The sequence below is a fragment of the Arvicanthis niloticus genome, chromosome 22, assembly GCF_011762505.2.
Source record: "Arvicanthis niloticus isolate mArvNil1 chromosome 22, mArvNil1.pat.X, whole genome shotgun sequence".
NCBI lineage: Eukaryota > Metazoa > Chordata > Mammalia > Rodentia > Muridae > Arvicanthis > Arvicanthis niloticus.
Genome location: NC_133429.1, coordinates 912,914 through 1,015,830, shown reverse-complemented (window position 1 = coordinate 1,015,830; position 102,917 = coordinate 912,914). Strand labels below are relative to the sequence as shown.

Here is a 102,917-nt window from a genome sequence, read left to right as displayed (position 1 = left end):
AAGGCGTTTAACAAGATCTTGTTGCCTGCACCAGGGGTGCCTCATAATGTTTGTCAACACACAGCAAACACAGCAGGCGTTTAACCAGTGTGCAAGGACACCTGTAGCTCCCTGGCAGCACCAACTCAGCCTCCGCACACACAGTTGCTCTGTGCTCTGATCGCAGCGTCAGCCCCTTCCCTTCACTGAGTCCCAGTCCTACCTGTGCTACCCCAGTGCTTGCTCTGACCCTGTGACCCTGAAGAGACTTGGTGTCAGAAGAGCACAAACTCTGCCCAGGGCCCCTCTCACTGACTTCCCAAGCCTCTACCTTATACTGAGCCTTGATCCTAGGATGAACCCTGAGCCTGCCTAACGTGGCCACAGACACACCATGGTGCGGGCTTACACCCAGGATGAAACCTGGTTCCAAGCTGAAGGCTAACTCCAGCCAAGCCCATGACTGGGCCTCATGTCGTGAGTTCAAGTGAGCACTGCGGTGCAGTGTGCAGGAGGACTGAGCCCAGCACCCGGAATGAGTGCAGCCCCCTGCGATGAAAGCTACTGTGTGAGGAAGCAGGCACCATGCAGAGGTGAAGCTTTCGAACCCTTGACCCCCACAGCAGGCACCTAGTCAGTCTTCAAGAACAGCTCTGCCCTTCTAGTATGTAGCCGAGCTGGGCAAGCACCATCTCCCTGCCCCAAATGCACCCTGAAGACAGCACTGGGGCCCATGTACCAGGCGATTCTCTGGGGTGCTGCAGGTAGATACAACAACGTTGGCAGACACAAAACAACAGTAGAGTCCGGCTCAGAACTCCTAAGACTCTGGCTCCACCCCCAGCACCCAGACCGAGCCGTGCTGTGTCCCAGAGTGGAGCACTATGCAGCAGTGCAAAGGGACATGCCCCAGGGCTGGACAGAGCTCAATCAGTGCCGCTGACCCTGGATTCCAGGACCCCTGAGAACAGCCAGATCTCTAACCCCAGTGCTCAGAAGACATGGGCGGGTTGTGGGGTGACGGGGTGACAGGGACAGGAGAGCAGATGGCTCAGTTCTGTACCCTAGTCTCTTGTGGCGTCCTCAGAGGTCCGGTGTCTTCTTCAGTCGCTCCCTGGGTATCCCATGGAACCTCAGACTTGCTGATGAACGGGGCAGCTGCCAACCCCTGCATTTTACCCTCTGAGCCATCCCGCCCCCCACTCCAGTGTTTGCCCAGATTTGACTTTGTCTCTGTGAGTCAGCACCCTGGCCGTGTCCCCTGCCTGGCTCACAGTGAGAACACTGAGCTGTAATTTAGGACAGGAAACTTGCAATCCTCCTGCCTCAGCACCCGAGAGCTGAGATGTTCCTCTCTTTTTCAGTTCCCTGATTGTTTGTTTGTAAATTACATTTATTTATCTGTGTGGGTAGGTGTGTCACCACCATGCACGCCTGAGGAGACTCATGGGACTCGGTTCCCTCTGTCCACCGAGCCGGTCCTGAACTCAAGTTGTCAGGCTTGGTGGTAAGGCGCCTTCACCAGCCATCTCACTGACCTGGGTTTCCCCTTTGGTAAGATGGAGTGAGCCCCACGGAGGTCGTGGGAGAACCAAGTACACAGTGATACAGAGCAACGCTGGAGTGTCGTGGACAAAGGACACCTCACAGCCTCAAAAATCAATCTTTAGCTGGAGTCAACCTCCGTCCAAGTAAAACTTCCTCCCTTACTCACTTCACTCACCCAGTGTGAGGCCCACTGGAGGACGGGGACAGGGCCCCTGGGAAGTCACAAGGCCCGGACAGGGACAGTTCTCTCCAGTTTTGTTTGTTTGTTGTTTTGTTGGCACAGGGTCCTGGAACTCACAGAGATCCTGCTGCTTTTGCCTCCGGAGCGCTGGGGTTAAAGGCCCGGCTGACGTCCGTTTTCTAACAACTAGGAGGGTGAGGGAATAAATTACAGAGGGGCTGGGCTTGGAGGCCCGTGGGGAACAGGGGAACTCGCCTATGGGCCGGCTCGCCCAGTTGGCGGCTCCTCGACCCGCAGTTCCGCTCGTGGCCACCAGGGGGCGCCGCGTCCTCGCCACGACCGCGTCCCGCAGGGATGTCCTGCTTGGGGTTCCCCGCGTCACAGCAGGTTGATCTCGTCCAGGTACCGGGCCAGCACCGAGTCCCGCACGTCCTTGAACACGCTGCGGACGCTGTGCGTGTCCGTGGCACAGGTGAAGTGTGCGAAGAGGCGGCGCGCGCGGGAGCCCTTCCTGCCGCCGTCGTGGGGCTCTGCGCAGCTCGCGTACACGCGCGCGTACATGTCCAAGATGAAGCGCTTGGCGGCCTCTGCGTCCCGCCGGGGTCCTGCAGAGAGGGCGTGGGGTCGGATGGGCTTCTTTTTGTAGCCTAGGCTGGCCTCAAACTCCCTACGTAGCCCTGGGTTCACTAAATAGCCCAGGCTGGCCCTGGTCAGTCTGTAGCCCTGGCTGACTGTGAACTCCTTGGCCACCTTGCCTTCACCTTCCCAGAGATGGGTGATGGGTGAGCGGCCGCAAGCCGGGTTTGTGTGGTGCTGGGGATTCAACTCAGGGCTTTGTGACAACTCTGGGGATCCTTCACTAGGGTGGGGAGGGGCGCAGAGCCATCCTGACGGAGGACGGGCGCCAAGTTTGTCGGTCCAGCCAATGGGGATGAGAAGGTGTAACTTGTCAGAGCTGCTCATGTGACTTGAAGACTGGAGTGTTAAGATGGGGCGGGGCCGCCCGCAGTGGGAACTCTGTGAGCGTCCAGGGACCGGGTGTTCAGCACATGTGCTCCTCACTACACGCTGTCCATCTTTGGGAAATATGGAGGTCATACAGTGCCGACTGGGAGTAAACTCCGGGTGCAAATAGTGTGGGTTCGAATCCTGCTTCCAGGGCCTGAAAGCCTAAGTTCGAATCCCCAGCACCTAGGAAAAGCAGGAGTGTGCCTATAACCTCAGTTCTGTGAGTAGGGGTGTGGAAGCAGGGACTCCCGAAGGAGGCAAAGATGGCTAGAGCAGGACTCAGGCAGCCTCCACCTGTCCTCCACCCCTATCCCCAACCTGCTTTAATTCCTGCCCATCTCTGAGCCTCAGTTTCTCCATCTCTGCAATGGACATGTCCTACTCTATGGGCTTGCTTTATTTTTCTTTTAATCTGACCAAAGTACCATGAGTTTTTCTTTGTATTACTCTGTGTGTGCATGGGTGTGTGTGTCCCCTCAGGTGCAGGGACACCGGGACACCTTGGCTGTAGTTCTTTTCTGAGTCAGAGTCTCACTGAACTTGGAGCTCACTGATTTACTATGTGGTCTACCTGGTGATGCCCAGAGGAATCCTCCTGGATCTGCCCAACACCATGCCAATTGAGCTATTTATGCTCTGGGGATTCGAACTCAGGTCCCCATGCTTGCATGTGCCACACTCTACTAACTGAGCCAAGGGAAATGTCTCTTCAGATTCAAGGTTTCAATCTTTTGTTTCCCCATGACAGGGTTTCTCTGTGTAGTCCTGGCTGTTCTGGAACTCACTCTGTAGACCAATCTGGCTTGTAACTCACAGAGATCCTCCTGCCTCTGTCTACTGAGTGCTGGGATTAAAGGTGTGTGCCACCACCGCTGGAGTTTAATTTTTTTTCCTGGCAATATTGGAAATAAAAACCAGGGCCTCTCACTTGCTAGGCAAGCACGCTGCCCCTGAGCCACATCTTTAGGCATTTTTAGTCTTTTAAAGAAAATAACTATGAAAAAATTGTTGGCTTTGGTTCTTGTGACACTTAGTGCGCCAAGAAGGTCGGGATCCCTGGAGATATGGGCCCGCTATGACGCCTCCCTCTGGAAAATGGTGAAGAAGATTGAAATCAGCCAGCATGCCAAGTACACTCGCTCCTTCTGTGGCAAGACCAAGATGAAGAGGCGAGCCGTGGGCATCTGGCACTGTGGTTCCTGAATGAAACCGTGACCACAGGGCCTGGTTACAACATCACCTCTGCAGGCACAGTGAAGTCTGCCACCAGAAGACTGAAGGAAGTGAAACACCGGTAGAAGCCCTACCTTCTGAGACTCGCCTGCCCTGCAATAAATGACTTAATTTACGTAACAAAAAGAAAAGACTGTCACAGAATGCAAAGCCCAGGAGAAAATGTCAGCGGCAAATAAGGTTTCTGAACCTACACGGTGTCTGAGTGAAAGCCGCGCCCACAGGCTGGTGTGCTGGAATGCCTGGTCCCCAGTTGGTGGACCTGTCTGGGGAGGGTGAGGGGGTGTGGCCTGTCTGGAGAGGCGAGGGGTGTGGCCTGGTTAGAAGGGTGTGGCTATATTTTAAGGGGTGTGGTCTTGTAGGGGGTGTGTCCCTGTTGGAGGAGCTACGGCCTTGTTTGAAGAGGTGTGTCGCTGGGGATTCAAAAGCCATCCACTGCCAGGCTTAGTCTCTCTCTCTCTTTTTTTTTTCGAGACAGGGTTTCTCTGTGTAGCCCGGGCTGTCCTGGAACTCACTCTGTAGACCAGGCTGGCCTTGAACTCAGAAATCTGCCTGCCTCTGCCTCCCAAGTGCTGGGATTAAAGGCGTGCGCCACCACCGCCTGGCACCAGGCTTAGTCTCATTCTTTCTCTGCTCCTCACTGAGGACTATAAAGCTCTCCGAGACTGCTCGGCACCATGCTTGTCTTCTTCCCGCCATGATGATTACAGACTAACTCTGAGTCTCAGAGGTAACGAACCAGTGATAAAACACGTCCTTTACAAGAGTTGCTGTGGTCATGGGCTAGAACAGTGACTAAGGCACTGGGCCGGCCTGCTGTGGTAAACAGTCCTATAAACCACCCGTTCCCCTCCCAGCCTCTCTAGGCCACAGCCTGTTCTTAAGATGTCTTAGCTAAGACAGGGCTAGGAGCAACCAGCACTTCACATCTGTACCACAGGCAGCCAGCCTTGGGGGATATGGCAGCATGACAGGGGTTTTAGGGGCTCTTAGCTACAATTAAGCCAGTGGTCAAATTCCCATACCAGAGGTCACCAGAGTTGAATTTGAGTGACCTTTGAACTGGTGTCAAGCATGGACCGTAGCGTGGACCACAGCTGAGGGGAAGCTCCTCCAGAATCTTCTCTGCCCAGCACTGCAGATCACTGCCTGATTCTCACTGATTCGCAGTGGGTGTTTCATGCTCGGCAGTTTGGATCACAGGTCTCCTAAGTTGGCAGGGAGCTCACTTCTGTTGGTTTAGGGCCCTGGGCACAGTCTCCTCTGTCCCAGCAGACACAAGGAGTGAGAGAGCTTGGCTCTAAGTTGACGGCCCTGCCTCGCGCCCTTCACCATTAAGTGCAGTCAGCTTTCCCTCTTGTTGAACCTGCCTTGCTTGGCCAACCGACTGTGATAGATGTGACACAAACGTCCCTGAGACTTGATCACTAGGGGCAGTCAAAGTCAGCCACTGTGACGGTGATGGGTTGGGCCTGGTGGTGTACACCTGTGAGTTCTAGGCCAGCCTGGTCTACAGAGTTGAAGACCAGTCAGAGTTTGCAGTGAGACCCTGCCTCAAAAAGGAGAGGGAGAGAGAGAGAGAGAGAGAGAGAGAGAGAGAGAGAGAGAGAGAACCAAATTCCTGACCATGAGACCTTGAGTCAGGCAAACCAGCTGGTTCAAGCCAGGATGGTGTCCTCAGCCACTGAGAGAGGATCCTTCTAGCACTGTGAGTTCCCAGGGCTCCAGGATGGATCTGAAGGAGGCAGACAGCGGTCCCCACCTGGCTGCGCCATCCTGCCTTGCTCTGTGGAAGCTCAGTTTCCAACACTCTTTGTCTCCTACAACTCTGCATCAACACACAGCTGAGGGTGGGTGGTGGTGGCGCACCCCATTAATCCCAGGAATTGGGACACAGGCAAGTGGATCTCTGAATTTGAGGCCAGCCTGGTCTACACAGTGAGGTCCAGGACAGCCAGGGCTACAGAGAAACCCTGACTCAAAAAACAAAAAAGAAAACGAAAGGTTACACAAACGAGATAAACTAGAGACATTACTGAAAAGGGGTTGATGGCGCTATGACAACTACAGTATAGGACAGGTAGGGACTGGCTCCTGTACAGAGGAGTCCCACTTAGAGGGGCTGGGGCGTGGTCATGGTGGAGCCCCGCCTAGAATCCCTCAGGGAGGGGCTGCGGTGTGGTCAGGGTGGAACCTGACCACATGCAGTTCCATCCATTTCATAAAAACAGAAACAAATTTTTTTTGTTTTGTTTTTCGAGACAGGGTTTCTCTGTGTAGCCCGGGCTGTCCTGGAACTCACTCTGTAGACCAGGCTGGCCTCGAACTCAGAAATCCGCCTGCCTCTGCCTCCCAAGTGCTGGGATTAAAGGCGTGCGCCACCACCGCCTGGCTTAGAAACAGATTTTTATAGACTCTTCTCATTCAATGGCATCTGCTAAGAGAATCATCTTAATTTTCTTTCCACAGGGGGGGAAACGTAAACTCATGAGGTATTTCAGAGCAGCGGAAGAGTCCTATTCTCTGTGAAGCTTCTGCTGACTCCAGAAGGTTCTCCACGGGGAGCTACTTTTGGGAGGTGAAAGAAATAGAATGTTTTGGAACAACTCACCCTGGAAGCTGGGGAAATACGTGGCCAGGTGGGAGGAGTGGATCTTATCCTCCAAGATGTCCGTCTTGTTGAGGAAGAGGATGACTGAGGTGCTCTTGAACCAGGGCAGTTCGAGGATCGTGCTGAACAGAGCGAGGCTCTCCTTCATGCGGTTCTGGGTGGGAGACAGGTGGGTGGTGACCCACGGGGTGATGAAGACCCCTCTCTGGGTGTGAAGGGGGAGACCTAAGAGCCTGTGTGAACAACATCCTGTGTTGAGCCACAGCCTTCTGAAATCAGTGTCTGGTTGGATGCTACAGTGTGAAGACACCTGACTAGAGCTCAGATGTGACTGGCCGACGAAGACACACGTCATCAGAGAGCTGTCTAATCCTGTGGCTGTGGAGAAGGGGCGCACAGGCTGAGAGTTCCTACAGCCAAGGACACCAGACACAGAAAAACTGGGGACTTGGGTGGTGCCCTTCCACACCCTGACCTCATGATCCCAGCTCCCAGAACTAAATAAGAACTGGGGGTGTCTGTGTTTTAGACCAAGCTGCTTGGCCACAGAACCTCGCTATATCCTGTATAGCTACTGAGATCCATTCGTCCCAGCAACGGGGACACCAAACCGCTCTCCCAAGCGATGGTCTCCATGTTGAACCACACCATGGCTATCCAGCACCAGGACCGAAGATGCAGTGATGCCCCCAGGTTGTGACATATTGTGTGATGAGGGGTAATTTGGCCACAAGTTTGCATTGGTGTGACCGGAGCTGTTCCTGGTGAGGCCAGGATGGGAGCCCCATGTGTGTGAAGGTGAATGTGGGGACCACCTTCCACAAAGACCCCACACAAAAGTGGAGAGTTAAGATAAAAGCGGCCATGGGATCTCACTGGACACTTCTCAACCCCTTAAAGGTGCGGCGCCTGCGGTGACAGCTCCCTCACCTCCTGATCATTCTCCTCCAGGCACTGGTCATACTCGCTCAGTGAGGCCAGGTAGATGAGAGCGATCACATTCTCAAAACAGTGGATCCATTTTTTACGTTCTGACTTCTGGCCACCAACATCCACGATGCTGAAAAGAAATGCGGAGACCCACCATTGAGAGGTCACATGACCCAGTTGGCCCCTGCTCACCGTCATATACAGCCGCACTGGAGTCATGAGGTCTGTTGTGATCAGATCAAAGAACAGACTGTACAGCTGTGCCACCTGCTATATGCTGGTCACATTATGGAAGCTGAGGCAGGAGGATTGCTGTAAGTGTGAGGGTGGCCTACAGAGCAAGCATAAGGCCAGCCTAAGCTACAGAATGAGATTCCTTCTCTCTGCCTTTCTCCGTCCCCCTCTCTCTCATTTAGATACAGACAGATATAGATATGTGTATAGATATGCATGATAATCAGGATGGAGCTGGCTCTGTGGCTAAGCTGCTCGCTGCTTGTGAGGCCAGCAGTGAGCAGTGATGTCGGATTCCTAGCATGAAACTGTAACCACAGCAATGGGGAAGGAGGCTGAGACTGGGGGATGCTGGGGAAGGACTGTAGAGGCTGAGCTGTAGGCTCAGTGAGAGACCCTGTCCCATGACACTAATGAGTCGGCATTCACACACACACACACACACACACACACACACACACACACACGTACAAAAATCACAGGAAGGTTCTTCATTCTCTCAGGCCTTAAGATGTAAAGATCACCGATCACCGTCAGGATTGGAGAGAGGGCTGAGCTGTTAAAGCACTAGCTGCTCCTGCAGAGACCGGGGTTCAAGTCCCAGCACCCACATGGGGGTCACAACCATCTATATCTTCAGTTCCGTGGGATCTGATGCCAACGTCTGGCCTCTTCAGTCACTTGCCGTCACATGCACAATCCCAGCCCATGCACACATAATTAAAATTTTAATTAATTAATCAGTATCAGGCATATGTAAGGTATAAGGATGAACAGAAGGCTGTGGTTCTGTTCACACTTCCCCAGGCTCAGTTTTCCCATCAGTAGAATGGGCCACTATGTCCCCCACTGGTTCCCCTCTGTGGCCAAAGAAGAACAAGAAGAGCACGCCATCACTTCCTCCACAACAAAAGTATGAACGTCACTCTTCCTGTGGCTTCTCAGAACTAGGTCACTGATATGGATATCAGTGTCACCTTCCCGAGTGTAGCTGTAACTGAGTGTAGATGACATGAACAGAGTCGTCAGACAGAGAAGGGAAGCAGAGGCAAGGTCAGAAGCTGGACTTGAGAGAATCCCTCCATCGACACACGTAATGTGTTACTGTCACATATCTCAAAGACTCACAGATCTTCTTTGCAAAGCAAGCAATGTCAGGCAAAGCGGGACCAAGCCGGGCATGGTGGGGCAAACCTTTAACCTCAGCACTCATGAGACAGAAGCAGGAATATCTCTCTCAATTCAAGGCCAACCTGGGCTACACAAAGAGAATCTGTTTCAAAAAAAAAAAAAAAAAAGTGGGACACCCAAACAGACAGGCCTGGGGACAGACTTTTGATCTCAGTGTCCCAGACTGCACCTAAGTCACAGAGAGTCATTTGTGAGTTTCTGTGCCGGACCACAGAGAGCTCGAGCACCTCCCAAAGACAGATGCGTCAGCTCTGCTTCCCGTGTGCTTCCGGCTTGGAAGCACATTCCTCAACACATCAAACCATGTGCAATACATTGTCCCCCATCTATCCACCCATCCGCCCATCTATCCACCCATCTATCCACCCATCCACCCATCCACCCACCCATCCACCCACCCATCCACCCACCCACCCACCCATCCACCCACCCATCCACCCATCCACCCACCCACCCATCCACCCACCCATCCACCCACCCACCCACCCATCCACCCATCCACCCATCTATCCACCCATCCACCCACCCACCCATCCACCCACCCATCCACCCACCCACCCATCCACCCATCCACCCATCTATCCACCCATCCACCCACCCACCCATCCACCCACCCATCCACCCACCCACCCATCCACCCATCCACCCATCCACCCACCCACCCACCCATCCACCCACCCACCCACCCACCCACCCATCCACCCATCCACCCACCCATCCACCCACCCATCCACCCATCCACCCATCCACCCATCCACCCACCACTTCTGTTCCTCTGTCCTCCTCCACCATCCATGTCTCTCCCTAGGTCTCTATGCCCTTGGCTCATGGCTAAGACCCTGTTTCCCAGCAATATTTTGCCTCTGGGTCTCTGTGGCTCTCAGCACATCAGTGACGAAACCTGGAATCACCTGGTTTGGATGGTGTGAGACCTATTCCAAAGTATTTGGAGGATCCAGACTAAGCTCCCCCAGGAATGTGCTGTGACCATTGTAACCCAGGCATCCGTAGCCACTCTATTACAGGCGGCCCTAGCAGCAACCTCATGGTCCTCTTGCCCTCTACCCTTCTTCACCCCTGCCACTGGCCCAGGCTCTTGGGTGACCCTGACTACCTACTTCTACCATTTTTTTTTTTTTTTTTTTGGTTTTTCGAGACAGGGTTTCTCTGTGTAGCCCTGGCTGTCCTGGAACTCACTCTGTAAACCAGGCTGGCCTCGAACTCAGAAATCCGCCTGCCTCTTCCTCCCAAGTGCTGGGATTAAAGGCCTGCGCCACCACCGCCGGTGGCCTCTTTGCCTGCCCTCCCCCCCCCCCCCCCGGTGTTAAGCCCTCCAGAATTCACTCTATATTCTCTCAGCCCAGAGCCATCCCTCCATCCCTGTGATGACCATACGGTCTGTCTTCCCTTCTCCCGCCGCACCCTAATAACAATGTCCATTCTCCAGGAATATCTGTTATCCAGTTCCTCACTCTGTCCATCAAGATCTCAGGCTAGCCCACATAGTGCATACAGGGGTAATGTCGGACTTTTCCTTCCTTGAAGGACAGGACCAGAAACTTCAGCTCCTACACAGGCTTCCCCAGGCCGGGCGTCTGCTGAGTGCTCACCGCAGTTTGGTTTTCTGCACGGAGAAGCAGTATTCATTGATGCCTGTGGTGGGCATGCGACTCCGCAGCACGTCTTGCGCAGTGGGGATGTAGCCGTCCTCGGAGATGCGCTCCAGGTGTGACAGGTAGCTGTGGAGGGAGACTGTGTGAAACTGTGAGGAGGAGGAAGCTGGGTCAAGCCTGTCCTGTGGTCCCTCCCTGGACCCCTCCCTTCCGCAGCCACACCCCACAGCCAGGCCCCTGAGACCTTGCTCACATGACCATTGGCCATGCATCCCTGTGCTCCGACTCCGACTCCACGACCCCTCCGCCCACAAACCCTACACTCACTACACCGCGGAGTCCAGCAGGTGGAATTCACGCCTGCGCTCGTAGCACGCACGGATGCCTGCGTCCCGCCACAGGTACTGCATGGCCGCTGCGTACGGTTTCTCAAACGCGCTCACTTTATAGGGATCCTGAGTCATCACCAGGCTGGCATGCTGCTGTAAGGGACAGGTGAGAGGTTCGGGCAGCCTGTGGGTATTGCAGGCCCCACCTCCATCCTTAAAACACACTCCTTCCTTTTTTCCATCCTTGTGCCATGTTGACAGATCCTACAGAGCTAACTGGCCCAGCATCCCTTCCTCAATCTGGTCACAAGTTTAACTCTAGCCCTGGGGATCTAGCGCCCTCTTCTGGCCGCTATGGGAACTGCACTCACATGCACAGACAATTTAAAACAAATAGTAAGATAGATCAGACAGACAGACAGACAGACAGACAGACAGAAAGGGAGGGAGGGAGGGAGGGAGGGAGGGAGGGAGGGAGGAAGGAAGGAAGGAAGGAAGGAAGGAAGGAAGGAAGGAAGGAAGGAAATAAACTGCCCTAGAAAACTCATTTCTGGCATAAGAAAACTGTCGATTCTTAGGATGTTCCTGGGAGCCCATGCTGGGAAATGCTTTTTGTCCATCTCTGGAAATGTCAAACAGCACAGGGGACTCGGTTCTCACCTTGCTGTCAGGCCTGCTGAAGGGTATCTGCAGCCGGTCCATTGCTTCGATCATGGCCTGCATGGAGACGAAGATGTTCTGGTAGACGAGCAGCCGAAAGGCTCTGCGGTCCTCCTCAGAGTAGCCCACACCATGAATGATGCGCATTTGCTTGATAAACGTGCTTTTCCCACTCTCACCGGGTCCTGGGGGCAAACAGCTTGCTTAGAAGGGCTGGTGGTAGACACAGGGTGCTCACGGTGAATACAGCACTCACAGCGCCCACAGCAGCCATAACGCCCATGCTGCCCATTGTGACCCCTGTCCCTGAGCAACCACAGTGCACCCAGCGCCCACAGCACACACGGTGCACGTGGCGACCACGGTGCCCACGGAACCTTGAGCTGCTCAGTGTGGAACAGCGATTTAGTTACTCCTCTCCTTGCTATGACAAAATGCCCAACACGCTGCTTCAGAGAGGAAGGTTGAGCGGCCCACGGCCCCAGGGCACAGCCTCCATGGCGCAGGAGCAGAGGCGACTGCCCATCTCTCATCCAGTCCTGCCCCCCAGTCTGTGGAGTCTTCACCCTCAGCTACTAACGTTTACACAACCCCTGTCAGGCACGGCCAGAGGCTGACCTGATCTAGATTTTTTTCCTTACAGTGTGGGTGGGGCTTAGGAGATTCTAGATCAGTCCAGCTGACCGTCACTATGAAGCAACATGAGTCCCTTTCCTAGTCAGAGTTTCTACTGCTGTGATGAAACACTGTGACCAAAAGCAGGTTGTGGAGGAAAGGGTTTGTCTGGCTCATACTTCCACATCGCAGTTCATCACAGTCAGGCGGGAACCCACGCAGGGCAGGATCCTGGAGGCAGGAGCTGATTTCAGCAGAGGCCATGGAGGGCGCTGCTTACTGGCTTGCTCCCATGGTCTGCTCAGCCGGGTTCTTAGAGAACCCAGGACCGCCCACAGTGAGCTGGCTCTTCCTCACTGAGCTCTAATTAGGAAAATGTCAGCTGGTTGGTGGTAGCACGTGCCTTTATTCCCAGAAGGCCACTGCCTTTACCAGTTTAAGTCCAGCCTTGTCTACATAGTGAGGTTGGGGCCAGCCTGGGATACATAGAAAGACTGTGTCTGAAAAGAAGAAGAAGGAGAAGGAGAAGGAGAAGGAGAAGAAGAAAGAGGAGGAGGAGGACGAGGAGGCAGAGGTGGAGGAGGAAGAAGAAGGAAGGAAGGAAGGAAGGAAAGATGGAAACATAAAGAAGATGTAGCTGCCATCAGCCTCTGACCTCAACATGAACGAACACACCCCACCACCCAAGTATACAGAACACACGCCACCACACAAGTACACAGAAACGCAAGAAAAATATGGAAAGAAATCAAAATGACAAGGGGGGTCACATGGGAGTCACATCACACCTCCCTGTCCATTGCGTTGCGTGACTGAGTTGAGCTCTGCACAGAGAACACAGCGACTCACAGAGGTGAGGCAGATACAGTTGAGCTGTGCTCCTGGCTGCCAATAACGTTCTGTCAGAACCTGTCCGTGCGTTTGCTTTTGTGCTATAAAGGCAGCAATAAGAACTGGATCTGTAAATGAAACGTCCACTTACCACAGCCAGGTCCACTCAAGTGTTTTTATAATATTCTGCTTTGTCGGGCGGTGGTGGTGCACGCCTTTGATCCCAGCACTTAGGAGGCAGAGGCAGGCGGATTTCTGAGTTCGAGGCCAGCCTGGGCTACAGAGTGAGTTCTGCCTTGCCACAGCCATTTCAGGAGGAGGACACTTCAGGACAATTCTCTCTTAGGTTTATTTATTTTACATGTATGTGTGTTGCCTGCATGTGTGCCTTTGTCAGATGTATGCAATGCTTGTGCTGTTCCAGGAGGGCTTTGGAGATGTCTGTGCCTGTTGGGACTTTAACCCAGGTCCTTTGCAAGAGCTGCCAGTGCTTGTAACTGCCGAGCCTTCTCTCCAGCTGCTACACTGGGGTGGAAGTGCTCTCTGTAGCCCAGGCCTGGAGCTCATAATCCACCTGCCTCAGCTCCCAAGCTGGGATGACAGGCATACACCATCATGTCCAAAAGGAAGAGAAGCTTTAGTGAGGGAACAGAATCGAAGTCTCATCTCCAGGGCAGTCATAAGTGAAGCCGTGGCTCTAGGGTCCGTAATGATTGTATTAAAATCTCCCTTTAGGGTCCAGGCCTGGAGCATGGCCCACACCTCCCTGCTGCTGATTCTGTGACGTTGAGAACATCCCCACCCTGAGGTAGTGTCCACTTTTCTCATCGACAAAGTGGACCAAAGCAATAAACCTGCTATAGTGGAAACCAAGAGGCTAGCCTGGCACCAAGAGGCTAGCCCCGGCACCAAGAGTCTAGCCCCAGCTTATTACCTGTCCCTCCCCTGGGCACACAGCCTTTCCGAGGAAGGGAAGTGGAGACCAACTTCGTGAGGCTCCCCAGGATGAAGGTCAGGGGCTCACGCAGAAGGAAGTAAGAAAAGTTACAAGAGCTGAAAGAGGAACAAGGCCCAGGACTCACCTGCCGTGCATGTGGCTGTTTCGCTTCCAATACCACATAAACCTGGCACAGAGGCCCATGCCTATGTTCTAGCCTCAGGGATGGGGACAGGAGGATTAGAGTTCAGAGCCATCCTCGGCTACACAGTAAATTTAAAACCAGCCTGGGATACATGAGATACTGGCTAAGAGAAAGGAAAAAAAAAAAAAAAAGGCGGGAGAGGAATGGACTACGGCCATGTGGACCTTCTGAAGACGAGAGCCTCAGTGGACTGGGAGGCAGCCAGCGCGACTGTCTGCAAATCTGAGGGTCATGTGGACAGGGCAGGTCTCTGAGACTCAGTTCCTCAAGTGATATTTTCAGGAAGATTGGGCGCTGCCGTGAGGGATACGGAAGCTGTCCGTGAGCTGCGTGGAGCAGAGCCTGCGGATACTGGAGGGGGCGTTCCCTCAGTAGGGTTTGAACCCGGATCCTCCAGCACACTAAGCTGGGCTCCACCCTGACCACGCCCCCAGCCCCTCATTGGGGATTCTAGGTTGGGGCTCCACCCCTGATCCATGCCCTGAGCTGGCTGCTTACTCTTCAGACATGGTCTCGCTAAGTTCCCAGAATGGACTGGAACTCGACAAACCTCCTAGCTCAGCACTCCAAGAAGCCTGGGTCACAAACATGAGTCACACAGCTAGCTGACTCGTACATTACGATGTGCCCATGTCTTGAACTCAGCTTGAGTGTGATGATAATAACATGTGTTCCCTTGGTTATGGTCTCCTGAGATCCTGGCTGAGAGACTGCACGTCTTTACCCAGTTGTCACACGTGACCAGCATTTATGCAATTGCTAAGAAGACACAAGGACTCAGAAAGGTCATGATACCAGCCTCGGAGGAAGACCAGCGCGTGAACTAGGCGTGGGCATCGGCCTCCACAGTCAGCCTCCACCACTCTTGCCTGTGGAGTTTCCAGGGATGCTGCCGGAAGGAACGACAGCTCAGGACCTGTGACCTCCTTGTCTTTCCTAAATACATCCCACTTCTGACTGAAGGGCAGAGAACAGTTACAAGCTCCACCCACACACTTTATTGCAGTCCAATGACCTGACCTTTTAAATTTTGCTATTAATTTGTTTTTCATTTTATTTTCTGTGTATGGCATTTTGCCTGTCTGCACGTGCATGCACAGGTCAGAAGTCCCTGCAGAGGCCAGAAGGGGGCGCCAGGTTCCCTGGAACTGGAGTCAAAACAGGTGGTTGTGAGCCCATGTGGTTGTGGGAACCTAGCGGGGGTCCTCTGTAAGAGGAGCCGGTGCTGGAACCACTAAGCCATGTCTCCAGCCCAGTGATATTACTTTCCCTCCCATAGTGGCATATGGTGGTCGACACTGCAGACACTGGCACAGGAGGATTGGTACTTTGAAGTCACCTTGAGCAACATGGCATAAAAAATAAAATAAAATAAAATAAAATAAAATAAAATAAAATAAAATAAAATATAGAGCTTGGGGACTGGAGACGAGCCTCAGTGCTCCCAGCACTGGCTGCTCCCGCAGAGGGTCCAGGTTTGGTCTCAGCACCCACATAGCAGTTCACAATCATTTGTTACTCCAGCCCCAGCGGATCCTACCCTGTCTTCAGGCCCTTCCGGTACTGCATGCACATGTTGCATAGATATACAGACAGACACCCAGACATATAAAATAGAAGAATAATAACCCTTTTAAAAAGTTAGTTAAGCTGGGCATGGTGGCGCACGCCTTTAGTCCCAGGACTCTGGAGGCAGAAGCAGGTAGATCTCTGTGAGTCTGAGGACAGCCCAGTCTACAGAGAGAGTCCCAGGACAGCCAGGTCTACACAAAGAAACAAAAACAAAAGAAGTCAGTTAAAATAACCCGGTCAGGGATAGCCACGGTAGGACATGCTTTTAATCCCAGCAGTCTGAGAGTTAGAGGCAGGGGAGTCCTGGGCCTGAGGGAATCCGTGAAGCTCCAGGTTCAGGGAGAGAGGCAGTCACAAAGCAGGTGCCCTGTGTGGACTGTGGCCTCTGTGTACAAGGCAGAGACACCAGAAACAGCCTGTGACACATCACTGTTGACGCTCTGAAGCACACAGAAGCGAACGCACCTCTGCGCAAATTGTGGTACTTATCTCTTTCCAGAAACTTCCACAGGGGTTTGGCTGCGGCAGCAGCTCTCTCCACCTGGCCAGGCTGCCCAACCCAGACAGGAAGTGTCTGCTTCCTTCTGGAGAAGGCAGGAGGAAGTGCAACCAGGCTGGGGACAGCAATGTGGGGGTAGTCGTGCTCAGCTCCAGTGGCACGATGGACCCAGCATTTCACTGACACCCCAGGAAATGAGGCATGTGAGGAGCCCAGCTACCACATCTGGTATGGTTCAGATTAGTTGCAGACCCCAGACAAACACTGACACCTCCCCGTGCCTAAGTTTCCATGTTGTTATTGGATCATGGACAGAAGCACAAGACTGTGGAACTAAACCATGAGCTGTGTGGCTTCAGGCAAGTTGCTTCACCTCTCTGGGCTTGTTCAGCAAAGGCAAGTCTTGTGCCTTCACTCTGACTTTTTGCTCTTGGTAACATGCTGGCTGCTTCGTTCTTAGCACAGACATGTCCCTGTCAACCCCACCCCAGGCTCACCCCAGCCAGCTTCCTCAAAATTCCTGCCCACTCCAGGAAAGAAAGTGTATACTTTTGGATTCGATTCTTGTTTCCAAATGGACTGAAAATCATCCAAAGAAAGGACCGTGAAGGCTGCTGTGGAAACCCCGGACCTCGCCGCGGCCGAGGACGCACAGACGCGGCCCGGCCGACGCGGAAGAACGTGTGCAGAGAGGAAATGTCTACAGTGAAACCTGAAGAGAAAGTCAGAGAAAGGCTGGAAGAGATGAGGGAGAATCTGTCCAGAAAGTAGACTATTCATCCTCCACACCTGCATCAACCTGCTTATCCGCACCATGGATGCATTTACCCGTGTATCGACACATAGATTGAAATATCCACCTACCTGCCCATCTTTCTGTCTATTCACCCATCGACTCACCCATCCATCCTTCCATCCATGTATCCATCCATCCGTCTGTCTATCTATCTATCTATCTATCTATCTATCTATCTATCTATCTATCATCCATCCTTCACTGTGTGTTTACTGAGTGTGTGTCCCTCTGCATGAAGAAGACAGACTCATCCCCTGCCCTTTTGTTGTTTGCTGTGTAATTTGTGTGACCGTTAAGCAAGCAGAGGACTTTGGATACAGATCTAAACAATACTGAAGGACACTATCTGGGAATTGGTGACTTGGACAGCCAGACAACACTGTTGTCTTGAGAGCTAAGCCCTGTGTTCAGATCGCCATGGAACAAAGAGCCAGGACCTGCAGTGTCCAGGGTACAGAGGCTGGGAACTCAGACGAAGTAAGTGCAAAGGTCCTGTGGTGGAGCCAGCGATGCTGAGACATCCCAGAAATTCTGTTGAAGTGACAAGACATAAGTTTGATGGGTCAAAGCAGAGGAAGAAGGAGGAATGGCTTATGAAGCAGACTCAGTCACTGCAGACCCTGACTCAGGAGGAGGGGCTCGGGCAGTGTGGTATTCTCCATTTCTCCTTCTGTTACTGGGGGCATGGATGCCAGGCCTCACTGGCACCATGTAAGTGCTCCCCAAAGATACCCCAAGGTGCCCCACCCGTGTGCAGTACTTCCAGGGCATGGAATGCACCACCATCCCCACCATCCCCATCATCCCCATCTGTGGGGCAGTCGTGTCACGGCCTGTGGAAGCCAGAGGTCTGTTTTGGCGACTCGCTTTTCTCTTTTCATCTTTGTCAGCTCAGACTTTGAACCCAGGTATTAGGTCTGTTCAGCAACCCCCTCCTCCCCTTCCCCTCCTCCCCTCCCTCCCTCCTACCCTCCCCCCCTCCTACCCTCCCTCCCTCCTACCCTCCCCCCTCCTCCCCTCCCTCCCTCCTACCCTCCCTCCTCCTACCCTCCCCCTCCTCCCTTCCTCCTCCTCCCCCTCCCCTCCCCCCTCCTCCCCTCCCTCCCTCCTACCCTCCCCCCTCCTACCCTCCCTCCCTCCTACCCTCCCTCCCTCCTACCCTCCCCCTCCTCCCTTCCTCCCTCCTCCCCCTCCCCTCCCCCTCCTCCCCTCTCCCCCTCCTACCCTCCCTCCTCCTACCCTCCCCCTCCTCCCTTCCTCCCTCCTCCCCCTCCCCCTCCCCCCCTCCTCCCCCTCCCTCCCTCCTACCCTCCCCCCTCCTACCCTCCCTCCCTCCTACCCTCCCTCCCTCCTACCCTCCCCCTCCTCCCTTCCTCCCTCCTCCCCCTCCCCCTCCCCCTCCTCCCCTCTCCCCCCTCCTACCCTCCCTCCTCCTACCCTCCCCCTCCTCCCTTCCTCCCTCCTCCCCCTCCCCTCCCCCCTCCTCCCCTCTCCCCTCCTCCCCTCTCCCCCTCCTCTCCGAGACACCCCATCTCCCTCAAAAATTCAAATCCTTTATTCCAACCTTCTTGGGCTCCAGTGGATTCTTTAGCAAAGTGACCAAACTCGGAAAGTCAAGAGAATTAGGCAATTCTCTGTGTGAAGCCAGGAAACCAAATGTGTGCATGGGGGATTTTGAGGGAGAGCCATGGGGATTCCCGAGTGAGGAGTGAAGCTGGGGTAGAATATGGTTTATACCACACCAAAATTATTTAAAAAGGGAGAAAAATTCCCCTTTCAGAATAGGAATTAAAAAGCACTTATTGAGCTGTTATTTCATCTGCTTATGGGCCTTGTTTCATTCCTCAAGGAAGATGTCATTTTTTATGACATCACCATCCCCATCATCACCACCAACACCACCACCATCATCATCACCATCCCCATCATCACCATCCCCATCATCATCCCCATCATCATCACCACCACCACCATCATCATCCCCATCATCCCCATCATCCCCATCATCATCACCATCATCATCACCATCATCATCACCATCATCATCACCACCACCATCATCATCATCACCATCATCCCCATCATCACCACCATCCCCGTTATCCCCATCATCACCATCATCATCACCATCATCATCACCATCATCATCACCATCACCATCATCATCACCATCACCATCACCACCACCATCATCATCACCATCATCCCCATCATCACCACCATCTCCGTTATCCCCATCATCCCCATCATCATCACCATCATCATCACCATCATCATCACCACCACCATCATCACCATCATCCCCATCATCACCACCATCCCCATTATCCCCATCATCACCACCATCCCCATCATCATCATCACCATCACCATCACCATCACCACCATCATCACCATCATCATCACCATCATCTAGACTGGATCTCAGTATGTAGTTCAGCTCAAGTGGCTTTGAACTCATGGCAAGTCTGATGTGTCAGTTACCCAAGTGTGTAACACTATGCCTAGCTTTTAGTTTTAAAACAGGGAGTTATGTAGCTCAGGCTAGCTTCAGCTCCTTCTGTAGGTCAGGGTGACCCTGAACTCCTGATTTTCCTGCCTCCATCCCCTGAAAGCTTGGTGACACATTTGTATCTCCCACGTCTGAGTCCTGTGGCCTTGGGATGGGAAGCAGGGTCTCCCTAATGCGCAGGGGTCTCTCTGCTCGCCGAGTTCGCTCCCTCCCACCTTTATCCGCTGCTGGCCCAGCTGCCCCTCCTCCGGGCCAAACAGGAAGCGCCCAGTGGGCACAGCTATTGCTCAGGGCTGGTTTCAGATACAATGTCTCACATGGTCCAAGCTGGCCTCCAATTCACTCTCTGGCCTCAGTGTCCCCGGCGCTCGCTCTATAGGCAGCAAGCATTTGGTCAGTTCAAGAGTTTAGGATTGAGTGAATGAGTGAATGAGTGAATGAGTGAATGAATGAATGAATGAATGAATACACTCGTGCTCACAAGCCCAGGACAAAGCCCTTGGTGTCCGTGCCCCGATGACCAGCAGCTTGGAGCCCTGGCTCAGGCAGGCCGAGGAAGAGGCTTGGCCCCTCCCTGGGCCAGCCTGAATGGACGCTCACCTTCATTCCCTTCCCGTGACACATACGGGTGTGTTCATGCGGCAGCGCCCGCCAGGGCCACCTCCCCGCAGCCGGGTGCACGGCTAGGCCGTGAATGAGAGACTCAGCTTCCTGATGCCTCGCTCTCCCCGTCTAGAAAATGGGTCTGCAAGCGAGCCCCTGCTCCCTCCAGAGCCGTTGGCCCCGCTCTCGGCCCCTGCGCTGCGCCCTCACTCACCTAACAGCAGGAGTTTCAATTCCCCGCGCTCTTGTTTTTTCTGTTCCAACAAAATCTTGTTGATCTCCTGGTCAATTCTGGCGGCAGTCTTCTCCTCCTCCGTCAGGCACCAGGGACAGCAGCCCCACGTCAGGGACCGGGCCATGGTGGGCGCTTCACAGACCACCAGCTGACATCGCTCCTGCGCCCTGCACAGCCCCGACTGTGGGACACTTTCTTCTCCGCGTGGGTGGGGGTGGAGGTTACTCCAGGGCCCCCCGTGTCCCTGCCCAGGGCCTGTGGGAGCCCAGGCAAGGGCTTCAAGAGGCCTGGGTGCTGGAAACAGGGCGGGGACTTGGGAGCTGCCTCCCGCCCCCTCCGACTTGCCCAGACCTGGCCCTGCCCGCCAGACAGGTCGGTGGTGGAAGCGCAGCGGATGGGGAGGGAGGGGTGGCCGCCTCCTGGGGAGCACGATCCTCGTGGCGTCCAACTTGAGCCTCCCTCCTCCTTCCCTGGGAGGGTGGCCTCTCCCTGGGCTTCTGACTCTGCTGGTCCAGCTGCCCCTCCTCTGGGACAAATAGGAAGCGACCAGTGGGCACAGCTATTGCTCAGGGCTGGTTTCAGAACTGCTGAGGCGGGAGGGAAGTCTGTGCTTCCGCGTCTGTCTGTCCCTCAGCTCATACACCAATGTGACAGCTGAGGAAACTGAGGCCTGGAGTAAAGGCAGGGGCTCCCCCAAGACCCAGGGAGGAGGAGGCAGAGGGTCATGTTTGGCCCCTTGGGCCACAGAGAGATTAGCAAGAAGCAGAAGAATCAGTGAGAGAGGGGCTGACGCATTTATGGAGCACCTACTGTATACCAGGAAGGCTTCTATTTGGCTCCACAGAGGACAAAACAGAACCCATTACAGATGGGGGGACGTGACACTGAGCTGTTTCAGTGGGTGAGGGGGCTTGTTCTTGGGGCTCATGTGGTGGTGGGGAGAACCAATTCTGTAGGTTACCCTCTGCCTTCCACCTAAACCCCACACCGAACAGAACCATAAAACTCTCAGGATACCAGACGGGAACGAGCTCTAAGGGAACAGCAGCGCGTAGAAGAGCGGGGCCGTGGCTTTCATAAGGAGTCCGGAGAGTAAAGGCGGCAGACGTGGACTGAGCCCCTCAGACCCCAGACTACCCAAACTAAAATTCTGGATCCTTCTGGCTCCCGCATCTCTAGCCCGCGGAGATTAGCACAGCCGGGGAGCCTCTTGACATGCATTTAAGGTTCGGAGAGGGTGTTCGACCCCGGGACACACAACTTCCTAGCCTGCGTCCTCCCCTGCTCCAGGTCGGTGCGGGACGTCACAGGTTGGCTGGCCCTCGCCGGCCCCGCCTGACTTCAGTTGACTGTTGGTTCGCATTGCAGCACATGGGAAGTGCGATAGGGCGGGGCGGGGTCACGGAGGCCAGGGGGAGCTCCCCCACCCACTGAAACTTGTGTTGCGGCTGTTGGGGAGCAAGGTGGGGGTTGGGGGGAGCGTCAGAACCGGCCTGGCCTTGCAGAAGCTGGAGAGATAGCACCCTGGCTGGTCCTTTTGGGACCAGACACAAGGCCCTCAGGACACCACAGTGCGGACCACAGCCTCCGCGGCTCCGTCATTGCCCTCTGCGGGGGTCTGCGGGGGTTCCAGCAGGTGGATCCTGTGAGTCCTGGGCCAACCTGTGCCACACAGTGAGACCCTGTTTTACAGGATCGTGTACTGGGCAGTCAGTTCCCTGTACCTCTTCGAAAACATTGTTTATCAACTGCTATCAGGAACATGGGGGGGGGGGGGTGTTTTGTTTGTTTTGTTTTTTTTAAGATTATTTTATTTATATGAGTACACTGTAGTTGTCAGACACACCAGAAGAAGGCATCAGATTTTATTACAGATGGTTGTGAGCCACCATGTGGGTGCTGGGAATTGAACTCAGGACCTCTGGAAGAGCAGTCAGTGCTCTTAACCACTGAGCCATCTTTCCAGCCCAGAAAACTGCTTTTGTTTTTTTTCTAATGTAATAGGCTTTTTTTCTTTTCATTTCCTCATCCCCTTTCCCGTCCCCTTCCCCCTCCTCCTCCTCTTCCTCCTCCTCCTTCTCCCCCTCCCCCTCCTCCTCCTCCTTCTCTTCCTCCTCATCCTCTTCTTCCTCTTCCTCTTCCTCCTCCTTCTTCTTCAAGACAGGGTTTCTCTGTATAGCCATGGCTATTCTGTAACTCACTCTATAGACCAGCCTAGCTTTGAACTCACAGAGTTCCCCCTGCCTCTGCCTTTCCAGTACGGGGATTTGAGGTGTGCACCACCATCATCAGCTCTGGCTTTTGTTTTGTTTTGTTTTGTTTGAGACAGGGTTTCTCTGTGTAGCCCTGGCTGTCCTGGCACTCACTCTGTAGACCAGGCTGGCCTTAAACTCAGAAATCCGCCTGCCTCTGCCTCCCAAGTGCTGGGATTAAAGGCGTGCGCCACCACTGCCCGGCTCTGGCTTTTTTCTTAAATTGTCTATTACATTTATTTATTTGTTGTGTGTGGCTGCACACGCCAGGAACATGTGCTCGTCCCAGGACATGTCCTTTGAGTTGATTACCACCCTCCCAGCACATTGATTCCAAGGACCAGACTCAGGTGGTCAGGCTTGTCCACAAGCTCGTACCCCCACTGAGCCTTCTCCTGTGTCTGACATTGTTTCTTTCTACCAAGCAAGAGAGCAACCGGGCGGTGACGGCCCACATATTCAGCCCTAGCACTTGGGAGGCAGAGGCAGGCAGATTTCTGAGTTAGAGGCCAGCCTGGTCTACAGAGCAAGTTCCAGGACAGCCAGGCTACACAGAGAAACCCTGTGCTCTAAAGCATAAACACACACACACACACACACACACATTTCTTTGGTGTGCGTGGATGTTTTGCCAACATATGCATGTATGCACATGTAAACGGAGTACTCATAGAGACCAGAAGAGAGCGTTGGGTCTCCTGGAGCAGGAATCACAGGTGTGGGTGCTGGAATCGAACCCTGATCCTCTGGAAGTGAAACCAGGTGACAACATGGCTGGTGTTGAGCAGCGCGGCCGCAGGCACACGTCTGAACTTGCTCATTACTTTTGGGTTATGCCACAGCTGACCCTGGATGGCATCTGGCCACACAGCTGCACTGGAACTCAGGACCTTCCTTCCCCAGCAGCGGTGACTGACAGGTGCCTGGTTGCAGCTGTGTCGGTCTTCTGGCGACACCTGCTGGACATTGGTGGAATGACATGCAGCTGCACCGAGGAGACCAATGGCCATGCATTCTTCCTTTCCTTCTGCCAGTACCTTGTCCGATCTCAGCCACTTCCGTTTGGTTCCCAACTGGCTCTGACTGTCACACCGAGTCCTCCCTGTAGTCCTCAGGCCTGCCTGCCAGATCCTTCCTCTACTCCAGCCACACAGGCCTCCCTCCCAGCTCCACTTCAATCCCCAGAGCCCAGACGGTAGGAGAGAGAACGGAGTCTCCCAAGTTCTCCTCTTATGTTCACCTGTGTCTTGAGGCACCACACTGCTGGTTTCACGTCTAAGTGCATAAGGTAGCGTCATCTTAGTTAGTGATCAATGGGGGAGGGCCCCGCCCACTGTGTGTAGTGCCATCCCTGGGCTGGTGGTCCTGGGTTCTCTAAGAGGCAGGCTAAGCAAGCCATGGGGAGCAAGCCAGTAAGCAGCACCTCTGCTGAAATCAGTGCCTGCCTCCAGGTGAGTTCCTTGTGAGTTCCTGTCCTGACTTCCTTCAGTGATGGACTGTGATCTGAAGGTATGAGCTGGATCAATCCCTTCCCTCCCCCGCGTGCTGTTGGTCATGGGGTTTATCACAGCAATGAACACTTTTCTAAATGACTGATGTAAGGGGACCCACCTCACACTGGAGCCCATCTTTTTTTTTTTTTTTTCTTCAGTAAAGGCTGTTTTATGGGGACTGCACTGCTAGGCACACAGTGGTCCCTGAACCCCATGTCACTGATGACCCTGAGGTCATCTGAGTGGGTGGGGGGAGTTTGGAGCTGTCTCCCATAGCTGGTGGAAGAGTGTGATGATACAGCACCAGTGCTGTGGGAGAATTCCTGTGTCATCTCCCCAGTCTGCTTAGGGGATGGATTCCAGGGCACCGACAACCAAAGGCTGAGTACACACTCACACATTCAAGTTTCTGTTGACTGGAAGTCATCCTTCTGCTGCAGACATGAAGATGCACACACCACGACCCACCCAATGGAAGAAGGAACATTACTCAACCATGAAAAGGGAGGGGGGTATTCTGACTCCAGCTCCAGGGCAGATGATCCTGGACATGGGCTCAGAGATGCCACAGGGTCACACCCAGGAGACCACCGAGTCCTTTGACCCACAGGGACAGGAGGTGGGAGTGTGGGTGCTGACTGAGGACAGAGCTTTACTGCAGAGATGGAATGTTCTGGAAGTTGGTGCTGGGGACAGCTGCACAGTTGTAAGTCTGAGCTTCATCCTTTGAACACTTTCTTCATTGTGTGTGTGTGTGTGTGTGTGTGTGTGTGTACCTGTGCAGACTACCAGTATTTTCAATTGCCCCATCTTGATTTTTGAGAGACTCTGAACTTGCAGCTCATGGACTGGCCAAATTGGCTACCAGCAGGCTCCAGGGTCTGCTTGTCCATCCGTCCTCAGTGCTGAAGCCTCAGGCCTACTCCAAAGGACAGGATTGAACTCAGGTCTTCCTGTTTGGGTGACAAGCACCCTACCTACTCACGTCATTTCCCCAGGTAGTTCACCCCCTCCCCCCAGAGATGGAGGTACCTGGGGATAGAGAATTGCTGGTCCAACATCCTGTAGCAGGAGCTGGGGACCAGCCTTCCTCGACAGTAAGGAGCTGGCAAGGGCTCCCTTCCTCCAGGTGAGCAATACAGGGGACCTAATGTCTCATGGCAGAGGCACATTGGTTGACCAGGTGATGCTTGCACGATGCCAGAGTTGCTTTGGGGATAAGCTTGCTCTGATTCCATCCCCCCCCCCCCATAATAATCCCAAAGGAGCCAGAGTTTAGGAACAAAATTTATTCCGATTTAAAACAGAATTCAAGAGAAAGATATGAAAAGGTGGCTTCAGCAAGACCCTCTGGGTTAAGGGGTCAGGGCCCCGGCCTGCTGCTTGCAGCCTGGCGTCCATGGCTGAGGGCCTGTAAGAGCCTGGCACTGAGCCGGGTGCCTGAGCCTCCCCCTCACACAGGAACATGCTTCACAAAGGACGAGGGTTAAAAACAGTGTTTTTAGTGTTCTCTTAAATAGGCTGACATTTGAAATCAGGACTGTGTAATATACAAGGGTCACAGCAGCCACTACAGGCCAGGCCTGGGCTCCCTGGACCGGGTGCTGGATGGTGGTTGGCACTCCCAGTGCACCAAGGTGGACACAAAGAAACCAGTGTGTCCCCTGTAATCAAGCTATCTCTTGGTGAGGACCAGGTCAGAAGTATGGAGGCTAGGGTCCCCATCTTGACCTGTGTGGCACAGCCCCAAGGGTCCCTGACACAGTTCCCCTAAGCAGAACCCGCCCCTAACACTTGGGTGAGCTGGATACTGCCCAGAGCTCTGGCTGTGGCTACTATGGCCCAGCACACTTGGCACACACTGCCTAAGAGAGGCTTACACTTTGCCGGTTTGGGGTGGTCCAGCCTCAGACACGTGTACAGTCCCAACCGCTTCCCACTGTGCAGCACAGATGCCTGCTGTGGGAACCTGGGTCTTTCACCGGGAGTCTGTGGGCGGCCAGGATGACCCTACCATCCATACAAGTCTGTAGTGGGTAGGATGGCACAGATCAGAGGGACCCTCAACTGGAGACAGGAGAGGAGCCTGGTGTGGGAATCCAGGGGCTGGAGGCCAGGAATGTGGGTGATCATTATAGCCACCCATCAGACCCTAGGGCTCTGTCATGTCCACTGGTCCCTTGTTCCCTTCTGCCTGGGATGATTGGCATGTGTCGGAGTGGACACTCTGGGGCCTGGAGTCCAGCTTGGCAGGCAGGACAAAGGCATGGCTGGATATCCAAGCCCAGAACACACGTGCAAAAGTAAAGATATCTGACTGACAGACAGATAGACAGACAGACAGACAGACAGACAGACAAACAGACACTGTAGTGTATATGAGCAGCAGGGGGGCTGCCTATGTCCTCTCTGGCCACAGCTATCACCTCCTACATGCTGGCCCTCTGGTTAGGAAGCACCAGGCATGGTGCAGTGACTATGGCCAGGGACCAGTGCGTGGGGCGAGGCCACTGCCCATGTCTGGGTATGGACCTGAGAATTGTCGGAAGAGGCCCCTATGCACCCGCTCGTGACTGGGCTGTGTGTGAGCGGCACAGACTCGGACAGTCCCTCCAGCTGCCCAACTCCATGCAGCCCCTCAGGAACCCCAGGGCCTTCCCTAGCCAAGCCAGAGGGTCTTGGGAACTTAATCTTCCCACCCCTACTTCACCAAAGGCCAGGCCCTGCCTGTAGCAGGGGAACACAGGGGTTATGGTCACTAGACCCTGTAATGTGTCACCTGCCTGCCAAGTCAGAATGGAGAACATTTCTCTTTTCTTCAAAAACAAAAACAAAACAAAAAAGATTAGGCACTTCCCAGGGTGGGTACAGGGGCTGCCCACCCCCACTTCTTGGAGTCTAGGGAGCAGATGGTGCAGGCCCTGAGGGCATATGGGATATCAATAACTTAGAAAAGGGATAGTCCACGGTCACCAAGCCTCCAGCCTTCCTGGGGGAGGAGCAGAACTCAGGACCATGGGCTCGAGCTGCAGTGACCCTGACCTTAATAGCCATGTGGCTCTGGGGGTGGCTCTGGGGAGGGCACACTGCTGTTCATGTGGTTTTCATTTTCTTTTTTTTTTTGTTTGTTTTTTGTTTTCTAGGAAAAAACCAAACCAAAACAAAACAAAAAACAACTCAAGCCACATGGCGTCAAGGCCTAAAAGAGGCCACTCTGCCCTTGAAGAACAGAGGAACAGGGACAGGGACAGGAAGTGATTGGGAAGAGAGACGTGCCCCAGCCCCCGTATGCCCAGGTCCCTCGGTTTGGGTGACCAGATGCGGAGGAAGCTGGTCTGGTGGCAGCCATGCCACGGTCACACCAGGTTGTACTCCTTCAGGTTTAGCTGCAAGATGGTGTCCTTCACAGCTGCGAACACAAAGCGGATGTTCTCAGTGTCGGTGGCGCAGGTGAAGTGGGAGTAGATGATCTTGTCGCTGTCGGGGTTCAGGTCCACAAACATCTTCAGAATAAACTCGCGTGCGGCCTGTGCATCCCTCTGTGGCCCTGCAGGCAACAGGAGTAGCGGCTTGGTCAGAGGCCTCCAGGGTGCCCAGCGTGGGCAGCCAGGCCTGGGGTGACTGGGGAAGCGGGCAGTGCTCACCATCGAACTCGGGGAAGTAATCGACCAGGTGTGAGTGCAGGATCTTGTCTTCGAGAAGGTCCTTCTTGTTGAGGAAGAGGATGACAGATGAGTTCTGGAACCAGGGGTAGGTGATGATGGTGCGGAACAAAGCCTTGCTCTCCTCCATGCGGTTCTACAGCAGACACACTGGGTGAGCAGGCTACCCCCGCCCCGCCCCGCCCCTGCCAGCCCCCACGTGTCCCCAGCGTCACCTCATTGTCCGACTCCACAAGGACCTGGTCATACTCGCTTAGTGCCACCAAGAACATGATGGAAGTCACATTCTCGAAGCAATGGATCCACTTCCTGCGCTCTGACCTCTGCCCGCCCACATCCACCATCCTAGGGGAAGATCACGGGCCACTCAGCTCTAGACTCCGTCCATAACCGGGTCCCCACCCCAAGCGCCCAGGTGGCTGCAGGCTTAGGATGACCAGGCTGGTGTTCCTGTAAGTGCTCAGGTCCCTTGTACAGATGGCAGTGTCTGCCTGGGTGGCCTTGCAGACTGGAGTCACCTCTCTATGGCTCAGAACCACACAGCAGACACACAGGTCAGGCAGGGGCAGAGAACACGTCCCCACCATGTGTGCGCCTGGCATCCAGTCAAGTACACAGGCAGTGACAGCCTCTGCCTGTGGACTTTGCTACTGGCCTGAGGACCACAAGGCTGCCCACCTGGCCACATATTGCCAAGACTTAAGGTCACAGGCCATGTGGTCCCCATGGGCCTCTGCCCTCACTTGAGTAGCTGCGGCAGCCAAGGAGAGAGACCTGTCTAGGGGCTGAGGGCATGGACACTCTTGGGGAGATGTGGTATCAGTGCTGAGGAGCACGTCTGAGAGGCCGCCCAGGGAGTGAGGACAGGGGAGCTGTGGGCACGGTGTGCGCATGTGCATGGGCCACATGGGTTCAGCATCATGGTGCCACCGGGAGCCTCACCAAAAAGATTAAGGAAGGAGAGAGCAGGAATGGCACAACACACCCACAGGCCAAGAAACTGAGGACAGCTGCCACCACTGGGAGGGGCCTGGGGCAACTGTCACCTAATCTGCCCTGGCCTCTTCATATAAGTCCCTGCTCTGACCCTGGCCCTCTGGAGTCTGTGGGTGAGGGTTCTGAGTGGGAACACCCGTCCCAATGGTATCCCACGCATCTCCAGGTTCACAGGGGTCCCAGGGAAGCGCCCTGACAGGTTCCCCATCCAGAGGCCACAAAGCCCCACTGCAAGCCCCAGTGTCCCCACTGCCACCCTGGGGTCACAGCCTGCACCGTCTTCCCACCGGCTCCTCACGTCTCACAGCTCTGACCATCACCTGAAGATAATGTTCTCCAGGTCAAACGGGTACTCGATGATGCCGGTCGTGGGCACCCGGACCCGCAGCACGTCCTGCTGGGTGGGCAGGTAGCCGACGGTAGCGATGCGGTCCACGTCCGTCAAGTAGCTACAATGCAGAGTTGTCTGCTCAGGAGCCCACGGGGGCCAGAACCCACACCCATGGACAGACAGGGACTTGGCACTAGAGGGCTGGGGTCTGCCTGTGTACTGGCTCCAGTAAGAGCACATTGTTTACATCGGCCTGGAGTCACAAGTGTCCCAGATAGATCACAAGAAGGGGGTCAGTGCTAAGGACAGCTGGAGAGTGGGGCCCACTACAGCCAGAACCACAGCATGGGGGATACCTCAGAAGGCTCAACTCAGGGTCACTACTGACACAGGTGCCTTGCTGAGACCTGAGTGCCCTGTCAGCTGGGACTCTGCAACAACTTCTCCACCACAGACTCTCCTGAGCTGTGACTGTCTCCTAGATGTTCTCAAGTCTCTGCTGCCCTGGTTGACCCTCCAGGCAGGACTGGGACAGATGAGAAACCTGAGTCTCACCCCTGCTCTCTAAGCCTCACCTTGGCTGAGGCCAGCATGTAGGCAGTGAGTGGTCAGGCCAGCCCTGGCCTGTGTGGACCCCAGATCTGGGCAGGAGAGTAGAGTGCTAGCCCTGATTGGCCAGCCAGCCCTGTGGGTGATGAGTCTGTGGACAGGCTCTTGGGCATAGGTCATGGCCTCTCTGACCCCATCCATGTCTCTTGTGTCAGCCATGCATGTCAGCCCCACTCACTACTTTGCTGAGTCCGACAGCTGGAACTCTCGCCTGCGATCGTAACACTCCTGGACACCAGGGTCACTCCACAGTGTCTTGATGGCATTCACATACTGGTGCTCAAAGGTTGTGACCTTCTCCACATCAACCTCCCGGATCAGAAGTGCATTGGCCTGAGGGAGGACAGGACTGTGAGCTCCTAGGGGGACCGTGGCCAAGCAAGGAGCCAGCAGGGCCAGCAGGGCAGGGAGGGGAGGCAAGGCCTGTGGAAAGCAATGAGGCTGCAAGGCCCAGAGCCCACCACCCATGCCCCGACCACTCGGTGGGGGTGGGGGTGAAGGCCAGAGCCCACCACCCATGCTCCCACCATTCGGTGTGGGTGTGGGTGAAGGCCAGAGCCCACCACCCATGCCCCGACCACTCGGTGGGGGTGGGGGTGAAGGCCGGGAGAGGCAAGCACAAACCTGCATTTCCCTTTCTGTACTTTTCTGATTTTGAAACAAGGTCTTGTGTAGCCCAGGCTGACCTAAGGATGCAGCCGAAGATGACCTTGAACTCACCCTGCAACACACACACTGGGATATATCAGTGCTGAGGATGGAACCCAAGACTTCAGGCATGCCAGACTAGGTCTCTACCCACAAGACCCCAGCCGCCCTTGATCCAGCTCCTTGGAAGCCGAGAAACGGGAGCTGCTGCACAGGGCACACATAAGCTGGGCTGTCTCCCTCTCCTGAAAACACCAGGAGGTGACCCTTCCACAGCCCCAGTCAGAGGAACCAGTAAACGACACAACACCACTAACCAGCCCCTGAGAGCCTGACCATGGATCCCTCCTCTGTAGCCTTCCCAAGGTGGGCTCTGCTCTGGGCTGCTAGCAGACACAGCTCCCAGCCTGATAAGGCCTGTGGCTCCACAACAGGCACTGGGCTGCCTGGGCCTCGCTGAGCCCTGCAGGGGCAGTTCCCACCATCATCCACCTGTCCTTAAGTGGGAAGAGCCCCGCCTGTGACAGTGACTGCCCTGGCCCTCATATAGGGAAGGAAGTTGGCAGAACCAGCCCCATCAGGCCTGTCTGTGGAACGGGCAGGAGGCTGCTTCCGGCTGATGTGCTTCCACAGCCCCGCCTGCCTCCCTGCACCAACAAGACGCAGATTCAAACAGGCCAGACTCATCAACAACTGTCAGGAGGCTGCAGAGACACCAGCCCAGGGCAAGCCACAGTGACCCCATGCATCCAAATCCAGGACCACAGGACTCCAACATGACACAGGGACTCTACAGGTCCCCATGATCTGACGCAAGTTTCTTAAGACAATACCTGGTACTTGGGAGAAGGAGGCAGAGGGACGGCAAGACTGGAGCTGGAAGACCCTGAGCAAGAAGCTACTAAGCAAGAAGGCCCTGTTTCTAACACAGAAGGGTTGGGGAATTGGTCAGTGTGAGCTCAGGCCTAAGAGGACCAAGACCCTGAGCCATATCATACATACATACATTCATACATATGTACATTCATACATTCATACATACATACATTCATACATTCATACATACGTACATTCATACATACATTCATACGTACATACGTTCATACATACATACGTTCATACATTCATACATACATACATACATTCATACATACATACACTCATACATTCATATATTGATACATACATACATTCATACATTCATACATACATACATTCATACATACATACACTCATACACACATACAGTCATACATTCATACATACATACATTCATACACTCATACATTCATACATACATACATACACTCATACATATATACATTCATATATACATTCATACATTCATTCATACATACATACATTCATATATTCATACAAACTTACATACATTCATACATACATACATTCATACATACATACACTCATACATATATTCATACACACATACATTCATACATACATACACTCATACACACATACAGTCATACATTCATACATACATTCATACACTCATACATATATTCATACATACATACATACATACATACACTCACACATTCATACATAAATACATTCATACATACATTCATACATACATTTATACATATATACATTCATACATACATACATACATTCATACGTACATACATTCATACATACATACGTTCATACATTCATACATTCTTACATACATACATGCATACATACATTTATACACACATACATTCATACATTCATACACTCATACATACATTCATACATACATACATTCATACATACATTTATACATACATGCATTCATACATACATACATTCATACATACATGCATTCATACATACATACATTCATAAATACATACATTCATACATTCTTACATACATACATGCATACATACATTTATACACACATACATTCATACATTTATACATTCATACATACATACATTCATACATACACTCATACATACATACATTCATAAATACATACATTCATACATTCTTACACACAATACATACATATATTCATACATATATTCATACACACATGTACATACATATATTCATACATACATACATACATACATACATACATTCATACACACACACATTCATTCATACATACATACATACATACAAACATACAAACAGCCTGATGGGGAAGGATCAAGAAAAAATGGGGGAGGGGAAATGATAAGTTCAAAATACATGAAATTCTCAAAGAATAAATAACATTTCAAAACACACCAGCCGCACCCGTGAAGCTCCGCGGGCTCGGTCTCCGCGGAACAGGTAATACTGACAACCACAGCCAGCCCCTCCCCTACCTCTAGTGGTCCTTACCTGTGCTCGCGGGTTTTCTAGGCCACGCCCTCTGGGGCAGGCCCCTCCCACAGACCCCGCCCACAGGCCCCACCCAGCCGGGCCTCACCTTGTTCTGCTCGTACTTGTAGAGGATCTTGAGAGTCTCCATGGCGCGCACCATGGCCTGCATGGCGGTGAAGATGTTCTGGTACACCAGCTTGGTGAAGCCGCGCTTGTCCTCCTCCGAGTAGCCGGCGCCATGGATAATGCGCATCTGCTTGATGAAGGTGCTCTTCCCGCTCTCGCCAGTGCCTGCACACGACCGGGACCAGTCACCACGCGCCCCAAAGTCCTGCCCGCCTACCATGGGGCACTATACAGCCAGTCACCCCAAGTGTTCTGAAAGCTCGCCCACCCAAGGGGTCCTACTCGGCTCCCACCTGAGACCGCGGGCGCTGCTCGGGGCGCTGCCTGCGCCTCAGCTGCGGCACACAGGCCGAGTCTCTGAACCTTCCCATGGCTGAAAGCCCAGTAGCCCCTCAGAGGCCAGCAGCACTGTGTTCTTGCCACCAGTCTCTGTGCCAGACGTGACGGTCCCCTGAGGTCAGTTGCTAATTCCCACTCAACCCCCTGCAGTCAATGGGCAAGACCCACCACAGATGGTCAGCACAGAGGGTGTTTGTTTACTGTGTCACCCTAACCCTGCTCTCAGCATGAACCCTGCCCTCACCTCCTACACCTGAGGGAAATGCCCAGGGCTGCAGCAGAGGTTGGTGGGCCTGAGGCTGTGGGCCTGAGGTCATGCTGTGCATGTGGCGCTCCCGGGATCCCACCACAGTGACTGCAGGATGGGCAGACGCTCCCCTGGCCCGTGGCTCAGAAACTGTTTCTCCACAGGTCACATACACTGGCCTAAATGTTGGGGACATAAGCTTCAGTTGTCTGTCAGTTCTTTGGATGCCTGCAGACATTATCACCACTCAGGTGATTCCTCCACATCTGAAAGGGTCCCAAATCCCAAAACTCTAGGTGTGATGTCAGCAATTGGCAATACTCTCTTGCAGCCTGGTCTACACAGAGGTTCAGGCCAGCCAGGACTATACAGTGAGACCTTGTCTTTTAAGAAAACAAAGAAAAAAAAGAAAAGAGTACTATCAACTCTTGGGCATGTGTGTGCACAGCTGACAGACGAAGGCTGCGTCGGCAGGAGGCCCAGGTCAGGAGCCCAAACCCCACAAGCAACCTGAGAGATGGGGCTGGGGGGACCTGTAGCCTAGGGCTTAGGGTATACGGGGCATCCGCAGCTGAAGGAGAAGGAGCAAGCCTGTGCTCAATGAAGGGTATGGCCGAGGGGACACAGTGCTACCCTCTGGCCTCTACGTAACATGCACACACGCACCTGGAGGGACACAAACACGATAAATGCACACATGCCAAAAATAAAACATAAATACAAAAATAAGACTAGAGCTGTCATTGACAGGTGGAACTCCCATTTAGAATCCCCCAGTGAGGGGGCTGGGGGCGTGGCCAGAGGTGGAGCCCCGCCTAGAATCCCCCAGTAAGGGGCTGGGGGCGTGGCCAGGAATGGAGCCCGGCCTAGAACCCTCCCACCCTTGCTCCTCTTGCAGAGGACCTGAGTTGGGTTCCCATCACCCAAATCAGACAGCTGTAATTCCAACTCCATAATATCTGTCACCCTCTTCAGGCCACCACAGGTACTGCACTCTTGTACACACCCCAACACATATAAAGTTTAAAGAGTAAAATAAAACGTGAAATTTACTAAACCCTCCGTGCACACGTGAGTTGTGCTCTTTCATCCGTGTGCCCCGCCTGCAGTCAGCAGGTCCTCGTGTCCTGCCCTTGGCCCACTGAACTCAGCCAACCACTGCTGGAGGACGTTGCATGCAGGCAAGCAGTTACCAAAAGACAAGAGCCACTGCAGGTGGAGAAGGGCGACTGGAACAACAGGCGCGGACCAAGGAAGGTGGCCACAAGAACCTGAGGCCGAGAGTTCAGGCTGCTGGTCAACAAGCTAAGCCTGGCCACCCCTGGGCTTCAGGCCACCCTGTGGCATTTGGCTACAACCAAACAGTATGTGCCAGGGACAAGGTGCAACTCAGATCAGTACCCAGGCTGGGCCGTGGCACTGCGTGCGTGTCAGTGTCCATGTCTCTGGAAGCCAAGTTTGGCACTGTTATGTCTGGTCAACCAGCACTGGGGGCTGGATACAGGCTCAGGACCCCATGCACCAGACCCGAGTCATGCCTGGGACCCAACATGATGTGCAGTGTCCATGGGCAGAGACAGGATGACGTTAAGGAGCCATGGGGGCTGGTGTCCTTCCTGGCTGAGAGAGAGAGAGAGAGAGAGCTCTCACCACAAATACCCCACTCCTCACCTGCTTAAGGTGGAGCACAGGTCACCTGTGGGCTGGCAGCACAGCCTAAGGAACCTAGGGCACCCACGGATCACAGAGGAAGGGCTGAAGGACACCCGGCTGCCGCCTTCCCTCTAAGGATGCTGGACACAGTGTCCCTAGGGGTCTGACCGCACTAGTCTCTGTTCAGAGCTCCCAGTCCAGACATCAGCAATTCACATGCATGTTCCAAACAGGCCAGCACAGGCACTGCACCACACCCCCACAGTCCTCAGGAGGACCTGTGCTGGGTGCCTTGATGCTGAGTTCTGCAGCATCCTCCTGCAGCTGCCTGTTCCTCTGCTAGTCACCTGGAGGTCAGAGGTAACCTGGAGGACAAGGCTGGAGCTGGCTGATCACACAGTAAGCCCACTGCACCGCTAAGAGGGGCCATGCTGTGCTAGCACCAAGTAGATGGCAAGAAAGGAAGGCCAAAGGCCAGACCTAAAATAGGCTGCTCGGAGTTGCCCACTAGAGCAAGAGAACAGGGGGACTAAGCTTCCACCCCAAAAGGAAGACAGGACAAGGAAGAAGATGCCGTAAAGAAGAGGCAGGCAGACTGGTGGATAAACAGATCGTTGGAAGAAGCGATAAATGAATGTGTGTGAGGGAGAAGAATGGATGGGTGGGTGGGTGGATGGGTGGATGGATGGATGGATAGGTGGATGGATAGGTGGATGGGTGGGTGGGTGGACGGATGAATGAATACATGATTACCAGAACCTGTAATGTGGGAAGGTGGGGCAGGAAAGCCCTCCCGACCTGGATAGCCCAGGCTACAGGGATGCTGGAAGAGGCAGAGCTACTGTGTGTACACTACTTCCTCTCAGGTAGGCTCTCAAAAACTCAGTGCTCCAACTTAGAGTCAGGGGAGGAAGTGTCACCCCTGGGCTAATGTGGCCCAGGCTACAGCAGCACCCACAGCCTCGGGTACAGAACCTGTCACTGTGACAGACATGAGCACACCTGTGTGCTGGGCTGTAAGGCCTGACCTGTCTCATGACAGAGCCCTGGGTACTCAAAGTCACAGCTGCCCAGGGACAGTTCCACCAGCAGTCACAGGCCACGAACACTGGCCTGTGGACTTGCAATCGTGATCTCATCTCTAGGCTGGTAGCAGTCTCCCAGGGAGCCCCAGGACAGACAGCCACAGCAGTGGCTGACCGTTAGGATGTGTGTTACCTACTGTACAGCGGTCACAGTGAGCCATATGTACTCCACTGAGTAGCTCCCACCGGCAGCGAAGCCCCTTGCGCTGGGCTACCACAGGCCTTCATGAAACTCCACAGAGCCAGAGACACCTGGAGTGACCTTGTCTTGCCTCCACATGTCCCCAGGTACCAGGCCCCGCAACTCTAGCTGACGCTTGCTGACAGCAAAGGTTTGCTTGTCCACCTGTTGGAAGGGTTTGTTCAAGATCCTTTTTAGACAGGATGTCACTCTGTAGCCCAGGCTGGCCTGGAACTCACAGATCTGCCTTCCTCTGCTTCTCTAGTGCTGGGATTGAAGGCATGCACCACACCCAGGCAGTCTGAAGGTTTGGCCTCTCTGGAAGGAAGGCACAGAACAAGCCTGCACTGTGGGTTGAAGTGTGAAACCAGCTTGGGCTACATAATTGGCCCCAGGCTCTGGAAGAATCAGGGCTGTGGCTGTAGCTGAGTGGGAGAGCGTACCCGCTGGGCACACGTGAAGTCCCGAGTTCCAGCCCCAGCATACCATAAACCAGACTTGGTGGTGAACACCCGTCATCCTAGCATTTGATCAGGAGGAGGTAGGAAACTCAGAAAGCAAGGCCACCGTCAGCTACACAGTGACTGTGAGGCCAGCCTGGGCTACAAGGCAGCAAACAAAATCCTGTTCCTCCTATAAGCAAGGCATAAACAAAGAAGAATGCAGAGGCTGGCCCTCCCTGCAACACTCAATGATGCCCCCAGGCTCCTGAATCCAAACAGTGCTGTACCAGTCACCCTGTGTCCACCACATGGCCCTTCCTTTGGGACACCCTGTGGGTGCTAGCAAGGTTACTAGGGACTACAGGAAGTGCAGACCCTGGCATGTCAGCCCTGGGGTGGTGCTGCTCATTACAGAGCTGTGCTGACACCTGGGACAAGGGCTGTCTCCACTGCCACAGTGACACTGCCAGGCCTGGGGTCAGCGCTGTCAGCGGTGGGCAGGCCCAACTCTGAAGACAACTGCCCATGGCAGGGGACCACTGCCTACCATGTGGAGCCCCAGAGGATGGCCATGAGGCAACATGACCCTATCCCTAGAGCAATCACATTCTGTCATTCAGCCACCCTCAGACCTTGTGGTGACCCAGAAGCCAGTGTGGTCAGTTCCCAGCAGAGGTGAAGTCTGGGGACATCAGCACCACACCGTGAGCACCACAGATGTGCGGACTGCTGGGTGCACAGCTGGACATGCAAGTGTGGAGTCCCCAAGAACATACAAGAGTGCGGGAGCACACTGGAGTTAGCTAGTGCCACGCTGCCTCACATGCCACCCCACAGCATTTCCCATGGAGCAGGGACACTGTTCCATTTGACAGATGAGGACACTGAGGCCTGGATATAAAGACCTACTAGTCTCAACTCCAGTACGTCCCATCCCCTCTGGCTGTCACAGGCAGCCTGAGCTGAGGGCCTGCTGGGGTTGCCCAGGTTGTCCCCTATCCACTCCAGGCAGCTGATTCCATTAGCCAAAAGGCACTCCTTAAGAACAGTACTGGACAGAACCCTGGTCCTTGATCCCATCCCAGAAGCATACTGAGGACAGGTGTGACCATCACGCTGGGAGAGCTCCTGGCACAGTGGCCTGCATAGCAAAAAACAGCTCCAGCAATGAGTGAATGGATGCAGGTGCCCCAGCTCTCAAGCCACCTACCTCTGGGGAAACTGAGGCACAGACCTGCAAACATTGCTACATGGGACAGTGGGGAAGATGAACAACAACAGTAAAGCACAGCCCTGCTCACACTTGGTCTCCTACGTGCTCACACCCGGTCAGTGTCCAACAAAGGGTGTGGCAGCTGGAGAAGGGGGTCCTCTGTAGAGGAAGAGGCGAACCCATGCAGGTCACAGCTGCCCCTTAGACTCAGGATCAGCCTCACTACAGAGTGGGGACAGCACTGTACTGGTGGAAACTCCAAGTCCTTAGAGACACAACCTGTCTCCTCCTTTGGAGACAGGGTCTGATGTTGCCCAGGCTGGTCTCAAACTCCCTATGTAGCCTGAGATCACCCTGAACTCCTGATCTTCCTGCCTGCACCCTAAACACCTAAACACCTGGTTTGTGTAGCGCTTGGATGGAGTGTGTCTTGCTGGGAATTAGTTCAAGGACGTCATTGGGGAGGGGCAGCACATCTTTGGCCTCCTGGGATGGCCTGAAGCCACCAGGGTCTGGAGACAGAAGCAGCAAGCATGGAGCCAGCTGAGGCCTCCTTCCCAGGGCAGAAGTCAGGCCCAACCCTTGGGCCACCCCCGCCGGATCCCCGGCCTTTGGCCGCCCAGCCCACGGCTCGGGACAGGAAGCTGGGAGCCAACCTCCTGCTTTATTTAGAAAGCCGGGCCCAGCCCTGCCCAGCCTCGGGGACAGGGATTTCCAATCAAGAGTTCTGGGTGGCTGGCTCCCCAGTGACAGTATTGCTCTATCCCAGCCTGGAGCCACACAAGGAGGCAGAGGCCCCTAGGGTCTGCAAAGTCTGAGGCTGAGGACCTCTGAACGCTGCACTGAGTGTGGAGCTCGAGGCCTTGTCGGCCAGAAGGGCCGCTCCTGCCCGTCCCATGCCCATCACCAGTCACCCCCAGAGCCACCTGAGTGTCCGAGGACAGCCTGAAGTATGTCACACTACAGCGGGAAGGTGCACACAGTCCTGTGTAGCTTCAGTTCTGAGAGCCTGTGCTGGCCACCAGTTGGTTTTGCGAGTTATTTTATATCAGGTACCACCATTTTATACCAGGTACTACTCAAGGGGGGTGTCTAAGCCTGGGTACACTGGGTGATATCCAGGGATGCAGCTCACTACCCTGCAATGACCAGGACGCCCACCCTGAGAACAAGCTGGCAGCCAACTCTCTGCCTGGCTGAACAATCTCCCCAGGCCACACAGGGACTGGCAGAACAGGACTGGATACAAACCCACTCCCAGACCACTCGCCACAGGTGCAGACCCAGTATGAGGGTGGTGACTTCAAACATGAAGAAAGAGGTTAGAATCCTGCACACAGAGGGGGCTCTTCCCAAAGAGACCACTCGGGATATGGGGCGGGGACCCTGCCAGCTCCGGAGAGCAGGGCTCCAGCACAGCAGCCCCTGGCGTGCTGCCACCTCAGGCGGCAGGGCACAGGGTCTCCACCCTCCAGACAGCTGGTGTGAGATGAGGGACGGTGCATCAGCAAGGTTGCGTACAGAACCCCCACCCCACAATACCTGGGACAGACTGCTAGGTCATGGTCACCTCCTCCGGGAAGCCTTCACAGCCAGATGCTGGGCAGTGCCCAGTGCTCACTCCTGTCCCCCCTTTACCATTCTGTGGAAAGGGAGTGACTGCAGACACAGGTGCCCTGAGGGCACAGGTGACAGCTAAGACCCAAAGCACCTAGGGTAGAGGCATGGTGCTGTGTGCAGGTCATCGCAAATCTTCAGCTGCTGAGCCAGGCCACAGCACAGAGAGCCAGGAAGCACTCCTGGATCTGAGGGGACTTCAAGGCCAGCTTTGGGGACGGGACAGAGCTGGGATGACACACCATTGGGCTCAGTCACCCAATGTCATCCTTACCTGGCAGCTTCTACTACCGTCCCCAACAGAAGGCTGCTGGCCTCTGCAGAGGTCAGCTAAGGCCACACTGTGCCCCCCCATATGGCTACCCTGGGCCACTGCTGTTTGCTTTGGGCTGCTCTGTTCTCGTCTTGTCCCTCCCTTCCTGGAAAGCTGCAGAGAGCTTTGAGGAAATCCCACCATCCTGGGGAGAAGTAACTAAGGCTCCACTACCCTGAGAACCACATGGGCTGCAGCAACAGAAGACAGTGTGTGCCCCCACCTGACCCCTCCCATGGGATGATTCAAGTATCACTGCCCTCCAGCCCTGTAGTCAAAGGCTTCCCACCGTCCTTTCCTCAGGTTCTCCAAGGCCTGGGTCCTCATTCCTGGACTGCAGCTCACCAGGGAGCTGGGAGGGGCAGGCAGAGCTCCCCAGTCTGTTTTGTAAACCCCCACAGGGCCCAGGCCACCCCGCCCTCATTTTGGGCTCTTATTTGGGGTAACAACAAGAGGACCCAGCTCCCAGCAACAGGTGGGCCTTGAGAAGTCAGAACCCCAGGGAGTGACAATCACATGTTGAGCTTCCCTGGGGTGGTTGGGGTCGGCAGAAGACAAGACTGGACCCCCAGGAGCAGGACAGGGGCAGGGAGGCTACAAGGCTGACTGCTGTCAACTGAGCTCAGGTGCAACAGAAGCCCAAAGGAGAAAAGACACCCACTCTCCTGCACCCAGCTCCAATGTGGAGGAATTCAGAGGATCTGTGGAACATGGAGGGAGACTGGGGAGTACCCATGAAAGGAATAAACCAGGAGCAAAGCCAGACCGTTTGGAGATAGAGAAGAGGGTGCAACCCTTTTGGAACTGTCTTGGGGAATCTGGAAGCCAAAGGGGTATCATGGGGGCAAGACAGCTTACAGGGCTCTCCCGAGGCTATGCCGGGACAATGGAAAGGAGAGAGCCTACTTGGTGCAGCAGGGCCAGGGGCCAGCTCCGTGCAAGAATTCTCAGGAGCGTCTCCCAGAGTCCTGGGGGCCGGCGTGGCCAGCAGATGCAGAAACTAGCCTCGGATACCAGAGGCAGGAGGCTGACCCCGACTGAATCTAAGGCTTGGATAACAGAGAGGCTGGCCACAAAGGGTCGCACAGGCTGAGCCCAGGGGACCACACGGGAGAAGCTGGCCACCACAGGCCCAAGCCACCTGCACGGCTCAGGGTGCAGCGATCCCGGAAGGACTGACCGCTGCAGGGCAGCGCTGACCAGTTGCCCCGAGGACACCCGGGGTGGCCCGACCGACCGTGGGCAGTGGTCTCGAGGGGTCGCGCCCCGCTGTCACCGCGTGTGACTCGCCCGAGACCAAAGACCGCAGCGGGTGCAGCGCCCTGCGCGCGCGGAGACCCCGGCAAGGCCCGGATGCCCAGTGCACCCACCCCGTCCCCGTGACAGAGGTCCCACGGCACGGGGACGCAGCTCACCGAGTAGCAGCAGCTTGAGCTCGCGCCGGGCGTCGCGCTTGTCCCGCCGCAGCTGTTTCTCGATCTCCGCGTTGATGCGCTTCGACTCCTTCACCTCGTCGCTCAGGCAACACGCCATCATGGACTCCAGAGTCATCGTCGCGGTCCCCCGGCCGCCGCCGGCCCGGCCCTGCTTCGTCCCGGTTCCCCGAAGGCCTGGCCCGGCCCCAGAGGCGCGTCCACCGTCCGCGCCGTGCAGCGCCGCCGCCGCCGCCGCCGCCGCCACCCGCAGCCGTCGCCACCGAGCGCCGGCGCCCGACGACCTGAAGCGCTGCCACGGGCCCCGCGACGGGCAGGCGGCGCGGCCAATGGGAGGGGCCGCACGGCTGCGCGCGCGCCGCAGGGACGGGACTCCCGAATCGCCTGGGGGCGGGGCCTCGCCGCTCGGGGGCGGGACCTGGAGGGCGCAGCGCAGGCGCCCGTGGGGTTGCGTCGACGTGGGACGGGGTTGAGCGGCCCGCAACTGGGCGCGGACGCCGGGAATTGTGGGAATGGGGAGGACTCGGCTGCCCGAGCTCGGTTCCTTTCGGGAGGCGAAGCTCCACTCGGCTCGGGGAAGTGCGGCTTGGCTCCACTCGGCTCCACTCGGCTCCACTCGGCTCCACTCGGCTCCTCTCGGCTCCTCTCGGCTCCTCTCGGCTCCTCTCGGCTCCTCTCGGCTCCTCTCGGCTCCTCTCGGCTTCGGGAGGCGTCGCTTGGCAGCGCTCGTTTGCGCTCGGCTGCTCTCGGCTCCCCGAGGCTGTGCTGGGAGCTCGAGGCCAGGAGAGAGGCTGCAGTTCTTACCTGGAGCGAGCGCCCGCAGGGGCCATCAGCGCCTGCGGATGTGAGAAAACGCCCTGCCCTGGCTCGCTCATCCATTCTTAAGCAGGCCCGTTGTGCGCCAGGCAGAAATTCATGCCCTGCTGTACACAGTACGATCATGTAGCACTCCCTAAATACCACACGGGTCACAAGTATGAACAAAATGCTTGCTGCAGAGTATGCACTGATGGGGGCAGCCTGCTGTAACGCAGGCATTAATATCACGTCTACTGTATACCAGGCCTCAAAGGAACACTCATATGTAACTGCCACATTCAATATAAGGGATATAAACTGTTTTTCACATATGCAACGTATGCCAGACATGAATGCTATGCCTGCTGTATACCAGACAACCTACAGTGTACTAAGATCGGATGGAGCACCTCCTATTAATGAACTGCCTGATATATATATATATATATATATATATATGACATTATAAAGCACCTGCTGTCAGCCAGGCTTACTGGCAGGTGAGAATAACAGTCTGCTGTACACCAACTTATGCTGTTGCTGTGCATATGAACGCCCAAGCGTATTGTTTACTGTTTCACAGCGCTGGGGTGGAACCTGGGACCCTGCACGTACCAGGCAGGTAAGTTCCCTGTTGGTGGGCCAATCTGAGTCTCCTAGGTGTGAACTAACTCACAAATCTGAGAAGTGTTTTCCACCTTCCAGGAAGAGGCATGGGTACACAGTCAGTGCCCAATTGGTGCTTTAATAAAAGAAAGAAAGGCCGGGCGGTGGTGTCGCAAGCCTTTAATCCCAGCACTTGGGAGGCAGAGGCAGGTGGATTTCTGAGTTCGAGGCCAGCCTGGTCTACAGAGTGAGCTCCAGGACAGCCAGGGCTACACAGAGAAACCCTGTCTCGAAAAACCAAAAAAAAAAAAAAAAAAAAAAAAAAAAAAAAAAACTTGAAAGCCAGGGCTGTACTGCGTGTGTTCCTGTCCCAGTGCCTGCCTGATCGCCCAGCCTTGAGATAAGATGGAGAGAGAAGGGTCAAAGTCTCCATTTACTAGCTGATTGGGGTTGTGGGGAGATTATTCCCCCGAAACTCTCCTATGGGGCCTCGGTCCCCACCCCACCAGTTCATGGCTCAGACAAGGGGCTCCCGGTCAAAGTTTGTCTTGCAGCTCACAGACACAACCCTGTGAGCCTTGACCATCCCATTAGCGGATGACAAGCAGGCGTCATCATGTCTGCTCACATTTATCTTTGTGTGCACATATACTTCCCTTTTCTTAAAATAATTTAATCTTTTTTAAGATTTATTTTATGTATATGAGTACACTGTAGCTGTCTTCAGACACCAGAAGAGGGCATCAGACCCCATTACAGATGGTTGTGAGCCACCATGTGGTTGCTGGGAATTGAACTCAGGACCTCTGCAAGGGCAGCCAGTGCTCTTAACCACTGAGCCATGTCTCCAGCCCCCAAAATAATTTAATCTTGTTTTATGTGCACTGATGTTTTCCCTGCATTCATGTCTGTGTGGGCATTGCATCTTTGGAGCTGGACTTACAGGTGGCTGTGAACCCCCATGTGGATGCTGGGAAACCAACAAACCTCTGAAGGAGCAGCAGGTACTGTAACCACTGAGCCATCCTGTCCCTCCGGCCCCTGTGATCTGCTCTGTTTGGGTTCATGGGCTAGGGATCATCATTTGGTAAATTGTCACCAAGAAAGGGTTCCGAGTAGCCAGGCGGTGGGGTGGTACACGTGTTTAATTCCAGCATCCTGGAGCCAGAGGCAGTTGGATCTCTTGTGAGTTTCAAGGCAGCCTGGTTTACAGAGCGAGTTTCAGGACAACCAGGGCTACACAGAGAGACCCTGTCAAAAAGGGGAACAGGGCGGAGTCCTGGGGGCTGAAGGGAGTACTCAGCTCCTAAGCAGGCTTTCCAGGGAAGCATGAGGACCTGAGTTCAAACACAATGCCCCAGTGACCCCACCCCATCCCTGTACTGAGGTAGAGACAGGTAAATCCTGGTGCTTCGGCCTAGCAGACTGGAGTCACTGAGATACCCTGGCCCAGGGCAAAGACTCAGAGGGCCAAGTGGAGGATCCCCAATGTCCAGTCTGGCCTCCACATGGGTGAGCACACCCGTAGCCTGTGCATGGACCACCGAGGACTGGCCAGGACCGCAGCTTCCTCTTGCCTCAGCTGATTTTGAGCTGGTGATTCCTGTGCTCTGAACTGAACCAAGGTAACTCTTGTTCTCAACGACGGTAACACCCAGCCCCCCTGCATGGGGACAACCAAAGCCATTAAAGAACAGAAAACCACCCGGCACAGTGGCTCAGGTAATTTTCCCCCCAACATCATTTTTCTTATTATTATTTGGGAATTTCATATCATGTACCCGGCTGGCTCACACTTCCCAGCTCCCAGGTCTACCCCAACCTTGTGTCTCCCCCAAAAAAGAAAAGAAAAATTTAAAAACCTACAAGTCCAGTTTGTGTTGCCCATCTACTCACTGGAGGGTGGTCACACTCCCCGTGGCTAGCCCCTTAGAGAAACTGAGTCCTTCCCCACCGCACCCTGCCTGGACCTGCTGGAAGCCGTCAACGTCAACTGCTGGGCAGCTACATTTCAGCACCCTTAACAATTCTCAGGAGGTCTGTCAGATGGCTGGCTGTCTAGAGTGTTACTTTCAGGGGTAGGGTAGAGAGTAGGGGTTGTCACAGAAGCCTTCCATGTCCGTCCCCTCAACTGTGCGCCGGCACTGCAAAGGTAGCCCTGTACAGTTGAGAGCACAGAGCACAGACCTTCTGCATGGTCTTCAGCGCAGCTAGTGCCACAGACATCTGTGTGACCCTCAGTGGTGACACTTGGTAGCTCAGCTTGGGAAGCCGAGACAGGTAGGTCTCTGAGTTCAAGGATAGCCTCAGCTAGTGAATCCCAGGACAGTCAAGTTTACATACTGAGACCCTGTCTGGAGAAAGAGAGAGAGAGAGAGAGAGAGAGAGAGAGAGAGAGAGAGGGAGAGAGAGAATAAAATAACCCAAAAAGCGGAGTCCTGTGGTGCAGGCCTATCATCCCAGCCACTGGGAGGCCACAAGAGGATGAGAAATGTGAACAGAGCAGGAGAAATTAGGAGTCACCCTGTGGTGAGCCTGAGCCTGAGGGCTGTCACCAACACCAGAGGGGGACTTAGGCCTGAGCAGAGGCAGTGGCCTGAGAGTTTACCCCCACCTGAGGCCTAGAGTCAAAGTCTGGCTGCCACACCCTGCAGCCCGCCTAGCCGCGCCCTTCTCTCTCAGCCTTGGCCTATGAACCCTAGGGATGGAAGGTTTATGGGTCGGTCCATCTTGGGCTGGGGACAAGGCCACTCCCTTTCCCAGAGCCTGGACAAAGGTATGGGTACCACAGAGGCCTTGGGGAGCTCTCAAGAATGCACTGCTTGGGGGAACCCAAGACCTTCACACAGCCAGGAGTAGACCACCCCCCAAGCTGTGCCCAGCCCTGAGGACCTGAGGAGCTGCCCTCGGCTTCAGCTACCTGTGACATGCCCCGGAGGACAGGCTTTCTCTGTCCTGCCCAAATTAAAACATCTTTAGTTCTCTCCTTTTTTTTTTTTTTACTTTTTTTAAATTTTATTTTTACTTTTTATTCTTGGTTTTTTGAGACAGGGTTTCTCTGTGTAGCCCTGGCTGTCCTGGAACTCACTCTGTAGACCAGGCTGGCCTCGAACTCAGAGATCTGCCTACCTCTGCCTCCCAAGTGCTGGGATTAAAGGTGTGCGCCCCCACCGCCTGAGCCTTTTTAAATCTTAAGATCTCACTATGTAGCCCAGGCTGGTCTGGAACTCACAGTGATTCTCCTGCCTCTGCCTCCTGAGCCACATGTCTGGCCTTCAGAACTTTGACTGAGAGTCACCTCTCTGGGCTTTGTGCAGGTGTGCACTGACCCCCAGTAGCATGAAGGGTGATTACAGTGCCAGTCAGCAGTGCCATCAGAAGGAGACTCACACCAGCCTGATGCTACTAACACCAGGAAGGGCCGGAGGCTGCATCAGGAAGGTGGGGGGATGGGGTGGGGTCGGGTAGGTGGATGGATGTTGAAGTTCTGGGGTGCATCCCAGTGTACATAAACCGGGTGTGGGTTACACTGGTCACTGGGAGGCAGGTCAGCAGACCAATGTCATCCTCAGCTGCATGGTAAGTTTGGGGTTAGCCTGAGCTACATAAGCTAGCTTGAGTTAACATGAGCTACAGGAGACCCTGTCTTGGGAACTTTGACAATCAGTAACGGTAGAAACAAAAATCTTCTGTGATCGGTTACAGCTTCGTTCATAAACCCCAAGTGGGAACAGCCAGTGTTTGTGGTGAGGGTGGGTGGGCAGCCCCTCGCCCATGGAGCGAACGGCGCGAAGCTCTGGCACCCGGTGGCGTGGAAACCGACACGATGGAACTGCGTGGAAATGGAATGTTCTAGATCACTAGATCACATAGCTGAACGATACAAAGTACCCCGAGGGCACCGAAGTCACACGCTCTGCAACGTGAATTCCACAACATTTGAATATACTTCAAAAAATGTACCAGTAAATCAGGTGGGAGGCTGAGGCAGGAGAGTGGCAACGAGTTTGAGGAAGTGAGAGCCTTTCTGGTAGATTGTCTACAAGATTGTCCCAGGCAAGAGTTCACAGCCCGGACAAAGGCCCTGGAGCAGGACAAGCCTGTGCTGAACAGCATGAGGAAGAGGGAGGGCGTCAGGGACTGGGTTTTGACCCTGACAGAGGTGGTCTAGGAGGATGCTGGCTCCTGTGGCGCCCTCTGGTGGCCACTGTGGAAAGCACAGCCATGGCCGACTGATTAGCCTGACGGAGCGTATACCCAGTTCCTGGTTCAAATCTCAGCTTTCTCTTTTTTGTTCTCCCAACTCCATGCTTTTGGAATATCAACTAGAATCAGAGGCCAGCCTCTCGGCGCCTCCATTTCCTGCCTCCCAGAGCTTCAAGGCCAAGCGTTCCTCCCCAGGCCCGGCTGCAGCAGGCCTATCTTTCCTGCTTGCAGGTAGTTAGGGAGAATGAGGGGTGGGGATTGTGTTTTGCTTTGCTTTGTTTTTCTAAGGCAGGGTCTCACTATGTATCCCTGACTATTCTGGACTTGCTATTGTAGACCAGGCTGGCCTTGAACCCACGGAGCTCTGCCTGCTTCTGCCTCCTGAGCACTGGTGTAGGAACACTGGTGTAGGCATTACTCACTCCGTTCCCCACGCTCACTGCAATCCTCCGACCACAGCAACAGCGGCAGCCACCTCAACATCCACCCTCCAGGAACTGTTTCTCCTCCCTCCCAGCCTCCTTTGAGACCGCACCCAACCTGGCTTCCTATAGGACAAAGAGAAGAGACCCATACACCGCATGTACCCAGGTTCCAGCCTTGGGCCAGGTAACTGGAGACCGCCAGTCAGTGACCATCTAGCTCCTTCACCGGGCTGCCTCTTTAGACAGGCTGCCCTAATAGCGATCGCGAACTCATACACTTGCTTCAAAAACCTCAGCTCAAATGCTTCTTCCTCTAGGGAGCCGTGTTCAGTGTCATTCTGTGAGATGTTTGATCTACCTCCCCATGAATTCATCTAGGCCCAATTTTTCCTTCCGCTCCAGCCCAGAATCACCAGACCTCCAGTGAGAACCTGACCTGCCCCAAGCCCCTCACACAGCTTGCCTGTAGCTCCCACCTGTACTGCTAGGAATAAATTCAAGGCCTAGGATCCCCAAGTGAGGGGCTGGGGGCGTGGTCAGGGACGGAGCCCCGCCTAGAATCCCCTAGTGAGGGGCTGGGGCGTGGTGGGGAGAGGTTTGGCTCAACCCCCAGTGACGACCCCACTACATAGCTGTCACACTGGGAGAGCTCCTGGCACGAAATAGTTGGAAGCCTGGACTTAGTTGGCTCAGCACCCTGTGGAGCCCAAGACATCCCACTCGGGATGACCTAGCCCAGTGTCTGCATCACCCTGGAGAACCCCCTGGACGAGCGTTTTAGGCCATGCAGGCTCAGTCTGAAGCACCCTAAGGGAGCCTGGGCTCTCCAAGCCTGGAAATGGCATCAGCACCTGCCAAGCCTTCCACCGGTTGGGGGGTTTGGTGGGGAGGGGGTGACAACCAAATCTGGGGAGCTGCCGCCCCCGTGTGGCCCATACTAGAACTGCAGCCTTTATCTTCTGAAACTATCCAGTATTTTATCAATTTTGATGTTAAAAAATTGGGTGTGGCCCTGGCCACGGGGCTCCGGATCCTGGAGCTGGGATATCACCTGTGTCCCAGGGAAGGAGTCACTACCAGACCAGCTTAGTCCCTGTGTGGGTCCTGGGTGCTGAGCATAAGGGTCTCTAGGGATGGCCGTCTGCGGTCCCAGCCTGGCCCAGTTTTAGAAATTAATGTTATGTGGAGAACTGGCTGTTTACGGATTCTTTGCAAGTTAAAAACTCAAGTTTCTGAGTCTTTAACTTAGGCCTAACACCCATTTCACAGAAAAAGAGAGAAAGGGACAAAGAGAGTGGGGCTGTGTTATTTCAAGATTAACTCAAAAAGAGGAGTGATGCAGTATGGGTAGACACACAAGAAGGATTATGGGAAGTGGGTGACATGACCATTGCAGGCAAGCAGTCCCCTCAGAGGCCACTGGCTCCCAAAACACCCGGGCAACAATAACATGGCTCACTTCAGTTCTCAAGACCCCAGAGCTATGAGCTGGGTAAATGTGTGCTGGGTAAACCTGAGGACCATAGTTCGAATCCCTGCCTCCCCAGGATACACGCTTGAGTCTAATGGCACACAGTATGACCATCAGACACTCCAAGCAGGACGTGAGCAGGTCAGTGCCAGCACTTCAAGACACCAGTTCACCTTGTGATTGGTTCTCCAGGCCGGGATCCAGTTTGAATCTTACTTTTCCCAGGAAGCTGTGTGTCTTTAGAAGATTGTGTTGACCTCTCTGAGCCCCTCAGACCTCCTTCTGGCAGCCAAATCTGCTTACTGAGAGAATTCTCAACTTTAAATTATAGAAGTCAGTGTGCTCAGTCTACTGTTGCAAGAAAAAAAAAAAAGTACAATCCGGATTCACTCAGGATGGTGACACTGGGTGTGTAAGGTTGATGTGCGGCTCTGGGGCAGCCCTTTCTCTGTCCTCACCTGGCAGTCAGCTCAAGCTGTTTCTTCCCCGTACTAAATGGCTATGTTTTGAATGCCAAGTATGATGGCACAGGCCTTTAATCCCAGCACTTGGGAGGCAGAGGCAGGCGGATTTCTGAGTTCGAGGCCAGCCTGGTCTACAGAGTGAGTTCCAGGACAGCCAGGGCTACACAGAGAAACCCTGTCTCGAAAAAAACCAAAGCAACAACAACCATAAAAAATGATGCACTGTGGCCTCCTTACTAAGCTGTTTGGTTTTTTTGTTTAAGGTTTTAAACTCTTTTATGTTAAAGATTTATTTATTTTTATTTTATTTGTGAGTTGTTTATCTGCCTACATGTTTGTACATGCTGTGAGTGCAGTACCCACAGTGGCCAGAAGGGGCATCGTGTCTCCTGGAGCCCCATGCGAGTGCTGCAAACTGAGCCTTGTCCTCTGTGGGAGCTTCTGGTGCTGTAACCACTGAGTCGTCCCTCCAGCCCACTTCCTTTTATTCTGGAGTGCAGCAGTGAGGCTGAGCCAGCCAGGACTCCCCAGGGATCCTCCTGTGTTCCCTCCTGCCACCTGAAACAGCGTCTGAGCCCCAAGCCCAGTCACATGTCACTTTGATCCTGGCTCCTCGTGGGCCCACGACAAGGTCTCTGCTCACTCAGCAAACTTTCCAGCCACAAAGTTTTTGCTTTGTTTTTTTTTTGTTTGTTTTTGTTTTTTGTTTTGTTTTGTTTGTTTGGTTTTTTTGACACAGGTCTTGTGTTGTCCAGGCTGGCTCCAAGCTCAATTAAATAACAGAGGATGCCCGAGTTCCTGATTCTCCAGCCTCTGCCTCCTGTTTGCCTCACAAACAGAAGCCTGGAGATAGACCTCACTCTTGGCTTCTGAGTACCTCAGGGGCTAGCGAAGACCATCTGGGAGCCCAGGACTTTCTGCTCCCCAAATAACCTCAGGTGTCTTCAGAGACACACCTCAGAATTATATGGATAGTTCCCCTGAGAGGCTGGGCAAGACCTTAAAAACCCTTAAACACCCCAAGAGACTCCTTGATCTGAGGTGCCAGCTCCCTCGGGTGGGTCAGGTAGCCCTGAGCAGAGACAAATCTCACAAACACAAGACACTGTCCCTGAGGACGGGGGAGGGGGTCAGGCCTCCTGCTGCCCCACATACCCAGGAGGGTACTGGACTCCACCCCCAGAGCCCCAGATGTTCAAGGTCAGACTCAGCCGGGCAGTGGTGGCGCACGCCTTTAATCCCAGCACTCGGGAGGCAGAGGCAGGCAGATTTCTGAGTTCGAGGCCAGCCTGGTCTACAGAGTGAGTTCCAGGACAGCCAAGGCTAACAGAGAAACCCTGTCTTGAAAAACCAAAAAAAAAAAAAAAGGTCAGACTCAGCTACAAAAGGAGTTTGGGGCCAGCCTGGGCTATACAAACCCTGTCTCAAAAAGAAAAAAAGAAAAGAAAACCAAGCATTTTGAGTGTTGGTCCTTGTCAGAGGTTTTAGAGATACAGAAATGAAGGCAAATTAAACACCTACATGTATACAGTGTTTACATTACATCGCATCACAACAGGTGGGGGAGGGCAGAGGTCACAGCCACCACGGGTGGGAGCAGGGTCCAGGCCGAGTGGTGGAGAAACAGGAACCCCAAGGTAAGCCAGCAAAGGTGTAGTCCTGGATGGTGTGTGCTCAGTTAGTTGTTGTTGTTATTGTTTGAAGTGCGGGGATCCCAGGGCCTGTGCTCACTCAGAGACAAGCACCACACCCCCAGCCTGGCTTTACATTCAGTAAATAGTGAGGATGAACTCCACCATGTCTAGCTCAAAAAGGAAGAAAATGTATTTTAAAAGTCCTAAAAATACTGACATCCACACATTCAGTCTTGACTGGGCCTAGATCCCACAAAACCCACCCACAGCCTTTGTGCAAAGGCCCTGGGGCAGGACAGCTGGAGGAGCAGAGGCCCAGATGTCTGGGGCCCTGAGAGAGCAGTGTCAGAGAGGGGAAGGCATGGGTGGGGTGGGGAAACAGGTGGGCCCCTCCTCAGGTTGAAGGCTAAATGCTCTCGTACAGAACCACCTAGCAGTCAGCACGCAGTAAACGCTCGCTCACAGAGGGATCAAATGGGAGAGAGGCCGTTTTGGAAGTGATCCCTTGCTGCAGCCTCTGCCTTGCTAATGGGGAACTCAGCCCATGTCAGGACCCACAGTCGGGTCCCAGTCAGGGTGGCCGGCCTGAAGCTCCCACCTCACCCTGTTCACAGAGGGAGGCCTGTCTGCTCAGCGGTTACCCATATGCTTCTCACTAACACTGGACCCTCTGCCCATCACGGAGGCCTGTGCTCTCCCACGGGCCTGTCGGCCATTTGTATCCCAGCCGGGAAGGACACGAGTGTCCCACAGTTCGATATTTGAGACAGGTCATCCCAGTGAGTGGCTCCGAGGACTCGAAGCTGCAGACTGAGTATGAAGGTGTAATGTTGGTGTCAAGGGAAGCTGGACTCCCACGGTCCAGGCCGCAAACCATCTTGTTTTGAGTGACAGGTCGACAGCCCCCATTCTGGGATTTTTAGGTGAGATTCTTTTGGGAGGGTCCCATGTAGCCCAGGCTGACCTGAGACAAACTGTGTTTTGGGCAATCTCTGGTCTCCTGATCCACTTGCGTCCACGGCCTGGTTCCTGTGCTGCACGCTGGGTGCGCTCTGCCCAGTGAACCCAGCTTTTAGCTGGGAGTGACAGTGATGTCACTGGACTTGTTGTCTGGAGACATGTGTCACTCTCTGCATGGCGTAGGTGGAAGCCAGGCATGGTAGTCAGCACTGACATAGCCCAGGACAGCACAGAAGTCGAAGGACAAGGCTGACACAGAACCCACTCTCTCTCTAGCACCTCACAGGGTGCCCAGTGCCTTCTGGGTAATAGCTCAACTCCTAACCCTAGGATGCAGCCTACTCTAGCCAGTGTCCTAGTCACCTGCCTTCATGCCACCCTGCAAAATGCCCAAAACAATGACACGGAGACTCCATCTGCCCCTCTGCCAACCGACGTGTGATTTTGGCCACATCAACCTCTCTGCTCCTCCAGTTCTTCATTCTCTTAAGGACACCGGTAGCTCCTTCCCATTCAAGTGTTTAAGCCAGAGCCTGGTGCAGACAGAGGGAATTGGAGAGATGGCCCAGTGGTTCCAGCACCATCTGTGACTTCGGCTTCAGAGAACCCAACGCCCCCTCTGGCCATTGTGGAAAGTGCATGCATGTGGTGCACACATGCATGAAATAAAGAAGCAAAACCAAGACTGTCCTGACAGGAGTCAGGTTGCATGGTCCAAGCCTGTTATCCCAGCTTTTGGGGGGGGGGGGGTTGCTGAGGCAGAAGAATCCCAAGTTCAAAGACAGCCTGGGCAACTTTGAGACCCAGCCTGAAAACAGAGAGCACATAGTAAGAGAGCTGGGGCCTGGCTCAGGGGCAGAGTCCATCCCAGGCCTCCCAACCTGTCCTGCATGAGGGAAGCCCTGGGACATCCACAGTCAATCGTTGGTTCATAAGTCAGTTCATGCATTAAACACAACTTGACCATATTTCTCTCCTCCCCCGCATGCTATACAAAATTGCTTGTTGGGGGGTGGGGAAGGGCTGTGATTGGGATATAAAGTGAACGAATGAATGAATGAATGGACAGGGAAAATTGTTTGTTTGTTGTTTATGCATCCATCCACCCAGAGACTGCCAGCAAGCCACAGAAAGGGGGTCTGTATGCCCCAAAGTGGGACAGGTTGATGGTCACAGGGAAGGTTGGTCTGATGCAGAAGGGTCAGGAGTTCAGGGCTATCATCTGCTACAGAGCTCCAGACTAGCCTGGGCTACAGGAGACCCTGTTTCTATGAAATAAAATAAGACAATGTCACAGGTCAACAATGAGACCTTTACCAAAACCCCCCGTGAGCCGGGTACGGGTCAGTACCAGGAGGAGCTGCTTGTACTCGCTCCTCCCTCCGGGTACCAGAATCTGAGTCCGGGTCCTGTTTCTTGAGGCCTGGAGTCTCCATGGCTTCCTCTCCCCCTCCTCTGCCCTCTGTGGCTGGGGGAAGCCCCCCGACCTCCCCACTGGGGTTTGGCATAGCCTGTGGCCTGGCTGAGCTAGGCTGGCCACTGTCTCCTCTCTGACCTTGTCTGACCTTGTGGGTCATTTGAGTATAACACTTGACGATATTTGTCTCTGTCTGTCTCAGGTATGGAACTGTTTGAGACAGGGTCTTGTGATACAGCTCAAGCTAGCCTGAAATTGTAGGAGTCCTCCTGCCTCAGCTTGCTCTGAAATGTTGGGATAAATGGCATCTGCACACAGAACTATTTTTTCTTTTATGTATTTATTTATGTTTTATTTTTTATTATTTTTGAGACACGGCTCATGGAGCCCTGGCTGTCCTGGAACTCACGGGGTGGTCTTGAACTTACAGAGATCCTCCTGTCTCTGCCTCCTGAGTGCTGGGATTAAAGGCGTGCGCCACCCCCCTCGGAGTGGCCCTCTTTAACTTTCTGATGTTTTGAGATAAGGGCTCCTGTAGCCCAGGCTGTGTTCATTGTGCTGACCAGGCTGGCTTCCACCTACCTCAACCTACCCAGCACCGGAAATAGATCTGTACTCCAACACAAACCATGTCTTACTTTTTGTTGTTTTGAGACAGGCTTTCTAGTAGCCCAGGCTGGCCTCTTACTCTTGATCCTCCTGCCTCCGCACCCCAGTCAGAAGATTACAGGCCTGGGCTCCCATCCTAGCTCTGGGGCAGGTGTCACTCTGCTGCCCAGTGTGCCCCCCAGCAGTGCCAACCCTCCCGACTCCAAAGAGGACGCAGCACGCTGTAGGCAGTCCATAAATCCACCCTGAAGCCTGGGCGCCCAGGCTGTGAGTCTGTGGCCTTGGGGCTGGGGGCGGGGGCCACTGAGGCAGGCCTCGGGCCGGGGCTCCGGGCAGTGGCGGGGGCGGGGCGCGCGGGGCCAAGGTCACGGGTGGGGCGTCCGGGCCTGCGCAGTGCCGGGCGCGGCAGGTGGAGCGGGAGCCCGGGCGGCACCGCGTCGCCATTACACAATAGCGCGGGCGGCGCGGGCGGGCGGCGGGCGGCGCAGGAGGCGGGACGCGGGGCCCCGGAGCTGTCGATCGGGGACAAAGCGCGGCCGCCCGGCGCCCCCCGAGCCGCCCGAGCCGGGGCGCAGCCCGCGCCCCCCGCGACTGACATGATGTTTCCGCAAAGCCGGCACTCGGTAAGGGGAACCCCGCGCACTGCACCCCAGAGCTCTCCCTGCACCCCCAGCTCAGCTCACTGCACCTCCGGCGCTCACCCTGCACCCCAGCTCAGCTCACTGCACCCTTTCTAGGTCGGATCCCGTCTGTCTCTCCGCCCAGGGCCTGTCCCAGGGGCTCCCTACGCTCCCCCAGCACCCACAGGCCTGTCCCCTAGTCCTGGGCTCCGTCTCCAGGGTCCTTGCACCCCATAACCCAGGCCCTACGCACCCCACTGCACTTTATCCTTCGGCTCGGATCCCTGAACTCTGATCCCTGCCCTGAGTCCCCTCACCGCCTCCTCCCCCCTTGCCCATCCCGACTCCAAGGTCTTCTCTCCCCCACCTCCCCACCCCCACTCCCGGGATCCGGATCAGCCTCTCTTCAATCTTGGGCCCGCACCCCACGACAACCGCATTCGGCCTGTCTCTCAGCCCTGGGGAACAGGCCCAGAACTGCAGCACCCCAGGCGCGCATGTCCTCCAGCCCCAGACCTTGCACCCCCACCTCTGTGCTCTGCACCCCCCAGCTCTCAGAGCTCCAGACTGGTCTGCCACCAAGTCCAAGGCCCTACACCCACCATCACCTCGGCCCTGCACTTCCTGCCACCTCAGATCTGCCCTGTCCCCAAGTCTGGTGCCCTCTATCCCCCAATCCAGTCCCCGCACCCCCTGTCTCTCCCTCCAGCCCTGTCGGGCCTGGCGTCACCATCCGGGCCCAGCGCCACCCCCAGCCTGGCTCTGCGTCCCTCCTCCAGCTGCAGGCCCCGCACCCCAGCGGCTCTTTTCCTCCCAGCCCTGTCCTGCACCCTCAGCAGTAGGGTTGGGGCGGGTGTCTCTGTGCCCATATAACACCCAGTGCTGGTCCCTTGTCCGGAGCCAGATACCCCCAGTCACCCCCACCCCCAGCACTAGGCCCATCTGTTGTCTCCCACACCAGCTCCCAGTGGCCTTGCTCCCCTCACCCTGCCCCTAGCCTTGCTCCCCAGATCCGAGAATCTTACACCCCAACTCCTGACCCAGTGCCCTCAGATGCGGGCCCTGTACATGCCCCCCCCCCCCCGTTTCCCCACCCCCCCAGCTACCAGCTCTCTCACTCCCTAACTCCCAGGCCATGACTTCCCTGTAGCTTTGGCTGGGGCCTGGGGGGAGCCCCACAAGGCACCCCTGGGGCTGAACAGCTTTGGGGGGGACCCCCTCCTGAAGAGCACATCCCTGAGGAAACAGGTGTGATGGGGTACCCCCAGGACATGTAGGGAGGTAAGCTAGGTGCCTCTTCCATGCTGGCTTTGAAAGGAGGCCTGTGCCACCCTGCTCGACTTAGAGGGGCTTTCTAGGGAGTTCCTCCGCGGGCAGCTGGAGGACAGAGGTGCACCCCACTCCATGGGTGCCCGCCCCTCCCAAATGACCAGTGTGTAAAAGCGTCCCCACTGCCTGGGGGCCTCAACAGCCCCATCCTGGCTGCCAGAGCCTGTAAATCCGCAGCCCAGGAAGTGGGGCATGGGCGGGGCGGGGCGCTGCTCACCCTCCTGCACCCGGCAGGGCTCCTCCCACCTCCCGCAACAGCTCAAGTTCACCACCTCCGACTCCTGCGACCGCATCAAGGATGAGTTCCAGCTGCTACAAGCGCAGTACCACAGGTGAGCCCGGGCCGGGGGTGCCTCTGTCATCTCAGGGCTCAGGAGGTGAGGGTCAGCAGTTCAAGGTCATCCTCAGCTGCTTAGCAAGTTGACCAGCCTGGGCTACATGAGACCTGGTGTCCAGCAGCCCCATGGTGTTGAGGAAGAAACTAAGGCACACAGTGGTCATGGTTTCAGAGGCCCAGTCACCATGCACCCCTCTGTTTAACACAGGATGGAGTGGGTGCCCAGAGAGGGTGAGTAATGGGCCCAGGTTCACACAGCCCCACCTTCTTCTGTCCAGTCTTGGAGTTGGGGATCTTGCTAGTGTCCCACAGACGCTCTGACGCGTTCCTCGTGGGTGAAACTGACCAGAGGTGTCAGCGGCTTCCAGGGTGTACAGCACAGAAGCAGGAAAAGCTGAAAGCGGCCTGAAGCGGGGGAGTTGGGGGTCCCAGCCACAGGTCCCCAATTGACCCCAGGCTGGACCCGTTTTATATAATCCAATGGTGAGGAGGCATGGGAGTGCAGGCCCAACCTTCCAGCTCTTACACAGGCAGGTGAATGTAGTCGTTCTGGGCTAGCCTGAGGTACAGAGCAAACCAGAAAACAAACTAACAGAGATGATATTGATGATAAAGCTTTTAAAAAGACCCTTAGATTTCTCCAAGAAAAAAAAAGTAAATCTCAGTGTTTGTGGAGTTTTCTATTTTAAAATAAATTATTATACTTAAGTTTTTGGTATTTATTTTGGACAGGATCTTATGTGGCCCAGGCTTTCCCCACTTCCCTATGTAGCCTTGAACTACTGACAGTAGATGACCCGCGAGGCCCAGGGTGCTAGGGCAGCCACCTACCTGCTGTACCGCTCCCCCAATATTTGCCATTTTGAAGAGGAATTTAGGGCAGCACTGCTGCGTCCCCATGGCTCTGGGGCCACTCTTAGGCTGACTTCTTCTGGACCTGCAGGGCAGACAGTGGCCACAGGGCTGTGTGTCGTACCCTAGGCAGATGCTGTCTCTGAGCTGCCTTGTGCTGTGCTCTGTGCACTGGACCTGGGTTCAGGACCGTGGGGGGGGGGCTCCCGGGGAAGTCACATGTTCACTTCCTCCCATCGCATGTGCGTGTGCGTGTGCATGTGCATGTGTGTGTGCGTGGGTGACTCGGGGTCCACCACTCAGTCCTGCAACCCTGAGCGAGTGCGGCCCTCCCTGCTTGGAAAGCATATCAGAAGTCCGCTGGGCTGCCAAGCACCGTCCTGAGCTTGCTCAGCGTTTGAACCGCAGGTGCGTGAGCGGCTGAGCCTGTTACAGCCAAGAACAGCGGCTCACTGTGCAGCCAGGCGGTGGCCTCGTGCTCTGGACCCTGTGGGCCGTGCATGGCTGACTTTATATTTGTTTGTTTGTTTTTTCCAGGACAGGGTCTTACTCTGTAGCTCAGGCTGGCCTCAAACTCACAGATGTCCACCTGTCTCACCCTCCCAAGTTCTGAGGGTTTTTTTTGGATTTAAAAAGAAATATTCTGATGGGCACAGGACTTTAATCCCAGCACTCTGGAGGCAGAGGCAGGCGGATCTCTGAGTTCCAGGACAGCCTGGGCTACACAGAGAAACCCTGTCTTGGAAGAATAGAAGGAAGGAAGAAGGAAGGAGGGAAGGATAGATTATTACATTGGGGATAGTGCTTGCTGTTCAGGTGTGGAGGTCAGAACACAGCTAGGACTCCGGAGGCTGCAGGCAGCCACAGGCCTGGTCCAGGAAGGTTTCCACTACAAAGAGAAAGCAAGTGAGGCCCAGAGAGGTAGAGCAGCTGGCCTAGAATCACACAGCAGGGGAAGGCAAAGTGACCCCAGCTGCCAGCCCTGATGTGACAAGAGAGAAAGAGGGGCTGGACATGAAGAAGGTTCCTGAAGCCAGGACACCTTGGGGCACTCTGTTCCTCTCAGCCCTGGGCCATCTCAGTCTTCAGCATCTGTCTCTGTGTACAGAGGGGCCATCTCAGTCTTCAGCATCTGTCTCTGTTCCTCTCAGCCCTGGGCTATCTCAGTCTTCAGCATCTGTCTCTGTTCCTCTCAGCCCTGGGCTATCTCAGTCTCTGTGTACAGAGGGGCCATCTCAGTCTTCAGCATCTGTCTCTGTTCCTCTCAGCCCTGGGCTATCTCAGTCTCTTTGTACAGAGGGGCCATCTCAGTCTTCAGCATCTGTCTCTGTGCACAGAGTTCTCTCTGGGTTTCAGTACTTGGATTATTGCCTGCTGTGTGACCTTGAACCTCTCACTCACCCTCTCTGGGCACCCATTGAGTCACATGTTAAGATGAAATAGACCGATGACCAGTTCTGCAGCCCTCATCAGTCCCACAGGAGGGCACCTGTGACTTTGGTGGTCCTTAGTCCGTTGAGAATGCTTTCCTGATTTCAGTGGGGGAAACTGAGTAACCTCGCCTGCCCAGGATTGCAGAAAACCTAGAGGTGGGTGTCCTTAAATGCAGCCACATGTCGTGTTTGGCCCCTTCTCAGTTTGCAGCTTGGAGCTGTGGCTCAGTTGGCATGTCCCAGCACTTGGTAGGTGGAGGCAGGAGGATCAGGAGGACTTCAGAGTCATCTTGAGCTACATAGTGAATTCAGGGCTAGCCTAGGCTACATGAGACCCTGTCTCAACAAAACAAAACAAACAAAAAAAACCAAACCAAAAAGTTTTTAGTTTGACTGTCCAGAGGTGCTGCCCACCTCAGTTGGCTTCCCTTGTGTGTCCTCAGCCTGAAGCTGGAGTGTGACAAGCTGGCCAGCGAGAAGTCAGAGATGCAGAGGCATTACGTCATGGTAAGCCCCCTCTGGGCGGGGGTGGGGGGGCGCGGTGACCCCAGACCCCCCACACACCGCGGGTGCCTGCTACCGAGTCCCCACGGGCTAAGGGCAGGCTGGCCACTGGCCCAGGTCGTGGCTGAGGTGCCAAACCACCGGCTCACAGCATGGGCCAGCCTGGTCGCCCGTCTTTGGAGGCAGCTGTGGAAGCCGCAGCCACCCGGAAGCGACAGTCCAGTCCCCTCCCTCCAGTCCGTCCGGCCAGGCATCCCTTAACTCTTCCATGACCAGACCCCTCCTAATCCCCACTGGGCCAAAGGGATTGTGCCTCAGTCCTGTAGTTCCCAGCAGGGGATGTTGCTGGGGTCTTGGGGCCCTGTGACTGGGGTCACTGGATGGGGGAGGGGGGTAGCATTGCGGGGATGTAGGGAGAGGTAGGCCACCCACAAGGCCACAGCCCTTTGGTCCCTGACACACCTCTCCACCTCACAGTACTATGAGATGTCTTATGGATTGAACATCGAGATGCACAAACAGGTAGGCCTCGGTACCCCTCCTCCGTCACCCCTGGGCCCTGAGCGGTCGACTCAGTTCCCCCTCTCATGCCCTCCAAGTGCCCCGGGTACTGAGGGCAAATCGTGTGTTCCAGGCTGAGATTGTGAAGAGACTGAATGGAATCTGTGCCCAGGTTCTGCCCTATTTGTCACAGGAGGTAAGTAAGCCACCAGCAGGGGGCAGTGGGGTTCCCTCGGCACCTTGCCGAGCACCCCCGGGGCACACACCTGCCCTCTCTGAATTTAGCAAAGGTGAGAAGTGGAGCTCCTGGAGTCAGACCCCTGTGGCAAGGCAGGAAGGGCTACCGGGTGGGGCGGCGGCGGGTGGGCGGCTCCTGCAGACCAGCTCTGAGGAAATCCCTGTGAAGCTGGATTTCTAGTCTCCCGTGCCACCAGCCCTGACCCCCTAGGACAGGACTTCCCTTGCGTGTTTGTACTGGTTACCCACTGCACAGGAGCCCCCCCCCCCATGCTTATGTACCAGTCCAGATTGACTGGCCCTATGCCTGAGAGAACCCTGTCTCCTCCCTTGCCTATTCCAGCATCAGCAGCAGGTCCTGGGAGCCATCGAGCGAGCCAAGCAGGTCACGGCTCCCGAGCTAAACTCCATCATCCGAGTAAGTCAGAGCCCCTGGTGACTTGAATGAGCAGGGTCAGGTGACAGGCCCTGGGCTGACTCTGTCACCCCACCCCCACCCCACAGCAGCAGCTCCAGGCCCACCAGCTGTCCCAGCTGCAGGCGCTGGCCCTGCCCCTGACACCGCTGCCTGTGGGGCTCCAGCCGCCATCCCTCCCTGCGGTCAGCGCAGGCACAGGCCTGCTGTCACTCTCCGCTCTGGGCTCTCAGACCCACCTCTCCAAGGAGGACAAGAACGGACACGATGGGGACACCCACCAGGAGGATGACGGAGAGAAGTCGGATTAGCACCTGGGGGGGAGGGGGGACATCAGGGGGACAGGCACAGAGAGAGTGCAGTGTACTGAAGGCCACACAGCACACAGCTGGGTCACCCAAGCTCCCACCTCCAGTCCTGGTTCCGACTGTATACCCTGGGCCTAGGGGGCGCCAGAGGAACACCTCAGGCTCCAGGGTTCTCCCCCCCCACCTTCACATTGCCCCGGCCACAGCCACCAGTCTTGGCCCAGAATGTACACAGCGCTAGCCGCCCCCTTTCCACCCTGTGCACCCCGAGTTTGCCCCCTGTCCCTGTCTCTGCTTCCTGCACTGCACCCCTGCTAGGTCCAGACCCCTCCCCCAGCTCACCCAGCTCCGGTTCCCTCAACCACAAAAGAAGGGACAGAGAAAGCATTGGCTCGGGACTGCAGTGGGGGTGGGCACCCCACCGACTTCCTTCTCCCCTTCCCCAAATAAACGTGAGGGTTAAAAGTTGGTTTGTTTATGACTTCTTTTTCCGTCCCTGTATTCTATAGCTATCATCTAAGGAAGAAAGAAGGGGGCCGGGAGTGTGTGCATACAGTTAGCTTTGCTGGGCGCCCTGCCCTGCTGAGAGGGGGGGGCGCCACTGAGGATGGGGTGTAGCTGTGCCTTCAAAATAAAACCATGAAAAGGTTAGCTACTGTGTCCCTGCTTCTGTCTTGGGGTGTCTTGGGGGGTAGGGACCACTATGTCCTGCAAGCAAAGGCCCAGAGAGGGTAAGCTGGGGATCTGGGGCCACACAGTGCAACTCAGTGCTCAAGTTTTAAACTGTTTTGGCAGGGTGCCTTGGTTGCTTTCTGAGGGAAGGCTTGCATGCTCTCTGTGCCCCTTCCAAGCTAGGCTGCCCCCTGGGGATCATTTTGGGCCATTTTCTTTCTTGTTTTTTCTGAGATAGGGTTTCTCTGTATAGTCCCGACTGTCCTGGAACTCATTCCTCAAACTCACAGAAATCCTCCTGCCTCTGCTTTCTGAGGCTTGGGGTTTAGCATTTGTGCCCCCTGACTGTCCGTGAAACACCAGAAGAGGGAATCAGATCCAATTACAGATGGTTGTGAGCCGCCATGTGGTTGCTGGGAATTGAACTCATGACCTTTGGAAGAGCAGCCAGTGCTCTTAACCATTGAGCCATCTCTCCAACCCCTTCTGTTTTGTTTTTTTATGTTTACTGGTTTATCATGTGTGTCCAGTTTGAGGACACCTTGCAGGAATCTGTTCTCTTCCACCATATGTCCTAGGAATCGAACCTGGGACATCAGGCTTGGCTGCAATAGCCTCTACTGGCAAAGCCATATCTCACTTGACTAGTGGTTTGTTTGTTTGTTTGTTTGTTCTTAGGCTGGGCTGGAACTTGATTTGTAACCCAGGCTGGCCTCACCTAGATCCCCAGACTGTTTTGTGTTTTGAGACAGGTTGTTACTACAGCCCAGGACCAAGGGACCAAGAGGCCTGGAGTTCACCTTGAATCTTGGGAAGCTGTACCCACTTGGCTCCTTTAGCCAAAAAGTCAGGGTCTAGGGGAACCAAGGCTTCTCCTACCTCTGCTCCTGGGAAACCAGTTGGAGCTGTCTCAGTGAGGGGGTATAGTCCCCTTTGCCCCTGGGGCTTTTGTGGGGAAGGTCCTGTCAGCAGCTGAGCTGGCCGTGGGGGGACCCCAGGGAGAGCCCTGAGCCAGCCTGACCTTGTGTAATCACTGATGTTCTGATCACCTGATGAAGTGGGGAGGGGGACAAGGAGGGGCTGAGGGTCCCAGCTCCTTATCCCCAAGACTTGAGCCGAAGACAGCAATGGTGACCAGGTGACCCCCACTCCCTGAGGTCCTTCTTTGCTGGCTCTCTGGAGTCCTTCTGGGGGATCTGCTGCTACTCCATCTCTGTGTCCCCATCTGCTTAGTGGCTCTGACATCCTCTGTTCTGGGGTCAGCCTGTGGCCATTCCCTGAGGCACCAGTTCCTAAGGCTCCAATGGAGATTGGGACCCTACCCTGTGCCCAGCAAGGAGAGGACACCTCAGGCGGCAACTGTTCCCCTCCACCTGGCCTCAGAGCCTGCACCCTAAGGGAGTCATCAAATGACCCCCTTACCTGTTGTGCAGACAGGGAAACTGAGGTCCACTGAAGTCAAGGAAACCATACAAGGCTAAAAAAGGGTTGCTCCGTCCCCTCTGCCGTCAGTCTTTCTGTTGGGGGCCCTACAAAGAGAACAAGCAGGGGAGACCAAGACAGCACCCCCAAACCAGCAAGACATTAGAGCACCAAGGCTTACTGGGTAAGCCCTGGCCTCAGCTAACCCTGAGTCCCTGTTGCTTCACATGTAGGGGAGAAGCACAGAGACAGCAAGCAGCTGGATCAGGCCACACAGCCAAGTGTGTGGTGGGAAACCCAACTTTTTTTGTTTGTTTTTTCAAAACAGAATTTTTCTTTGTAGCCTGGCTGTTCTGGAACTCACGCTTTAGCCCAGGCTGGTTTCAAACTCAGAGATTCTTCTGTCACTGCCTCTGAAATGCTGGGATCAAAGGCAAAGGCTTCTGCCATCACCGCTCAGTAAAAAAACCTAACTTTTTCAAAACTCACTTAGTAAGGAGTTCATAATAGTGACGTGGGGAAGGGGAGACGGTGGGGGGGGGGGGCAGATAGCCAGACTGGCAGAGACCAGTGGGAGTGCTGGGCATAGGAGTGACAGACACTTCTCCAGGACCCAGTGGTCCTGCAGATGCTCAAATCTCAGGGGAGAGGGGCACCTGGGTCCTTGTGGGGTGTCAGGGGCTACTGGAGCTATGGTGGGTGTTAGAACAGGAGAGTGGTACTTCAGATGAGAGCAGTGCCAGATCATCTGGGGATGGGGACACAGAGGGACCAGGATGAAGACAGAAACAGGCCAGGCTCCGGGGAGGGAGTCGCCAGGTTGCTGCTGACTCTTGGTCCTCCTGTCTCTCTGTCTCTCATTGCCACCCCCACCCTGTTCCCTCCCTCGGGCTGTGGAGGAAACTCGTTATCCTCCGCTGTGCCTGCTGGGTCCTTACTCCTCTTCCCACGTGTCCCCTCCTCCCCTCCCCTACAAACCTCTCCACAGCTTGTGGCCCAGGGGGCCTGGATGCTGGCTGCCAGCCAAGCCCCAGACAACCTTGACCACCTCCCTGCCTCCCCTCCTCCCCTCCCTTCCTCCTCTCCCTTCCTGCTCTCCTCTCCCTCCTCCCCTCCCCTCCTCCTCTCCCTTCCTGCTCTCCTCTCCCTCCTCCCCTCCCCTCCTCCTCTCCCTTCCTGCTCTCCTCTCCCTCCTCCACCCTCCTCCTCTCCCTTCTTTCCCTTATCTAGCTTCATCTCTCTTCTCCTGCCTCTTGCTTCTTCTCTTCCTCCTCCTCCTAAAGCAAATCCTCCTTCCAGCTCCCTCTCCAGGGCTGCAGGGCCTGCTGGGTGGCACTCTGGCCTCTCTGCTAATGTCTGGGAACAGAGGAAGAGGTGGCAGGTGACCTGTATTTGGCCTTAGATAAAGGTATTGGTGACCTCAACCTTGGGTCATGCTACCTCACTTTGCTGTTGGCCCCAGGCAGGTCCCTAGTCCTATCTGGACCACTCTGATCACCCTACAAACTAGGCAAAACAGAAGGAGAAAGGAGAAAAGACCCAGCAAGTACAATAGGGGTGATTCCTGCCCAGCATGGGCCAGGCCCTAGGTTCATCCCCAGAACCAGAAAAGGAAACCCCTCCCCCAAATTTTACAAACCCTCAGATCCAGGTAAGTGAACTCCTACCATGCAGCCATGTTCTTCTCATGGTTAACTTCAGTCTTTATTAGGCACCTACTATATGCCAGGCTATGACTGTATGCCAAAGACTCCCTCTACCCTCAGGGAACACACAAAATGGGGGCGGGGGGGGGGGGCCGAGGGCAGGAAGGCAAGAAAACATGGGGCAGACTTCACGGACCTGTCACCAAGACCCCAGGTGACCAAGATAAACTTGCCTGGAGCAGCAGGAGCCCTGACAGCTGCAGAGTGGAGGCAGTGGGCACAGACTGTGGGACTCCATCCCTGACCGTGCCCCAGGCCCCTCACCGGCCAAAGTCTGGCTTATCCAGTGCAAGGGCACTGAGGTCTGGGTGTGCAGAATTCCAGCTCAACAGAGTTGAGGGCAATGGGTGGCTGTGGAGATGGGGGAAAGGCTGAGATGGGATTCACACTTCAGTGGGTAATCACAGGTGGTGAAGCCAAGTCCCTGGCTCTCTGTGGGTGTGAGATGGGGCAGCAGTGAGCACCCCTTAGTGTGGCTGCCACAGAACAGTCATAGTGGCTAAACATTTGCAGTTTTTTGTTTTGTTTTGTTTTTGTCGTTGTCGTTGTTGTTGTTGTTGTTTTTTGAGACAGGGTTTCTCCGTGTAGCCTTGGCTGTCCTGGAACTCTGTAGAACAGGTTCAGAGATATGCTTGCCTCTGCCTCGCGTGCACTGGGATTAAAGGCGTGCGCCACTATGCCTTGTGGGTAAGCATTTTCCAATCTCACTGTAAGTCTTTTTTGAAATCTCCAGGTTCCCGAGGAGGCCTGGACTGGGGCCTGCTTGGTGCAGGGTTCCAGGGTTCACAAGCCCCCTTTGTCTAGCTAGCTGCTCACTTCAGCCAACCCTGCTACTTCCCACAGGCCAAGCTGCAGCCCACCCTCCCTCTGCTTCTCCTAGTCATAGTCAGAAGCTGAATCAGGGGCACACAAGCAAGGTCAGAGGTCAGAGCTCCCCATTGTAGTTTGACCAGTGTTTAGTTAGAGGGATTTCTAATGAGCCACCCCCTATGCCCTCTGAAGAACCCCAGTATAAAACACCTACATCTAGGAGGCCTTGGGAATGTTCTAAGCAGCTTTGTGACTCCAGACTCGGCTGTCCCGGGCTTCTCCCCTCCGGAGCCCTCTCATTAGCCAAGCCGAAGCCACAGCAGGGGACATCTCTCTGGGGAAACTAGGCACTAAGTTGCGGGGAGGGGGTGGCTTCTCCGTGCTCTTAAGGAGAAAATGATTGTGTGTGCGCTCCTGTGCGTGATTCTTTTTTCCTGCCAAGCCAGGCAGGGAACTGGGGCTCGGAGGTCACCCGTGAGCCCTGGCCAGCAGGAGGTGACTGGCCTGGCTGGTGGCCCAGTGGCTCAGCTGGGGGCGCGGGGAAGGGGAGGCTGGCGCTGTCGGAAGCCAAAGGCTTTGGCCTCCCTGAGGGAGTCGCTTTCCCGGCCCGGGTCGGATCAATGGGCTGTAATTATACCGCGCCGGGCTGGGAGCCGTGGGGAGGGAGCGGGAGCTGGCAGGAGGGAGGCGGCAGGAGGGGGCGCGGACTCCGCGGACCCACGTTACTTTGATTGACAGCAAGAGCAGATGCGACGCGCGGGAGCTTCTGGGATACGTAGTTTTTTCCCCCCAGTCCAGCATGCTTGTTGGCAATAGCAATGTCCACTCTGGTAAACTGAGGCACGCCCAGCAGGTCCAACCTCCCAACTCCCTGTAAACCCATTCCACCCCCTCCTGTGGTTTAACGGGTCAAACGAAATGAGCTTGGGAAGTTATCTTAGTAGCTTGGGACAAAAATCAAATCTCAGCCATTCCCTAAGCGGCCAAGGGGCATTCTTTGCCTCAGTTTACCTATCTCTGAAACAGGCCCAAGGAAGCTTTGGCTGCCGAGCAAGGTAGCCACCGAGTCGAGGGACTTATTTTTATTTTTTTAATATAAAATGTTTTGAGACAGTAGTCCACGTTAGTCTCGACTGCACAACGGTCCTCCTGCTTCAGTTTCTCAAGTGCTGGGCTACCGGGAATCTGTCACCACGGTCGGCTTCGAGGGACTTTTACTTTTAAAAAGGGATCCATGATCCTCAAAGACCACCACGCGGGGTCCCACTCACCGGGGAATGGAGGGAGGAGCTGCACGCCCCAGCCCCATCGGGAGCCTTTCTATTGGTCTATCTCAGACCACCGCCTCCTGCTATTGGCTGCCGGGTACCCAGCGCTTATTGGACAGAGCTTTGGGTGACGTCAGAGACCCATGTGGGAGCTTCGGGAGCTGATTGGCTGGCATACCCGACCAACCACGGAGGAGCTAGACGGGTCCCTCGGCAGCGGGGCGGCTAGTCTGATTTAAGGTGGTCCGAGCAGTCCCGGCTCCGAGTAGTAGCTTTTTCCTTTTTCAGTTTTTCATTTATACAGCGCAGAACCGCGGAGCCGGTGAGCAGGGGCGCACTTTGAGGCTCTGAGCCCCACTTTGCAAAATGGAAGATCCAGGACCAGGCTGAATGGGAAAAAGTAGCTCAGGAGGCTGGGAAATGCTGAGAGCGCTCCCCACTTCGCCACTTAGGGTGTGGTGTCTGTGCACTCCAGGGATGGGGTTCAGGCTGTCCCAAGGGAAACTCCAGATCATATCCTCTGCTTCCACGGAAGCTCAGAAGCTGTGGCTTCCCAGGCCGCACAACAGAGGGGCAGTGGGCCCCTTGGGTCCCAGAACCAGGCTTTACTCCCTCTGGAGGGTTCCCTTTGGCCTGGGTTCCTTCACATCTGGCCTTCTGTGGGGAGGCTGCAGCGGGTGGCTTCGGGCTGATCTTAGAATACGACAGAGGAGAGGGGGTTCCAGGAAAAGAGAACCCCAGAGAGTCTGAACTCAAATTAGGTCATTCAATCATGATACGGTACCTGGAGCAGGGGAGGGTAGAGGGTGTCAAGCACAAATAATGCTAAGAGGGACTGTGTCCTCTGGGTAATAGGAAACCGGGGGACATTGTATAGGGTTAGAGATTGAGGGTCACTAGCAGGAAGGATGCTGCGTGGGCCATGGGGTCGCCGCTGGTCTGAGCAAAACTTGGCAGTGTAAGCATGGTGACACATATCTGCGACCCTGACTCCCCAGATGAGACCAGCCTGGGTTAGATTAGCAAACAGGCTTGGTTTGGGGAGATGGGGAAGGTTGGCAAAGGCGATGGCGCAGGGAGAGGAGATTCTGGGGCCTCTGGGGATCAGAAGTTCTCAGACACCAAAAGGAACCGCTGGCGCCTGGGGACAGCTTATGGGACACTGTTTTCTCAGACTTTCCGGGAGCCAGGAGTGTGCTAGAATTTCTGGTGTGTTCCTCGGTCTGCAAGGGAAAAAAGAAATCAGTAAACAGTAAAGCAGAAACCAGGGATGAGGAATAAGATGTTATGTTCCCAGTAGCAGGTGCTGGGATGCCTCAAGGCCTTTGCAGGGGAGAACGTGAATGGTCAGAACCGGAAAGAATGTTCCACGTAGAAGGATCTGCATCTGCAAAAGCCTTAAGGCTGGACAATGACTAGGATGCTGAAGGGCATGGTGGTCCAGATACTGAAAGTGCACTCACTGGAGTATTCCAGGGTGGGGAATAGGGTGGGGTGCTCCACCATTGGCCACGCCCCCTTAGCTGGAGGATTCTAGGCTAGGCTCCACCCTTGACCACGCCCCCAGCCCCCTCTCTGGGGGATTCCAGGCCTATGCTCCAAGGAATTACTGAACACTCTCACTCTCAGAGGGTTAAATGTCTAAGTCTTTCTGTCACTTTCTGGGCCCATGGACTTTGTAAGGTTCTGCCTACAACGTCACCCTTACTGAGCATATTCCCACCGTACGGCACCTGGACTCGTGTTTGCTGCTCTAATGCTTGTGTAAATTGTTGCTTTGTTCAATACAGCTCCTGACCAGCCAGCTGTGATCTTGGCTGGTCTGTGGCTCATCTCACAGTCTGATCAGAGAGAGCTCGTCTCAGCTAGTATCCTCCTGCCATAGAGCGTTGGCCACGAGTCTCACAAAGGCCCCGTCCTCTGTAGTTGACTTCGTTGCCCACAGAGATCCAAACGTTAATATGGATGTGAGGTCTTTGCCCGTGATTGTTGCCCACTGTTTCCCAGTGCATAGTAGTTCACGGTAGCACCAGGCACACATTTATTGATTGACTTAATGATGGGCCAGACCTCCCTGAGAAAAGGTTTCTCTGTGTAGAACCTGGCTGTTCTGGAATGTGCTCTGTAGACAACTCAGTTATGGTTTTACTGCTGTGAACAGACACCATGACCAAGGCAACTCTTATAAGAACAACATTTAATTGGGGCTGACTTACAGATTCAGAGGTTCAGTCCATTATCATCGAGACAAGTGCGTGATAGCCTCCAGGCAGGCATGGTGCTGGAGGAGCTGCAAGTTCTGTGTCTTCTTCTGAAGGCCCCTAGAAGACTGACTAAGCACTAGACGGAGCTTCAAAGCCCACCCCCACAGTGACACACTTCCTCCAACAAGACCACTCCTACTCCAACACAGCCACACCTTCCAACAGCGCCCTCCCTGGGGCAACGGGATGTCAGATCACCACAGTAGATCAAGCTGGTCTGAAACTCAGAGATCTGCCTGCCTCTGCGGTTTGAGTGCTGGGATTAAAGGCGTGCACCACACCTTCCTCTTCTGAGGTTTCTTCTGTGTAAAATAGGATAAAGCATGACCTTGCCCTGCCAGAGTTGAAAACAAAGGATGACTCCTGGGCGGGGTTCCCTGGTGACAAGTGGCTTCTCACACACTTAAACTTGATGTGATATAGGAGGTGGGCCTGAGGGCACACTGAGGACTGTTGTCCCAGCTACCACAGGGAAGGAGGACAGGAGAATTCCAAGCTCAGTTTTCCAGGGGCAATTTAGCAAGGCCTTGCCTCCAAAAGTAAAAGGGGGCTGGGGGCTTGGAAGAGTGGAGTCCCCAATTCCTAGTGAGGGACTGGGGGCGTGGTCATGGGTGGTGCCCCTCCTAGAATACCCTAGTGAAGGGTTGGGGCGTGGTCAGAGGTAGAAGCTCTGCCTAGAAACTCCAAGTGAGGGTCTGGGGTCGTGGTCAGTGGTGGAACCCCTGCAGAAGATGTTCTAGTGTTGAGGTTCTAGATACACAGAACTGAGGCTCTATGCACTAAGTCTGAGGAGTCTAGCCCTTTCGGAGCCCAGTCTAATAGAGGAGGCCACCCAGTTGGCTGGTGGTGGCAGTAGCATGCAAGTCTGTTGTGGGCTCTGAGCCTGGCCAAGCTGTCCTGGGCTCTGTCCTGGATTTCTCCAGAGTGGGGCAGCACTGGCTGACAAGCAGAGCCTGGGTCTGCCCTTCCTGGGACAGGTGTGTATCTCTCTTTCATGCTTGGGGGTGTTTATCTTTCATAGGGCATAGTGTCCTGGCCCAGAGAAGCCACATGCAGCTTCGGAAGCACGCACAGAGATTTGTGTGTGTGTGTGCCTAATTCCACCCCCCCACACACACACCTTTTTTTTGAATGGGGGTAGGGCGGAACCATTAGGATCGAACTCAAACCTCGGTTTCCCCAGCGGGTCTTGGAACAGAGCAGAAACAGAGCAGGCGGGGGCGGCGGTGCCACCTTAAGGCGGGTCCCGCCCGCGGCTCCCAGCCGAGCCCCGCGGAGGGAGGCGGCTCCGCAGCCACTGAGGCCACCAGCGCCGACCCCGGGCGGCGACCACGGACCTGCAGCGCTGACTGCAGCTGCCCCTGGGCTGGACAACCCGGGACGCGCTGGCTGGAGGTGGGGGTGCAGCGCGGGGTCCTGCTCCCCTGCCCCAACAGGCTCTCCCTGGCTGCTCTTTCTTTGCGTAAAAATCCCTCCCCCAGCTCAGGCTTCTCTTCCAGCTTTTCCAACCTCAGTCTCCTTGCACCCTAGCTCTAGCTTAGCACCCCAAATTCTACCGCCTAATCCTCCCCGCACCCGAATTCTCTCCCCAGCTCCACCTCTGCACCCCAGCTTCCCTTTGCCACATCCACAAGCCTCCACGAAGCTGGGGGGTCCCTTCTCTCACCCATCCATCAGCAGGATGTACCCCCAGGGAAGGCACCCGGTGAGTACTGAGACCCCCCCCCCCATTTCTGGCTGCAGGAGGTGGGGGCAAGGGAAGGGACTCCTGCCTGCTGTTGTCCTTCCCTACTCTCCTTCTCAGACCCCGCTGCAGTCTGGCCAGCCTTTCAAGTTCTCAGTCCTGGAGATATGTGACCGGATCAAAGAGGAATTCCAGTTTCTCCAAGCTCAATACCACAGGTGAGGGGGGCCAGTTCTGGGCCCTGAGAGACCCCATGGGGGTGAGCAGGGCCTCTTGGGGGCGTGGCTTCCAGGGCAAGGGGCGGAGCTCATTGGGCCTACTGGAGGGCTTCCTGGTGGAGGTGGTGCTCAAAAGCATGGGAGGTGAGTAGATTCTGGAAAAGCCTTCCCTGAGGAATGTTTTGATCCCAGGAGGGGACCTGGGTTCAACAGGACTGGGGACAGTTTCTAAAGGAGTGGGGACCCATGTGGGGTGTGGCAAGGCAACCCCCCTTTTTTGTCTAATCTTCCTGCTCAGCCTCAAGCTAGAGTGTGAGAAGTTGGCCAGCGAGAAGACAGAAATGCAAAGGCATTATGTGATGGTAAGGGTGCCTGCCCATGCTGCCCACCTCCATGCTCTCCCTAAACAGAGCAAGCTGGGATGTCTTGCACTGTTTCTATGGGTGCTTTCCACTCCCCACCCTCCCAGTTTGGGGGACTGCCTGCTTGTCCCATCTCTCTGAGCCCAACCGTGATCCATCTTGTGAGTTCCCTGTCTGGGTCCCCATGGGGCTCAGGGCTTTTACCCCCCTCCCTTGGCTGCACCCCATCAGTGTCCCCAGGGTGGCACCAGCGGTCCACACTGGCTGTCTCCTTTGCAGTACTACGAGATGTCCTACGGACTCAACATTGAGATGCATAAACAGGTGACCATGTGGGACTGACGTGGGTGTCTCTGGGAAATGGGCTAAGCACACCCACGGGGATCTCAATGGTAGCCCCAGCATTCTGAGTGCTCATGGATCCGAGATTTGAGGTAGCCATGAAGCTTCTGAGGACTCAAGCTTCTGAGATAGCGCTCGGAGTTGGAAGGTCGATCCCATGGACTTCTGAGATGCCATCGTGTGGTCTTAGGGTTCTGAGATGCATGCTACGTGGGGATTGACTCCAGAGGTCTGTAATTAACCCTGAGTGGCCAGTGGCTCTCTCTCGGAAGTCCTGAGGGTTCAGAGATCTGTGATGAGTGGATTTATAGGCTCTGTGCCTGAACACTCAGGAGTCCATGGTGGATCCCTACCCTACTCCCTTCTGTGCCTGAAGACACAGAGTGGCACTCATCTGCCATATGCTTGTCTGGGTTTCTGTGGGTCTTGGTGCCGATATGGGCAGCAGGAAAGCTGGTCCCCCGGTCCATGCAGTAACTGTTCTTACCTGGTGGAGAACACACACACCCTTTCACACAGGTTTTCTAGGGCCTGGGGATGACCACCGTGCTGTCTTGGGCATCTGTTCATCTATGTTTGCATCTCTGAGGGTTCATAGGGCGGTGGGGGACCTCAGCCTCCAAGACTCCTGAGCCAGTCAGCTCCACAAATGCTCAGTCCAGCTGGGGGCTGGATGGTGGAGGTGGCTGTCCTCCTCCAGTCTGATCCAGCTTGTTGCTTTTCTACCAGGCTGAGATTGTGAAGCGCCTGAGTGCGATCTGTGCCCAGATGGTCCCATTCCTTACTCAGGAGGTGAGTGTCCCGGGCCTGGGGAGACACTGGCTGAGGGTGAGGACCCGGGGCTTTATGCTCGTCATATGTCTATGTGTGCACATATAATGAGGCCCGAGGTCAGCCTTGGCGTGCTTCCCGAGGTGCCATCCGCCTTTATTTGCTTTTATTACACTTTTATGTATGTATTTAATTTTTTATGTATGGGTGTTTTGTCTGCATGTCTGTGCACCAAATGTGTGCAGTACCCTCAGAGGTCAGAAGAGGGTGTTGTGTCCTCTGGAATTGGAGTTACAGATGGGTGAAGGGGGCATCTGATTACAGATGGTGATGGGTACATGGTGAACCACCATGTGGGTGCTGGGAATTTAACTCAGGACCTACTGGAAGAGCAGTCAGTGTCTAAACCACTGAGCCATCTCTCCAGCCCCATGTAATTTATTTTTTGGGAGGAGGGTGCATGGGCCACAGCACACATGGAGACCTGAGATCAACTTGCAGGAATGGGTCCTCTCTTCCCACTATGTGGTTGGCAAAGATTGAACTGAGGCTGTTGTTGGGTTGGCTGCAATATCTTCACCTGCTGAGACATCTTGCCATGCCACCCCCTTTAAATAGACAGGGACGCTGGCTGACCTGGAAATTTGCCAAGTTGGTGATGCTGTCTGGTCAGTGAGTCCCAGGATCTTCCAGTCTCCTCACCGGTGCTAGAATTACAGAACTACCATGCCTGCCTTTTTTAGGGTTTCTGGGGGATCGAACTCAGGTCCCTATGCTTGCACGACAAGCACTTTACTGAGTCAGCTTCTCTAAGCTTGGCTCTCTGCCCTGGATGGTGTTAGCTAGGGGTGCACCTGTACCCACGGCTTACTTCCTGCAGCCAGGTTTGCTGGGGTGCACCTGTACCCACGGCTTACTTCCTGCAGCCAGGTTTGCTGGTACAAGTCCTTCACGGCTTTGTGTCCTTAGGCAAGATGCATGCCTCTCTGTGCTTACCTAGGAGGGCATCCTGAGAGTTAGGTGAGCAGTTATGGGATAATCTTACAGGGTGAGTTGGGCCACACACAGGACACTCAGCAGGTTTTCATTCCCAAGGACTCTGAGGTTATCAGATCTAGGGCCGGAAGTGGGATGGTGGGTAAGTGGGGCCTGAAAGAAAACAGGGACAGAGCTTCAGATAAGGGAGTTGGGAAGTTCTAGAGACAGATGGCGGGGAAGCCACACAGACCTGTGAGTGAGCTTCGTGTCGCAGAGCCATGTGCTTGAAATGGCTCAGATTTTGTTAGGCATTTTTAGAACAGGGATTTTGAAAACACAGAATCAGCACAGACAGAGGCGAACTGGTGTGAATAACTCATTAAACAACAGAAAGCTCCGTGGCCTGTGCGAGCAGTTCCTTGCTCCCACTGACCACAGGACTTTGCTGTTGGCCACTGCCACTTCTGTGTGGAGATGTTCCTCCAGAGACTCGGGCAAGTCCCTCCTCAGGGGCACGCTGGGTACCCCACACAGCCAGCACCCTCAGCTTTTCCCTGAGGGTGGGTGACAGATCATCCCACAGTGAGGCCAGTTACCAACCTGAGTGGGGCCACCAGCTGTGTGTGCTCAGATTTATTGAATCCATCCATATTTAATGTTGTCGTGCTGGGGATAAACAAGCTGGGTAGGTCCTCTCCTGACCTGCATGCCCAGCCCAGGCTGCACATTCTGAGGTGGGTGCTTGGTATGTGGGTACTTGGTGTGTGGGTACTTGGCATGTGGGTAGTTGGTATGTGGGTACTTGGTGTGTGGGTGCTTGGAATACAGGTATTTTATTTTGTATGCAGGTGTTTATGACAACACTGTCTATGCAGACAGTGTGGTGTCACACAGAGTTCTAGCAAGTGGTTAGAGGCTGGGACACTACCCAGCAGCCCTCAGGGCCCAGTATGCCCCACAAAGCATGGCCTGGAACTGTGGCCCCAGAGCCTGGGGAAGAGGCCAGGTCTCTGAACTGTCAGTTAAGCAGAGAGGGGCTGGGGAAGGTGGCCCACAAGCATGACCTGGGTTCAAATCCCCAGCAACCAGGAACAGTGAGGTGTGGTGCTCCTTGCCTGTAACTGCAGCAGGGGAGACAGGGACAGGAGATCCTGGGGCTACTGGCCAGATTCCGGCTGGGCTGTGAGACCCACCTCACCTCAAAATAAGGTGGAAGACAGCGGCAGAACCGGCCTCTGCCCTACATGCAGAGATACACATAGACAGATAAAGGGACAGACAGACAAGTTGGACTGCACAGCCTGCGGCTCGGCGCCCACCTCCCCCCTCCCCCCTAGCACCAGCAGCAGGTGCTCCAGGCTGTGGACCGAGCCAAGCAGGTGACCGTGGGGGAACTGAACAGCCTCCTGGGGGTGAGTCGCCCCAGCCCATCTTTGGTGATGCCCTGGTCCCAGCCCAGGCACCCGGTGGGTGCTAACCTCCCTACACTCAGCATTACCCTCTGTGTACCCTGTCCCTGCCGCCCGCCTCCCCCTGGCCACCCTCTTCCCATTCAGCAGCAGAATCAGCTCCAGCCGCTGTCCCACGCACCCCCTGTGCCTCTCACCCCGCGCCCAGCCGGCCTGGTGGGTGCCGGGGCCACTGGGCTGCTGGCCCTATCTGGGGCGCTGGCTGCACAGGCCCAGCTGGTGGCGGCCGTCAAGGAAGATCGCGTGGGTGTGGACACCGAGGGGTCCAGAGGTGAGTGGGCGATCCAGTGCTGGCAAGAGGGTGACAGCTAGTAGGGGCTGCAGCTGTGGGGTTCAATTTTCATGCTGTTTGTCCTTGGGAACACACTAGCTATCCCTGGGATGTGGGAGGTCAGGCTTCTGACCGGGAAGGAGCTGTTCCGCCCCCCAAAGCCTTGCATGGTTACAAACCCCTAATCATCTGTTTCCTTTCGGCTTCCTGCCGTCTGCAGTGGACAGAGCTGCCAGCAGGGTGAGTGCCAGCTGGGAGAACTTGCTTGTGTTCAAGTAGGCTAGGGGATTGGGAGTTGCCGCCTGGCTCCAGCCTCCACCACCTGGGCACTGCGAGGACACCAGCGCCGCCACATCCAGCGTACAGGGTGCTAGGGCCTGGTGAACGAGATGTGAGCACTGTTATTTTATGAGACAGGGCCTCACTCACAGAGATCCTCCTGCCTCTTGCATTCTGACATTAGAACAACCCACCAGCTGTTGCTTATTACATCTGAGGCACAGCCTTGCTTTGTAGCCCAGACATTGAATTTAGGAAATCCTTCTGCCTCAGAGTCTTAAATTCTGCTATAATGGGTGTGCCTCAGCAAATACTGCCTGGGTCCTCTCAAGAGGTTGGCTATGGGTTTTTGGTTACAAGTCTCACTGTAATGCATTTTATGGGACTCAGTTTTCCCATCTGTACAATAGGAGTATTCATTACGTTATTAGCTTACAGAGGCAGAGAATTTAGCAGTGAAGCTGAAGAAGAGCTCTGCCTAGAATCCTAGAATCCCCAGTGAGGGGCTGGGGGTGTGGCAGGGGTGGATCAATCCCCCAGTGAGGGCCACTCAGTGCTGGCTAGACAAGAATGTAGTGTGAGAACCGACCTCACACCCTTTCTTATAGAGTTCCTCCCCCTCGCCCCCTGAGAGTCTGGTTGAAGAGGAACATCCCAGCAGCCGAGGCAGCAACGGAAAACAGCTGAGAGCTGAAGACAAGGACCTGCCAGGGCCTTATGTGAGTTTGGGAACAAGAGGCAGAGGACCGGAGTGGACCCGGACGGGCCCTGTCAGATCCATGGGAATTGTGTCACTCGTGCTCACTTCTGTAGCCTCCCATAGTTAATCAAAAGACACTTCGTCCCACCCGGCTTCACTGCTAAGGGTTTGTAGCCTGTGGGCCATGCAGCCCACAAGCATGCAGGATGTTGTATTTGCACTGTGAGCTGAACTGCTGGTATAGCTCAGAGGTAGAGCGCCTGCATGGAGTCCCTCAGTGAGGGTCTAGGGACACGACTCAGGGACAGAGAGCTTCCGAGAGACCCCAGGCACCCTGCTCAACAGCACAAGGGAAAGCACTCTTTGGAGGGAGTGGGAGGTGGCAATTCTGCAGAATTCAATTCAGGCTGCACCCCTGCCCCTCCCGGTTGGCATAGCCACCTGTGGTCTGGCCTGGTGCTTGGGTCAGGAGTCAGGTCTGCCATCTGGGAATGAAGCCGGACCCTCGTGTTCCTCCAGAGGGCGGTGGGAGCCACAGAAGGCTATAGAGCAGAGGCAGTGGGTCTGGACTGGGGAGGCTGTGTGGGGGTTGGGGTGGGTCAGAGCCCCCCAGACAGACCTGCCTGAGGCATTAGTTGTGTTGAGTTGAGGCAGGGAGAGGCCTGGGCATGGGTGTGGAGACAGGGGCATGACTGAGGTTGTGTGCTCTTTGTCCTCCTTAGGACAGCGAGGAAGACAAGAGTGACTATAACCTGGTAGTGGATGAGGTGAGACGGTGGGTGATGGGCCAGGGAGGGGGAAGAAATTCCTGGCTGTCTCTGGCACACTCAGACTGGAGACATGGGGCAGGCAGTTGAGCACAGTGGGGAAACTGAGGCTCACAGGATGATGGAAGAGGTGGAACCCCACCGCAGAGGCTCCAGTCTCCATGAGGTGGGGGCCACATGGCAGCTGAGGGAGTCTTTCCTCCCTCACTGGTCCCCACCCAATGTCACCTCTTGAATTCAGGACCAGCCATCAGAGCCCCCGAGCCCTGTGACCACCCCGTGTGGGAAGGCATCCGTCTGCATTCCAGCCCGCAGGGACCTCACAGACAGTCCGACCTCCTTGGCCTCCAGTTTGGGCTCACCGCTCCACAGAAGCAAAGACCTCGCCCTGGTAAGGAAGACAGGGCGCCTGTAGCCCAGATGGACTGCAGTGAGCAAGTCGGCCGGCTGGGCCAGGGCAGTCTGCACGTCTGCACTTTCTTACGTGCTTGCTTGCTTTGTTTTGTTTGGTTTTGCTTGTTGGTTTTTGGTTTTGTTTGTTTGAGAAACAATATTTCTTGGCCTCCAACTCTTTAAATAGTCTAGGATGGCACTGAAGGTCCTAACCCTCCTGCCTCTGCGGTAAGCTCCTTACCGCAAAGGACTTTTTTTTTTTTTTTTGATTCTTTGGGCCTCTCATTTTTTTTTTTTTTTCCCACAAAACTCTGCTGAGCCTCAGGAAACATTTTAAAAGCAGCTTATTGACCAAGCTGGGCAAAGAAATAGGACTGAGTCGAGTTCCTCACTTCTGCAGTAAGTGACCCCCCAACCACAGCACTGGGTCCTGGCTGGTCTGAGGCTTGTCCCAGTGTTAGGTGCTCCTGGAATCCAGTAGAGGCGTCCACTAGATGGGCTCGGAAGTCTAACTCCCTCCCCGCATCTTGCCCAAACCTTCTGTCCTCCAAGTTACCCAGGGACAGAGAAGATTCTTTTCTAAGCCTCCCCACCCTTGCAGGTTGCCATGGCAACTTCCAGCAGTTGTGGGCTCCCAGTTTATCTAATCTCCTCCCCACTCAGAGAGACCTTCGGGTGTGGAGCCACTCTAGCCAGCTGGGGAAACCATCAAGGGCGTTCCTCAGCCCACCAGGGTCGCCTGTCACCCTGTGTGGGAGACAGGCACAGGCCAGAAAGCAAGGCAGCTCCCTGTGATAGCATGGATTAGCCCAACACCGAGGAGCTGGAGGTGGAAGGATAGGGCTAGCCTTTGCTACCTGGGCCCTGTCTCACAAAACATGCCCCCCCAAAGAGGTGTGGCTGGCAGCCTTCTTTATCAGGTCTCTCCCCTAGGGAGGCAGAGGCGCTGGTGGTGACTTTCACCTGGGGCTGAGGACCCTCCTTGGGCCAACAGTCCCATTGCTCCTGGAGCTGTCATTTTTGTTCATTGCTTTTTGAGACACTATGTAGACCAGGTTGGCCCAGAACTCAAAGAGATCCACTCACCTCTGCTCTGGAGTGTTAGGATTAAAGGTTGTGCCACCACATATGGCCATGCCTAAGTTAAAACATTTTGTAAAGCCAGGTGGTGGCGGCACATGTCTTTAATCACAGCATAACAGGAGGATCACTGAGTTCGAGGCCAGCCTGGTCTACACAGTGAGTTCCAGGACAGCCAGGGCTACACTGTCTCAAAAAATCAAATACTTTTTAAAAAATTTGTGTGTGTGTGTGTGTGTGTGTGTGTGTGTACACACAAGTGCTGTAGTGTGCATGTGGAGGTCAGAGTCAGCTCTGGGGTGTCTGTTCTCTCCTTCTACCATGTGGGGTTTGGGGATTGAATACAGAATGTAGCTCTACCTGAAATCATCTTTACATGCTGCGCCATCTTGTTAGCCCAGTGGCCTCTAACTTTGCTGCTGTTATCTTTGGGTAGCACAGTTGCTGGCTCCAAGAGCCCCCACGTCTCTGCATGAACCCTCTCCTGTGAACCCGATTAATACCTGCAGTCCTGAGGATGTATTTACACTACTCACCAGCTTTCCCCTGAGCGCCCACCAAGTGTCTGAGAGATTGACTGGCCACTGTGCATGCGCCCTCGATCCCCTCTCATGGCCTTTCTTTCTCTACAGAATGATCTTCCCACAGGCACTACTACCTCCAGGTCATGTGATCCCTCTCCACCCCAGGACTCGTCCACCCCAGGGCCCAGCTCAGCCGGTCACCTCGGCCAGCTGCCAGCTCAGCCGGCACCACCCACAGACAGCATTGGTGAGTCCCCACCTGCCCGGCATACCTCTGTCCCAGGGGATGCCCCCAAACAGAAGGGATGAGAGAGTTGGCCGTGGTGGCACACACCTTTAGTCTCAGGTGAGTTAGGGGCCACCCTGGGCTACACAGTGAGATCATGTCTGAGAAAAAGAAAAGAGTTCAAAGGGCCAGGCTTGGCTTAGAGAGGGCTTCTGAGAGAAGGAATGCCTGGGAACATGGAAAACAGATGACTTGAAGTCAAACCATGGGTCCAGGCTGGTGGCCTGTGTTCTTCTGCTGGAGACAGCTTTCCAGCCTGCCTTTTTCTCTGTTCTGCTCTCTCTCTCTCTCTCTCTCTCTCTCTCTCTCTCTCTCTCTCTCTCTCTGCTTTCTCTGGAGCTGCTCCAAGCAGCTCTCTCTTGCTATTCTAAAAACTCTCTGGACAGCTCATCTCCTGCACGTCATAAGCACAGTCTTTACGTTACATTCGGCCAGTCATTGACCTCCTCATTGTGAACCCTGTGGCCCCGCCCCTCGATTCTCAGGAGACAGCAAACATACCTCTTCTTCCCTTCCTTCTTTCTTTTTTGTTTTTTTGTTTTGTTTTATCTTTCTTTCTTTCTTTCTTTTTTTTTTTTCTTTTTCTTTTTTTTTTTTTTTTTTTTTTTTTTTTTTTTTTTTTTTTTGGTTTTTCGAGACAGGGTTTCTCTGTGTAGTCCTGGCTGTCCTGGAACTCACTCTGTAGACCAGGCTGGCCTCGAACTCAGAAATCTGCCTGCCTCTGCCTCCCAAATGCTGGGATTAAAGGCGTGCACCACCACTGCCCGGCTAGCATACATTTTCTTTTAACATTGCAAAAAGGATTCAGAGATCTGCCTGCCTCTGCTAAACCAGATGCTAAGCTAGCTGCTAAGACATTGGCCACAGCTTCACCTCTGGACGCAGAGCTGTCTTATTCTCATGCAGTCACTACAGTTAACAGGGAGGATATTCCTCAAAGAAGAACGTAATATCTGTCCATTAGTATACAAGCAAGCCTTTTGGCCTTGGCGACCTTTGACACTCCTGGGGTCCACGTCTGCTGGCCTTGTCCCAGGGGCAGGAACCTTGTCATTCTGTACCCATCAAGGCTACGCCAAAGGAAAAAAAAAAAAAAAAAGACAAAGGGTGAGAGAAGCTGACTGACTGACGGCAGACCCCAAATTTACCACCTGAACTTCTTATAACCCCCAGCCAGGTGCTGCCTGGCTCTGGACCTCAGGGTCTTTGTTCTGCTGCTGCTTAGGTGAGGACACTGAGGTCCAGGGTGTCAATGTCACTTTCCCAGTTTAATGACTGTGAGACTAACATGTGCCTTCACTAGCTGTGTGACCTCAGGCTGGTCGCCCAACCTCTGAGCCTTGTTTTTTCTCTCTCACTGGGTCTGGGTTTTTGAAGGATTTTGAAGGATGGATAATTCATCAGCTGAAGGACAAGGAAAGTATGATTTGTGTATCTGAGTGTGTGTCCCGGCCCTTTTCACGTAGCCCTGAGGAGTCCCCTGACCCTGTCCAGCCCTTTCAGCCTGGGCTCCCACGGCACTCTCAACGGGGACCTCTCCATGCCTGGCTCCTATGTCAGCCTCCACCTGTCCCCACAGGTCAGCAGCTCTGTCGTGTATGGACGCTCACCTCTGGTGAGTCTTTGGGGTATGGAGCACCAGGACGGTCAGCAGACTCCAGAGGTCTGGGGAGGGCAGAGGGAGAAAACAACTTATCCAAAGATACCAGAATAAGTCAAGAGAGGGGCTGAGGCTGAGCTCGGTGGGAGAGCGCTGGCCTGGCACGCACCAAGCCCTAGGTGCATACCCAGCACCATATAAATGAGGCATGTGGTGCCAGCCTGTCACCCACGCTCAGGAGGCAAATGCAGGACAACCAAGAGTTCTAGACCAGCCTAAATCACACAGAAGTTAGCACTTGCCCTGGGGCAAAACAAAAGGAATAAGGCTGGGTTAAAAAGCCTGGCCCAGGAGGTTATTTACAGAATCCAGTAGCAACCTTGTAAGCATTTCTGCTTGCTTGGGGAGGGCGGGAGGGACAGAAGGGTGTGGGCTGGGACCTGGGTGACGGGGTGCTGGGCGCCCCTGCCTTGGGACTCTCTGGCCTCTGGCAGATGGCATTTGAGTCGCACCCCCATCTCCGAGGCTCGTCCATCTCCTTGCCTGGCATCCCTGGGGCTAAGCCGTGAGTAGCACGTGGGCTGTGCCATCTCCAGGGTGTGTGGGAGGCCTGAGTCCCTTCTTCCTGGGAACATCTCCGTGTTATACCTTGAGTGCCAGTCATTGGCAGCCTGGGTATCTGTTCTGGAGTGGGGTGGGGTAAGCTACCCACCCACCCATCTCTGCGGCGTCTACAGGGCTTACTCCTTCCACGTGTCTGCGGATGGCCAGATGCAGCCGGTGCCCTTCCCTTCCGATGCGCTGGTAGGCACGGGTATCCCTCGCCACGCGAGGCAGCTGCACACGCTGGCCCATGGTGAGGTGGTATGTGCGGTCACCATCAGCAGCTCCACACAGCACGTGTACACAGGCGGCAAAGGCTGCGTGAAGGTGTGGGACGTGGGCCAGCCCGGCAGTAAGACACCTGTAGCACAGCTGGATTGCCTGGTAAGGGTGGGGCCTATGTGTCTGGGTGGGGGTTTCGCGGTTGGGCAGGGTCTTTAGTGTTACGGCGGGGTTTACAAGGCTGGGTGTAGGGGCTAAGCCAGGTCTTTAGGGTCAGGGTGGGGCCTACAGTAACACTGGGTCTGTGGAGACCTGGGAGAGTACCAACCCCACCTGGCCCTGCTTCTCGCCCTGGCAGAACCGGGACAATTACATCCGCTCCTGCAAGCTGCTGCCCGACGGGCAGAGCCTGATTGTAGGTGGCGAGGCCAGTACCCTGTCCATTTGGGACCTGGCAGCACCCACACCACGCATCAAAGCAGAGCTGACCTCGTCCGCCCCAGCCTGCTATGCGCTGGCAGTCAGCCCGGACGCCAAGGTCTGCTTCTCCTGCTGCAGCGATGGCAACATCGTGGTCTGGGACCTACAGAACCAGGCCATGGTCAGGTGTGTGGGGCGGCCCTGGGGTGGTGAGCGCACAGGCGACTGCAGATGTGGATGCCTGTTCTCTCCCCACAGACAGTTCCAGGGCCACACGGACGGGGCCAGCTGCATAGACATATCAGATTATGGGACCCGGCTGTGGACTGGGGGCCTGGACAACACTGTGCGCTGCTGGGACCTGCGCGAGGGTCGCCAGCTTCAGCAGCACGACTTCAGTTCCCAGGTGCGCCCACAATCCTCGGCCTCCCCTGGGGTGCCCCGCCCCGGCCTGAAACCGGACAGGAGACGGCTTGGTGGGTAGTAAAGTATTTGCCTCGATAGCATGAGTTCAAATTCCTAGAATCCACATTAAAAGCCAGACACAGTTAGACATTAAAACAAAAAACAAAAACAAAAAACCAAAACCAAACCAAAACAAACAAACAAACAAAAAAACAAACAAAAAAACCCTGCCTATAACCCTGGGCTTGCAGAGAGCTGGAGGGCCAGGTTAGTCAAACATGCTCCAGGTTCAGTGAAAGATTCTGCCTCAACCAATCTGAGAAGCTGGATGTGATAACACATCTTAGATTTACGGTGGGGCGGTGGTGGCACACGCCTTTAATCCCAGCACTTGGGAGGCAGAGGCTGGTGGATTTCTGAGTTTGAGGCCAGCCTGGTCTACAGAGTGAGTTCCAGGGCAGCCAGGGCTATACAGAGAAACCCTGTCTGGAAAAACAACCAAAAAAAATTTACTTATTTCATGTGAGTACACTGTCGCTGTCTTCAGACACCAGAAGAGAGCATCAGATCCCATTACAGATGGTTGTGAGCCACCATGTGGTTGCTGGAAATTGAACTCAGGACCTCTGGAAGAGCCATCAGTGTTCTTAACCACTTAGCCATCTCTCCAGCCCAGGACATGTCTTTAATCCCAGCACTGAGAGGCAGAACAGGTAGATCTCTGTGAGTTCCAGGGTGTTCAGAGCTGAATAGTGAGACTGTCTCAACCCCTCCCCCCAATAAATAAAAAGTAATACTACCAAACTAAGAGTGACTCTAGCCTCCACCCCAGATGCTCCTGCCTCCCCATCAGTCAGAAGCAGGACACAGAGCCCTGGACTTTGAGCTCCCTCTGTCCAGAATCCCAAGGTTCTGTTCCTCTGAGTGCTAGGGTGTGCACCTGTCACTGGCCACCTTTTTGTCCCCATATGCGGCACGGCGCCCCTGGGTCTCCCTCCGGCATCTTGAGTGGCCCATGGGTCTCAGCTCTGTTTCTCTTGCCCTAGATTTTCTCGCTGGGCCACTGTCCCAGTCAGGACTGGCTGGCCGTGGGGATGGAGAGCAGCCACGTGGAGGTCCTGCATGTGCGCAAGCCCGAGAAGTACCAGCTCCGCCTACATGAGAGCTGTGTGCTGTCACTCAAGTTCGCTTCCTGTGGTACAGGCCTGGGAGACCCCTCTGGACAGCAGAGGGAGGGAGGATGGATGGGGCACCCAAAGGCTCAAATTAGACAATGAGTTACCCAGGCCTGTCCACCCAGCTGCTTATTGAGGTCAGAGCCAGTTTAGATAAATGCCCAGACACACTGACCTCTTAAAAAAAAAAAAGGATGGACCAGGTGAGGTGACTTGCATGCTTTAATTCCAGCACTTGGGAGGCAGAGGCAGGTGGATCTCTGGGAGTTCAAGGCTAGCCTGGTCTACAGAGTGAGTCTACAGAGTGAGTCTACACACAGAAACCCTGTCTCAAAAGACAGACGACTATGGAGGACATTCTGCGTTGACTGGCAGCGCTCAGGGTTCTGACACTGTGTAGTAGTAGCTTCCGGATGGAGTGAATTTCTAAGCTTATGGACACTGAGGTGCTGAGCTCCTGCCCTGGGGGTCAGTGCCATCCTCCTCTCTGCTCTCCCCCCACCCCAGGACGCTGGTTTGTGAGCACAGGCAAGGACAACCTGCTGAATGCCTGGAGGACGCCCTACGGGGCCAGCATTTTCCAGGTACTCGCCTCCCCCAGTGGAGACTGGCTCTGCATTTCCCTACCTCACGCAGCCCCACACCGAGCACGATGTGGCCGCGCTCCTGCTCATGGCTGAGTGACCTTTAGGAAGTGAATGGACCACACTGTGCTGGGCATGGGGGCCATGTTACTCTTCAGTCGTGGCGTCTCCCACTGCAGTGCACAGCTTCACTTCCCCTGGATTGCTTTCATTTTAGTGTAGATGAAGTGAAATCTGAACAAGGGCCTGGGCATGGAATGGGGCCGTGCCCTTTTCAGCTTAGGTGGCGGCTTCTCTTGACCCCTCTGTGGCTGTGCCATAGTGGGTCTTTCACATTTCCTGTCCTTCCCAACCGCCAAAGACCCCAGAGTCTCCAATCCGGAGCTGCAACATTTTGGTTTTTTTTTTGAGACAGGGTTTCTCTGTGTAGCCCTGGCTGTCCTGGAACTCACTCTGTAGACCAGGCTGGCCTCGAACTTAGAGATCCACCTGCCTCTGCCTCCCAAGTGCTGGGATTAAAGGTGTGCCCCACCACCGCCAGGCAGCGGAGCTGCAACATTATCTTTTGAGTTAGAGCCTTTATATCAACGTTTCACAAGCCGAGGACACCACTGTCCTTCCAGGACATGGTGACACAGATCTGTGATCCTGGCACTTGGAAGGGTGTGGCAGGAGCATGGTTGGTTTGAGTGAGACTCTGGGGGGAGGGGCTTTGTTGTGAAGCCTCTGAAGTCAGGCTGTGATGAGTCACACTGGCTCAGTCCCCAGCTAGAAGGCCCGCATGGCCACATGCCCTCCAAGCCCGCGCTTCAGGTCTGTGAACTTGGTGGTGGGGACCATGTGGCTGCCTCTCACCTCTCCTTTCTTTGTCCCAGTCCAAAGAGTCTTCTTCCGTATTGAGCTGCGACATCTCCAGGAATAATAAATACATCGTGACAGGCTCAGGGGACAAGAAGGCCACTGTATATGAGGTGGTATACTGAGCCATCTGCTGCCTTTTCAGGTCACCTGCCTTGGATGGCTGACCACTCGGGACATGGGTCCCTCTGCTCTTAACCTGGCTTGCCCCCTTCCAGCTGGGTGGGGCTGGGGGCACTGGGGAAATATAATATTGATCAACTTGCTTTCTTTGTGTGTGTGTGTCAAGTGTACAGAGGTGAGGGGCCCAGCTGGGTGTCGCTCATTTCTCTTTACCACCGATTTTCAGAGTCTGGACCTTACTGATGTGCCCTGGCAGATGGCTCAAGAAACCCCTGGGATCCTGTCTATCTCCAGAGCTGGATCAGGGATTCAAACTCACCCCTTATGCCTGCCGGGCAAGCACTTCGCCAACTGAGCCATCCTCTAGCTCTCTTTAAAACAAAAGCAAACTGGGTGGGGGTCGGTTTCCTCAGTGTAGCAGGTGTAGCCCTGGCTGTTCTGAAACTGTGTAGATCAGGCTGGCCTGGAACTCAGAAATCTTGACTGCCTCTGCCTCCTGACTGCTGGGACTAAAAGCAAACACTAAGAAGTTGGTGGGCTGCTGGGTGGTGGCAGCGCACGCCTTTAATCCCAGCACTTGGGAGGCAGAGGCAGGCGGATTTCTGAGTTCGAGGCCAGCCTGGTCTACAGAGTGAGTTCCAGGACAGCCAGGGCTACACAGAGAAACCCCGTCTCAAAAAACAAAAAACAAACAAAAAAAAAGTTGGTGGGCTCAGAGCTACAAAGTCCTTTCAAAACCTGGGTAAAGAACAACCTCTGCCTTTTCAATTGCTTTATTACATGTGACTGGGGGTCTGCACACTCCATGGAACTCTCCCAGAAGCATTGCAGACCCTTCACACCCATTGCCATCCACCACTGTGCAGTTGGGGAGGGGAGTTGAGGCTGTCAATACTTGATGTGGTAAACCGAGGCACAGTCCCCAGATCCTGTGACAAGGAGCCTGCCGTTCTCAGTCATGTCGAGGCATCTGACAGGGGCAGCCTCAGGGACCTGTGACACAGCAGCTGAGCTCAGTTCCTCTCCACCCAGAGCTTCAGAACTGGCCCCTGTGGGGTGCCGCTGAGGGCCCTGCTGACAGCCCCCCAGTAGCCCCTGCACGTTGAGTACCTGAAACAGTTTTGCTCCTGCGGGCATGCTGTGGAGGGTGACAAGGCTGTCCAGACCTACGCTCGCCCACCACTGGCCTGGGAGGAGGGGGAGAAGACAGTGAGGTTACAGCAGATCCAACCCATCCACCCCCATCCAGCAGTACCCAGGAGGCTGAAGCAGGAGGATTGAAAGTTTGAGATGAGGATGAGCCTGGGCTACACAAGACCCTGCCTCAAAGAACAAGGCAGCAAAAAGTTTTACTGATTTGTCTTATGTTTTGCTCTCTAAGTCTTACATAGCTCAGGATAGCCTCAAACTCCAAGTAGCCAGAGATGACTCTGAACTCCTGATTATGTCAATAAAAGATGTTGGGGTGTGGACTGTGTCGAAGCCCTGAGTGGACATTAAGCAGCGGAACCTTCCCAAAGGCCAGTGACAATGCTCATCCTCAATGGATTCTGTGTTTTCCTGGACAGGGTTTCTCTGTGTAGCCCTGGCTGTCCTGGAACTTACTCTGTACACCAGGCTGGCCCCCAAACTCAGATCTGTCTGCCTCTGGCTCCTCAGTGCTGGGATTAAAAGGTCTGAGCCATCATGCCCAGGCTCAGTGGACTCCTTACCATCTGGGGAGAACTTGAGGTCCAGGATGGTCTTGTTCTTGGTGCCTGCAGTGAGCATCTGGCTGCCTTCACTGCTGAACAGGCACTGCTGGCCATCGGCCAGGCCCAGCAGCAGCCAGTCTTCAGTTGGACTGTGAGACAGACTCATGATCTGGGTGAACCAGGCATAGGCAGCAATCAGACCCCAGCTGGGCTGCAAGAGCCGCCCCCACCCAACCCCATGACTCCGATTGGCTGTGACCTGACCGTTTCTTTACACAGTCCCCATGCTTCCCTTCCTTGAGGTGCATGAACTTTACAGGGTTAAATATGGCAGTGACAGGTCTGTTTCCCTTTTTTGGTTTTATTGAGACATGGTCTTGCTCCATAGCCTAGGCTAGGCTGTAGTGACTTGTCACATAACCCAGGCTGGCCTTGAACTCTAGCATAAAATATTTGCAATGAATAGTCTTCATTTTATATAGCCCAGGATATCCTTCAGGCCCCTGTGTAGCTGAGGATGACCTTGAACTTCTGACCCTCCTTCCCTCAGCTCCCTAGTGCTGGGTGGCAAGAGTGGCCATGGAACCCAGAACTCGGGAAAGCGTTCCTAACCCTAGACTTAGATCCTTTTCCACTATGTAGCCCAGGATGGACTCACTTTTTCATTCTCCTGCCTCGGCTTGAGTACTGGGATGACAGCCTTTGCCGCCATTGTCCAAGTATGACAAAACGTATTTTAAAGACCCCTGTGTGGTCGACTCGACCTCTCCTATTTTTGGTTGTGAGCCTAGCCTTTCACGGCTGAGCCATCTCTCCAGCCCCTGTGGTGTTCCCTCTCCCTACACTAGTACACCTTGTCATCCAGCCCGATGGCCATGCCTGTCCAGCTGCAGCCCTGACTATGTACCTGGGACTGGAACGAATACTCCATCGACACCTTGGCCATCCGCAGGTCCCAGCGTCGCAGACAGGCGTCCAGGCCCCCCGTCCAGACACTGCCATCTCTCACCACAAGGTTCTTGGCTGAGCTGTCAGGGCCTTTGAGGTCCCTGGCCAGAAAGACAGCAAAGGGGTGAGCCCAGGCTCCCCCAAAGTCCTGGGACCAACCCAACTTGCAGGTGCTCTTCCACCTTTGGCATGAAGGGGGCAGTGACATCGTCCTAAACTCCCTGCCTCTAAAGGGTAATGTTCCAAACTCGGACCTGTAAACCCAGCACTGAGGAAGCTGAGGCAGGAGGATGCCACCGAGTTCCAGGCCAGGCTGGGCTACATACAGAGAGACCCTTCCTCAAAAATAGGGGTGAGGGAGAAGACCCAAAGCTGTGGTGACTCAAAATTGTCATCCCAGCTACTCAGGGCTAAGAGAGGATGATTTCAGGTTAGAGCCATCCTAGGCTACAGAGCCAGTATCATCCCTGGTCTAACCTAAGATAAAGACTGAGCAGGGCTCAGGAACCCGCTAAGTGGAAGGACAGGCTCCTGCAGGTGGTCCTGAGCCTGTGCTCTCCCTTGTCCCACAAGAATTACAACAAATAAGCTGGGTGCCCACAGCACTTGGGAGGTGAAGGCAAGAAGATAAGGAGAGTTTAAGGTTATCCTCTGTGCTTGAGGACAACCTGGGCTACATGAGACACCCTAAACTAAAGGTAAAAAGCAGACTGGAGGCGTGGTCAGGGATAAGCCTCTTGCCTAGAATCCCCCAATGATGGGCTGGGGATGGAGTCCCACCCAGAATCCTCTAGGGAGGGGGCTTTGGGCAAGAAAAGACCTCAGGACTTGCATCCTCAGCTCTCCATGCTGCTGTCTCTGTGTCTGCACCTGATTATTCCCCGAGTCCGTAGGTCCCATATCCTGACCGTGCCATCTGAGAAGCCTGCAATGGCCGTGTCTTCTTTTGTGCTGGCCAGCGCCTGGCAGGACAGGCCCTTGCAAGGCAGCTGGTACTTCTCATACAGGGACGAGGCTGCCAGGTCCCACACGATCACACCGGGTAAGTTGTACCCACCAGCGAACAAGGTTCTGCTGTTGGAGGACAGCACGCAGGTGCGCAGGTACGCCTTGTTGGCCTGCAGAGGACCGTCCCCATGAGCGAGGATCACCCGAGGCTCTTCCAGCACTTCCCATCCCCAGCACTGTCCCTGTCCCGTCACCTGGTCACTGCATCGCAAGTGGCTTTCGGGGTGTCTGTCCTCAGCCACCTGGTTCATGAGACTCCACACTTTGATGCCACTAGGGCTGCAGGTGAAGATGTGTTGTGTGAAGGAGTTTATGGCTGTCGCCAACAGCAGCTCCTGGTGTCTCAGCACACGCACCTTATGCAGCGCTTGGGGGCCCGTGAACCTCTCCACTTGCATGAGTGATGTGCCAGGTCTCTTCCAGCTGCTCTCTGAGACTTCAGAGTCCCAGGACCTGGGGATATGGGACACAGAGTGAAGTTTTCAAGACAGGATCTTAGTCCAGGTTGGCCTGTGCTCTATGGATTCCTAATCCTCCTGCCACCACCTCTGGAGTGTTAGGAGTCAGGCTCCCACCCCATTCTTCAGTTCTTGCGTAGCCACACATGCTCCCCTACTCTAAAATGATTTGCCCGAGTAGCCCAGGTCCTAGCCCCCTTCCAAGTCACTGCTCTCCAACCACAAGACTCCGAGAATCTAGGCTGAGACTTAAGGGAGACGTTCCCTCTTCAACCCTTTAAAAGCTGTTCTCATATTTACTCATTAACTGGGGGATCGTGGGGGGTTGGAGAGGAAGCAGGATAACCTGTGGGAGTCAGTTCTCACTTCCAACCATGTACGTTCCAGGGATCCAGCTCAGGCCTAGGCTTGGTAGCAAACACCTTTGCCTGTTGAACCCTCTCACCAGCTCCTCCACCCTCCACCACCAGTTAAGGACATGGAAGAGGGACAGGGACGCAGGGGTGGGAGGCAAGGGTGAGGTAACCCTGCTTGCTTCCTGCAGAGGCCAATAGAACAGATACTCACAAGGGCTTCAGAAATGTATCAGCTCTTCTAGAAGATTCCTGCGGTACAAAGAAAGAAGCTGACCCTGCTGGCTTGTGACCTCCCCTCCATGTCTGCATCCATCTAGGTCTCCCACTCACCTGGGTCTCAGATTGGGGCTGACTGATATCTCCTTGGTAATCACCTAGCAGGCCTGAGGGGGACTTGCTCAGGATGGGGTCAGCTGTGTGAAGACAGGATTCAGGGGCAACCCAGGAACTATGACCCCACCCCTCCGAGGGCCCCGCCCCTCCGAGGGCCCCGCCCCTCCTACCAGAGTCACTCAGGCTGTTTCTGTGCCTGGGCCGAGGTTTCGGTTTAGAGTCTTTGCTTTTCTGGGAGACAGAATTGGGTCAGATGAGGGACATGTCACCGAGAGGGGGGACCTAGCAGACTCTTGGGGGTTCCTGTCTGCCACGGGGAATCTCCTGAGAGGTCAGAGTGGAGAGGTGAGGAAGGAGGGTACTGAGAGAACACTATGGGGTAAATCCTTGGGGGTTCCAGTCAAGGGTACTCACCAATTCCAGCAGCTTCTGTTGCCATGACAGCAGGCAGGGGTTGGGGAGAGGAAGGGAGAGGGAGAGAAAGGCTTGTGCCTGGGAGGTCCCTCTCACCTGTGAGAAACCCTCACCCCTGTGCTCCTGTTGGTTCTTTTGGCAGCTGTCCATGAAAATTTTCCAGAGTTCCTGGGTCAGGAAATCTTGCCAGAACTGGGGCTCCTTGTCCCAGACAGGCTGCGGATCCTGGGCCTCATCGACCTCTGAGAGGAACCGACGTCTGGTGGACACTTGAGGCCCTGGGGTGGCTTTGAACTTGGGGGGGGCTGCAGACTCTGGGGCCTCTTTGTCTTCTTTCTTAACTGAGTTCTGGGTGGTCTGGACAGAGCCCGTGGATGAGACACGTGACATGGCCAACTGGTGGTACCTGTTCCCTCCAGTCCCAACCAATACTCACCTTGCTCGTCTCCAGGACGCCTTGCTGGGTCCTGGTGATCATCACCTGGAAGAAGTTTTCCACCTAGAACGAATTAGGATCCAGCCTTGTTGAAGGCACAGACGTGGGGAAGGGGCGCCTGTGCCAAAGCTTGGCCCTTGGCAAGCTCTTCACTCCGTACAAACACACAAACCACACCATACACATCCAAGCATGGTGGTGCACACCCGTTCACCCTTCCCTTCAAAGACTGAGGCAGGAGGATCAGGAGTTCAGGGTCATCCTTGGCTACATACTGAATTTGAGATCCCGTCTCAAAAAAACTTCAGAAAAAAGAAAAACAATAATACCACCATTAAGGGCGTGGATGCAGCCGAGCCCTGCCCCCATCCCCAGAAAGGCCCACAAAGAATTTTTCACAAAGGAAACTGAGGCCCAGGGACTCAAACAGCATCAGCAGCCAGGGTCTGGTTTTTCATTAGCCCCACCCCCCCATCCCTGGGAGCTTTTTGAGAGCACCCAGAATAGAGAGGGGAGCACCTGAGATGGAGGGAAAGCCCCTGGGAAGGGGCTGGAAGGCCCAAGGTTCTGGCTTCAGGGAGGGGATGATGGATCCCAGGGCAGTGCCAGCCTGGGGCTGCACAAAGCCCAGGAGAGCCCTCCAAATTTCCCCCCCCCACACACACATATATTAATGTGTAGTTTACTGGGACTCCAGTGTGCCTGGAGTTCTTGGGTCCCACCCTGGGCCCCTCGAGCGTGCCCACTGCCTCCCTCCTTCAAGTCCCCAGTCTTCACTGGTGGGTGGGGCAGCTGAATGAGCAACTGGGTCCTGGTGGCTTCCTGTCCCTCTGCCGCCCACTCCCCCCTTGCCGCCGCCCCCCCCCCCCCCCCCCCGCTAAGCTGGCTCCCTGCCAGTGACATCTGGCCCCAGGCAGTGCCTCCTTCCTGCCAGTGCCCTTGAGAAAGGGGCCAGGTGGCAGGGGGAAAAGTCGGATGGGGACACACGTGCCTTGGCTTGGGCAGGGGGTGGGGTGCGGGGAGAGCCAGGTGCCCTTCACAGGCCTGTCTTCCAGTCATGCACAGGACTGGTGGCCCTTTCCTGTGTCTCTCTCCTACCCAGGAACCTTCAGGGCACCTGAATGCCAGGCAGGAAGGACACTCCACAGCTAAGATGTGGGGACCTTCAATCAAGGCCCTCCCTGACTTTGTCCCCATTGCTCTGCCGCTCCCACTTCCTTTGAATCAAAGACCACGTCTTGCCAGAGGCTGACATGGTTCCCATTCCCTTCCTGCCTCTGTCCTGCCAGGGGACATGCGTCTAGCTCCAGTCCCCAGTTCACCTGTGTGTGATGATCTAGAGATGACTGTTTCTAATGGACACCTGAAACCGCACAGCAGGGAGAGGTAGGTCTCAACAAGGAGCCACTCTGAGCAAAGGTCTTCTTCAGAGACAAGAGTCCCACGTAGCCTGGGCTGGCCTTGAACTTACTATAGCCAAGGATGACCCTCCCACCTCCACCTCCCCAGTGCCAGGATGACAGGTGTGTGCCACTTTGCTCTGTTTATCTTAACTTTTCAATACTTACTGTATCTATCTATCTATCTATATTAATGAAAAACCAAGTTTAATTTTCTTGCAGCCCTCAGGGCCCTGCCTGCCTCTCCCTAGCTGACAAATAGAGCTTTTTCCTGCTGCCCATCCCCAACCAGCCAGGTTCCCTCCTGCCCCAGGACTTTTGCACAGGCTGTGCCTTTGCCCCAGGGCCTGAACTTGAAGACAGCCTCCAATGCCCCCTACCAGATGCCACCCTTGGCTGCCGCAGGGAGGACTCACCAGGGCGGTGATGTTGGCTAGGTGGACCACCATCTCAGAGAAGATGCTGAGTGAGGGAGAGAAATTGAACATCCTTCTTTTAAAAAGCCCCTGCGTCAACCCTAAGGGCAGGAACCCCAAGACGATGAGCCACCTATCTATCAATGGAGGGGAAGCTGGCACCCAAACTCTTAAGACTGACCCAGGCTTTGCATGTGCTAGGCCTTTCTTGCCCCTGAGCCATCTCCCAGCCAGCAATCATTTGAAGACAGGTTTGGTGACTTAGGACTTGTCATCCTCCTGTCTCAGCCTGCACCACTACAAAAAACACCTGGCTTAAAAACAAACCCAAGGGCTGGAGACGGCTCAGTGGTTAAGAGAACTGACTGCTCTGCCAGAGGTCCTGAGTTCAATTCCCAGTAACCACACGGTGGCTCACAACCATCTGTAATGGAGATCCGATGCCCTCCTTCTGGTGTGTCTGAAGACAGGGACAGTGTACCCACATACGTAAAATAAATAAGTAAAATCTTTAAAACAAACAAACCCAAACACTTCATTGGAAGCCAGGCTGCATGGCTGGCTTTGGGGGCCCTGAGAGAACCCTCACCTGTGGAGCTCCTCTGGCAGCCGTTCCATGATGGACAAATACCGACTGAAGAAGTTGGAAGGCTAGAAAGGTCAAAGGTCAAAGCCATCACGTCTGTATCGCCCCTGCAGCCACGCAGGTGTGGAGGCATGGCCAGCTGCTTTGAGCCCTTTAGGCACGGAGCATGGTAGAACCTTCTAGACCTGGAACAGTGGTTCTCCACCTTCCTAATGCTTCAACCCTTTAGTACCGTTCCTAACGTTGTGGTGACTCCAACCAGAACATTAGTTTTGTTTGTACATTATAATTAGCATTACTAGGGTTGTGAATTGTAAATAGGTGACATTCAGGACAGCTGATATGTAACCGCTGAGGGGTCCCAACCCCACAGGTTGAGAACCACTGTCCTACAGTCAATTTACTACAGACTTTTGACATTACCTTGACTTTTAGAGAAACCAGGGAAGGGAGGAGGGAGGAGGGAGGAGAATCTAACCTCTCCCCCCACCCCCAAGAAAGAGTCTGTGTGTCTGATTGTTCTGGAACTACCTAGAGCTGGCTGGCCTTTGAACTAAGAGATCCACCTGCCTCAGCCTCCCAAGTGCAAAGATTAAAGCTGGGCACCGAACTTTAATCACAATATAGTGTTAACACATGTAACTCAAGATCAGCTTGCTAGGAGGGGCTCCAGTCCTGACCGCACAGCGCACTAGGGCCCAGGTGAACTCCTAATGTTAATCACCACTTGATTGACATTGGGAAAGTCACTTCCCGCTGCTGTGGGCCTGATCTGGTCTATGGTGGTTTTCAGCTGCACTGTCAGGGGTCACAGGTGCAGACACTGAGGGGCTCAGGCTGGGGTGCAGGCCCTTCATCCTAGCTAGGCAGGCAGGATTGCTTCAGACCAGGCAAGGACAGTAAGACTAAGTCTCCAAAACCCCAAACTCAGTAGGAAGAGAGGAAGCTAACTGCACTGCGCGCCCCTCGCCAGGATTTCTCTCACCAAAATTTCACCAAAGGTGCTCTTGTCCTGTCTGGAGGAAGGAAGATTCTTCATCTCGAAGATTCTTGAGGTTACAAATCAGATTCTACAAGTTCTACAAGGAGCAGGTATAGGTTTTTGGAAGGCAGAAAAGTCGACCTCCCACCCAGCCTTGTAGCCTCTCCATCGTCTAGACCGAGCTGGGGAGAAAGCCCCTTCCCCATCCCCACGTCCTCTGAGTTCCTTAAGCCCCGAGTCTACGACAGGGCTACGGTTTCAGACTCCGCGCTCCCAAGCTAAGCACCGGGGGACCTCATTAATACCAAGAATAGAGACCCAGGCACCTCCACTCCCTAGCGGGAGCAGTCACAAATGTATTACGGACCGAGTAAGAGCTTGCCAGGCGTACTACTTAAGCCTGCATGTGGTGCACATACATATACGCTCAGGCACACACTTAAAACATTTTTTAAAAAAAGAACAAAGGAGACAAGAGAAACGACACTTGGTTCACTCCCAAATCTCTCAACCTGGGTAAACTCCCCGCTGAAGTCGGTTTTGTGAGGGTCCACACCCCTCCCTCGGGCTCCCTCTTCTTCCTCACCCGTGCAAACCGCCTGCAGGAAGCGGGCTACCCTCACGCACCACCACTGAGGCTGGGGAGGTCCCGGGGAATCCCAGAGGGAGCCTCAGAGGTCAGCCAGGTTCAGGCCAGGAGGAAGGCCCTCCTGCTGGGCCCTGGGCTATTTGACCCCTCTCACCCCGCCCCTCCAGTCCAGGCCACGCCCACCACGACCACACCCACGCCCCCTGCACCCACTGAGGGAAGCGTGTCAGGGCCCAGGCCACGGGTGCACGTGGGCACCGACTCCGCGAGCCGCCCCTGCAGGCCCTGACCAATCGGAAGGCCGCAAGCCCACGTGGGCTGCGAGCCAGGATGCTCATTGCTCAGTTTGTGGCCGTGCTGTCAATCACGGAGTTTCTGCTTCGGCTTAACCCTCACGTTCCAGGTGTGGCGGGTTCGGGAGCTTGGGAGACTTTCAGAGTATTTGGTGAAAAGTCTGACTATTTGGGGCATTCGAGACGGGTCAGCAGGTGAAGGGGATTGCGGCCTAAACGTTTGATCCGAGTTCAATCCTTGGGACCCACAGGGTGGACGGCGAACTCACGCTTGCACATGCACACACTCCCCAAATAATTTTCTTTTAAATGTTACTGAAACAGGAGAGTCAGGATTCATCCTGACTGGCACACACACGTGCCCTGGGCCCTATCCCCAACACCACTTGAACCTGGCATGGTCAGACACCTTCATCATCCTAGCACTAGGGAGGTGAAGGTCGGAGGGTTAGGAGTTCGAGGTCATCCTGAGTTACATAGCAAGTTCCAGGCTAGTTTGGACTACAGGAGACCCTGTCTCAAACAAGAAAGAAAGGAAAGGCTTAGGGCACAATGCCACATGCCCAGACACCCAAGTTCAAGGACAGGAGCTCCTGCAAGGCCTCAGCCCCCGATCCCTGGCCCTGGATGGAGGATCCTGGAGTAAGCTGAGGGTAGCCCGGGTTAGACGGGACTCTTTGGACCTCGTTACCCGCACTCCTACGCCCACTCCAGCCACAGGTGGAGGATGTGAAACGAAACCACACTGTAATCTCACCACTTCAGACACGGAGGCAGGGGGGTGATGGTGAGTTTGGAGCCAGCCTGGTTTCCATAGTAAAAGCAGGTGTAAAACAAAGTGTGTGAAGGCGATTGCTGCCCAGCCTCATGGTTTGAGACTGATCCCTGACCACACAGTATAAGGTGGGAATCCATTCTAATTCCCACGAAATGTCTTCTGGCACCCACACATGAATAAATGATTGTAACTCAATTAGGCCTCTGTTACAGCAACTTTTCCTTCGTTAAAAGTATTTTAAGGGCCTGAAGAGACGGTTCAGCAGTTAAGAGCACTGACTGTTCTTCCAGAGGACCCAGGTTCAATTCCCAGCACCCACACAGTGGCTCACAACCATCAGTAATGTGATCTGATGCCCTCTTCTGGCATGCAGGTGTGCATACTCACATATATTAAATAAGTAAATCTTTTAAAAAGATGTTAAGGCCAGGCAGTGGTGGCCCACCCCTTTTATCCCAGTACCTGGGAGGCAGAGGCAGGTGATTCTTTGAGTTTGAGGTCAGCCTGGTCTAAGGACAGCCAGGGCTACACAGAGAAACCCTGTCTGGAAACAAACAAAAATATAAAGTGTAAAATGTTTGCTTGCACGCATGCATACCATACATGTGCATGGTACTCTCAGAAGGCAGAAGAGGGCGTTGGATTTCCTGGAGTTGGAGTAGGCAGGCATGTTGTGCTGGTCCCTGCTGATCCGGCTCTCCAACCTCATAGACAGAGTTTTTTCTTTTTATCCTGGTCCTGCTTTTGACCCCAGGAGTTTTGCACAGGCTAGGCCAGTGCTCAAGCCGTCACTATACATTTCAGCTGGGACTGTCATTGAAGGGACCAGGGGGGGCCTGTAGGGCTTGCGCTCTCTCTCTCTCTCTCTCTCTCTCTCTCTCTCTCTCTCTCTCTCTCTCTCTCTCTCCCTCTAGCGGTCATACCTATTATGACACATTGATGACGAATTTACATGAGATGATGTCACCACCACAGCTCAACCTGCAAAAATATTCAATCATTGTATCAGCTCTGGCCACCATCCAAGTCTGAAAAGGTCAAGTCTCTTTTGCTGCCTGTGGTGGCTCGGGGCTCTGATCCCCACACTCGGGAGGCAGAGCCAGAATAATCTTTTGTGAGTTTCTCAAAATAACAATAGCAACATTTTTTTAAGGTCCCTTTTGTCTCCTTCCCCCCCCCCCCCCAGTTCTAAGAGAGTCAGGGTCTTGTATGTTTATTGTATTTAATTATTCTATTTCCTTGTTATTATCTTAATTCTTTCTCTCCTCTCCCTCTCTGTTTCCAGAGGGTTTCTCTGTGTAGCCTTGGCTGTCTTAGAACTCACTTTGTAGACCAGGCTGGCCTGGAACTCAGAGGTCCATCTGCCTCTGCCTCCTGAGTGTCTTACTTAAATTTATTTAATTCCATTGTATTGTTTTATTATCACATTTATTTTCTTTGTTTCATTCTTGTTATTTATTGCAGGGTTTTTTTGTTTTGTTTTGTTTTTGTTTTTTTTGTTTTTTGTTTTTTTTGTCTTTTTTGTTTGTTTGATTTTTGAGAGACAGGGTTTCTCTGTGTAGTTCTGGCAATCCTGAAACTCTCTCTGTGGACCCAGCTGGCCTTGCACTCACAGAGATCCTATCCTCCTGCCTCAGGCGTGGGTCACCACACCCAGCCCATTTTATTTTTAAATGTCTTCTTAGATAAGAACGCACACGGACCTTGTGATCTTCCCGAGTCGGCTTCTAGGAATGGCTGTGGTTGGGCTCCTAGGAGGCAGAAAACGGAGCAGAGCCGTGTCAGACAGCTGGGCAGAGTGGAGGTGAAGGCAAACACCCAGGCTGGCACCTCCTCGCCTGAGGTGCTCTCATTAGCTGGACACACAGGGCCCACTACAGCAGCCCCACCCCCCGAGTGTCCCCTGTATTGTGGCTCTCATCTCTCTTACACCATGGCCCCCTGTGTGTGCTTCTCCCCTGACAGCGACCCCTGTGCCTATCACCATCCCCACCACGGTAGCCCCTGTAATGATCATAGAAAAAATGCCTTTTAGACATGTAAAATAACTTAGGCTCTCCACCCCACCCAGGGCTGCACCTGATTACTAGAACCCAGTGACTTCACTCCCTCACGTGACCAGACCCACGCGGCTACTGCACAGTATAGAAGCAAGGTTCTGCTCTGCACACCTGGGGAGAGAGCTACCTTGATAGGCCCTGCAGCTAGAGCGGCATCTCTGGCCTCCACCCCGCATCCTGACCCTCAATTCACGCACTTCTTTTAGAGACTGTCCTTCAGCCTTCCCAGATGAGCAGCCTTGTGGAGAGGCGAAGGACCACAGCTAGAAATGTAGAACGCGAACCTGTGTGATGACCCGCAGCATAATAAAATACAACCTTTGTTTTACTATGTGTATCTATCTACCTTCTTGTCCAACTCCCCCAACACACGTGAGCGTGCACACACACACACAAACCACACACACTCACCACACAATAACCACACACACTCATGTACTACAGAGCACACACTAACCGCACACACACACACAAACCACACACACACACAAACACACGCACACGTGGCCGCTGTGCCCTGCCCTGGAAGTAACCAAGAATCAAGGCTCTGCGTCACTTCCCCTGCTCCCCCCCCCCCCCCCGACCGTCTGGGGCGCAGACGTTGATCGAATATTCGCTAGAGACACGTGAGCATGTTGAGGCGTCTCGTGCAGGGTGACCCCGGTTGTCACGGACAGGATAAAGGCTTTTCCTTCTGGAAGCTTTCTTTGCAGAGCTCAACCAGAACGCAATGCGGTGCGCAGAGGCGAACGCCGTCGCCATCTGCTGGCCGAAGCCGGACTCCACAGGCTTCCAGAGACCGGAAGAAAGGGAGTGGGGGCAGAGAGTGAGGGCGCGCCGAGGAGCCAGGGGCCGGGGGAGGGCTGGGGGTGGGTGGGTGTCTGTGCGGGACTTGAGGGTCCTGGGAGCAAGTGGAGGTGGGCCAGGCTTGCTGGGCGCGCAGAGACCGGGCGGCACTCCAGAGATACAGTCAGAGGGAATCTCTGTGAGTTCGAGGCTCGCCTGGTCTACACAGTGTGCAAGGACAAAGTGAAAGTGTTGAAAGCGAACGGAATTAAAGAGGACTAATGTCCGGCGTTGGTTATACTGTGAGCTTTCAAGGGAAGGTAGTACTGTGTGGGAGAGCGGGGGACCAAGTTTTACTTTATTTGTATGTCTGTGTATTGCCTGCTTGTCTAGGCGCCACGCGCACACAGTGCCAACGGAGGCCAGAACGGGGCTCAGATCTCTGGAGTTCCAGGCGGCTGTGAGGCTCAATCCTCAACTTCCACCACCGACTGGGACTCCAACTCGGGTTCTCGGCCCCGGCTGCACGCGTTCCCAGGCGCTGAGCCATGTTCCCAGGCGCCGAGCCATGTTGCGAGGCCGACTGAACCAGAGCATTAGCGCATCACTTCTGCCTTCATCGCTGACTAGGGCGTCCGGCACTCAGAAAGGCACTCACTGGGCCCAATCAGAGCCCAACCCCGCTAAGCCCCGCCCTCCAAACGAGGGTCTTCAGAAGCCGTTATCCAATCACATTCGAGCAAAGGCGGGCACCAGCGGTTCTGGGATCCGCTAGTGGAGGACTGAATGGTCCTGCCCACTTTCAACATTCCACCAATCGCTTAGCCCAGTCTAATGTTCACTTCCGGTTCCTGGAACAAGCCGGAAGTTCTTTTGTACGGAAAACTGGAAGTTGACTGAAGCCGGAACAGGATGCTGAGAAGGACCGGAACTGGATGTTAAGCTCCACTGTAAGATAGCCAGAAACGTAAATATGTTTCTCTGTCTTTTCGGCCTTCGTCGCTGTCGCTATTGACCCAAAATAATTCCCCATTCGCCTAATGTGCCCAGAGCCACATATACGCGGATACCGCTTGTTGGGAGCCGACTTTAGCAGAAAGCGGCTAGATCAGCCTTGCAGCCATCTGGAACCATATACCCTGACGAAAGACTTGGTTGTCAAAAGCCTACAACAGCTGAAGCACACTCTGATAAATATACTGTTTGTCCCACGTAGCTTGTTTTGCTGTTTAGTGACCTCAGCTGCATGGTGCACGTGGTAAAGTGTTTTCACCTGTGTGCTCCTGCGTGTGTATATAAATACCTCAGAATTCCCATCAAGAAGAGACTTGATCACACCCTGTCTTGTCTCCATTCTTCACGTCTCCTGCCCCAAGAGCCCCGCTCGCTCTCTGTTGACCAGAACACTTAGCTCAACCAAAGCGTTGAGGCAAAGCGTGTCGAGGCAGAATAAAGGCCACAACAACCGCTGGGTCAAGACGGCGACGTCCAAGGTCGAGGAGTGAGGTCAAGGGCAGGGAAGGGCCAAAGATGAGTGTGACTGGGGAAAGGGTACAACACGTGAGGGCCCCCGCAGGGCTGTGGGAGGGATGGGATGCGGTGCTGTTTCCATGGGAACCATAGGCCTCAACGCTGTACTTGGAATGCAGACACACAGGCAGTCGGGGTTAAAATGTTATAAGGAACATCTGCAGATGTTACTCGGAAACATACAAATGAGTAAATAAATGAATACTGAAAAATAAAGGCCTGCAATGGGGCTCAGTGGATTACAGTGTTGGTGGCCAAAGTGATGACCTAGGTTCAGGTCCACACGGTAGAAGTCTAAATCAAGATCTTGGGAGTCGCCGGGAGGTGGTGGCGCACGCCTTTAATCCCAGCACTTGGGAGGCAGAGGCAGGCGGATCTCTGAGCTCGAGACCAGCCTGGTCTACAGAGTGAGTTCCAGGACAGCCATAGCTACACAGAGAAACCCTTTCTGGAAAAAAAAAACCAAAAAAAAAAAAAAAAAAAAAAAAAAAAATCTTGGGAGTCACATTTTTTATGTGCCCCGCCCCAAAGTGAAGAAAAGATGTAGTGAAGTTCGGAGAGAATGTGTACGGATTCTGTAGAAACGGTGTGTCATCATATTCAAGGGCTGGCTAGCCTTTCCATTGGGGAGGGGTGGGTCGACCGTCATCCAGGTTGCAATTCTGCACAAATATAAGGTCTTAACTGTGTCTAATGTGTGTGTGTGGAGACCAGAGGTATCTCTGGGTATCTGTCCTCAGGAGCCCTGTACCACCACCATTTTTTCCCCCCTCGAGACAAGGTGTCTCACTGTGACTTTCGACTTGTGCCTAAGGCTGGCGGGTCACAAGCCAGGGACCCTCCTGTCTCCGGTGCCCCAGCGCAGGCATCCTAGAAAGTGACCCCAGCTCCCTCGTGCTAGGTGGACCTCCGGCCCAAGGGCTTTATCAATGGAGCCACAGCTGTATCTTTGAGCCTGAGTGGCGCGTGCGCGCATGCACTTTGTTTGCAGGTTTGGACATCAAACTCAAGAGTGTCTCAGGTGCCAGACAGCACCTCTCTCATTGGCCTTGGCTCCAGCTTACATGCAGTTTAAATTACCCTAAGAGCCAGGTAGTGTGTGGTGTGGCCCGAGTGTCCTGAAAAGGTCCCACTGGGTAGCTCGGACTGTGCGCAAACAGTAATCCTGCTGCCTCCAACTCCTGAGTATGTCTCTATGTGCGATCCTGCCCAGCCCAGCCCAGCCCGGTCTCATCCTGCTTGCTGAACAGGTAGGTGCCTCTAGTGTACGAGCAACCCTGGGACAGGCTAACTTTTGATTCTTCAGGCCCCCTGCCTTGTTCAGTCCCTTCAAGGCCATGGGTGAAGGTTAAACAGTCGGGAAGGGGAAGCTGAGTGGTTGGCTGCCAGATTAGCCTCGTTGTAAAGATCAGGTCTCTGCAAAGGGCAGTCAATCAAATGACAGGGGTATGGCGGAGCAGGTCAGGTGCGGAGCTGAGTCTAGGGTCCTTCACTCTTCACTCAGGGTGCTGGGGTGGTAGGGGTGGGGTGTGTGTGTGAAATTCTATGATTCACCCAATCACAACATGCGCCCTGTCCAATCAGGGCTGGGAGCTCTCAATCCACACTGGCTCCAGCCTTGAGAGCGGGTACCTCGGAGAGGAGACATGATTGCGGAGGCCAGGAATTGGCTCCTAGGCCACTGTGTGAGATAAAGAGGATAGGAAACTGGGTTAAACCTTCCCTTGGGCTGGTGAGATGGCTCAGTGGTTAAGAGCACTGACTGCTCTTCCAGAGGTCATGAGTTCAAATCCCAGCAACCACATGGTGGCTCACAACCATCCATAATGAGATCTGATGCCCTCATATGGGTGTCTGAAGACAGCTACAGTGTACTTACACAAAATAAATAAATAAATTCTTTAAAAAAAAAAAAAAAAAAAAACTTCCCAGCACGGGGCAAAATCGAATGTGTGCAGAGCTTCCCAGCAGTAGGGAATCTGAGGCAGGAGAGCTGTGTGGGGGCCAGGAATTTGAAGCCAGCCTGTGCAACCCGAGTAAATAAATTACTGGCGGGATTGCGCATTGGGAACAGGGAACTTGAGTTTTAGAGATGGGTTTCCAGCTACAGAAGTGAATTTCATGTGACAAAGGTGATGGAGGTGAGGGGCACAAGAGTTCAAGCAGGTTTGTGCATTACACTTAAAAGGTTAGGTAAGAAGACTTTCCGTCACCGGGGTGGTGTTGCAGGCCTTTAATCCCAGCGATTCCCAGGAGGAAGAGGCAGTGAGATCTCTTGAGTTTGAGGCCAGTGAGTTCCGGGACAGCAAGGGCTACACAATGAGACCCTGTCTGAGGGTGGTGATGGGGTTCCCTTCTGTGGCAAGGCTAACACAGTGCTGGGAAGGTGGTTTGCAGTCCACAGTGACCTGGCGTCAGCCTGTTGTCAGGAGGAGTCCAGGGTGCTGAGTGTGACCACTGAACAACCTGGTCCATGTGAACACCGAAGACTAGTGGTCCAGACAGACAGCGAGCCGTGAACGTAGGCTTTTCTAAACAGGTCCACTTTCCCTGTATCCTTTCTTTTCCACTACCTCTGGTGAAAGGTTAAAACAATTTAAAAACCATCATTAAAAACATTTTTAAAAAAATTAAAATTACACCCAGGGATGTTCCCATCTCCTCCCTGGTGCTGGGGACTGAACTCGGGTCTTATCCCTGAGTGTCAGGTGTCTCATTGGCTGGTCTCACTCCCAAAGCCCACACGTGATTCCTTCCTCTGCAGCCTCCACGTTCACTGAGCTTTGTGTCCAGGAATGCAAATCCCTTATTGGCCCATTTTTCCTCTCCTGTCTGTAGTGAGAATTCTGGAATTTTGGTTTTTTAAAAAACACAGAAATATTCTAAGAATATGTTTTTATTTTAATCCCAGGTGTGGGATGTGGGGCTGCTTCAGGCTGTCCACAGCAGCTGACTGTGATCTGCCTTGTGCTCTAGTAGCTGCAGATAGTTTCTGAGATTGTGTGATATTGGAATTCTGGGGACTTTATGTGTTATATATAAATACTCTGAGAAGAAGTTGTTGGTCATTTTGGAGGACTGGATGTGGTTTGTTAGTATCGTGCTCAAAGAAGAAACAAGAAGAAAGAAATTAGATTCAGGGATCTCTTTCTCTTTTTCTCTCCCTTTTCCCTTCCCTCC

At 54.5% G+C, this 102,917-nt stretch overlaps 5 protein-coding genes across 17 annotated transcripts; 2 read left to right on the top strand and 3 right to left on the bottom strand.

Annotated features, from left to right (window-relative positions):
* Window positions 1-754: 754 nt before the first annotated feature.
* Gna15 (G protein subunit alpha 15) lies at window positions 755-20,883 on the bottom strand. 4 transcript variants are annotated; one of them, XM_076919250.1, is made up of 7 exons: window positions 20,302-20,881; window positions 11,518-11,702; window positions 10,856-11,007; window positions 10,526-10,654; window positions 7,491-7,620; window positions 6,561-6,714; window positions 755-2,313 (listed from the first exon to the last, which is right to left on the bottom strand). In XM_076919250.1, the coding sequence occupies exons 1-7, from the start codon at window positions 20,444-20,446 to the stop codon at window positions 2,087-2,089; spliced, it is 1,122 nt and encodes a 373-aa protein (XP_076775365.1). In that variant the 5' UTR covers window positions 20,447-20,881; the 3' UTR covers window positions 755-2,086. The 4 variants fall into 4 exon arrangements, with proteins under 4 accessions (XP_076775365.1, XP_076775364.1, XP_076775367.1 ...); XM_076919249.1 differs by having other exon boundaries at window positions 10,856-11,010; window positions 20,302-20,873; XM_076919252.1 differs by lacking the exon at window positions 20,302-20,881 and adding an exon at window positions 14,046-14,224 and having other exon boundaries at window positions 10,856-11,010.
* A 4,458-nt stretch (window positions 20,884-25,341) lies between these two features.
* On the bottom strand, window positions 25,342-41,608 carry Gna11 (G protein subunit alpha 11). 2 transcript variants are annotated; one of them, XM_076919247.1, is made up of 7 exons: window positions 41,271-41,608; window positions 32,745-32,929; window positions 29,844-29,998; window positions 29,046-29,174; window positions 27,945-28,074; window positions 27,712-27,865; window positions 25,342-27,614 (listed from the first exon to the last, which is right to left on the bottom strand). In XM_076919247.1, the coding sequence occupies exons 1-7, from the start codon at window positions 41,404-41,406 to the stop codon at window positions 27,424-27,426; spliced, it is 1,080 nt and encodes a 359-aa protein (XP_076775362.1). In that variant the 5' UTR covers window positions 41,407-41,608; the 3' UTR covers window positions 25,342-27,423. The 2 variants fall into 2 exon arrangements, with proteins under 2 accessions (XP_076775362.1, XP_076775363.1); XM_076919248.1 differs by lacking the exon at window positions 41,271-41,608 and adding an exon at window positions 33,348-33,492.
* A 12,680-nt stretch (window positions 41,609-54,288) lies between these two features.
* Tle5 (TLE family member 5, transcriptional modulator) lies at window positions 54,289-60,882 on the top strand. 2 transcript variants are annotated; one of them, XM_076919246.1, is made up of 7 exons: window positions 54,289-54,501; window positions 56,062-56,159; window positions 58,893-58,956; window positions 59,431-59,475; window positions 59,588-59,650; window positions 60,035-60,109; window positions 60,199-60,882. In XM_076919246.1, exons 1-7 carry the CDS (start codon window positions 54,475-54,477, stop codon window positions 60,415-60,417), a joined length of 591 nt encoding a protein of 196 aa, XP_076775361.1. In that variant the 5' UTR covers window positions 54,289-54,474; the 3' UTR covers window positions 60,418-60,882. The 2 variants fall into 2 exon arrangements, with proteins under 2 accessions (XP_076775361.1, XP_076775360.1); XM_076919245.1 differs by having other exon boundaries at window positions 54,296-54,501; window positions 60,196-60,882.
* Window positions 60,883-69,401: 8,519 nt separating this feature from the next.
* Tle2 (TLE family member 2, transcriptional corepressor) lies at window positions 69,402-84,813 on the top strand. Of its 8 annotated transcripts, none has more exons than XM_076919243.1 (21): window positions 69,802-69,951; window positions 70,149-70,261; window positions 70,361-70,458; window positions 70,757-70,820; window positions 71,100-71,144; window positions 71,892-71,954; window positions 74,249-74,323; window positions 74,471-74,651; window positions 74,872-74,891; window positions 75,539-75,649; window positions 76,353-76,397; window positions 76,639-76,788; window positions 78,503-78,641; window positions 80,147-80,259; window positions 80,775-80,845; window positions 81,018-81,267; window positions 81,464-81,711; window positions 81,784-81,931; window positions 82,977-83,127; window positions 83,613-83,689; window positions 84,565-84,813. In XM_076919243.1, the coding sequence occupies exons 2-21, from the start codon at window positions 70,238-70,240 to the stop codon at window positions 84,670-84,672; spliced, it is 2,181 nt and encodes a 726-aa protein (XP_076775358.1). In that variant the 5' UTR covers window positions 69,802-69,951; window positions 70,149-70,237; the 3' UTR covers window positions 84,673-84,813. The 8 variants fall into 8 exon arrangements, 7 of the variants coding, with proteins under 7 accessions (XP_076775353.1, XP_076775358.1, XP_076775356.1 ...); XM_076919241.1 differs by having other exon boundaries at window positions 80,147-80,295; XM_076919242.1 differs by having other exon boundaries at window positions 74,468-74,651.
* A 546-nt stretch (window positions 84,814-85,359) lies between these two features.
* Window positions 85,360-94,440, bottom strand: Tle6 (TLE family member 6, subcortical maternal complex member). The gene is made up of 15 exons (XM_076919244.1): window positions 94,288-94,440; window positions 93,705-93,798; window positions 92,723-92,784; window positions 92,134-92,179; window positions 90,318-90,380; window positions 89,978-90,238; window positions 89,638-89,698; window positions 89,465-89,547; window positions 89,346-89,383; window positions 88,515-88,773; window positions 88,183-88,430; window positions 87,272-87,413; window positions 86,383-86,533; window positions 85,781-85,857; window positions 85,360-85,663 (listed from the first exon to the last, which is right to left on the bottom strand). Exons 2-15 carry the CDS (start codon window positions 93,756-93,758, stop codon window positions 85,559-85,561), a joined length of 1,650 nt encoding a protein of 549 aa, XP_076775359.1. The 5' UTR covers window positions 93,759-93,798; window positions 94,288-94,440; the 3' UTR covers window positions 85,360-85,558.
* Between the last annotated feature and the right edge of the window lie 8,477 nt (window positions 94,441-102,917).

Excerpts from the sequence above, each read along its gene's own strand:
- Tle2 (XM_076919238.1), top strand. The coding sequence starts at position 70,238 with ATGTACCCCCAGGGAAGGCACCCG. Across the intron at positions 74,892-75,538 it reads TGGACAGAGCTGCCAGCAGG|AGTTCCTCCCCCTCGCCCCC; the intron begins GTGAGTGCCAGC and ends CCTTTCTTATAG. Across the intron at positions 80,296-80,774 it reads TGTATGGACGCTCACCTCTG|ATGGCATTTGAGTCGCACCC; the intron begins GTGAGTCTTTGG and ends GGCCTCTGGCAG.
- Gna11 (XM_076919247.1), bottom strand. The coding sequence starts at position 41,406 with ATGACTCTGGAGTCCATGATGGCGTGTTGCCTGAGCGACGAGGTGAAG. Across the intron at positions 28,075-29,045 it reads CTGGAGAACATTATCTTCAG|GATGGTGGATGTGGGCGGGC; the intron begins GTGATGGTCAGA and ends ATCTTCCCCTAG. Across the intron at positions 27,615-27,711 it reads TTACTTCCCCGAGTTCGATG|GGCCACAGAGGGATGCACAG; the intron begins GTGAGCACTGCC and ends TGTTGCCTGCAG.
- Tle6 (XM_076919244.1), bottom strand. The coding sequence starts at position 93,758 with ATGAAGAATCTTCCTTCCTCCAGACAGGACAAGAGCACCTTTGGTGAA. Across the intron at positions 92,785-93,704 it reads GCACCTTTGGTGAAATTTTG|CCTTCCAACTTCTTCAGTCG; the intron begins GTGAGAGAAATC and ends TGACCTTTCTAG. Across the intron at positions 85,664-85,780 it reads CAGGAGCAAAACTGTTTCAG|GTCCCTGAGGCTGCCCCTGT; the intron begins GTACTCAACGTG and ends GCTGTGTCACAG.
- Tle5 (XM_076919245.1), top strand. The coding sequence starts at position 54,475 with ATGATGTTTCCGCAAAGCCGGCACTCG. Across the intron at positions 59,476-59,587 it reads ACATCGAGATGCACAAACAG|GCTGAGATTGTGAAGAGACT; the intron begins GTAGGCCTCGGT and ends CGTGTGTTCCAG. Across the intron at positions 59,651-60,034 it reads TGCCCTATTTGTCACAGGAG|CATCAGCAGCAGGTCCTGGG; the intron begins GTAAGTAAGCCA and ends TGCCTATTCCAG.
- Gna15 (XM_076919249.1), bottom strand. The coding sequence starts at position 20,446 with ATGGCCCGGTCCCTGACGTGGGGCTGCTGTCCCTGGTGCCTGACGGAG. Across the intron at positions 6,715-7,490 it reads TGGAGGAGAATGATCAGGAG|AACCGCATGAAGGAGAGCCT; the intron begins GTGAGGGAGCTG and ends TCTCCCACCCAG. Across the intron at positions 2,314-6,560 it reads GTATTTCCCCAGCTTCCAGG|GACCCCGGCGGGACGCAGAG; the intron begins GTGAGTTGTTCC and ends CCCTCTCTGCAG.